Source organism: Pholcus phalangioides, unplaced genomic scaffold (assembly GCF_987345545.1).
Source record: "Pholcus phalangioides strain wild (caught in Gottingen) unplaced genomic scaffold, Ppha-v1.0 ptg000017l_1, whole genome shotgun sequence".
Lineage (NCBI taxonomy): Eukaryota > Metazoa > Arthropoda > Arachnida > Araneae > Pholcidae > Pholcus > Pholcus phalangioides.
The window spans coordinates 8,285,225-8,429,403 of record NW_028301610.1 but is presented as its reverse complement, the minus strand read 5'-3'; the positions used below and the strand labels follow the sequence as shown (position 1 = coordinate 8,429,403).

Here is a 144,179-nt window from a genome sequence, read left to right as displayed (position 1 = left end):
CCCCTTCCGTCTTCTCTGGGCTCAGAGCCTGCATGCGTTTTTCGCAATTTTGACCCTCTCAACGTGGTTTGTGACACCATGTTCCACTGCAATTTTTGTTCTTCTTGATGCCTACTAACAACCCTCTGAGTTAAGTTAACTGGTCCATTAATAGAATAACCTGTGTATATATGTATGTATGTATATATATATGGGATTATTATGTTTCTAAATTTTATAGAATTTTTATCTACTACTGCACAATCTCTAATTACAACTTCTAGTCAACAATATTCAGAAAAAAAGGCCATATTATTAAAAGTACCTTAAAATTGTTTTCTTCTATTTTCTTCTGATTTGCTTCAAATATATAAGTAAAATATCTGATATTGTCTAAAAGATTCATCGCCCGAGTGAAACCTGAAAGAGAGAGTCAGTAGATTACGTGCATCTAGAATTTCTTACATTTTGTGCATTTAAGTTTTCTTAAGAATAATATGTTGAAATTTTATAGTTATTTGAGATTGAACTAAACCTCAGAAAAGTCAAATAAAAAATATAAGTGCACGAGAAAAGATGAATCGTATCCCTTACCAATAAAATCACATGTTGCGCAAAATAGATGTACAGCATTACCCTCGTGATCAAAACCCAAGAACTTTTCACAACAGTATGGTTTCAAATCCTAGAAAATCGGAACATTTCTCATGGATTCGGAACGATATCATGTATGTTAAAATCATGAGGAGAAAAATCTTTTAATTAAATTTGTAATTTTACCGGTTTCACATTAAACGTTTCTAAGATGGTATCAGAACCAATCTTCTTTCTTGTCTTGAAGTCCTATAATCAGAAATAGATTTCAATCACGTTAACTAATATTTATAATATTAGATATAAATATTATGTTATTGTATATTATATTACTATATATTATTATATAATATAATATATTATATATATATAATATACTTAAATTTCGAAGTGAAATCTTTCGATTTGAAAGAAAAAAGAACATATTGATGAAACGGAAAGAAATACAATTCTCAAGAAAAAGTATGTTTTTCCAAAGTAAGGCATGTGATCCGAATACCGTATCAAAAATCTTGAAAAAACTAGGACATTATTCAAGAAAGACTCTCTTCAAACTAATTATTAGCCCAAACTATTAATTTGATTGCCAATTAAATATGATGGCATTAGAATAGTTCATCTGTGCCAATTTCTTCAAGTCTTTCGTCGCCGCTGCATGTTCGACTTATCGAGATTTCACTTGTAGTAGACTAATATTTTATACCTGAAGTTTTTTTGTATTCGACGTCGCTGTCCACAATCTAGGGTATATATCATTTGACGGATTCTTCAGTTTAAAATACATACGTTCAGATAGTCATCCTGCTTTTTCTCTTCAAAAGTTAATACATATTAATTCCAAAACGTATTTAGATACATAAGTCAATAGAGCAAATTTATTAATTCATAAAAGTATAGACGTGGTTTGGCAGCATGCGGTTTGAATTGCCTGCCTCAACTTTTCCAGGCATGTTTTCGGCCAATTTAGGCATACACCACATGGATTTGCTACCATTCTTTGATTAAAACTTGAGAGAGATGGTATTGGAAAGTACTTGGGAAATTGGGGGGGTGGGGGGGGGGAGGTTGATTCCGAATATGGCATTCTTGCTGATTGCATAATTGTTCAATCGGCTTGGAATCGGGACTCCGAGAATGTCCAATCTGATTCGCGTTTTGAATGTTGAAAAAGGTCACGTTGAAAAGAAAACGAGACAGTTTTAAAGTAATGCTTTACATTGCAGAAATTGCACAATCATCCAGAGTTCTTGAATCAAGGCAAAATAATCAAGTTTGGTGAGCTTATTCTAAAAGAACCCAGACCCGCGGAAAGCCTTCACAATATATGAAATTGTTGTAATATTAACCAGTTAAAGCCAAAAGGCTATAATTTTAAATTAACTGCAAAAAAACAAGAGAAATTTCCTATACATGGTGATCACCAGCTTTCAATTACAACAGATGCATTTTTTACCAAAAATTTGTGATCATTCAATACAGACAATAAGGACCTGTAATATACTGGGTGAACTGCATCTAATCTGCATACGGAAGAGGGTGATCTCTTATCAAGGTTGACTTATCAATCTTTTAGCGCTTGTAACCCCGATTGAATTTAGATATTCTGATAAAAATGGTATCACCTTAAGGGAATTTTTCAGTTCTTTCCAAATATGTGCCGAGTTTGCATGTGTATCTTTCAGAAACTTCAAAAATTTGCGTTATTTTCAGAGTTAATGCATTTCCCTTCTATAATTCATTATTCACCATAACTCGAAAACGATTAGAGATAGGACAAGGCTGCTATGGTGTTTTATGTTCTACTTGGGAGCGTCCATTACCCCCTTTCGTTTGGTAGATTAGGTGCAGTTCACCACGTACTATAGATTGTTTAAAAAATTGAAAGTAGTTCAAAATTTTTGATGTTTGACTTAAATTTTGTCTGTACAGCGTATTGAATCGACCAATGAGGTTATTATACGGTCAATTCTGATAATATTGTGTAAGGATTAAATAAATAAATTATAAATATATGGACTTACGTCTCGGACCATTTTTTCTGCAGCGTCGACATTATAATCCCTTGCTGGTAAAAGAAAACAAAAATACCATTTTCGTGACAAATTATTGATTTTATACTCGAGGATGCAATAATAATTTACAAAATATTTCATAAGTTATAGTTTTTTGAGTTAATTGTTGAGATACATATACTGTATGAATGCAAAAATATCAGACCGCAATACCAATTACTTATGAAATAAAAATTCTTACAGTAGTAAAAAATATATTAAAATTCAACTTTTCTAAATACAAATAAGAACAAACTTTTTAAGTTTATGTTGAAAAATTGAAGATAGTAACACATTTTTCTCAGGTGTTTTTTTACAAGGTATTCTTATATATTTTTGGTTTATTGATCGAAACATATTATATACAGTCCGTTTCAAAAGTTTAGGTATGCACTTTTTTCTATGGGTTTTCTTTTTTTTTACTTTTCGATCATTGTCGGCGAAAATAATTTTTGGATTCTTTTTAAACACAAAATTTTGAAAAATGGCTCTCTCAAAAGTTAAGAGAAAGTTCAGATTTACAAAAATTGCAGGTTTTTAATATCTAATAGACTTTTCATTTTTCTTCTAACAACCTCAAACACGCTATCCTCCATGGATCTAATTAAATTCTGTAGGGTTTAAACATCAATACCATGCTTCATCTATAGAGCTCTTCAAGTCATCAACAGTCGAATATTGTATTTCATTTGCAAACACATTTATATCGTAAGTATGCCTCATACATTCCTGATGGGATTCAAGTCAGGACTCATCGATGGCCAGTCTAAAACCGATACATTTTCAATATTAAGAGTTTTTTGTGGCAGCAGATCTTTGAACTGACATGTTATAATGTGAAATGTCAAGTTTGATCCTCCTAAATCTTCTCCAAATAGTAGCAAATAGTTCTCGAGAATCTCCTTTAAGCATCAGAGTTCTGACGACTAATTTCAAAAGTTAAAGAAGCCTGACCATTAGAAGCAAATACTGCCCGTACCATTATCGAAGCTCCACCTTATTGTCTGCTGAAAACATCCGTCTGGAACATGTAAGTTCTATTTTTTGCACCACTAAATATGATACTGAACTAATTGTCTCCATAAAACATGATATCGTGCCCATTTCAGTCTCTCTTCTACACCTCTCTTTGGCACATCCTTGTGACAGGTGCTTTCCTAACCACTCATTTATGAATCAAATAAAAGCTCTTCTGATCTGTCTATATTGAAATCTCTAGGACCTTTCATAATTTCATGCAAGGTCATTTTTTATGTTGAAGCCAATCTTAAAACGGGTTTTTTTTCGCTTAAACTTATATCGCATTGCCTACCATAACCAGGTTTTGGCTTTTGGGACACACGTTGGGTCAGTACACGTCAAACTCTTCATTTAGACCTGCTCAAAGCAATAACAATGCTTTTTACAGCCTTTCTTTTTGCTTTCAAATGAAGTCGTACAAAATATGCGACGACTTCGGAAATTTTTTAAAATGAAAACCAATCCGATAGCTTTCCACTTTTATACTATCACGTCACTGATACGCCACATAGACACAATCTTTGAAATCATCTGCATATCATCGAAAATTTTTCTAAACTTTTGAGACAGCTATTTTTCAAAATTTTGTGTTTAAAAAATCCAAAAATTATTTTCCCCCGACAATGAACGAAGTTTAAAGTAGGTTTTTGCATTCTGATCACAAGCGAAAAAAATGAAATCGTAATTTGTGAAACGGTATCCATGGTGCATTTAAAAACTCAGTGTCTGAACTTTTGAGACGGGCTGTACTTACCTCTTAGCCATCTTAACAAGAAATGGTCATCGTGCCTCGGTTGCAACAATTCAGAAAGCCTCGAGCGTAACTAAAATAATGAACAAATAGTAAAATATACATGTGTGATGAAAGTAACGAAAGATGATTGACTTAATTAGTAATTTGCAGGACCGCGGTTCAGGACATTTTTCAAGTGTAAGCGAATAATATTTTGGTGATAAAAAAATCTCCCCTCCCCCATCAGTTGGAGCCCTAAAAAATCACCCCTCTTTAGTTGGTGCCCTAAAAAAATTGGCCCCCTTCAGTTGTCACTTTCCGCAGCCGCGTAGTTCGCAGGATTCAAGATCTGGCCTTGGTAATTTGTTATTTCTTCTAATCGTTGAGCCTTGATTTCTAAACAATAATAATAATAATAAAAATGTTTAAAATACTGTATTTTAACAAGCTGCCCATGGTGCATTTTAACGAATAACTGTAATTTTACTCTCTTAACTGGATTAATGGTATTGGTAGCATGAGTGATATATATAATATTTAAAGCATTTTTACTAAAATAATCACACTTACCTCTTCCAATGCGTGACGTTTGCCATCATCCAATTGTAAAGTGCTCATCGTTCACTGTTTAATAAATTCAAATTGAGACGTTAAAGGGAAAATTACATCAAAATTGCTATCAACAAATATATATATATACAGGGTGATTCCATAATTCCCCTTCTCCGCATTTTGATGGTGAACCGTTGATCCTAGAGGCATACTTGCAATTATAAAAGGTATCCAAGTAATGTTTAGAACTCAGATATATCATTCATGTTGCAAAGGGTCGTATAGTAATTAATATATAAAAATTAACTTTTCAATACGGGCAACCTTGTCTTCAAAAACCCAATTCGAAAATTGCCCTGTCTCTCCTGAGGCCAAAAAAAAAAAAAAAAAACTTCCACGTTTATACGTTATTCACAGAGATATTAGAATTCAAAAACTTAGGAAAATTGGGAAACAGCATCATAAATAAGGGAAAAAAGCATTGTCCGTTAGTTTTTGCTGTTCTTTCTCAACTTTCCTCCGATTTTTGAAATCAAATATGTCAGTGTACTTAGAAACGTGGAAGTTTTTTTTGTCGCCCTCGGGACAACAACTTTCTAATTGAGGACACGGTATTCACGTAAAAAGTTAATTTTTTTATTAGAATAACTATACAACCCCTTGCATCACAAATGACGTGTATGTCTGAGTTATACACACGCTATTTGAATGCTTTCTCTAATTAGAAGAATGCCTCTAGGATCAATGGTTCATCAGTAAAATGCGACAAGGGGAATTAAGTAATCACCCTGTATATGTAGAGTGGTTCTACATCTACTTTTTCTCTATGCTGTATCAAACATTCTTCACATGTGAATCTTTTGTCACTTTTATCCCTTCATGGTAGTAGCATTATTGCAATAAATACAAATTCAATTACATTAAAACCTGTCCTGTCTTCAACGGAATCGCAAGGGACCGAGATTTTTTCCGTTGAATACAGGTTTCCGGTTAATTGAGGTTCAATTGACATAATGTGTACGATCGTATGTAAATGAATTAGAGTATAATGAAAACAAATCAATATTAGTTCAAATATACATAAAATAATGTACATTATTTACTCTGTAATTAATAAATATTTAGGTTTTCACAGCACTTCTGTATGAAACTTCACCATACACTGTTCTTCATCTGAAATGACTACATTTACGTTCTTTTTGACTTTCTCTGAAATTTTCAATGAGGGTGTCAATATCTGTCGTGTCTGGTTCAGTATGTATATTGTCGTCTATGTTTATGTAATTATCAGCACCAGGGGCCGTAACTAGGATTTTTGTGGGGGGAGGAGCAACATGATTTCACTGCCCCGACCACTGTAAAATTCAATTTTTCCTTGTAAAATTTGCCACCTCGTAAATTTTTCCACCCTAGAAATCCCCTCCGTCTCCCTCTTATTCCGGCCCTGTTCAGCCCTTGCGATCACGGAAAGCAGCTATCATACAGTTTTGTAAGTCTTGTATATTTGGAAATCTAACCATTGCACTGATTTCTCTCGTAGAAACCTTTCGCCTGCCTTAGCGAAAAATTTTGTTACAATTTCAGAAAGCAACTGTTTCACTACATATGGCTTTTCAAATACCATAGCATCAAGGTAACGGTTGTTACAAATCTAACGGTGGGTGAAGTAAAACTCGCATTGGCAAGCAGTCATTGCATTAAAAATTTCGACAGAAGCACTAATATTTTGTTTGATCCTTTGGTCAGTTGGTCGCGAAACAGTCGAAGTGTTTGAGGGAAATTTTCCATTAAAGGGTAAATTTTTCTTTTCCGTTTCCGCGTTAGGCAGGTTCTGTTTGAACCAGCTTTTTTAAATGTGTATTTTGGCATTGAAATCACGAGAACAAGATTTTTTTCCTTTGAAGACAGGTTTCCGCTTAATACAGTTCCGTTCAAGACAGGTTTTAATGTATTAATATAGATAAATGAAAAGGTTGGATATTGAGTTTTTAAAAACCGGAATCACACACACAAGCAAATAGCAGAAGCATACGAAGTAGAAATTATTTTAACCCTTTGCACTCGAGAGGTGACTCTCGATCACCACTCGGTTTGACGCAATAATTCGAGCTGTAACGATGTTTATTTAGGTTTGGTTTGGGCAATATCGCTTCATGAGTGTATTCAACAATACATGCGTATAAAACAACTGCCAATCTTTAATCTAAATACGTTTTTTAAATTTATTGTTATATAAGTGTTTTCACGTTAGTTCGAACTCGACAGTCGTGGCAATAGGAATATTATTTTCAAAGTTACGGAGCCCAATAAGCATGGAAAATACGATGAAGGAATCAGTTCAAGTGAAGATGAGTTCGATTTTTCGTTGATGAAGAACGAAATTACGTCTATGCATAGACTACTTGACGATAGAAAGGAGGAAAGCACTGATGAAGATAGCGATGAAGTAAGAGGTGTATGAAGGCAAAAAATGGTTAGTTAATAGATAGTGAATATGACAGTGATTCCGCAGAAGAGACAGAAAATTCAGAATGTATAACGTACACAGAATCAGAAGAAATACCGCAAAGAATACCGTTTGTTTCCGGCGAAAGAGCCGCATTACCGCAAGTACCTTCAGACATAAAAGAACCATTAGATTTGTGTTTCACTTATTATTTATTTATTTATTTGAAGTATAAAGATATATAGAATGTTAAAATATAAAAGTTTTAAACGTTAAATTCTGTGTGAAATCATTTTAAGTTAGCTGTAAGAAATCCACCAAATATGCGGGAAATCGTATCGAGCTGCTGATTCCCCCGAGCGAAAAAGGCCTCGAGTGCAAAAGGTTAATAATTAAACATGTTTATGAAGTAATTTGGGTAACACTAACTAAAAAAGAATAAAAAATTTCAAAAATTCTTTTTAAGGTTGAAATGAAATATATATATAATTTCTCATGTTTATACAAAAAAAATCACTCACCTTGTAAATACGTTACATTGAACTTATTTTGCAAGAAATCTTGAATAGATGTTTACTCAGTGAAATACTGTCGTTAAATAATACACTACTGCAGATGAAATAGCACGACTTCATCGACATCACGTTTTTTGGAGTCCACGAGTATATTCATATCAATATATGACGTCGAAAGCGATAAAGCTTCTGGTTTATTTTTTTTATTTAAAACTACATAGGTCACAGCCCGAATGAATAAACAAAAAAATTTCGTAACGTAATATTGATACATTATGTATCAGCTTTTTATTTTGTGGAAGTTTTCCTTTCATTCCAGAGAGAGTCCCTTATAAGTATTCCTTTCTCTACTGGACATCGTTATCTTTCATAAACAACGCCGTCGATTGTTGACCTATGGAAGTTTGTGAATTGTTTTTTAGGCTATTTGTTGTTCGGACAGAATGGATGATCTGTTACGAGATGAAAATAATCTTAAGATATTACTAGCTATTTTTTCTTGACCGATACACAACGTGGTAGATCTTATTGACAGCTTTAGATAGTGTTGCCGTAAGATTTATTACAGATTCCTTGAGTGAATCAATAATTGCTTTTGAATTAATTGTTAAGAGTTCTTTTTTAGGTCATATCAAATTGGAGAAAGTTGTAAGCTGAATACACCATCGAAAAATTTATATGATCTAGTTCATCTTAAATCGAAAACCGTAACTTTATCTGTGAAGTAAGATTATTATTTTTGGTAAAAATGTATGATTTTGGAAGTAATGGATGTACTGATTGAATGAAATATAGTTATAGTCCGAAACTTTATGAATTGATTGTGAATCCAGGGATCAGAACAAACTTTTAACTCCTTCGCGGTTTAAAATCGAATATCCCAACCCTTGTAAATTCCAAGACATATGACATCTTTTGTACGAGCATCTATGATATCTATATAGTATGACATCTACAGGGTGATTCTAAATTTATGGGGTAAACTTTAAGATGTGATAGAAGACTCCTAAACAAGCATTTTTGGTCATAGAATGTGTGGTCGAACCGCAATAGCAAAGGTCGTAGGGTGTTTTTAGAGAGTGTGCACTAGCACTTCACCAAAATCAATTATCATATTTTACTGATGAATTGCAATAACTGCAATCAACTATTCGAGGGCGCAGGTATTGTAATGTGGTAGGTCTTCTCATGGTGCAACATGGTTAACGTAAATTCTACCATAAGTTATTGTGATAGATACCTCTTGATCATTGTTTGGCGCAGCATAATCTTGATCATCCTTCCACCAATAAAAAGAAATCGAAGAATTCGAAAATGAAAAATTCAAAAAGAATTCAAAAATGAAAAATTCAAAAAGAATTCAAAAATGAAAAATTCAAAAAGAATTCAAAAATGAAAAATTCAAAAAGAATTCAAAAATTAAAAAAGTCATAGCCAATGTCTAGGGGGCAACACCCTGACATTGGCTTAACACAGAACTTTTCTGAGAGTATTATCTGGCCTTCATAGCTTAAATAGATGCCCGATCCCCCAATGCTCTACTGTAGTACCGTTGAATTCAAAATCAGAGAAAAAACCAAACATATGTTTTTTGTCAAGTTGGAGTCAATTTAAAAATATATTAAATATAGCTGCAGAAGGTGCAAGTACATACCATGTGCTAGTCCTAGTTGTGGGGGTAAAATTCACAAAGTGAACAATCAAAGTTATTGGTGTAAGAAGGAAACCTGTTGCATATTAAGATTTTTTTGAGATTATTTAATGCGTTTTGAAAATCGTTGGCATTATTACAGATATGTTTGATGCGAGAAATTTGAGAAACTACAATATTTTTGAAAACTTTTTTTGCTGATATTTGAATTGTGATTGGTTAGAAAATTGACTTTGAAATTAAAGTCTTTTCTTTTGTCGTAGATACAAGTTAAGACCATATTGTTAGCAATGTTTATTTTTGAATTCTTTGATTTCTTTTTGAAATTTTCATTGTTCATATTTTTTGCTTTCCAGTTCAAATAATTAATTTGTTTTCTGTTTCATATAAAAATTTGATATTTTAACAATGTTTTTTCACTACTGCATATTACAGCTGCCTATGGCGCTGGTATTGGTTAGTTTCGACAAAAATTGAATTTTCATAATGTTCATTTTGTACAATTTTGTTACAAAATAAACATTGCTAACAATATGGTCTTGACTGGCATCCACGACAAAAGAAAAAACTAATTTCAAAGTCAATTTTCTAACGTCGGTTTTTCCTGTTTCTGGGCTGTGCCGACTTCCCGACTTCTTCTGAGAAAATGTCTCGGAATTCACGTATTTCCAATTTCCCGTGTTTTTCTCGAACAAATATGGTTAGCCTAGTTACCACAGTTAGAAATGAGAATATGGCAACTATTTATACCTTAAAGGTGCCACAAAATTTATTAATTTAGTGACTTATCACCTTAGCTGTACTGATTCAACAACTTATTGCTCCTTAGCGTAACTTGCACTAGTGATGCGCCCATCTTCGCACTCTCTGATTCAGTTAAATTAAGAAGAAATTAAAATTATTTTGGATTAAAATAATTTCCAAATCCATATCTATGAGAATATTTTTCATTCATGAAATGATTAAATAATTACATATGAGATCAGGTGGAATTTTCCAAGCTTTATCTAGAAAGTCGAGATGACTTTCCTTCTTATTTTATTTTCGAAAAATGATGCGCAAATTGAGTTTTTTTAATATTGAAGTGAAAATTAGAATTCATAACTTTCAATTTTCTTGATTAATCAATTTAGTTGTGCTGAGTTGGCTACTATATATATATATATATATATATACAACCTCTGACAATAAAGTTCGGTGAATGAAGTCAGAACGGCCGATCTGGCAACACTGGCGAAGCAAAACGCTGCACATGCGTAGCGGCAGGTGTTGACCATCTTCCGCCACCGTTGTTCAGTTGAGCGTCGTTTGTGTTCCGTGAAAGACTTGTTTTACAAGCTTGTTTAGTGCGTTGGTCCTTAACTGAGAACAGGAAAATCCACAAGGTATTTCTACCTGTGGGAACGACGATGAATGCTGCAAGGTACATTGAAATTTTGACCCGTTTCATGAAACGTCGACGCAGGGTACGACCTCAGTACGCACAACAAGGTTCATGGTTTCTTGTTCACGACAATGCTTGCCCTCACACAGCCAATATCGTCAAACAGTTCCTGGCAAAAAAGGGGGTGGTGCAAATTGAACATCCACCATACTCGCCAGATTTCAATCCTCCTGACTTCTTCCTATTCCCACGACTCAAACTCGCTTTGAAAGGAAAGAGATTTGATGATATTCCTGACATCCAACGAAACGTAACGAGGCTTTTGAACTCCATCCCAAAAGAAGACTTCTTGCAAAGTTTCCAGGACATGTATAGGAGATCTCAGCGGTGCATAGTAATGGGAGGTGACTATTTCGAAGGACAGTAAGGTAACTTTCGTTAACATTTCATCTACGTTAATGTAACAGGACTATTCACCGAACTTTGTTGTCAGAGGTTGTATAATATTTTGAGTAACTTGCTTCAATAACATAATTAGATAATATTTTTTGTTATATTTCACTCTGGAATCATCTATATTCTAACTGAGCCGTCGGAATTGATTTACAACAAAAGAAGTAAAATGTTTGCATGAAAATACCTTAGACAAATTGAGATACATTGCAATAGAGATGAAATACACTGTTAAATTCGTAAATAATCGACTTTATTCTGCGTACTTCATAAGTAATACATATCAAAAAACATTAATACGTTAATTAAAGAAAATGGGATATTGTAGAAGAAAAATAAAATGAAATGGAAATAAATTGTGACGTTCTTCGTTGGGCGTTTTCTCAGAAATAAAAAGCAATTTTTATGTTTTTTGTGCTTCTTCTCTCCATCACAGATGTAAGAAATCATGTATCGATAGATATCAGGGATAACGCATCGCGTACTTCAATCTTGTATAACAAGTGTTTCGATCTAAACCACGAGTAAGTGTTATCAAAATGCAATATATCTGGAAGAAAAAAATGCAGAATTACGCTTCAAAAATTAACCTGAATCTGAAAGAAAATATTAATCAACTTGAAAAATATTTTTAAATAATCTATAGGGGTGATCCAAAAGTAACCGGTTCTCTAGTGGGTGGTTGTAGTACATTATTGATCATTTCTGTCGCATCGCGGTCATTTTCTGCCTACGAGGGCTAATTAGACCGGGACCTAGAATTTATTGCCGATTCCGACCACAAGCCTTTTTTTATACTCACTGAGAGGTTGGTGCGCTAACCCCTCGATGTGGGACTGCCTGCGGTAGCAATTTTTTTCTGTGGTCATGTCTCCATCTATGTTGTACCCTGTGTCAGGAACGTTTTCTGACAAGGACGAACCGGGTATCAAACTCGCGACACCTCTAAACATCCTTTGGTACTTTAGGCGAGTATCTTATCGGCGCCCCGGTTGTAGTACATGTTTCTCTCACTAGATAGCTCATGACTTCACGTAATACTTCGGTCGGCAGACATGTAGGTTCTCCACGAGAGGCATCTAGCGGCATAAGCAGGTACTACAACAGCAATGATTTCGATTACTTTTTGATTACCCCTACGTATTTAGTGTCTTTTATTCAAACGTTCATCATTCCTATTATCTTACATGTTCCAGGTTCTTTGCATCTGTATTCACCTTTCTCTAACAAAACACTGCAATCCACACTCTCTAAAGGAATCAACTGTTTACGTTCACACACACCAGAATCAATCGAATGGTTTACACGTCGGTTCGATTCTTTGTAGTATAAACCAAACCTGATATTATGGCCTTTCGTTTGAAATTCCCAACATATGATGGTATCTGTGTTTTGAATATTCTCTTCAATCTCAAAAACGGATCTTTCTCGTATTATTTTCTGCTTCACAAATGGGTCTGTAGTTTTCAGCGTGTTCATGTCTTTTAAATACAACGATGAAGGGATTTTTTTGTTCCAAGCAATCTGAAAAATTATCAACAATTAGATTCTATAGTTCTGGATACCAAAAGTTTATTACCGATTGAATAAAAGGTGTATTAAAATACAATTCATCTTACGAATGCACTGCATTGGGCGTCAGGTTCATATCTTTCACCACCGAGGTAAGCAGGTATGATTTCTCTTGGAATAAATGATAGAAGCTCTTCTTTCCAACTCTCGTCATCTATTAAAGAGGAAACTGATATAAATATGATTTTACATTTAATACCATTTGCTATTATTTGAACAATCAGACTCGATTAAATCGGGACTTCCTTAAAACACTTCAAAAAGAAAATACGTGGTTTTTTTTTTGGAAACTTTTTCTCACAATGACAAATACATGATATGTAAGATTGGTTTCAAGTGTCTACTCGTATTTGAAGTATAAATGAATTTGTTTAATAATTAATTTGACTTATCGAACATCAAACATACTTATAAAACACGTTCACACAGAATAAAGGAACGAATGCATTGAGTGTGGTACATAAATCGACGAATTCCTCCTGGAAATCATGTACCATGTTTTTTTTTAAATAGTGGAGGAACTGCTGTAAAAATGCCATGCAAAACAACCCTACCTTGCCTTAAAGTAAATTTTTTTTCTACTACATGCACACGCGCAATGACAGAACAAAGGCTATTATTAGAGAGCTGGCCCAGGTAATGTTTCTTAGGCCGGGATTACACTCTAAAAGTTTTGCAAACGTGCTTTTATAAAACTGAAAAATACAACCAATAAACAGATCGGTTGCATTTGCTCGAATGCAATTGATCAGCTTATTGATTGTATTTTTCAAGTTTTATAAAAAACACTTTTACAAAATTTTTACAGTGTAATCCCGGCCTTATACTGTATATCGGAAGACTCAGTATCTAGGCGACCCAGAACGTGGATTTCTATGATGTCACTAAGACGAAGATATCAGAGTATTAGTGACTGGAATACTTACATGACCGGTTGACTGGCGACTTCTCACGCTTCTTTACTGCATGTAATTGCTCGTGTTCACTATTCTCATGTCAAGATGTCTCCTCGTGTCTTTTTTAAGCTAATGGATGTCTCATCTGTTTTCTCACTACGTATTAATGGCAAATATTCGTGTGAAGGTAAGGAACTAAAAAATGCTTCATTTTTCCTTCAGTCCCATTGATTTTGAAGTATTTTTGGTAGTTTCAAGTGAATGTGAATGTGCGTCGGGGCATTCCCTTTAGCATAGTTGCAGACATTATTCAGGAAGTAGTTGTCCTTCATTCAACGCTTTTACCCATCTTGCCACAATTCCATGATTAGGCTATCCCATTAGCCTTTTGAAGTTCTTACTGACTCTATAGTGCTGCACAACCTCTCGCATATTCAATTATTATGCAGTCCACTTCTTGAGCCTCGAAATACTCCGTGACCATTACCGTTAGACGACTCGCTCACAATAGTCTGTTATGGTCATTGCGCATGCAAATGTAATAGAAAGGGGGAAGGTCTCTATTTTCTCTGAGTCAGGGTAGGTATGTAGCGGATCTGTAGTTTATGCAACATTGCCTGGCATTTCTAAAGCAGTGTTGCCAAAATAACAACCCCCGGGCATAACAGAGACGTCACAGCCAGAGTATGAAAACATATAACTTACTGACTTCAAATATTTTGATCTTATTGAGGATAACATCGTTGAAAAACGGTTTAAAAATGTTGAAAAAATACCAGAACATCGGAGTAACTATAGGAAAACAATACAAATAGCATTTTAATATTTAAGTAGCAAAATCTAAGCTCTAAAACTATAAAAAGAGTGTAGATTTTTAAATGTCTGAACTCACCATTAACCACATATGTTACTTTCATTATTTCAGGGTAGTGACATTGGTAGTAATTCAATAAGTACAATGCATATCGCATGACTGTAAAACATTTGAGAAAAATAAAACATTTGTGAAAAATCAATGAATCATTTGGTTTACATTGTACGTCACGATGAATATTCGGATGAATATCGAGAGATGAATCCGGTAAGATATATCCAACAATAACTCGTGATTTAAGTTAATCGAATAAACAGTAACCATGTCATGTTGATCATGTATTGCTTGAATTTGTTTTTCATTAAACTGATGATATTTAAAAGTTTCACTCACGTAATGGAATTTCATCTAACCACACACAAATTTGAGGTAAGTTTTAATAATTATTTTTGATTATTCATGATCCTTTCTTGCCGATGATTTTAACGTTGGTTTCAATAATCGGTACGCAAATTATTTTTTAGTGATACGTCCGTACGATTATCAATACCGGAAAAATTTAGTGTATGTCAAAATTCGTTACAGATGTCGTAAAAATTTTCTCGAGAGGTTCAAATTCAGTCTATTTACACAAAAAATGTTACTGAATTAGAAAACTAATACTGATTCTAAGAAGAATCAAAATACTTCTTAAAAGATTTTTGCCAACTCCTTTGCATGTTAAATTTCTTGTGCGCTTTAACAGTACACACATATATATTTTTTGAACGTATTTAACTAATAGTATAAATAAATATAAAGTAATATTGGCTCAAAAAATACTAAATTTAACAACTTATCGGGTGTCCTTACCACTTTTATCAAACCACATCATGGCTCTGAATTCGGACAAATCAACTAAATGAACAACTTTACAGCCATCTTTCCCAGTCTGAAAAACGAATATCATTACTAAATTAAATTAATCGTTATTAAGTATTAAATATATATAATAGAAAGTATTTTAAAAGTTACTCTTTTAATCAAGTTACGTCTTATTAGGCCAGGATTATACTATAAAATATTGATAAAAGATCTTTCACAAAACTTGAAAAAAAAAACAACCAATAAGCTTATTGGTTACACTTGCTCGAATGTAACCGATACGCTTATTGGTTGCATTTTCTAAGTTTTATAAAAATACATTTATGAAACTTCTATAGTGTGATGCGGCCTTAATACAGCATTAGATAGATTTTAACACTTTATAAAATTCATACTGCTTTTCAACTCGTTTCTTCGGTCTCCTGACATGAACGTATTCATCTTTTTCCGATATTCGAGTAATACCATGATATGAATGCACAATGCAGGGCATATTAGGTATGGGTCATCTGTCACTATAAATGTAACGAAGACATGAAATAATACCTTTAAGTTATTTTCTTCCATCAGCATTAGATCCTCCTCAAATTTATATACGACAAATTTGACGGCATCTGAAAGGCTCAATGCGCGTGTGAATCCTGGAAATAAATGAGGTTGAGAAAAAAGTTTTTCTTCAGAATTTGAAGGAGAATTTTAATAACATCAGAATTTGAATAACATCACTATTTTGCATTTTGATCATATTAATCGACCCCCACCGTCACAAAAAAAAGAGAAGCCTATATCCACTTTTCCTATTAGATTTGGACAAGTTCTCATCCTAATCAGGAAAGAGACATAATGAATGAAAGTATGACATTACCTTTGAAATCTAAAGTCGAAGCAAATAGATGCACAGCATTGCCTTCATTGTCGAATCCTAAAACTTTTTCACAGTTATATGGTTCCAAATTCTGGAAGTGTAAAATACTTTCAAATTTGCAATAAACACCAATCAAAATAGTGTAACTTTTTCATAATTAGTGAATTTTGAACAAACTCCATTACTTGGGCTATTATATGATTTCTAGGATAAATTACTAATTCAAAATTATTACCGGAATATTCATACTCAAGCAAATTGTAAGTTCAAACAAGATACACGGAAAAAACTGATTGTGCAAAGAGGTATTTATCTTTCAGAAAAGGAAAATTCATCTCTGCCCTCACGGGAATACGAACTCCGGTACCTCGTACGCCGGACTAGTGCTATACCTCTAAGCTACGGAAGCAGACGGAATATTCCTTCCTTGGAATGAGGGAATTCATCCGTCTTCTTTCTCCCTGTGAGGGCAGAGGGATTTTCCCTTACTTGAAACATCAATATCTTGATTTATGTATTCTTGTATATCATGTATTTATGAAGAAGAAGACGTTAGTCTCTACATATAAGTCACCATCTGGTGGCCTTGATGAAGTTTGCGAGCTATTAGTGGAATGTTGCCGCCGTCCGTCGTACGAAGCCAAGCAGCATATATATACGCTCCAAGGAGGGAATATTCTATCTGCTTTCATAGCTTAGAGGTAGCGCACTCGTCCAGCGTACGAAAAACCAGGATTCTAGTCCCCGTGAGGACAGAGATGAATTTCCTTTCCTAAAGCATCAATATCTCTTTACACAGCCAGTTTTTCCATATATCTTACATTTACAAAGAAGAGAACGTCATTCTCTACGTGTAAGTTTAAATTTCGAAGTTGATGAGCGTGGTCAACATTGTAATCAAAACCTGCTACACTGCAGAAACGATAAGTTTTCCAATTTTTAAATATACGTAATTATAAAATTTTCTTGAGAAGGGTTTTGTATATTAATTTTCTACCTCATTTGAATAGTTTTGAAATTTTCTACGTCATTTGTTTTCGTTTTGAAAAATTTTCTTCACATTATAAAGAAAGGTATTGGTGTCCAAACGATGTTATTACCGGACTCATTGGGAGAGATTCTAATATCGTATCAGATCCAACTTTTCTTCTCATCCTGAAGTCCTACAAGAAGAATAAAATTTACATTATGTAAATATTTGAATTTTATAAGAATTACTTAAATTTCACACCTGCATGTTAACATTATATTATAATTTATACATACCTCTCGAAGCATTTTCTCTGCCGCATTCACGCTGTAATCTCTAGCTGATAGGAATAAAACCGTATTTTATTCTTAACCACAGATGTTGTTCTGATAATATTTGAATTTTTGAAAATTAAATACCAACTTATCTCACAAAATATAGTTAAAGAAATATTTACCCTTCAGCCACCTGAGTAAGAATCGTTCATCGTGCTTGGGTTGCAATAACCCAGAAAGCTTCGATCGAAGCTGAAACATAAATTTAGTAAATTTTTGATCTTGTGTGAGTAAGGCCGGGATTACACTATAAAAGTTTGATGAAAAATCTTTTACAAAAGGTAAAAAAAAACCAACCAATAAGCCTATTGGTTACATTCGCTCAACCGATACGCTTATTGGGGTTTTTTTCAAGTTTTTAAATGGTCTTTTATCAAACTTTTATAGTGCAATCCTAGCTTAAGGCTGGCATCACACTGTAAAAGTTTTATAAATGTCCTTTTACAAAACTTGAAAAATGCAACCAATAAGCGTATTGATTACATTCGATATAACCAATGGGCTTATTGGTTGTATTTTTTCAAGTTTTGTGAAAGATCTTCTATCAAACTTTTATAGCGTAATCACGGCCTAACAAATGGTTCTATCTAAAGTTACGAAAACATAGCAAATGATGCTATTACCAATATATTCAGTTTCTGTCAATTTGAAGGATTACACAATTTGATTCAAGGACTATTTTTCATGAACTAAACAAATGATGGAGGCAAACTCCATGGATAAAAATTCAATCAATTTTGATAAATTAAAAACACAGTAAGACGAAATGTTCTTTTGCTGTATTATGCTGTGTAAGGCCAGGATTACACTATAAAATTTTAGATAAAATCCCTCTTATAAAACTTGAAAAATTCAGCCAATAAGCTTATCGGTTGTATTTTCTCGAATGTCATCTATGAGCTTTATTGGATGGATTTTTTAAGTTTTATAAAAGGGATTTTATCAAACTTTTGTAGTGTAATACGGCCTAATACATATATCTTATTCATATTTTGACGTTTTTATCGTTCAAGTTACTAAAAATAAGGATTAATTAACACAAGAAATAATCACTTTAGGAAATAACATCAAATTATAAGTTCATAAAAAATGAAAAACACAGATTTTTCATGTATGTTATATAGTTAGTAAGATAATATGAGAGAATTTAGGCTTAGATAACAATGCCAGCTATTTATGAATTTTTATTCGCTTACAATACTTTTAGTTGAAAATTTTCCATCATCATTACTTCGAAATATTTTTGAATGAATGAATTTGTTATTTATTTATTAGTATTATTTATAGCCTTTTCAATTTCCTGTAAAATTTAAGTAAACAGCCGTGCCTTTTAACTTCCTGATGAACTAGTTTCTTTTTGAGAATCTATGCCAGTCGGATCTTTCCGCACGTAATATTATCACTAATTTCTAGCTCAATATTCTCGATGTTCGAGACGAAGTGATAAAAACTAGATGCCCCATGATTGATGTCAAAAGATATTGTTTTCGTATCTGCAGTCTCAACATAAATGTTTATTTTCCTTCGATGCTCAAATGATAGTGAAGTTTTTCGGTGGTATTGACACTATTAAGATCTTATTAAACTATAAACTCTAATTGAGAACACATGTGCGCCAAAATGATAGTTTTTGGACAAAAAACAAACAGCAATTACATACTGTATGCAATGAATACTGAAAATAAATCTGGATTCTTCTCAGAGAAATCAAATTCTCACCTCTTCAAGCGCTTTGAGTTTTGCTTCATCAATCTCCAAATTGTTCATTATTTTCGTGTTTTTGTATCTAAACTGAAAAGAAAATCAAAATTACAAAATGCAGTAAAACCTGTCTATAACGATACTGTAGGGACCTAGAAAAAATATTGTTATAGAAAGGTTACCGTTGTAGACAGTGAGAATTTGCTCATCGAATGTTTATGTAAGTGTAATGTGTGCATGTGATGTAATGTATAACATTGTATAACGTAAAATATAACGTAACGTTGATAAATTAATTAAGAATCCGCTAAAGTTTAAGATGAAATGAGACGACACAAAAAGCACTAACAGCAACACCCACGTGACTGAGAAGAGTAAAAAAGGAATGGCGGAAGCCACAAAAAAAAAAAAAAATAATAATAATAATAATATTGATTGTTGTAATTCTGACCCCTACAGTAGAGATCTTCAACCTTTTTCTAGTGGCGAGCGCTGCCTGTTCCCATCACGAAAAGAAGAGCACCCTTATGGCATGTTTAACATGTGAATGCATGAAATCAGGATGATTTCAACCCTTGAATGCAATTTGCACAAGGTGTTTAATTGTAACGTTGATTAAGTACCTGCACGAAATCGGACACGAGCATCGAACACTCTTAAAGCTTTGAAGAGTATCATGGGGCTCGAGAGAGCAACAGGTTGAAGATGCCTTCCCTACAGCTTTGACCATTTTGGTAGTGGTCACAAGTTTTTCTCGCAAGTTTACGACTTGGTTTCCTCCATAGAAGCGACAGCGCTCTACCTTTCAATCATTTTGCTTTTGACAGTGTCCTCCTAGATACTACTATCGAACTGTCAAAGAACTGCCCTCCTAGATACTACTATCTAGGAGGGCAGTTCTTTGACAGTTCCCAGCTGTTGACATAGGCAATCTCGCCCCCTCAAATCCCCTGCTACAACCGGCTTGACAACAAACACCCGAGTGCACATTCAAAGCCTCATGGATAGACCTAGTAGTATCTTGGAGACTTTGGCACATTCCAATCGCTAGCCCCGTTCTAGCCTCCTCCCCCTATATAATCATTTTTTATCCCTGTTATACTTCACGTGCTGCAATCTTTTGTTATCTCACGTTCTGGACCATGGGGCATTGTTTTTCAAGATAAAAAAATCGGGATACAATATCCTACAAACTTTCTAAAGAGGTAAAATTATCATTGCATGCAGGTTTATTATCATAGACAGTATCGTTATACACAAGTTTCACTGTAAATTGTACTGGGTGCAAGAAAACATTTTACCATCACATAGATTAAGCAGTAAGTTGTTTTTTTTTGAAGCATTCGTTAGGAGTTTTTAGCGTTTAAATTTTGCGTCATATTGGCAATAACGATATAAATATTGACCTTCCCTCTTAATGTCCAAAAGAAAAACTTTTTTTTTTCGAATTGGTTTTCAATATAAAAATTGTGTGATTTTTTACATGTACATTATATTTTCTGTAAATTACACATCATTCAATGTTCTCAATTGAAACTTTTTGTTCAAAATTATGATTTAAGTACTTACGATAGTTAGAATTTTTGAAAAACGCTTACTTTCCAGATCAGTGAAAGTCTGATTAATCAGTATTTCGAACACTTCTACATTCGATGTCTTCTTTCTATAACCCAAGGTAACAATAATGACATTTCCATCAACACTTCAACTGGTGTCGTTGCCAACATCGATTGTTAAGGTGGATATAATGAATTGAAATGCAGTACAGCGAAACGGAAAAGACTTTATTTGACCAAGGTCAAAATCTAGTTGTTTCGTTATTTGCCGGTTTTACTGATTATCGTCTTGTTATCTTCTTCAATTGCCTTGGACGTTAACAACAATGTACGTTAAAGACAGCATTTGGATCTTCAGAAGGAAAATTTGGCTCTTCAGAAATTTAAATTATTGTATCTACACAAGCCTACGAAGCTATTTCAAACCTAAAATAACCCACTTAGGAAAAAAAAACAAAAAACAAGGGAAAATGTTTGTTGTCAACAAAACGAAGAATCGCGTAATGCTGGCAGAATATTTACGAAAGAAATGAAATGCTTTGCTCGTAATTTCATCATTCTTATTGTAGCAACAGTAATTTCCTATAATATAAGATTAACTATTTTACCGTGACGAAGAGCGAAACTTGTCAAATAAATGAAGGTATTCAATTTTTACATCTCTCGTATTTCCTCTGTTTTTCATGTAAAATAGAAGAATTTACAGTCATTTTCTCGATCACCTTTCGATTGTTCCCGGATATTTATGATCGAGAGAATCGTTCGAAAAATTGAGATCCTATATATTGCACATCCGACGATTGATGTGGATTATGCGTCACCCAATACTGTTCGACGAGTCTTTCCTACAATATTCAGTAATACTCTCTTATCGCTTAGATAATACTTATCGATGCTCTTATCCCGGGTTCACACTGGATCGATACTGCCACGATACAATCCGTGTCGATGTCGCGGTTGCATTGCTTATCGTATCGGTCCATTGTGTACCCGGCCTTAACTACTACACAATGTAACAAACTGATGTAAATAAAGATAATGTACTATTATCAGTAGTTTCCTACAGGGTGATTTGGACTTAATTCCCCTTGCCGCATTTTGCTGGCGAACCGTTAATTCTAGAGAGGCATACTTCCGATTAGAAAAATTAACCAAATCATGTGCAAACTCAGATACGTCATTCATGTTTCAAGGGGCTGTATAGCTACAGAAATAAAAAAAAATAACTTTTTATACGGACTCCCCCCCCCCCCCCATCCTCAAAAACCCACTTAGAAAGTTGTTGCCCTGTCTCTGCTGAGGCTAACAAAGAAATTGGAAAGAACAACAAAAAATAACGGACAACGCTTTTTTCCCTTTTTTAAGCTTTTTTCAACTTTCTTTCGATATTTTAATTCAAAAATATCTCAGTGAATATTGCACTTAGAAACGTAGTATTTCCTTTGTCTGGCCTGAGGAGAGACAGGGCAACAACATTCTAATTGGGTTTCTGAGTACAGGGTGTCTATATAATTGGGAGTATGCCTCTAGGATCAACGGTTCGCCAGTAAAATGCGGCAAGGGTAATTAAATAATCACCCTGTATAACAGTGTTTCCCAAAGTGGGCAACCTCGCCCCCTGGGGGGTGATGGAACGGTCCAGGGGGTGTTGGAAGCTACAAGTATAACATGGGATCCTATGGGTTCTCTTGAGATGGGGGTGATGAGAGAAAAAAGTTTCTGAAGAAGGGGCGAGATGTGGAACAAAAAGTTTGGGAAGGTATGCGGTATAATCTTGAATAGACAAATCTATCACGTGTCGCTATAAATTCGTCATAACTTTCCGAATTGCATTTGAACACTAATTTAAATGATGAAAAATTATTTGACTGTAATTCAGCAGTTTTTTACTGCTGTAAATTGTGTACTTACCAACTTTTTTCACCGTCCACCACGTTCAAGCAAAACCTCTGAAAAACCGTAAGCCCGTGTACATCCGACGCAGTCTAACCATTTTTTATTTTTTTCTTCTCAAACTCTTTTGTCTTAGCCGTTTATAACGAATTTTTCTTTCCTTCTATACGTTCATGATGCTATTCTCAACGCAGGAAGCTTTTTACTGCAAAATGTCGCAAGCAACTGTTTTTGCAGTTGAGGATGTTGTTCTATTTGCCACTAGAACTTTACTGGCAAAATATGGTAATTATCGTTAGAATTGATGATCTGGGAGCCGTATAATCAGTTGTTTTGAATTTGAAGTTTTGACAAAATTGGATTTTAAAAGCTGCAATTGTACCAAAATAACAATATTAGTGATAACTATGGTTGCTCAGTTTTCTTACATCTAACAATTGATAAAGAAATATTGATCTGCAGAAATAATATTGTTTTTGCACAAAAACTTAGACCTGACTGATAATTTTATGGGTTCATTTGAATTAATATTATGCAAATGGGAATATTTTCAAGAGTTTACGTACCTACAAAAACTTTAAGCGGAAGATTTGCGGATATTTTGTAAATTTGAATATTTTGCTAAAAAAATTGGTCATTAATCGTAGTCAATAATATTGTATGCGTAGATTTATAAACGTTTGTGTGTACAATAATACTGCATATTGTTATTAATGTTATATATCTTTACCTTTTTAATAAAATGTCGCCCCAAAGAAAAGCACAGTATCGCCTTCATTATCGAATCCCAAGAATTTTTCGCAACCATATAGCCTCAAATTCTGAAAGTAAAAATCACGTATTTTACTCCATTTAAGTCAAAATCAGGCTACAATACAAGGCGATTGACTTCGTAGCCGCAAGACGATCATGTCATATATGATCTTGACCGAAACAAAAACATCAGGATCAAAAGTCAGAAATATATCTAAAAAAATTACAGGAGGTTTCATTTATAAACTAAATTTGAAGTACTTGATGGAAGAGAAGATTTCGGGACTTAGCCGAAGATATTTGACAAAAAATATTTTCAACTTCAATTTAATTTTATTGTCATTATTATTGTTACAAAACATATAAATCAAGCAAAAAAAAATCCATCAAGGGATCCTATAGGACCCATACTAGTGGACACACCAATTCCATAAGGGTACAGTGATTTTCATTAGTTGAATCAAGTATATAATTTATGTGTATAATAATACATCCATTAAAATGAAAAAATAACGTGAAAAAAAATAATTATTAACGCGAAAACAAAAAGGGGGGGGGGAGACGGGGAAGAAAACAGAGTAATATCTATACACATAGACCCTAATAGTTGTTATATATGTAAGTCATGATTTGCACAAATATTGATATTTATTGGTGAATCTGGCGTATGCAATGAAATTAGTGTGTAATTATGATTAGCATAAAAAAAGGAAAAACAATATAAAATAATAACAATAATAACATTATATTATGGGCAACGACCGGAGTAATGTAAACGTATCGATTAACGTAATTATATTTTATCTATAGCTCGAAAATTGCGTGTATATACGTCTATATATATGCGCACACACACACACATATCTATACACCGAGATTTCCAAAACGGTCTTCGATGTTGTTTATGGTAAATAGGTAATTCTTGAGAGGAAGAGATATATATATAGAACTGAGGTCGTCATTTTTTTGGGAGATTGTTATAAAATGTTGGGATGAGATAAGTCAAATGGTTTTTCTTTACTGTTTTGCGTATCAGAGGAATTTGCAGGGTATTGTTGAACCTGGCTGATGATCTCGATGTATTTAATGGTAGGCAAATCTGATTTTTTGTAAAAAAAGAATTATAGATTTATAAAAGAACAAATATATATTCTCAGTGGAAGTATATTTAAATGATGAAAAAGTTCATGTATAGGGGTGGTGTAATCGCTAGTAACAGATCTAATTATTTTCTTTTGTATTTGCACAATATTGCGAATCGTACTAATGTAATCACTGCCCAGATAGCGAGGCCATACAATAAATGTGAGTGAAAAAACGAGTTGTAAAATGAAAGTAGGAAAGAAAGGTGTACTTTGTCTCTTTTTGATGTGATAAAATTTGTAGAGACTGAAATGGAGTTTTGACTGAATCTACTTCACATGTGATTTCCATTTAAAATTTTTGTCAATGTAGACAATGTTTGCACCAATTGTGAGCTGGTACAGTGTGAGTTGGGAAGGCAGTTATAGTAATGGAAAACGAGGTGGAAGTTGATATGTTTAAATATTTTATGTTTGCAGCTTCCAATTATTTGATGTTTCTCAGTCCAGTAAATGAAGAAAGACAATTTTTTCCTGGATATTTTGCCGATGTGAACTCGGAAAGAATAGTCACTTCTCTCCGCCGGGAATCGAATCCAGTTTTCTTGCAAACCGGGCAAGTGCGTTATCCATATACACCACTGGAGAAGCGACCAATCTTTCCTCATTTATGCACTACGGCGTAAGGCACTGAAGTAGAGATATAATAGCCCTCCCCCTTAACTTCATCAAATGGCCACTAGGTGTGCAGCGGTAGTGTCTGGATTAGTCGCGTCTCCAGCGGTGTATATGGATAGTACGTTTACCCGGTTTGCAAGAGAACCTGGTTCAATTCCTGGCCTAGACAAGTTGATATGATTATCCCAGTTCTGATATCACAATTCACCTCGGCAAAATATCCAGAAAAAATTGTTTTTCCTTTTAATTTTTTGTTAGAAAGTCTTGTCTTTAATTCTTATTTAAAAAAAGCTGTCTTCAAATGATAATCAACTGTTTCAAGTAATAAAAACGAATTTAATACTCCTATTCAAATGGATGCTTTAGTTTTATTTCTATTTAGATTGTTTCCCCCAAAATATCAAAATAATAGATAATTTTACTTTTTAATTAACGTCTCATTAAAGTCTTAAAGACACGATATTTAGTACCATTGATGCTACTAGTAATTAGATTCTAATAATAGAAATTCACACATTCGTTCAACATATTCAGTTTTATTCAAGTTTTATTCATCTTTATGTTTATTGCCAAAAAAGATATAGATATAAACATTGTTATAAAAATAAAACAATCGGGAACCTGTCCCGCTACTTGATTTGCTGTTGATTATCATCTCTTATAAGCGGTATGAACTAAGTGGGAGGTTATATAATATCACGTTGTGGTTTATATTTTTGTGTTTTTGGAGAAAATTATGTCTAGATTATTGTGATATAGCAAGGTTTTTTGTGATAATTGTATCAGTAACTGATCAGTAACAATGTAGTGGTATCGCAAATGTTCTTGAAGGGCTGATAAGACAACAAACGTTTTCTTTGCGTGTCAAAATCCTGTTAGTATAGAAATTTGGAATTCTTATTCGGTCATTCGCTAATTTTATTCGTACAGTATGGTCATTTCATGCACATAAGAGATAATTAGACCAAAACTTATAGTTTAACGCCGGGAAAAGAGGCTATATGGGAATATTATTCAGAAGATATTAGTGCTATAGCACCTGAGCACACCCTAATTCCGACTGGTTAATAAGATCGTGCTTCCTTTAGTCATTTCTTATAAGTTTTGAACTGCTGGCTTATACGTTGTTGGTGCAAATTTGCATATGACGAAGACCAATTTCTGCTGTCGGGAACCCTTTTTAGCAGTGAAGAGAATATTAACCTCATTTTGTACTCTGTATAATTTTAACATACCCTATAATCGACCTGATATTCCTTGATGTCGAAGGAGTGCTTGATAGACTGATAATTTTCATACTTCAGCGTATGGGAGTTGGCCCCAAAGCTGGGTGAAACAATCTTCATCCATCTTCGGTGAAGTTGGTAACTATGAATTTAGTCACCAATAAGCAGGGTACCTACTCATTGCACCAAATCATGCGAAGGTTCTCACGGGGCATTTAGATAAGGGTTGAGTTCACCAAAAACGAGTGTCTAGTTGGCAATGTAATTAAGCAGCACAGGGGTCAGTTTGGCTAATCTATTTTTTTTCGATGAGAAATTGCTGAAATTGATAAAAAGTCAGTTAGAAGCTTGTCACTGACCACATGACATCAATGTCCCATCGAAAATTCGAAATTTCACGTTTTAATTAATTTGAACATCTTTTGAAACACTCATTGTCCGATTCAAAACTGCGAGACTGCGTAGAAAATATTTTGTCCTAATATAATATAATAATTTTCTCTGAAATTCATGTTCTTTTTCGTGTAATTTTTGCTGAATTCATTGGACATGCACTGAAAATATGGTATATGTTGCTTGGTAAGAAAAAATAATACCGTACACGTTTTAAAAAAATATATTTATTTTTAAATGCAGAATACAACTCCAATAAATTATTTACAGTTCTCTTCATTGTTCTTTATTACACTGCTCTTTTATTATTATTATTCCAGAGCTTCTTTGTATTTTACATAAAACAACCGATAATCTGCGACTATGTGTATGTTCATTGTTTTACGTATATCCAAATCTGCATCATTAGCTATCAGAGAATGGTGAGGTAAGCACTTCAACTTTGTACAGCAAGTTTTTCGATCGAAACCAGGAGTAAGTATTATCAAAATGCAAAATATCTGAAACGATAAGAAAAAGCAACTTGTGAATGACAAGTCACAAAACAGTAAATAATTGTTGAATTTTGAATTATTGTGTTTTTTGTTTTTTTATTATCAATTCCTCATGATTTGACAAAGTTCTATAATTTGTAAACTGCCATTTTCGTTCAATCTCAATTCATTGTCAAGTTATATTTTGTCGGGATTTCAATAAAGACCAGTGCAGATTTTTTAACAGATTAGACATGTTCAGTTTATTGTATTTAGATGGACCCAACTGTTACCGTCAGAACCTCTCTTTTAGCAATTAAGGGAATAGTTTGACTTTATTTTGTACCCTGTATAAATTTACAACATTATATAACTGATCTAGTATTCCTCGGTGTCGATAGAACGTTTGTCAGAGTGACATCTCTCATACTTCAGGGTATGAGAGTCACCGCCAAAGGTGGGTGAAATAACTTTCATTAAAGGAAAGTTGGTTACTATTAATTTGGTCATTTGGTCACCACAAAGCAGGATTCTCACTGCCGGTCACCATTGTACCAAATCACGACGGAGTTCTTCATTTGGCGTCTAAATAAAGGTAAGATTCACTATTTGGTGAATGTAATTTAAAACGTCACTCATCAGATTAGCCAACATATTCGCCGATTTAGCTGGTTTCTTTTTTCGGATCAGTCAAATTGCTACAATTAGTAAAGTCATCAACTAGCTATTAAGCAAGCTGAATTATATCCTTCAATCGATTTACTTTGGTAATAAAAACACAAATCTGGATCAAATGTAACTTACAAGTTCCAGGTTTCTTGCATTCATATTCCGCTTTCTCGACAAAATCATTACAATCCACGTTCTCTACGGGAATCAACTCTTCGCGTTCAGCGGCATCAGAATCAAAATTTCCACGTTGCTTCATTTTATAAAACAAACCAAACTTGATGTTGTAGTTTTCCGTCTGAAACTCCCAACTTAAAACGGAATCGGTTTTTTCGATGTTTTTCTCAATTTCAAAAATAGATCTTTCTCGTATTTGTTTCCTTTCAACACTTGCGTCCGAAGTTTTCAGCGTGTTCATGTCTGTTAAATACAGTTCAGTAGGAATTTTTTTATCCCAGGCAATCTATATATATATAAAGAAATTTTTCAATGAAATAACAACAAAATTTTATTCAATTTATGAAAGCAACTAGAGCGATGGCATTTTGGATATTTCACAACTTACTAGGTCACTGCACTTGGCATCGGGACAGTATTTCTCACCACCGAGGTAAGCGGGTACAATTTCTTTAGGTACTGTGGCAAACAATTCTTTTTTCCAGCTGTCATCACCTGACAATGGAAATTCGAATAAATTGAAACTAACTGCGCACAAAATGTTATGAAAAATACATATTCCACGAATTCAAGGATAACACTAAAATGATAGTGGATGCTCACGATTTTTGATCTATAGTAAGTTCTGTGTCAATAGCATGTATGTTTGAATGTTTATGCTGTCAGATACGTTTTGTAATGCTTTTAATATTGAATACAAATATCTTGATATTTATTTCTCGTAAATATAGATGAAATTATTTAAAGAGTTATTTTTGGCTTAATTTGAATTTATCGTTCATTTTTCAATATTTTTAGCTAGATATATAAGCCTTGAAAACTTACCAGCTTCATAAATCTTAATTTTTCTGAGAATGACATCATTAAAACAGCGTTTGAAAATGTTGAAGAAATACCAGAAAGCACTTGGAACTAGTTAAGAAAGACGAAAATGAATTGGTATTTAGTAAATATTAATTCGGTCACAGTGTAATTCTAATAATGATTCTCTTTATACAAAATTTAAATCTTGAAGTGTATACTACTGCATCATGCTGTCAGGAAATGTGTATATTTCTTGATCCGAAGAAAAATCTGATACAATATAGATCTCTCTGACCAAAAAATACTTGCATTTTACCGACATTACTACATAACTCTAAGATTATATGATAATTGTTAGGAAAAACAAAAAAAATTAATAAATATAATCCAAACATCTTTCAATTCAACAACGAATGAAGTTCTAAAGCTTACCGTTCACTATGTACGCCAAATTCAATGTTTCAGGATAGTGATTGATGTAATAACTCAATGAGCCCATTGCTAGCCGCAGAACTGTAAGAAATTGAATAATGAAGATCCGTATGTTTGCAATAAATATGTCTCAGGTGATTCAAAGTGAAGAAGTTTGTAGCAAGGAATTTTTTTACACAAAATTCTATTAAAATAATTTTGCGAGTGATAGCTGGGACAATTGTAACATGTTCGAAAGCTTGAAAATAATCTGAAAGAGTTCGGCTGTGTGCGCGAATGAAGTCATAAGTTTGCCCTGGTAAAATTGTTATTTTTTTGGAAGTTATTGTTTTGCTGTACAGAAATAAATTTATGTTAGAAGGACGGATGATTATGACTCGAATATGACACCAATGCTTCTACCGTGTGTTAGTTATCTTCTTTCTATTGTTGTTTCAGTTAAGGGGTCACATACCTGTTAACATGGGGCGAAAGGTTAAAATATCATTAAAAATACTATTTAACCATTGATTTATGAGAAATGTTGTTCACATATTTCTGATTAAATATATCCTATGCTAGTATAAAATTTTACATATCTTTAATACTTAATTTTTTTTAAATTTTTCAAAAAATACATTAAAAATAGCTTGCACGCATGATAAAATGACATGACATCAATGTAACCATACAATATTGAAATTAAAATGAGGAAAATGATACATTTCATGAAATGAACTAAAAAAGATTTCAGATCTATTCATAAATATTGGATTTATAAAAAATTTATTTTTTGAATTTTTGAAAATTTAAATTTTAAATTAAATTTTAAATAAGAATGAGTAATGCAATTTCAATATTTTAGTTCATTTTATGAAATGAATTTTAAATTTAAAAATTTCGAGATTTTTTAAATGAGATTGAGCCAATGAAATATAAAACTTTTGTTTCATTCATGAACTGAATATATATTTTGAATTGATTTTCATTCAATTATATTGATGTCATGGTATTTTATCATGCACGCAAGCTGATTTAGTGCATTTTTTTTTGGAAAATTTACAAAAAATTATGTAACCAAGATATGTGAAACTTTATACTGCCATAGGATAGCGCATACAATCAAAAACATGAGTAAAAAAATTGAACCAATGGTTAAATAGTATTTTTATCGATATTTCTATTAGAGCAAAGTCTTCACCTGTTAAAAGGTAACAGATCCCCGTTAATGAATCCCTCTTAAGATTTAAATACCTAGTATTTGTTACAACTAGTATTTATCGTCAATTTGGCGAAAAAAAGACTTATTTAAAGCATGACAGGCAAATCGAGTAATTTATTTTTCAAACTCATGGCATTTACTCCAAATAAAAATTAGTTAATCATAAATTTATTCGTTTCTTCCGATGTCTATCAGCTGAGTATTTAGATCATACGACTTGACAGATCTGAGTAAAAATATCGGTAAAGATGTAAAAAAGCTTATAGTATGTCTATTGAAATCCCAGATTTATTTCAATAGTCATTGTTAAAGGAGCAACAGAAGAATTTGCTAGTATGCTAACTACTTTGTTCACAAATTGTCTCACAAAATCGGGTATGCCAGAAGATAGGAGCAACGCAATGATGTTCTTCTTTACAAAAAGGGCAAAAAAGAAGTAATTGGGGCAGAAAAGACATTAGGGTAACACAGAGAGTTACATCAATACCATTAAAAAAATATGTGACAAAGCAACTGCAACCATTCATTTGGATAAAGGAAAAGCAAAGATTAAACTTAGAAAAGGAGTCCGACAAGGTGATCTATAATATCTCACCAAAGTTCTTTACTGCTGTTTTAGAAGTATTCAGAAAACTCCATTAAAATAGATGGACAATTTCTGAACCATTTTTTTTGCGTTTTGCCGATGATATTGTTATTATCAGCAGTAATCGAGACGAATTAGAAGAAATGATACAAGAACTGGCGAAGGAAAGTATTCTGGTGGGTTTGAAAATGAATCTGCCAAAGACAAAAGTTATATTCAACTCCTTTGCTTAGAAGAAGAAGATCCTGCTCAACAACACAGAGATGGAAGAAGTAGAAAGCTATGTATACCTGGGATAAGAAAATATAGACAAAAGAATCATTAATGAAATAAACAGAAGAATCAGGATCAGATGGAGCACTTTCGGTAAAAAATGTGTAATGTCACATGCCATTATGCCTGAAAAAAAAAATGTATTTCACATGTATTATGCATTCACACATACTAGTGTGTGCTACAAGTACTGACTTATGGAGCTGAAACATGGACACTCACAAACAAGACGATACAAAGAGTACAGAAAACACAAAGGAGCGTGGAAACATGTATGTTAGGCATACATACAAGGAAGCACAGAAAACGAATCACTTGGATAAGAAGCCACACAAAGGTATATGATACCATGGAAATAATTAAACGTTTCAAATAGAAATGGGCTGGATATAACAGATGGATTACAAGTATTCTGGATTGGTACCCCCGTGGTGTTAAACGTTCGAGAAGGCGTCCCCAAACAAGATGGATTGACATGATCCAAAAAGTGGCTGGAGTCAACTGGATGGGAAAAGCATCAGACAGAGTCAAATGGAAAAATGTAGAGGAGACCTTCATCCTGTAGTGAATTGAAGATGGTTGTGTGATGATGAGATAGAAGCATAGTTCTTTAGATAGTGTTTCTTGAAAAATTGGTCATAAATTTGTGCATCATTAAAACACAGTGAATATCGTAATAGTGAATCTTACAACGTCTATCAAACCACACATAGGCTCGAAATACAGATACATCCATTATATACGTCATCTTTTCGGCATCTTTTCCAGTCTGAAAAATAGATTTATGACATTAAGTTTTGCAGAATGAAGACAAAATAGACCAAAGAATAGAAGGTAAAATATATTGAAAAAATGAATAATAAAATATATATTGAAGAAATAAATAAGGAAATATATATATTGAATGGAAGGTAAGATATATTATATTTTAATACACAGAAATTACTTAGAGAATCTTGAAGTGAAGAGCATCATATATGTAGATACAATCTGAGGATGTAGCAACAGCTATTAATGATAATGCAAGGCGAATGATACCGAAATTTTCACATCTATCCACAAATATATGACACTATATGTTTTCACAAATAGCATCCAATTCAGATTTTTGATTTTACCATCAAGCAATCCAACATCGTGACTTCAAAAACCGTTGTGTCAAGTCTTAAGGTAAATGAGTCTCGATTGCGTAAAAATAGGAAATAAATATATATGGAGATAGCATACCTTTTTTAAATGCTACATATAATACCTTAATATATATAATATAATAATGCTATATATAATATAATACCTTCAAATTATTTTCCTGCACTAACTTTAGATCTTTTTCAAACATATGAATGAAATATTTCAATAAATCTGAATAGCTCATGGCTCGAACGAATCCTGCAAAGAGGAAAAAAAACAAAAATTCTTCGAAAAATCAACAGAATTTTCAATATAATTTCAGTTACTATTACATAAAACATTTTAATAGCAATTGGTTGAGACAAAATTGATTGATCAATCAAAGTTGCAAGGATGTGATGCAACTCTCCGTTATTCATATGAAGGTTTCACCAACTGGCTGATGCGAAGATGAATTCAGGAAAAAAAAAAAAAAATCTGCTACTGTGGGAAATCGAACTCATGTCCTCTCACTTGCAGGGTGCGCGCGCGCGTGATAGGACCACTTTGATACAAAGGCTACGAACCGCTTTCCTTAGAGCTCGTGTGCGCTGAACGAAAGTACATGGACAGTCGAACCAAAGTCAGGCCAAAGTTCACGACTGCTGGCACTACCACCAGATGGCGACTTGACTTGGTAAAAGGACACGGTTTCGATTCCCCGCAGAAGCAGTTGAATTTTCTTTCTTAAATTCATATTCACATCAGACAATTGTTGAAATCTTTTTATGAACAGCGTAGAGTGCCATCACATCTTCGTATAAGTTGCCATCTGATGGGAGCGTTAGAAATTGTGAGCTTTGGCCTGAGATAGGTCTGACTGTAAATGTACAGTCCCGTTCAGCGCATACGAACACTGAAAGAGGGACGTTACCTTTATAGCGTGCTCATCTAATAAGTGAGAGGACATGGGTTTGATTCGCCGCAGAGGCAGTTGAATTTTCTTTCCTGAATTCATCTTCGCATCAGCCTTCGTATAGTATTAATTATTAGTATAGTAATTGATATTAGTCTATTTTTCAATGCCAAAATGGTGCCAAGTTGTTGGTCTTCGTGTAACTCTACAGTTTTTGGATTTTTTTTTACGGTAACCATCTCCTTTAGGCGCGTTGCACACTGAAACGATACGACCACGATATCCACACAGATTGGTCAAAAATATGGAAAGGGTATTGATCTCAGGTTTTTAACCAATCCGTGTCGATGTTACGGTCGTATTGCTTCAGTGTGCATTACAGTTAACATCCACCTGTTTTTATTTCCCGTTTTCTGATTGGGCGATATATATACCGAATATATGTACCCCATATACCGAATTTGGTGCCGAAGCCAGTGAAACTGACATGGCGACTTTCTGCGGCAGTGAGTTAACCCCATTCCACCCATAAACCTGAATTTTAAGTAACGGGTAAAGTTACTAAAACCATAATAAAAGATTGTACAAGGTGGATACTCTATCGACCGTCCAATAATCTCTCACACACGTTATTCCTTGTGAAAAACTAATACAGAAAAGTGTTTTATATTTTAGGATCGGACGAATATTAAGGAAGTTATAACTCTTGGAATTTTGTGACTTGTGAGTTTTTAACAATCAGTTACGCACCACACATCCAAGGAAAAATAATTTTTCCCTTCTACCCCGCAGTGGGTTTCCGCTAATTGCAAATGAACTGAAATATTCAACCGATTTGAGGTCAAGTTCAGTTATTTTCATTAACGATTGGCACTTTTTCCTCTTCGTGTAGAGTGATATTAACCTTGTTATCACGTGTTACATTCGCCCCTCTATGTTGGCAAATTTATTACCAGATTTGCAAAGTGTTAGCCAAACGAGATCTATTGGAAAAATTGTTTTCCTAAAATCAACACTGTTTTTGCCAAAACTGTGTTATTTTTTTTTCTTCACTGTAAAGTGAAATTTTTTGAGGGAGGAAAGGAAATGAAACTGGTTTGCACAATTTTAGATTTCTTGATTACGCTCAGGGTTGTAGTATTGCTATCAGCTTAAAAACTCCAAGTTATACGTTTGGTGCACGTTCGGTGAATTTGGCAGGATTTGAAAGCCGCGTCATCAATTTTTAATGCTTTATAACTGCATAATTATTGGTCAAATCAAAAAACTGAAAACACTTTTCCGTATTAGTTTTTCACAAGGAATCACGTGTTATTATTGGGCGGTCAATAGTATAAACCCTGTATACACAGGAAGGCCCGTATGAGTACGAGGTATATATAGTCTATTTTTACCTTTGTAATCGGCCGATGTAGCGATAAAATGAACCGCATTTCCTTCATTATCGAAACCTAAAAACGTGTCAGAACAATAAGGCAGCAATTCCTGAAACAAAAATTAAAATCATATTTTTTACCATTGAAAAATTTTAAGCATAAATTGGTTATACTGTACAGGACAAAAAGAGCAGCAGAATGGAGATGTACACATTGCACATCAATCTAATCTATGAAATATAATATTTTTACCGGTTTCATACTGCAAGTTTCCAAAATTCTATCAGCTCCTACTTTCTTTCTCATTTTGAAATCCTAGAATTGAAAAATTCGAGCAAACGTATACTATGGAAAATATCTACATAAAATTGTGTAATATATACAGTGGAACTTCTCTTAACGAGCGATGATTCACATTACGAGCACAAATTTTGAATTCCGTTTATTTACTTCACGTTGTCGCAACTGAACTGATGGTTTTTCGTTTTCGTCCACACACGTGCTGTGAAATTGCGGGTAATATTCTTCCCTACAGTATCCGGTCAGCGTGCCTAACTCGAAAAAATTAACTCCGTACGAATGTCACACTGCTTACGATATGAAACTAAATGTAGCATCGTAACCACGCGTATGTGCACTTGAAGCATTTTTTTAATTGTGCTTGGAGAAAACCGTGGACTGATTGCATTATTGAACGGGAATTTTAGAGGGCTAAGGCATGAACAAGGCGAGATTGTGTCCTTGGAGAAGACCGTGGGAGTGGAGGTTCATGAGCCCCTCATTTAAGAGCTAGTGAAAAAACACGGTCTTATCCACAGGCGAACTGATGAATCTCGAGTCCCTCACTTCAAATGAGATTAAGAGATGTGTTGAACGTGGAATTCTGTGAAAACTTTGTAGAAGAGAACCACCCCAAAAATAAAGCTGTAGCAGCGCGAGCAATAAATCTGTCCAGCGGTAGTGTGATTCCTTATTTCCGAAATAACCACAAAAAAAGGAGGCAAAATCAAGTGTCATAGATAGGGTTCTTTCTTAAAGTCACACACTTAAAGTCAGTCCCTAACTTCTTCCTAAGTCCCCTAGGAAGTCGTCCTAAACGATAGGCTTCCTCTCTCTGGTGGTTTAGAGTAAGTAAACTTGCAAACATTATCGTATTGTATGTTTATTTATGGCATTATTATATTTTTTTATTTTATTGTATTACTTATATTATATTATTATTGTGTTGCATTATTGAATGAATGACATTTTTATTAGCCTATTAGCCATTTTCATGTGAATGAATGATTGTGGAACGAATTATCCAAGTTTCCATTATTTTCTATGAAGAAGTTGGATTCGAATAACGCGCAGTTCGGATAACGAGCACGTTGGCGGAACGGTTTAAGCTCGTTAACCGAAGTTCCACTGTATATCGTTTCCCTCATGCTAGAAGCATGAATGTGCAATGTCCTTGGGGAAGAAAAGAACGTGAAAAATGACGTTTGTGTGAATGTTTACTCTATATAAATGTTAATCTATGGAAGTTATTTCCTTAAAATGTTCTGTAACATGTGTTTCAATAGAGATATGCAGTATATTCGATATTCACGTTTCAGTCAAAACTTATATAGCAAAACAAAATATCCAACCAGCTGATAAAACAAAGCGAAAATATTTGCGCATTCGTGCTTCTAGCATAATCGGGACGATATAGTAAAAGGTGTAACGCAGAGGTCTTCAACATTTTTCTAGTCGCAAGCACTGCTTGTATCCATCATCAAAAGAAGAGCATCCCCTTACGGCATGTTTGACATACAAACGCACGAAATCAGGATAATTTCAGCCCTTGAATGCAGTTTGTTCCAGGTGTTTAATTGGAACGTTGATCGAATGCTCCCGAGCACCAAATTGGACACGAGCATCGAGCATTCTGGATGCTTCGGGGAGCACTGTTGTGCTCGCGAGCAATGGGTTGAAGATGTCTGGGGTGTAACGAAACTAAGGGGTGTAGAGAACTCGCCAAAACAAAACTTTCACCATAGAATGTGGGGTCGGAAAGCTAGCGGCTAACCGCGAGATGGCGCCTGCGTTGTGAAAATCGACAGTACAGTAAAGACGAATAACAAAGGATAAAGAATCTTTGTTACCGAAAACTTTACAACAAATGCTCAAATGAGCAACCACCAGCTGCAATACAGGCGTCACATCGGCGACGGAGTGAATTGTGTATACGTTGGAAGCAGTGCCGTCTTAACGCATGGGCCCGCCCGGGCACGGTCCGGGAGCCTCACAAAAATCAAAACCAGTTGAAATTTTCGAGAATTTGTCAGGTAGGGCCCATGATGCTCTTGAGACGGCCGTGGTTGGAAGCAGTGATGGTAACTGGTGGGAAATTTCCCATATGCATGGGAAAAAGTGGCCAAAATTTGTCCAAGTGGGAAATTTCTTAGCATTTGTGGGAAATTTTGAGTTCATCAAACAAAAGAATTTTTCGAAAAAATAAAAAATCTATTTTTTGTACAACTTTTGTTTCTACTACTTGACTACATATTTCTCCCGGTAGATGGCATCACATTTTTGAAACGTGTGGGGAAAAATTAAGTCGAGGCAAATTTTTTGCTCGACGAGGTTACCATCGAAGTTTGGAAGATTCCTGGCAATTCCGAAATGTCTGAAGCTGCGACACTGCTAGATAGGCGTTTCGTAAACGACGCCTTTTAGTTGTACCTCGGGAAAAGAACTAGGCAAGTCAGATGGGGATATCCGGGAAGCCAAGCGACGGGCACACAGTGACCAATCTATCGATTTGGAAAGCCAATGTCCAGGTAGTTCTGCACAATCCTGAGGAAATGTGCTGGCGCTGTGTCATGTCTTTGGGCGAGGAACGAGCACGTTTCCACGAGTTGCTTATTGGAAGCATTGAAATGTTCTCCGATCAGGCACCGCCCAGTGAGGAAATCGCTCCTAGTAAAGTCTTACCGCTTCTATGTCATCGCCGTTCACAGGTACTTATCGGCGTTCTCCAAATTCGAATATTTCAAATATCGCTACATTATTTAAGACTGATAGCAGCTGGATGACGAATTCTGCACAAGGAGACGTTTCATCCACTCTAAAGAAAGCTTCCTCTCGCGGAGCACCGCTTGCTTTCTGATCCGATATTGAGAGAAAGTTATTAAGAGTTCTATCACCCCTTACAGTTCTGATCATCAGTTTAGTTACACCCTGTATAATTAAAATATAATACATCACAATGTGTGTTGTATCTCTTACTTTATTGCATTTATCTCAGCTATAAGCTGCGGGTCACGGTGTGATTAGTCCGTATGGGCATAAAATGAGTAGTGTGACAAAAATGATCAAATTAAAGCAGAAAATTTAAGTATTGTTCAAGTTGTACTTCATGGGCTTCACACATCTATTATAGCATGGTGATTTGAAAATATTAATGGAATAGTTTACACCCGGAGGTAGTAAATTGTAACACAATTGACACGTATTAAAAGGAATTACGATAAACATATTGGGGCAGATCGAGAAGCTATCCATACTTTGCATTGTATAATATTTTATCTTGTGTATATATTGTTTATAATTTTTGTTATTTGCATTTTGAATTGGGTTGCTGTATTTTTGAAATATATGACATCCATATTTTTATGGGCATCTTTTTTTCAGCCACCTCGTTGGGCATTTTGCCTGTTGTGGCGTTGTATTTGTATTATCTAAAAATCACTTAATAACATGTAAGGGGTCATTCAAATATTACGTCAGAGCATCGAGGGGGGGATGGGGTTTCGGAGTTGCTGACTTTTGATGACAAGGGGGGAGGGGGGTTTGATGGTTGCTTACGTCATCTACCACCCCTTTTTGAAGATATGAAATATTCTAAGCTGCTGACGAAATTTTGCTGACAGCAGGAAGGGGAGGTCAGTGTTTTGCTGACTTTTGCTGACAAGGGGGGGGGGAAGGGGGTCAAAAATGGCTGAAAATCTGCATACGTAATATTTGAATGGCCCCTAACAGTACTTTAATAATTTGAACTTCTCGCTATTTACCTCTGATTATTCCAACTTACCTCTCGGAGCATTTTCTCAGCCGCATCAACATTGAAATCCCTTGCTAATATATAAATAAAAATAGAATACTTATTATGTGCATACATAAATTTTTCACGAATGAAAGTTCAAAGAAAAATCATGCTAAAAACAGATCATATTTTATGTAAAATGATAAAATATCAAATAAATGTATTATTGAAGAGACATATTTTGCAATTACCTCTCAGCCACCTTAGCAAGAAACGGTCGTCATGTCGGGGTTCTAATAAACCAGAAAACCTTGAACGCAGCTGGAAAGACGAAGAATTCAAATCAAACTGTATAATTTTGACATATAATCGAACTATGGAGAGAAGAGTATATATACCTTGCTCTTTCGCCCTCACATACAAACTTGTTTTGTACTTTTTTTTTACTTTTTTGTGTTCTCTTTCTCACTTCTATGCCCAGTATATAATAGAAGGACTAGTTGATGCTGTAGAGAACGGGGGGATAAAGCTGAGGAAAGCTCCCACCATCGTTATCAATGGATCGTTATCTCGTTGAGATATCACGTATTGGCGGGAGAGCAGAGGGGTAAAACATGCGCACAGCATTTTTCACAGGGTTACAATAAACCTTTGCGACCAGGAACAAAGAGGTTGAAGAAAGAGTCAGCTCGATTGAATTTATTCCACAGACGTTTAGACGGAATATTACGTCCCTGATCGTAAAGGGATTAAACCTGGAGAACACAAACAATCACAATAAGTGTTTCAAACGTTGTCACCTATTAACCCAAAAGGCATTTAAGTAAAAAATAGTTTTTCAAAAAATTTCACGGTTCTTTCCTATAAGTCATATTTAGTAGAGTCTTCATGCACTGACATTTGAAACAACAAAAATTTCTTTCTCCTATGGCCAAAGCTGACCGTGTTATAAATAACTGAAGGGGAAATGTTATTGAAAAATGGTATTCATATACAAAATAATACAAAATAATTTGTGTAATACCGCACTATTTCTGAAAGAATCGATTTTGAACAATCTAAATTTTTTCAATAAATGAAAGCTCGATTAAATTATATTGGTTATCATATATAAATGTGAAAATATGCATGTATGTTTGTTCTTTATACAAATCTACAATTTTAGATCGATCGTCCCCAAATTTTGCACATATACCAAACAGGACCGGTATTGAACCGTAGGCTACTTTAAAAGTTTGTCAGAGCAGGGCAACTGCCCGAAATGGGGAAAAACCATCGGGCAACAATGTTTCCTAGGCCCCAACAGTCACTTTTTCGGAATGTTTACTTCGGTTGTCGTGGTTCCCTAACAATGCGTTTCAGACATGCGCATGCCTTTACAATGGTTTGTCACTTCTTTGATGCTGCCAGTATTATAATTCATTCCTTTATAATAGTTTGCCACTTTTTCAATCCTCCCAGCAATTCGGGGTGGGTAAAAAGTCCGTAAAAACTTTAAAAATGAATAAAAACCGGAAAAAAACGAAGTAAAAAACGGTTTGCATGGTCAGCGTCACTAGGTCACGGGTATTTTTTTAAGACAGGAAAAAAATAACTCAAAAACAACCGATAGGTGGCTCGTGCCCGGAATATGCAAATGAGACGGTTATAGGAAGTTGCGCTCATAATCCGCAACTACTTCACCGTTGTAAACTGTGTATCTGAACCTGCTGCACTCTGCCATTGCTGGATTTATGACTCGCCTGCAATATGTTATATCCTATGGTCATGTACGTCAGCGTCACTTATCGGCTCTTTTTTGTTTTTCCCTGTCTTAAAAAAATTCCCGTGGCCTAGCGATGCTAACCCTGCAAACCGTTGTTTATTTCGGTTATTTTTCCGGTTTTATGAATTTTTAAAGCTTCTACGGACTTTTTTGCCCATCCTGTTTAAGTTTCATACGGCTTTTTAAATCTTGGTAGGAATGATGCGTTTGCAAATGAGGAACATGCCTAAAAATCACAAAATTCACCTTTCCATAGCCAATTCGATTTTGGTAGTGAGAGAATGATTTTTCCCCCGTTTCGCATGTTAGTAAATGTTTGCGCTACATCAGAAAACAGTACTTGTAGGCTGATCATATTTCATCAAGAAAAATACTGGACAACGTTAATTCTCGCCAAAAATTTCGCCAAACATAAAAAAAAAATTGTCAACGGCTGGGAAATGAGGAGCTATTGCAAACCACAGTAAATTAAATTGTATTTCGCGAAAAACTTCGAAGTTGAAAAATATGTGAGACAAGCATACATACATAGTCAAAATTATTGTAATTTGTAAGTTATAAAAATTATCTTCACCCGCGTTTTCAATTAAGATTACGAAATAAGCTTGAGACGGCCCTGTCTTTAACATCATCTACCGCCATTGCTATGGTGATTCGACCGCACATTTATATTATTTATTTAGACAGGACAAAATCAAAAAACATGCGAGACAGAAAGAGAAAAAGAAAACTACAAAACAAACACTATTTGACCCAAAGGGATATTCCATGGGTCATAAACAGTAACACGAATTACCACACAGTCGACCGCACATTCTACGATCAAAAAATGCTTGTTTGGGTGTCTTATATCATATATCACCTCTTAAAGTTCTCCCATGAGTTTAGAATCACTCTGTATACAAAGAGACATGCAAGCTTCCTATACATTTCTAGAAGTACGCGCACCTACTGCGCATTTCTAGTAGAGCGAGTTTGCTAGGCATTTTTCTAGGGTTACGCACGCCTACGACAAATCTCAAGGTCCGCAAACGTCTTACGCATGTCTGGGCATACTCAAGTCACCTTCGCATTTCTCAGGAATACGCAAGCTTCTCGCGAATTTCTATGAATACGCACACCCACGCATTTCAAGAGGCAAGCGTACACCCTAAACCTGTCTAGGGTTGTTTATTCAATAGCATAATGAGCATTATACACAAAATTCCTGCGTATGTTTACGGATGGACAAAACATTCTAAAATTTTCTAGGGATACCAAAGTCACTGTGGTATTATCAAGCATACAGGAGCTTCCTACTCATTTTTGGCATTTCAGTTATTTCTAGGGATACGCAAGCTTCCCGGGCATTTATAGGGGGTGAGTAGGTACTTACGCGTTGTGCGTATTTCTAGGTGCGCAAGCTAATATCCGGGGGCACTTTAAGTACGAACAGGGCCGTCATTTCTACTTTTTCCGGGGAGGGGGGGGGGACAAAGAGCATGTACTAAAGGTACGCATATATATATATATTTGTATATATACCATTTGTAGTGTATTTTCAAAAGCCAGCCCCTGTCCCCTGAGTACGAAAGATTAGAGAACACTGGTCTGATAGGTATAATGTTTATTTCACATAAAATATAAAAACTTCATATAAAGTCATACGCATGCAAATTTTTCCTACCTGTTCGAGAGCACGGATCTTCTCGTCATGTGGGGGTAACGAACCCATTATTCATTCACAAAACTGTCAAAATAAAAAATAAAATATTTCAATTTTTTCAATCAAATTTCAAAAACCAAAAAGTACCGACTATGCATATATGTATATTAATATAAATGAAAGCGTCATAAAAAATTTCAGAAATATTGATAGAAGTAATACTAAACTTATTTTCCTAGTGGCTAGTAAGCATCTCCTGCACGTACTTTTTCTCAGATAATCATTTTTTATTTCACTTAAACGTGAATAGTTCCATTGTTCATAGTTACCCGTAGTAGAAATAACAGCAAAACAACATTTACAATCGATCAATGACCGATCACTAGGACAGTAATTTATCCCGTAAAGGTATAATACCATCCTCTTTAGTTATCAGATATAGTTCAATACGGTGAGCAAATAATATTTCTGATAATGCTTGTAAGACCAAAAGAAGTGTTTGTAAAAGAAAAAAGATAACAGTATATCTCACAATAATGATATTGTGCAGCTATGTGCATTGATATACAAAACATACGTTTCTACGGCTCTGAATGGTCCTTTCATTGAAAATAATGAATTCCAAAACGCTGAACACCAGACAAAAAAATTAGAAGAGTTACCTAATAACTAACCCTATATCCATGAATTCTCCCAGCGTTATTTGCAAAGAGAACTGCATACAAAACACTGTTGACATCTGCGTACAAAGCAAACATTTTAATAATAAGCTAAAATCTATAACCACTCTACTTTTAAGGAGAGATTCGCCTTGTTGATATTTGACAAGTCTTGTTATTTCCTCTACAAACCATAAACTTAATGAATCTTCAGGTAATGGCTACGTAGGTCGTTTGATAAGCAAGGTTCTATGAGATTGCATCACGATCACTTTCCAATTATTACAACACACTGTATATCACTCTTCAAAACCTGTCACAAGTCACAACACAAAGAGTTTTGTGGTTCGTTTTTTGGCGTCGTTCCAATAAGTTTGGGTTGTAGCAGTTATTCTGGGAAAAATAATGTGGTAATCGTCGTGTAGTGAAAAAATAATTTTTATCTAAAATAGTTGCAAGCTGCCTAAATCAAAGCTGAATTGGAATGACTTCATGGGGACTCTGCACCATCATTAAAGACCATTTATTTTTGAATAAATGAATTTAAACGAGCCGCACACCCACCGAAGGAAATCATTGAAAAGGTCTACGGTATCGTCATGGAAGATGGCAGATTTAAGTTGCTTGAAATAAGAATTGTTGTGGGCATCTCAATAGAACGGGTTCACAGTGTTCTCTATGAGAAATAAAAAATGAAAAAGCTTTGTCCACAGAAGATGAGATTTGTCATGATTGATTAAAAGCGAACGTAAAAGACATTTCAAAAGAAAATGTGCCAATTTTGCTTTATAAGCCTTGAGACTTTCAACGTCGGTTTTTGTCAACGGGTAAAACATATATTCATCATTACACATTAGAGTCGAAACAACATTCAAAGCAGTGGATGGAGACCACCAAAAAGCCAAGACTGTTTTGTCTACTAAAAAAGGGATAGCCAGATTTTTTTGGGATTCTCAAGGCATTGTCTACATAGACTATCTCCAGAACAGCCTTAAATTTGGCCAAGGGAATCGGGGAACATTATGTCATATTTCTGGAAAATTTGAAAGAACAGCTGCATAGGATTGAGGCCAAGATTGAGGCACAAAAAAGCCCTTCCTCACCAAGCCAATGCTCCATCTTACAGATGCACCATTGCAAAGGCCAAATTTCAGGAACTAAACTTTCACTCATCCCTAAAATCTCTCATCCAACACAAATCTCTCATCCCTAAATTCTACGGATTTGACCCCACTATTGGAAGTTTCGATTGGTGGAAAAGATCGTTCATCAAATGAAGGGACCATTGCAGCTGTAAATGACTTACTGTATTACAAGAGTTGGAGAAAATGTAATTTATTGACGGGATAATGAAATATGAACACCATTAAAAAAGTTTGTGGAGCTTGAAGGAGACTATATGTTGAAAAATAAAATAGAATTTTGTCAAAAAAATGTCAACACCATTTTTTACCTTACTTATCGAACGGCCCTCGTACACGCAGTGGTCTATAGGCAAAGGTGAGGGGCTGTGCAATATATATATAGAAATGTTCAAAATGAACATTATGAAAATTTAAAATTTGTAAGCGCCATAGGCAGCCTATGGCGCGGGTATTGATGAGTTTCGACATTATATATATATATATCTCAAATTCTGGCTGATAACGCTGTAAACTAAGATTATTTTTGAAGTCGTTAAAAATGTTGAATTTCCATTCTTGAAAATCTTCAACCGGCCAAGAATATTTTCGAGAAATTTTAGCAATTAATAAATTTATATTAAATAAAATACCATTAACAGGAAGCATATATATATACATATCATATGTAAATATAAAGGGCACTTCAAAAGGGCATATATATATTTATTAAAACGTTAAAAATGTTTAATTTCCATTCTTGGAAATCTTCAACCGGCCAAGAATATTGATTATTGATATTTTCAAAAAGTGACTTATGACATTTTGCCATCTGAGCACAGAATAGCAGAATGAATCAGTCCTCAGCTATCTGCGAAAGACGTGATGGGCATCCAGGAAAACTTTGACATCCAGTGTAGCAAATTAACCGGATTTAAAGCATATACAGAATTTAAACAAGTGAAGCATAATAAATTATTGCCATAAAGGTAACAGCTAAAATCCAAGATCAGATGAGTTCATGTCAACTAAATTCTCATTGTGGAATCGATACCACGCCAAAATACAGCTGTGATTCTCTCAAAGGGTAAAATAACCGTATTTTAAATTACATTTTATGTATACCTAATTTCAATCTCACTATTAGACGAATTCAATGATAATTATTAACTCGGAGAAATGCAAATTCATCATTTTAGCTCTCGAAAGATATCAATTAATAATCATTTCGTGAGATATTATTATTAATTAATAAAAAGTGAGGAAAAAAAACAACAGTACTTACTCGCACATTTTGGGTTTATTTACGTTGTTACTTTTATGTTTATTATCTCGCTCAAAACGCAATTTATTTCTAGTACTTACTCTTTCAGTGCAAATAGTATCCAATATATGAACTGCTTCATACAGTTTTGTACAGTCTATAGTCTGTCTATTTCACAAAATTACCGTATTTCATTGTTTATCACTACCAGAACCAGCACTAATCAAAAATAGTAATTTATGACGTTTTTTACTCGAATCCCGTATAATTCGTAGCAAATGGACGGTTTCTTTCATATGGCGTGTTTTTTAATATGTTCACTGCAGTAATAACACCGTTAACTGAAGGAAATGTTACGGATGAAATGTTGTCCGCGTAATTCTTTGATTGTTTCGTGCAGAATATGACGTTAGAAAAAAGTTCCTCTATTGCCTATAAACAGACACTTGAAGGACAAGTTATGGAGAGGAAAAATCTCTTGGGCCTTCAGATATTCATATAACGATGTCATTTTTTATAGCTGTAATGTTAGACTACCAAATATTTATAGACTGATGCTGTCACATTGACGTGAAATAAAACGATAATCAAACGATATCTGAACGCGTTCAGAAGAATGATTAAGATACTTTTGAATCTGGATATTATGAAGAGGTCTTTTATATGATTTTAGTCGAATAATGCAATATCTATAACCCTTTCAGACCCGAACATTCATTTTTTGGAATTTTCAAGATATTTTTGCATTTTATTCAAAAGATACATTAAGATGGATTCCAGGAGAAAGTGACTTCGCGAAAAGTGTCATTTATTACCTAAAATTTAGCAATAAAATTCTTTAAAAAATTGTATGCGAATATCAATATACCCTACATCATCATAGTTGAAAAAAATTGAACGAAGTGATTTATTTCTTCACAATAAAAATTGAAAATTTGAAAAATAAAGTTTTACTAACATTTATGTTTTTCATAACCCCCTTCAAGCCTTCAAGTTCAATTTTAAGTGCATTAAAATTGTTCTAATTGTTCACATTCGCCATATTTCTAATTCAAAACTTAAACAATCCTTTAATCCTTCCTTAAATCTTTTATATATATAAAAGTCAGGGTTTAACCCCTAAGGCTGAAAAAAAAATTTCTACAGTGAGATAAAGCAGCCTGAACATTTGTGCATGCAGAAACTGAGAAGGGTATTGATCTTAATTATTTGCAGCTGGATGATGATGATCAGATGCCATTATTGAAAGTGCCATTCATTTATGAAGGAAGAATTCCATCAAAGAGGTTTATGTATAACAAAAACGTGGTTAATGTATCTTTTTTACTCGGACGTGCCTCTGAATCCGAAATATCTACATCAGACTAGCACCAATTTTAGCCTTGATAATGGCTGCCCCACGACGAGGCACAAATTCAACTGGCAGTGCTCGGAAATATGCCGGTTGTATTGCTTGTCAATCATATAAGCTGCAACTATCCATAATTCAATGTATATGTCTCTAACCATTCTCAGATAAAAAATTCTCGTACTCGTTTCTCTGCCCTAAACATGCTAAATAAGGTTCAAGTTTGAGCTTCTGCTCTCTTATTTTCGTATATTTCAAAAAATATATTTATATTCAACATATATTTTACCGGTCGTAGTTGATAATTTTCCAAAATAGTGTCAGATCCAAGCTTTTTCCTCATTTTGAAATCCTGTGATAAATGGAATTTAAAAAAATAGCAAATAGTAAGTAATATAAAGGGTTTAAACGGGGATAAAACGTTTCATCAAAGAGGTATATTTAAAAATAGAAAATGAATCCAAATAACGTGTAGAACTCAGATGCATCATTCATGTTGTAAGGGGTTGTGTAGTTATTAAAATAAAATAGATGACTTTTGATATGGACACCCTGTACTCTAAAACCCAATCAGAAAGTTGCTGCCCTGTTTCTCCTGAGGCCAACAAAAAACTTCCACGTTTCTAAGTGCAAAAAATATTTGAATTCAAAAATTGGAGAAAAAACAGGATAAGACGGGGGGGGGGGGTAAAACGTTATTTTAAAACCCCTCGCAACTTGAATGATGCATCTGAGTTTTTACACGTTATTTGGGTACTTTTCTAATTGAAAAGGATCAACGGTTCGCCAGAAAAATTCGGTTTAGCATAGTTTTGCATAGCTACCTCCCTGGTAGCTATGCATCCTGTATAATTTTACAATTTTACAAGCTGTTGGAAATTCAGAAAACAAACTACAAGAAAATTGTTTAGCTGTCTCTCATCATCGCATAATGATTGCTTGAGAGTGAAGGTTTTTATTCTAAAAGATTCAACACATGCAATGTTGTTTTTAATTTTAAATTAAAAAAGTCAATGTTGTTTTTAATTTTAAATTAATTCAATGTCGTATTTAAAATAGGGCTGGGAATCGATTAAAATTCTTAATCGATTAATTGACCGATTAATGGAATTTCAATCGAATATTTTTTTGTGATCATATAATGTTAATAGATGCTATAAATAATATATGTAGTTCATTCATTTCACCCACCTATTCGGTAGATATAAACAAATATAGGAATAAGTTACGGAATTAAGGCTGCCCGCTTCAAGCAATTTAATATGCTGCACATAATTTCCATAACCTTTAATTTCTTCATTTAGATCTTGTTTTTTTTTTAAATCGGTTATTTTTAGTTATTATTCACTGATTTCGAAATTACTTTCGATTACACGGTAGCTTGCTTTTTTAGAAAGTCCTTCCGAATGGTACTTGTGAAGAGATGAACTAATGCTTCCAAGAATACCGAAAACTAATGTTCACAATGAAGACAATGAATTTTGGTCGTCTTCTAAAACTTTCAGCAAACTCAATTTGAAACTGAAATCATCAATTTTCGTTGAATCAAAATATTGATTCAAATATTTTTAAATATGGTCACTTATCCACTTATCCAAAATGTTCTGCATAAAGTGTGATAAGACATCTAATTGTTTTTTTCAAAAAAAATAAAGTCAGTTCACAAATTTTTAATAACAATTTTATTCGAATTGATCGACTCGATTAACTCAACCAAAATTTTTAAGTACGACTAACAATTGATTGATTAATCGATTAATCGGACCAGCCCTAATTTGAAATTGAAACGATTCATACTTGATAATATAATTTCTATGTTATTTAGTCGAAAATTACACCCGTCTTTTCTTAAGCTATCATTGGATTCCGTTTGTTTAACTCATCAAAAACGCGTCAACATATAGAAGAGGAAGCAGATTAAAATTACCTCCCGGAGCATTTTCTCTCTGCAACATCGATATCAAAATCTCTAGCTACAACGAAGAAAAATTGATCTGTAAATGCAGCATTGTATGCTTATAAGTTTAACTTTTTGTTTGTAGAATATGTGTAACCATGTACATTTTGGAATGTTTAATGTAGATTTATCGAAGTATATACTGGAACTTTTACCCCTCAAAACCACCTAAGTAAGAATTTATCATCGGTCTGGGCTGTAATAATCCAGTAAACCTTGATCGTAACTTAAAGGGAAAAAATGTAAGTAGTAATAAGTGAAAATGTGATAAAACTAATCACTTTTTCTGATTAATTTACATACACAAGTCCTACTCATTATATATTTCATTAAAATGTACATACATGCATCACAATGATACAGTCCATACATTTGAGCAGTGTTTCCTTCTTTTGAAAGATATTATAATGTATTAAGATTTTAAACGTTGTATTTGTCGTGTTTGCAGATTATTATATCCTTATACATGCCTATTTGCATTTCCTATATTGCCTTTCACTATTCCTTAGTTTGAGAAGGCTATATATCATTGTTTACAGGAAGTTTGGCATATTTTATGGCTATTTTAATAGTTATTGTCTTCCTATACTAGGAAGAGATTTTTGAAATCTTGTTGAAAATTAATTTGTGTATTACGAAGGTTTTTAACAGCTGGCTGATCAGCACCTTCTAGAGATAGAAGGCCGCCGCACGGGTTGCCAGGTTTATCTGTAACGTCATCAAGCCTACCAAGCAAGTTTGCCACATTTTGAACCACAGCATCCTATTTCGTTTCTTCTTATTTTGGTGTAGAATCTTCCTGATTGCCTCACAAATACCAGATGGTGATTGAATTTGGGGCATAGAAATCACCAATTCTGAGCCGGATAGTTTATTTTCCGCACAACGATGATACTGGTACGTGAAGCGGAATTTTTTTCTTTGAATATTCTGAGTGGGGATGCACTTGCTGACGCCACGAGCAGCGTGCGAAAGCCTACTATTTCTAGGAGGTGCTGGGCTGATATGAAGACATATTTAGGAAAGAGAGAAAATTCAACTGCCCTTGTGCAGGGAATCGAACCCACGTCCTCTCATTTACCGGGTGAGCACTCATTTAGGGTGCTACCTCCCGCAGGGGGGCAGTTGAATTTTTTCTCGCTTTCATAAATATATCTTCACATCAGCCAGCTGTTAAAAACCTTCGTATGGATAGCGGTGAGTGACATCATCCTCGGATTTGTGTATTACTAGCAAATTTGCACTAACCCTTTATTTATGGGCGTAAATTGATTACGGTACGTTTTATTTCTACACAAGGTTAGGTGGCCAATATTTGTATCGTGTCCGATTATCTACATAAATTACTCTTACCCTGTTGAGTGTATGGAGCTTTCTATCATCTAATTGTAGCGTGTCCATTTCTCAGATGGCAATCTATACGGTATATACATCAAATGGTTGTATTAAAAAACAAAGAAATATATCATCAAGTAAAGCACTCTTATCAATAGATGCAATAATTAGTCAAAATTGAGCCAGAGTTGGAAATTTGTTTCACGTATAGTGGTAGGAATTTATATATATTATACTCTCTCTCTCTCTCTCTCTCTCTTCCATTACTTTCGATATCTATATTGTATACAATAAAAAAAATCTGTATTTGTTTTTCTATTGTAATTTATCGTTTTCTCTTTGAACTTCAACGTTTCATCATAGTACTTTTCCAAAGAAGTTTGGAAAAGAGTAAATTTCTCCTTCGGATAAGAACCGCAATTTCTCACCGATAACTACTAGATATAAACAAATTTACTTATTGCATGTATGAGGAAAGATAGCGGCCAAATGTATTATGTAGATTGAGATGATTTACTTTCCTTCCAAATCAAAACATTCCTAGTCATTAAATTTGTTGTGTTTTTCTAAGCCTAATCTCTATGCTTACAAAAACACAACAAGTTTAATGACTAGGAATGTTGATTCGGAAGAAAAGTATCTCTATTGATGCACTTCCTGCCTGATAAATAAGGTGATTTTCCGAACAAAAACAGTATTTCAATGCTAAAATTCAAACTTAATCTTCATCACGAAAATTCGATTGCTATCACCACAGAACAACGTTGAACATCACTTAAACCTAATGCTACACTATTTTAATGGAGGAAACAGCTCTATAACTAGCGATTAGAGACGTCTACCATCCCACATACGCTCTGGTAAAGTCGTCTGGAATACCGAGCGGAAACACCGTCCTGCATCTTAGAGCGGCAAGACCAGTTTTCTGCTCAAAATGACGTCTAGTCATTAAAAAAAGCGACATAGGGAATAGTATTGACTAGCAATAATATTTACGTCACACTTCACACAAATATGGCGGATGAGCCAGCCTGGGATTTCCAGGAGGTTTAGCTTTGGTGGATACAATCAATGACGTGCATCCCTACGTTGTAACGACATTCGAATGAGATTGTACTGGTTCTCTTTTGGTTCTTCATATACAGGATGGTGTTACTTGTGCCCGTTTATTTGAATTGGCAACCTTGATAGAATGCGAGTGAGCATGCTCGAGAAACCTCAACTGATAGTTGGAAGTTGAGCAATTACTATTCTATTGACCATTAGATGGTGCGTGAAAATTCCAGCTTTAAAGTAAAAAAGACTCAAAGGAAGCAAATTGCGGTGCCATAGTGCAGAATGTGCATTAACGGAGTGTTACTCATTTGTACAGTAACTGTAAATGCTGACAACTGCTGAAACAGGGTCTCAACACATCTTTCTTAGACGACTGATGAAAGCCACATTCTTCGGAACATGTAAACAAGCTTATTTGAGGGCACAAGAAATCGTATTCCTCCGAAACAAACCTTACGTTAGGTAGAGAACACATACACGCACATTCCAACATGCGCCAATTCGTTGGAAGTTCCTCAGAAGAATGTCAACAGCTGACTTTGTGTACAACGACAAAGGGCGTCCAACGTCGTCCACTGAAAGCGACCTTTACTCGCTACCAAGTTTGCGACTGCACTCTGTGCAGACGAGTGTGTTCGTTAAATATAATCTTGAGGAAATATTAAAAAACTAAAAAAACTTTTGAGAAAATTTATCAAGTCCATACTTAATGAGGCACCTTATACAAACTCTAAGAAGCCGTTCATGTTGTAAATAAATATATAATAATATTTAATAGATTAATACTTACCATCACAACCTTAGCAATATATATATATGATTGATTACCATCACAACCTATGAACGGCAATTATCAATTTTTCAGCATCCATGTGCACGCGGGAAAGGAGGGAAGGAGAGAGAGATAGTAGACCATCTAAGAGAGATGAGAAAAAAGACACAGCGAGTGACGCGAAAAAGTAAACAACCGTACGGTGCCTGCGCAGATACGGCAAGAGGCGTGAGATCCCATTCAAATCGGAACTTTGGTCGTTTGTTGTTGTAGCCGGAAATCACTAGCTGAAGATCGCTACTAATGGATGAAGTTCTCGTACTTACTATGCAATACGATCAGTCTTGCGAATACAGATATCTGCGCGAGATTTCTTCATCGCTTGAAGTCGCTTCCAGTGAACGACTGGTCTTATAAAATGCATGCATAGTTTGGTAGTAGTAGCTTTGATATACGCGCTATGGAAGCCTTGTCGGATCACCTCAAATCACAGTAGAAAGATGGCATTAAGAATAAACAGGACGTTATTTCCAGATGCAACGATATCTCTGTATTGCTCATATTATACATTATATACGTATTCATTGCCAATTTGTGTACTTTTATTCCATAACTACATGAAGAACTCTACTGCAAATCGCCCCACTCTTTCAACCGAATTGAAATTGCATAGTAAAGTACTCATAAAATTTGTAGATACAAGAAACGTGCAACACTAAACAGTGATTTACGAAGCACTAACCCGTCCAGTGTTTCTGCCGTAATGAGAGATGGGTGAAAAAGCGGCATGGTTTTTTTTTTCTGACAATAAAACAATTTGGCGCTGGTCTTGATCTAAGAAAATGATTATCCAAATTAATAGAAGCCTACGTTATACAATATGAGAGATCTCTCGCTAAAATACCACCTCCCAACTTGGTAATGAAAACTTTTGTTCTATTACAGAGCGAAATACTATGCATGAAAGCTCTATTCCAAAATGTCCGAAAACGGGGACATGATCGTTATGGGAAGCTTCACTAAGGAATTAGAGAAAACTATTCGCGTATCATGAAAGGGGTCTCACGTCTGGGAAGGGCGGCCCTGTTGCATCTGATCTATGCTGCCATGCATTGCGCAAGAATTTGAGAGCTCTTATCAAAACTAATTGATCAAAATAAGTCTACACACTTTTCAATAAGAATTATCGCTTACATGGGTACATAAATATTCAGCCTTTGAAGGCAAATGCCAACATTATATGTTGATTACAAGTTCCTTCTGAAAGCATATTATTCTTGTCAGTGCCGCAACTAGATGCTCGGTCATCCGGGGCAAGTGCGCATTTTGACGGCCCCTTCTTTGTTGAATAGGTTTCAGAATGAAATTTGCGCTCCCTCGGGTCCAACGCCCGGGGCACGAGACCCGCCTGCTCCCCCCTAGTTGCGGCCCTGATTCTTGTCTTTTATTTATGCTCACTTACAAAAAACTGATGTTTCATGCAACTCAAGCTCGGCAGAAAACTATAAATTCACCAAATATTCACTTATAGACGTCCCCAGTCTCCGTATACTGTATCGTACTGCATCGTCTATTGTTGTGTGTTATCTTGAACCTTCTGTTGTTATACATTTAGTTGTTATACACACTTGTTATTTATTATAATTATTATATTATATTATGTTATTTATTATAATTATTAATTATACATATTGTTATACACACAAATAGCATCATGAAAACCAATTTGGAATCAGGGGAAAAAATCTAAGCGTTAATGTAATCGTATCTTCCTTTTTTTGGCTGATTTCTGCTCAGAGAAACCTGAAATGCATTTTTTCAAAAAAATTGTGAGGATTTGTATCATTTTAGGGGTTAATAATATTAATATACAAACTAATAATTCTAGAAGCTTCTTATTACAACTTACATTCAAAAAAAGGTTGAAAATCATTTTATCCGTATTCCTATAAATATCTAATAAAAATCATAACGTCGAACATTTCTACCTTTCCAACGTCGATATCAGTTCCTGTGCATTTTACATAATACGCTATTGTCTTTTTCCCCTCAATTTCATGTGATACAGTATTTTTTTCCCGTGAATTCTTTTTGCCTCACGGTTAACATAATATAAAATTATCAACAGTAACGTTTTTGTGTTCAAAGTGTGAATGCTTATTCTCAATGATAAAACAACAAACAAACAAAAATCGATAGTTTTGCAATATCATATAACCGACCTTCTCTTTCCCAACGTTTATCACAGACGTTATTTATTATTTCACTACGTGTGTACCATCCACGGCGAGACGACTCCTGGAAAATTTGAATGTTCGACGCATCATATCAATATTTGCTTAGTTTTATCGTAAACAACAAATTTTCTTTGAAGTAAAATGTGACCGATGCTGATTTCTAGAGTTATATCGATTAATTGATCTCTGAAATGCTTCATTCTATCTACCATTGAGTTGATATTTGTTACGGAATACCCAATAAATGCATAATTAAGAAGAATTTTCTTGATGATAACCACTTATTCCTTAAGATTAAGCGTATAAAAAAGATTATCAGAAAAATTAGTGATAACTCGTTCAGGAATGAATGACTGCTACGAAATTTAATTATTTTGTTAAGAATGTAGAACAATATACGCCTTTGATAATGCAATATTTTTCTATAAATTTTCTTTAGTTTATAGAGACTAGTGAATTTTACGAATGCTTAAACCCCGATGTAATTGTTTGTAATTTATTGTAATCTTATGAGAACGTTGTTTTTGAAGTTGTTTTATTTTTCCTCCTCGTTCGTTCTATACCTCTGTTTAGTGACTTCCCCCCACATATAATGTATTTTACACTATATACAGGGTGTCCCGCAAATTCGTAAATAGTTTAAAAATTCATAAAAATTGAAGGAGTTCATAAATTTTAATGCGGTTTGCGAAAAAGTTATTCTCACGAAAGATTTATTTTTGGCACAGAAAAAAAAGTTGAAATTTTTGTTGGTCAAGGGTGCTCCGCCATAGCCCGGCAGAAACGATTTGACTGAATCTTTTTTTTTATATTTTCTGTGTCTCAAACCTTCGTAAAACTTCAGCCGGTGATTCGTGGATGAGATAAAATAACTTGCAAATACAAATATATAGGGCACAAAGGGGCAAAATGCCCAACGAGGTGGCTGAAAAAAGATGCCTATAAAAAATATGGATGTCAAATATAAAACCAATAGTATTCACTAATAGTGCACCTACCAATGTCAGCATCGCAATGAAAACCTCATTCAAACTCCAGCAACAAGAAAATTAAAAACTGAGCTTTTAATCGTGCACCCTACGTTATATAGAACTCGGATTTGCATATTTTCCTATATTTGTTCCATGCAGCGCCGTCTATCGAAAAAAATTGATATAGAATTTTTCTCTGTACCAAAGAAAAATATCCCATTTCTTGGGAATATTTTTTCGCAAATCACATTCAAATATACCAGTTCCTTTAATTTTCATGAATTTTTTAAAGTATTTATGATTTTATGGGACACACTGTATACACAAGAAAGAAAGAGAATACATAGGGGAGGATGAAAAAGTGAGTTTTACGGCGCGCGAAAGAGAGAAAGAAATCCCTATACTCTTTCTTTCCTCCCTTCTTTTTATGGCATGCAAGGAATTTTTTTTTTTTTTTTTGAGAATTTCGCCAATACTACAAATAGAGATCGTCCAAATCTGTCAAAAGCCTGTACGCGAAGGGCTTAAAGTTTGAATTTAACAGATTAATAATTTTTCCCAGATAACTATAGCTCTTTTTTCCAATATGTTAGTCGTAACATTGTTTTGTAGAAAAATGAATTATGATGAATTCTTAAATGTGCAATTTATACAAACGTACATGTAATACATTCAAGACCTTGAAAATAATGTGGCATTTTTTAGCATTAAATTACAAAAGGAAGACGGTTTGAAAATGTAGAACGCCTTTTGGAAACAAAAAAAATTGCAGCTTATCACTCGAGTTATTTACAATATCGCCAGAGGCGTATTTATGGTTTTGTGGGCCATACGAATTTTGTTGCCCTTCTCAAATTTTAGTCTTATTTTCTCGAGTACTCTTTCCTCAAATTTTCCATCCTTTACTATAATTCACTTGGCCTCCCCCCCACTCAAGTACTCTTTAGTCTCTAAAGTCACTCTTTTAGTCATTCCCATGCTTGCGCGCGCTCTAGGCCACTCACTGACCTTGTCCCTCGCTCTGTCGATCGCTCGCCTGGTCATTCACGTGCTTACTCTCACTCCAAGTCATTCACGTGCTTACTCTCACTCCAAGTCACTCGTTTGCTCACTCACGTGCTTGCAAACTCTCTTGGTCACTCACTGACCTGGTCCCTTGCCATCTGGGCAAAGGCTGATTTATTGAGGGTTATACAAATTCCGCCGCCCTTTTCCCATTCTACTAATTTTTGTGGCTACCCATTCCACAAATTTGCCGCCCTGGGTCTGTAGCCCGCTTATATATATATATTTATATATAGCCCCCTGTAAATACAATACATGTCACAATTACTTGATTTTTTTCACTCTTTATGCTAATTTTAAAAAACACGTACATGATCGTTATATTTTTTTCCGATTTACTCATTTCTATGAACAAAAGATTTATTGGTTGATCTCGTGTGTTTCAATCGACGTCACATTTTATATTTACGCTATTTTTTTACCCTTTGAGGACCAAGGCACATGTGTGTCCCAATGTAAAATATCGATTAAACACATGAAAAGAAGGTGAGATTTTTTATTATTATTTTCTATCAAATATGTAATCTGGTGTATATTTTCGATCGTTTTGGAAATCATATAATAGCGACACCTATCAAAAAAGTTGGAAAAAACTGGGTTTTTTTTCGCAAATTTGTGATGTTTTATGTTAAATAGACACCTAATGAACTCATTTCATCACCTAGAAACTTTTGTTACTTCATAAATTCTTGTAGTTCTGAAAGGGTTAACATATTTGATCATTGATCATTGATCATTTTTGTCGCACCACGGTCATTTTCTGCACATATTTGATGATAATTTTGTAGAAATCTCGGGTATTGCCATATGGAAAGCAACAAGCTCCAGAGTTCTAGGCTTAAGAGATTTTTAACTATCGTGCTTAATATTTCAGATTTTTTATCATTTCATCGAATTCGATTGAATGAATTCTTGCACCAGAGATGGATCCACCGTGTACGGTGAAATACCTCCAGATCTCTCAAACTCGACCAAAATAGAGTATTAACATGTAATCAAACCATTTTTATGCACAAATTTCTTACTAAATGCCCCCAAAATCGAGTTATCACGAGTTATTTGATTGAATGATTTTGATCGATCCATCTTAACTGTGGAATTTTGGATAGTAATTTGTATACTTTTTATCACCTCGTAAATAAATTTCCACGGATAACAAAACCACAAACAACTGTGTTAAGATGAATAAAAATGTTTGATTTTTATCGGTGGAAACTATAACATTAACGTGTATTTATTTAAACGTCACCATGTAATGTAACAAGGCATACGTGATACAAGCTCTGATTAATTAATGCACATGAAGGCAGATTATGAAACTTATGAAGCTCATTGCCACCAGTTGATGAACTGTTGCTTTTCAACAAAGTCACTAGAGCACGAATTTATAAATCATCAGTCGCGAGAGTAGCTGGGTTAAAAACGTCCACTTTATACAGCAAGTGTTTAGATCTGATCCATGAATAGGTGTTATCGAAACGAAGTATATCTGAAAATAGAATAAAGATCGATGATAAGAATAATTCTGGAGTATTTCTAGACGAGCAATTTTAAAACGTATTTTTTTAAACAAAAATACAGTACAGATACGTTATTTGCAGCTTAAAACTTACAGGTTCCAGGTTTCTTGCATTCGTGTTCTCCTTTTTCAACGAAGTCGTTGCAGTCAACACTCTCCACAGGAATCAAAACTTCACGGTCGTTGTTGCGAGAATAATTTACATACTGTTTTTTCTCGTAAAACAAACCGAATTTGATGTTTTTGTCTACAGTTTGGAATTCCCAACATAAAATAACATTGGGTTTTTCAATGTTTTTCTCGATTTCAAAAAAGGACCTTTCCCGTACTAATTGTTGTTTCACTCCCGGGTCTGAAGTTTTCATCGTATTCATGTCTTGTAAATAGATCCAAGAAGGAACTACTTTGTCCCATGCAATCTGAAATACATTAATGTGTTTTGGTTAAATAATAAAAGCGCACAGACATTCATAAATATTTAGAACAAAATTATTTTAAAAACGAGGTGGTTATAATTGAATTGGCACTTCTCAGACCTATGTAGTGCCCATTCTGGAGGATATATTTCGTTGAAACTTGATGTATACGTTATATGAGCCATGGGAAAAAGAAACTGAAATAAAAAAAAGTGTCACTTTTTCACCTGGTGGTCGAAAATTGAACTAATTTTCCATTGCAGTTTACTTTTTCGCATGGCCCATATAACGTTACAACCAAGTTTCAACGAAATATGTCCAGCAGAACAGGCGCTACATAAGTCTGAGTAGTGTTAGTTTAATTATAACCACCCTTGTATTTATGAAGTTTACTCTCTCTATTAAGGTAAATTGAGGTAAGTGGAACCGCTTGTCTCATTAGCTCAAGTTCAACCTAGCACCTACGTTGGAAAAGTCAACGAAACTTTTTGAAAATATGGAAGCAGGTTCATTGAATCATTTTCCTTTTAGGGCTAGTGCTTTAACCACATTTTTTTCAGCGTCCCTTTTTTCAAGATAAATTTTATTTTTTAGTGGAACTTGTGACACTGGTTGTGCTTTAAATCATTCATAATGAAATAAGTTTAAACAGAAGAAAAAAATAATTAAAACCATAATAAAAGCCCAAACATTTTATTATTGTGATATAAAAAGCTAATTTACACCCGTTTAGAATGTAGAAAACTCACAATGTGTGTGTAAAAATACCCCCCCCCCCCCATATTATCCGACATAATACGAGACAAATGGGAAGGAAAATGTGTGAAATTTGCGAAAATGCTGGGATATGGGGTTAATGTAAAAGTAAATGCATCGGGTTCCACTTGCCTCAGCACAGTGAAAACGGAAGAAAAGTGTAAGCCTCCTAATTCCTACTTTACCTACAGAGATATCATAATCATATTATAATGACAGATGAAGGAATTGAAAAAGAAGAAATTGGCACCGAAATATCTATATTAGGATAGCTCGTACTTTCAGAAATAGTCGAAATGTAAAGGGCACAACAGGTAGTGCCTTGACCACAAACCTAACTTCTCCATGTGAAAGCTCCTTGTAACCTTGTATGAGCAGCTATCTTACCAATTATATTTTTACTGAAAAATAGAGTGAGTATGGAAGAAACATTTTGCAAGAGACCGTTCCCATGAGCTAATTGAATTTTACATTACTTACACTCCACTTACCTCCAATTTCCGCATGCGTCGGTTTACCTAACTTTACATTCTGTTAACTATTCCATTATTACTTTTACCAAATTGCACTTAGGGTAATATTACCTGAAAGGTAGAAAAGATTCAAGAAGCTTTAGTTTAGAATGTCACAAAAACTTACCAGTGAACTACACTTGGCATCGGGTTCGTATCTGTCACCACCAAGATAAGCGGGAATATATTCTTTCGGAATAATGTTACTCAATTCATTCTTCCAGCTCTCATCACCTAAGCAATAAAAGTTTCATAAGTTTTTTTTTGTCATCCACTATCATACAAAATTACACTACCTCATCTTCACTCAGTTTGAGAATTTACGCTTCAGAAAATGTAATCTATATGACTTTAGAGATGACTTTTCTTTAACGGAGGAAATACTATCTTCCGAGAAATCAGAAAATATAAATACATTATTACAACTTGAGTCCTTGAATTTTTTTCATACATTTATGAAGCCGATACATATGAAAAATGCTATGTATATCCTCTGACTTCTCAAGGCACGTACTATATGGATGAAGTGTACTTTAGCTCACTGCACTATCCGGCTAACTGCAAAAAATGTAAGATTGGAATATTCTGTTTCAATTCTTCACTTGCAGAAGACGAGATGAAAGAAAAAAAGTGAGATGAATATATGAAAAGATCTTTTCTCTGTTAGATTTGCTATAGTGATGTGCCAATGTCGCCAATATTGCTCCAAGAAGTGAGCTGAAATACATCTTTACCTTTTCTTAACTTATTGATCCTATCAAAGAATCTTTAAAAAATTTTTTTCCTTCACCCCTCCCCCGATTGTTCCAACCCATAGAACCCTATGTTGTATCCCTGGTTCATTAAACCCCCTCGCCAAGGGAGTATATCTCCCACCTTGGTAACACTACACAAGTTTATTGAAACGATTGAAAAATACCACTTCCTTACAATTTTGAATGGTTTTTCCTTCGTAGAAATAATACTAAAAATAACTCACCGTATTCAAATATCTTCATTTTTCGTAAGATAACATCATTGAATAAAGGCTTGAAAATGTTATAAAAATACCAAAACACACTGGGAACTAGATGGGAAGGAAAAGACAAAATGAGTCCAGATTCAGCGATCTTCATGTAAAGTATATGGCGTACAGTGAAGCCCTAATTCAACGATTGTTAATTGGCCACCAAAAATTATCGTTAAATCAAGGATGCTTAAATAAATAAATGCTTATAAAAATGTATATTATCACTATTTTTTAAAGAAATAGATGGGGGATGTGAATCTAAAAAAATTGCATTTCTGGCTAAATTGCATTTCTGCAACCGAGAGGCTAAGATATTATAGTACGATCCATTCAAAATTGGATTCGGAAAGAAATTACAAGGAAAAAAAAATAGGGAAGGAAATAAATATCAATTAAATAGATAGAAACTTACCATTTACCACGTAAATTGCATTTAATGTTTCCGGGTAATGATTTTGGTAATAGTTTAATGTAAACATTGCGTACCGAAGAACTGAAAAAAAAATGAAAAAAATATATACAGGGTAATTATAATTAAAGTACTCCTCAAAAAACTGCTTATCCAAATACAGGCAAATTTTTAGGATATCCTAATGAGACCATGGGAGAGAGATTTGTGAAATTAAAAATAAGTTCAATTTTCTACTACCAGGTGAAAGAGTGAGGCTTTTTTCATTGCATTTTACATTTTCCAATGGTCCATATAGCGGATATACCAAGTTTCAATGGAATTCGTCTTCTAGAACGGGCGTTAATATATAAGTCTAAGTATCTGCTCAAACCAATCAATGTAGCACTCGTCAGTATACTGACAATACTTCGACGTATGTAGTGCCCGTTCTGGAGGATGTATTCCATTGAAACTTGGTATACACACAAAGGTTTTTAACAGCTAGATGATGCAAAGATATATTTATATATAGGAGAAAATGAGAAATAAAATATATTTTTCTCTATTCCTCTCTTATCTAAATATGTCTTCGCATCAGCCCGCTGTTGAAAACCTTCGTATGGATAGCGGAGAGTGACATCATCCTCGAAAGTTTGTATATACGCTATATGGTCCATGGGGGAAAAAGGAAAATTCAATAGAAAAGCACCACTTTTTCACCTGGCGGTCGAAAATGGAACTATTTTTATTCCACAAATCTCTCTCCCATGGTCTCATTAAGATATCCTAAAAAATTTGACTGCATTCAGATAAACAGTTTTTGAGAAAAATACTTAAAGTACGGGAAATAAATTATTATCACCCTGTATATATAGTAACTGCAAGAATAATATAAGGGTGCGAACATGGTGCACGCTGGCTTGAGATTCTGCAAGTCCGCGTCGTCATAGATTGGTTAGAAAACCTAAAATTCAACTTTTTAACCAATCCGTAACGGCGCGGATTTGTAGAATCGTAAACCAGAATGCATTATGTTTGCACCCTAATAGATCAGAGCTGTCGATATATAAATCAACAGCTATGTTGATAAATCAAACATGGCTGAGAAAGCAGTATATTTCTCATTGTTGTTGAAAAAAGTATTTGGTTTTGGCAAAAAAAAATTACTATTTTGATTATGAGAATAATAATGCGTGCATCAACATGCAGACAGTCCAATGTTTTTCCAAAGAAATAGGTCTAAACTGGTCACGATAAACCAGAGTGCTCTTGCTGAATGACCATAGGTACGAGCGCTTCACTAATGGATATATAAAATTTAATAATCAATTTTATTGTCTCTTACCACTTCTGTCAAGCCATGCAGATGCTCGAAATCCCGTCATATCTGCAATGTACGTCGATCTCTCAGAATTTTTACCTGTCTAGGAAATGGATATCATTAGTTTAGAATAATTTCTGCAAATGTTAAGTAAAATGTTATTAGTTGAAGTATATTCACATATATAGTGAGTAGATAATTTTAACATGAAGAAAATGCGTGAATGCAAAATAAAAATGTATTGTTATTAAGAGTTCTAGTAGAAAATATCATCACTTTTATGCCAGAAACATTGAATGTGCAAATTTTACTTTTTGGATTTATCAGATGGTTGGGTCCCTTATTTTGCTACCAAAGTTTCGCCAGAAACGCGAATGTGTATCCCTTATTGAAACACGTGTTGCAAAACATTTTATGAAAAAAGCATCCATAGAGTAACATGGGTAGAGTTCAAACGTCATTTCCCACAAGTTCCCCCCCCCCAATAATTTGCAAATTTATGGTTCTGGCAATAAAGGGGGACGCTAATAAAATGTAAGCAGTATCTTGATCAATGTGTAAGCATACTAAATATGATTGGCGTACGCAAAGGGAGGGGGTTGGGGTTCTAACCCCCCCCCCTGAGCCAAGTTTATAGTGTTATTTCGCAGGAAAAAACGTAACCCCCCCCCCCGAGAAAATTCTGCGAACTCCTACGCTAAATATATATACGGTACATGGCCCCCCCCCAAGGGGTGGGCTGACAAGGCTCCGGCCCTGGGGCCCGGGAGGATTTTAGTCATTTTTTTGTTTTCCTCACGCTACAAATTCATCATAAAGGGGGCCCTGTGAAAGTCTGGTCGGGGGGCCCGTAAAATATCCCAGTCTAGGGGCCTTGCTTCAGGATGTGGGGGACATGATACTGTATATACTGTATAATAAAAACCACATTCCGAAAATTCTTCAGATTCTGTGTGATCAAAGTATACCGGCAGACTTACCAAACCTATGTAATTCTACAACATTCCCTCAATATAGGCTCTTAATAAATATAACTAAAATATAACGATTTCAAATACTAGAGAGTTTTTATTCAAATACGACTCGAAAAAGAAAGTATTTATGTGAATGGAAAGGGTGATGATCTTCATCAACCCACTCGAACGCCGTACACTTTGTAATAAACATTTTCTTGAGAGACCTGGTCGCATGTTTTCTTTCACTGAAATGCTTACAGTTACAGATAGTATAGAACAAAATATTTGAACAAAAACTTGACATATCAATCAATTTTGGAATTTTTTGAAACATTATGAATTTAACATTTCTAAAATCTATTGATTTTTGTATGACATTAAAAAATTAATTTGAATTATATGACAGATCACGAATAAATTTTTTTTTCATCACCTTCAAGTTTTTCAGTCTTTTTATTTGTACCGACATTGTATAATATCTTTTTATTATCAGTAACTGTTGTATTTTCAACCTGGAACTTATATATGTGCACGCTCACATTTATGTATTCTTTTCTTCCCAATTTTTTCTGCTTTTTTTCTAACATTTAGTTTTTATACTTTTGTATTTTGCATTAAGTGTTTTGTATCATTAACCGATGTCTGTTTTGTATTGCCACTTTTGCCGACGTCTCTGTGAAAAACAAATGCAAATAAATATTATTATCATAATATTTGATAATAATCAAATAAACCCACGTGCACGGATTACAACGGTGAACTGGTTGCGTATTACGAGTGTTCTTATAACAGTCTCATTTGGATATTGCCACCGAAGTCGCTGGTACCAGCGCCACCCATCGGCTTTTTTTTAGTTATTCTTTTTCCTGTCTTAAAAACATTCCCGTGATCTTGGCGATGCTAACCGTGCAAACCGTTTTTTATTTCGGTTATTTTCCCGGTTTTTATTCATTTTTAAAGTTTCTACAGACTTTTTGCCCACCCTGTATATTATATTATTTATATTCTATTAGGTTAAATATCATATCGACCTGGAACATCACGCTCATCTTGTTAGTTCTATGGTGCATTTTTTCAATACGGTACATTTACGTCATGAATATTCCAGTAAATAAACAAAGATATAATTTAGAAAGAGGGAAAACAGAAAAATACCTTCAAGTTGTTTTCTTGAATGCGCTTTTGATTTGATTCGAATAAATGGACGAAGTACCTGAGGGCGTCGTACATGGTCATTGATCTAACAAATCCTGGGAGAAAACGAAATTAATAATTAAAAATAATTAAATTAAAATAAGTAAAATAATTAATACTGAAAATTTAAATATCTAGTATGTTCAGTAAACTTTTCAAGTATTTTATTTCAAGTTGTAATTTTCTCTTGCACCTAATATTTCGTCAATAACATTGTGGATTGTAAAATATTTTGTAATATTTTCTTACTAGGGTAATTATATTTCGACAGTATTTTTATATGTGTTTTATTCATCTATTCAATCTTCACTCCTGAGCACCTTAACCCCTTCGCTTACAAGCTATTGGTGAGAAATTCGGATGATCTCTATTTTACGACTTCGCAATAAATATGACAACCTTGTCCTAACCTAATCGCACATTAGAAAAAAAGGAGTGGGAAAAAAGTAGAAGAAAAAAAGCAAATGAAAGGAAAACAAAATAATAGATAAGTTGATAAGAGAGTACGTACGAAGTAGATTTCTCTCTTCACTCTCACTACGTGTTCTCTTTCTCTCTTATATGTATATAGCAGAAGGATGCATCATATGTGGGGGGAAAATCAGCAATAGGAGTATAGAAATAAACGGAGGTAAAAAGAACAACTTCGTAGTGTTACAACAAAGCTTCGCGATGACGAGGAGAGAGGAAAGGAAACAGAAGGAACTTCTTTGAATTTATTCCGCTGGCGTTTGGGCGCAATATTACGTCCTTGACCGTAAACTGGTTAGTTGATACGCACAGGTAAATGCCTTAAACATAGGGTATCTGTAATTAAAGTTATGGTGTTCTGAGCTGTCTACGGCCTCAACGGCAGAAATCACTAAACCCATTCTAAATGTAATATCTTTTTCATGATGAAATTTTCTTCTGCTTCTCAGCAGCTGGAAAGTAAGGAAGATATTAAAATGCGTGTATTCAATTGAGAAATATCTTTTTACAAAATATCGGGTTGGCATTGCTGGAGTAAAAGGCTTTTAAGAAAGTGAGGTATCTCGTCAATGCTGATGAGAGAGTAAATGGAGAGATGGGGCTGTTTTTTCGAAGCCCCTTTGAAGACCGAAAGTTTCTGAAAGCTTTTAGTGTAGAAAACACAGCATCATACTCTTAAGCTAGAGCCATAACCATGTCCAGCTTGGCCCAATAGTCATTGGCCAAATCGCAAATATTTGCTTCCAATGTTTGCCGCACACCCGTTGCTGCACTGAAGCACTAGTGGCATAAGCTGGGCCAGCCTGGTCCAATGTTCTTTGAAAAATATTTGCTTCCAGAACGATTTAATACGCCAACCCGTGTTGTCACTGTTGTTCTTCGACCAATGTGTCCTGCTCGTTCTCTTCGACCAGCTTTCCAATACATTCCAGCCTCCAAAATTTGACGATCATTGCCAATAGTAGAGCCCCCATGACCAACCTTTGAACACGAGTCTGGCCCCAACATGAAAGTAAGAAAAAGAATGGAAATGATTCTGCTGGAGATGGTTAGATACCTGCCATGAAACTTGAGTATTTTAATCCCATGTTCGCATAGACTTAGCACAATCTGCATAGAAAATGCCTCTAGTGATTGAGGTATGTGACTACGTTCGAGAGCACTTTTCTATAAAATGGTACTGGAGTGAGATTTAATAGCATTTTTTGATAAAAGTGTCTCGAAATGGTGAAAAGAGCAACAAATTTCATCCAACCTGTGTCATTTTCTATGAAAAAGTCATTTTTATGTCACATTTTAGGCGAAATTCATGTAATATTCGAAACACGATTGCAAGCAATTAATGTTATTTATTATTTTGTTAATGAAATGTTTTGTGATTTTCACGGCACATTGAGCTAGTGATGTTGCAAGTTATGAACCAAAATTTAAAGGATTGCATGATATGCTCATAAATTGCACCCAAATACGTTAATGTACGTGCATGAATTTTTGAAATTTCATCCTACATTTCGTCTATAAAACACTGTAATTCAAAAAACATATGTGATAGACCTTCGATTTTGGTCCATAACTTCAAAAATATATAGCAAAATATCGTATTAAAATTTCGTAATCATACAATGAACACATTTACAGAAATCATGTCACAAACTCAAGTGAAATGTCAAAAAAGTAGCATTCTTCAAAAAACACGTTTAAAGTTTTCATTCACGTATTACTTGTATGTAGAAACGCAACAATAAAATGGACGTAAATTCGGTTCTGAGCGTCATATAAAGAAAACAAGGCACCTGTTTTGGAATTACAAAGAATATTGTAAATATTCATAAAAAATAAAAATCGAGATTTTCTTCCAAAATGACGTTTTCAACGTAGTCGGATACCTTAATGTCTTTTTCTTCACAATTCTTTACCATCCCTTCTCATGAAGGCATTTCCAAAGTTACTTTAATTTCTAATAAATGAATACTGCTGTAGAGAGATAGAGCTCTGAATAAGTGCACTTTAATCGTGCACAAGCTGTATTTCTTTTGACAATCGATGTAATAACCGATTCTTATGATTGTGATTTCACTATAAAAGCAGATGAAGATTCTAATTTATTATATGGAACATTCGAATCCCTGAAGTTATAACTGGATTCTTTCTTCTTGAGAAAACACATCGATTCTCAAATGTATTTTTGTTTGTCAAAATAAATTACCTTTAAAATCACATGTTGCGCAGAATAAATGTACACAATTGCCATCATTATCGAAACCCAAGAAATGATCTGTACAATATGGTTTTAAATCCTAAAAAATAACGAAACATGCTTGAATCAGACAAAAATATGACCCATTAAATACAAAAATAGTATCTTATTAAAAATGATCATATTAAAAAATTATCGTATTTATAAATTTGTTGTGCTTGTTTTGATATTCCTTGAGTTAGTTATACTTTCCAATATATAGTGGAGATTCGTATTCTATCAACTTCTTTCCTGATGCAAATGAGATCACTCGTAAACTAAAATTACTACCAACTTAGCCAACCTCTTCAAAATATATAACTTCTCTAACTAACAAGAGGAAAGGGTCCCAAGGTGTCACCCTCAAAAAAATTTGAAAAAATTATTAAAGTCACAAAAAACGAATGAAAATGATAACAATAGGCTACTCATCGCCTCTTGGCGATATCTATGGAAATTTTTTTCTTTTTCACTTGCTTTTCCTTTTCTCCCCTCCAGCTTCTTAAAGTGTTTCTAGAGAAACTAGTTATTTCTCTTTTTTTCCTCTTTCTTTGTCTGTGCAGTACTTGATCACGTATTGTTTGAATGACGTCACTCTAACTATCTACGGTTGCGGGAATTTTTAATTCATTCCTGGCCTCTATTGGCATTAAAAATATTAAGTATTTGAAAATTTTTTGAGTGACCTATAATGATTCCGCCGGATTTGTTTATATATTTATGCATATTTAAATGAGTACAAGCAGTGGTAATTTTTTTCAAAATTTTTCAAGACGTCACCTTGGCATCTTTTGCTTGTAAGGCCGGTATTACACTATAAAAGTTTGATAAAAGTCCTATTATAAAACTTGAAAAATGCAGCCAATAAGGTCAACGATTGCATTTTCTAGAATGTAACCAATAACCTTATTGGTTAGATTTTTCAAGTTTTATAAAAGGGATTTTATCAAACTTTTATAGTGTAATACCGGCCTTAGTGAGAAATATTTGCCCATTCCCCATCTAATTTGTAACGAACAAGCTATACTTATGAACGAGATGAAAAACCTTGTTTTTGTTCACCTCAGTTTTTCTTCTATTTTGGAAATGAAAACCATAATGAGGAAATAGTATCACAAAGCAGATGAAAGAATGGGGATGGCTGATGGTTATAATAACAAAATAACAATAAAATCTACTTTTATTCCTGAAATGCGAACTTAAGTACAATAACAGCCAATTATAACGAATAGGCTTACAACGAGAATCTCGCTATTAGGAATAATTCGCAACTGATTGTTAAATAGCTGATGTTAAAGATGCAAAGAAAGAAAAAATCCGCTTCTAGCGAGTTATTTATGAATGAAAATCAGAACACATTTGCTATAATGACAACGGATATCCTCGAAAAGCATGTTTTCCTTTCCCTTTCTTTTAGAATTATGCATAGGAATGGACTGGAAAAAGGGATGTTTCTTTTGGTATACAGTCCCGGTCATAATTGGGATTTTTCCCGTCCGGGGCAAATATTTGTTTGCCGTTCCCACAACTTTAAAATTCTATAATTTTACCGCGGTGTTCTTTATTTCCACCTAAATTTTACCGCCCGAGGCAGTTGCCCCTGCCCCCCCCTCTAGTTCCGGCCCTGTATACAATCAACATTGTGTATGCATAAGCAGTTAAGATGCATATTTTTCAGCAAAAGTAGTTCAAAAGAATAAAAAAAAAAGGTCAATTTATACCTAGTTTTTTCCCCCATTTATGTTTTTCTACAGTGCAAAAAAAAAAAAAAAATTCGTTTATAACGAGAAGTCCGTTATAACGACAATTTTCCTTCTGATTGTGAACTGCCGTTATAACGGACTCTTTTACTGTATTTCACTGGCGGTTTTTTTGCAGGAACCAATATGTTAAAATTTTTTTAGGAAAAATCCTGCCGGGAATAGGTAATTCATCTTACTTAGTATAGAATATATTACAGTGTAATATGAAGTATATATTTTGATACTGATATTATTCATTACTTTTATTTGGTTTTTGTAATCTTGCATATGCAGAGGTTTCTATAATTTTGACAAAGCTTTGACGTATATTTTACCGGTCTAAGGCGAAACGTTTCCAAGATATCGTCAGAGCCCATCTTTTTCCTCATCTTGAAATCCTGTGAAAATTAAAATAAAAATATATTGAGAGAGGAAGTATTCACACACACACACACACACACACACACACACACACACAGTAATAGGTTAATTATGGCAAGTCTGCAGGATGTTAGGAATTGGAAAAACAAATGACAAGAAAAGTATCAGTAATTATCTTTGCTTGGGGGGGGGGGGTCGGTTATTATTCTTTCGTTCTTTAGAACCAAATTAGTGTTTTTATTCTAGGAATTCACATAATGCTGCTTTTTTTGTTAAAGCCTGAATTCAAATGAGCACTTATATATATTTAGACTTGCCACTAATTTCGATATAAATCGGAACAATTCATTCTTTTGGCCTTAAATCTTTTTTTTCTCGTCTCAGGAAATTTACCACCGTACATATTTTAGTAAAGCCCTTGAAAAATGTATAAATATTGAAATCAACATTCCAGGGCTAATTTCTTTCGATCATAATTCTACTGACTGGTAAAAATTTGGGCCTCTTGGAGTTACGAAATATTGCATGCGCAACAATATTTTTGAATGTCAAATGGAAATTTTTTTCAATATATTTCACCTCGGCGAGTCCTCATCGAGGAAAACAACTAGCATTTTCTATAATAAGCTTTTAAAAACCACAGAAAATCATTTAATCCTTGGAAAAAAAAAAGCTCACTGTACCCATAGAGATTGATTTTATAATCTCAAGTGCTAAAATATGACATGAGGAAGCGTTATAATATAATCATTATTTATACTTAAATAAAATGATGGACGCTGACTCAACTTACCTCCCGGAGCATTTTCTCTGCAGCATCAACATCGAAATCTCTAGCTATAGTAATAATGGAAAAAAATAGATTAGGGGAAAGGAACATTGTATTTTCTCAAATCGATGAAAATAAGCTTCATTTCGTAAAGTATGAAAATAGTAACAACATTTTCAGAACAATTTTGAAGTTTGTGTTATGAATTTTTTAGCATGCTGAAGCTAAAAATATTGTTCTTACCTCTCAGCCACCTCAGTAAGAAACGATCATCGTGCCTGGGCTGTAATAATCCAGAAAACCTTGAACGTAACTGGAAGAAGAAAACAAAATTATCCATACCTAAAAGATGCGAATATGTAATAATTAATCGCATGCACTGAATATAATTTTATTGTGCACATTTTCAGCTTCATTCTAACAACAATGTTTGATTGTAAGGGTAGGATTTTTCCACTGAGCAACCAGGAGTTGAGGTTTTGTAACCAACCCAAGTGGTTTCACTCAAATTGAAAGGTGAATTGTGTTAAATTCAAGAAAATTTCGTACGCGAGATTACACTATAAAAGTTTGATAAAAGATTTTTCACAAAGAAAACAACCAATAAACCTGTTGGTTATATTCGCTCGAATGTAACCGATATGCTTATTGGTTGTATTTTTCAAGTTTTATAAAAGAACTTTTCTGGAACTTTTATAGTGTAATCCCAGCTGTAAGTAAAGAAAAGTTGTATTTGTAGGGAAAAAAATCTCTTTATATATATAAATACCCCATATTCATATCATAGCAATAGAAAAGCATTCGAATGAAAATATACATACCAATGGTCATTTATGTGATCCCCATGATGAAGGAAATACAGGTCCTAGAGGTTTGGTGTTCTGTATCCATCAAATCACGGTACGGTCAGGATGATCAGGTGCTTAGCATATCTGACACAGCTATCGCACCAATAATCAATCCGACACGGCATTAGGAACAGTTGCTTTTGCTAATTACAATAGGACCACAAAAGGAGAAACATCGTAACTTAAATAGGTTAGCAAGCACGAAGAAAATAACTCCCAGGTTAGGATACTGGAAAACCCCACCATTTTGCGGTCGAATTGAGGGCTTCGCTGAGCGAAGCCATCACGACAAACGCACGGCGTAAAGACAAAGCATAAATAATGCAATTTCGCTATGACTATACCGACTGCTGCATCATAGCCAGGGTACCTTTGGCTTTTCATTAGTTTCAGAAAATTGAGTAATCAGATAAAAAATTTGTAGCCAAATCACGGAAAACGTTAGCCAAACGGACAAAATGTTAAGCGACATTTGGGAACAGACAACCACGGTTAGGGACATCCGTGATTAAACACCCTAAGTTTGATGACATCGGTGAATAAAAACCAAAAGTGTGATGGCATTGGCGAATAAAAACCCAAAATTTGATGACAATGTTGAATAAGCACTCAAAATTCGGTGACATTAGTGAAGCGACGCTTGTTATTTGATGAATTCGATTATCTATTATCGAAATAAATGTATCGTAAGAGAAGATTTGGTGCGATGGCAGAGGGGACGCTGATTGCGTCTGGCAATATCTTATCATGACATTGATGTACGTACATGCTATGCCGAAAAAAAATCCGATACACCTCAAACTTACCTGATTCTTCCTGAAATTCTTCTCGATTTCTATGAGATTTATAAGAAAATTGTTTAAAATTTTTATAAAGAGGGTATCAGTCCAATACACAGGCATATACTCTATGTATCAGTTTTATAAATGGCTCTTACCTCCTCAAGTGCATCAAGCTTTCCATCATCCAACTGTAATCTGTCCATGGTAAACTTCTTGAATGTAAATCTGTTGTAGAATTTAAATCAAAATGTTGAGATTTGTCTGTGAACTAAAATTGCAGTCAATAAACGTCATATGGACTTCGGTTTTTACATTGAAAAATATTAAAATATACACATGATAAATATGTGTAAAATAGTGATACCAATAGAAAGTAGTTAATTAAAATGAAATTAGTGATGAATCTCAAATGAGTAATGGAAAGATTAAGCCGTGCATTATACAAGTTATACTTTGAGGATTGAAAACGAATGATGAAACTTCTAACATGACAAATGAAGCATGAAAATAAAGGAAATAAGAAGAGATACACACACAAATATAACACACGGAAGCGCCAACTAGTGTACTCGTCAAATGCTCGGTTGCTACCCGGAACTCTGTAATAAATACAGTAAAAAATGAACTCCGTGAGTTTTCGGAAGTATTCTGTAATCAATCTGCACCATGTATTTTGTAACACGGTTCGTAATTCTGTTGTATATTCCTACATTATAAGTTTCTCCGATTTCCTGTCCCCTCTTGGAAGAGAGAACCCGTCAGAATGAATGCTGGATATGGATAGTTGTAACCCTCAAGGAATGATTTCCACGTACCTGTCACGAATGCGCCAGGGGTCCCATTGAATACCAGATGAATCTATCCCATCCATCACTGAGCCAGTAGCAGCCTGTATTGTTGGCATGTGGGATTCATGATTTTTTGAGACATTTGTTGAAACATTGGTCATCAGCAAAATGCAGTTAAAAAAACTCGTCAGACTTACTCTTTTCCAATTACCGTTTTATTTTTGAGTTCAGACGAAATGCGCAATGCTGATCCACAAGATTACTAGACATTTAAATAGACTGTTAAAACCATTGTTATTATGGGAACGTTGCTTGGATGTCATTATTCGACATAATGATCTTGTAGGTATCGTGATAATTACTGCTGAGACATGTAACCCACTTATGCGGCAACCAAACTCAACTGCGGCGATCGATCTTCACTATTTAAAATTTTTCTGGAATAACATCAGGTTTGACGTAAATAAATCAGTTTGGACCGCGGTGAAACAAACAACCCATGATGCAACCCTCAAAAGAATAGGTCATAAGGAAGCAAAAACTTATGGTTTGTAAAAGATTAATTGCACACATTTGAGGCACGATGGTCATGGGGACGGAAAAAGTGTGTGCATAATATTATTTCACAAAAATTTGAAGGATTCAAAAGTCACTGAAGAACTTCATAGATTGCAATATAGCATTTGATATGACTGGATATACAGCAAAACCTCGATAGGTCGTCACTTCATGTTATAGAAAAATTATGACGGCTTAAGCGGAGTGACGACTTAACCGAAGTGCCATTAGTTTCAATGTGCAATATTGTGAAAATCGTATAAATTTGAAATAATATAACATTTATTAAAATATGAATTAAAATTACAATATTAAGCAAATTTATAGATTTCGAAAGAAAAAAAATTGAAATTTTTACCTTTTTTAGAGCTTTTATTACTTAACTTATTGTGTTACAGTGTACTGGTACACTTTGATTTATACTAGAAAATTTTAATTTAAACTAATCAGAGCAACTGTTAGAATAGTTAGCTTTTTCTTCACAACAGAACTCATGCACATTAATTTTACATATATGTGAAATTTAATTTTACTGTTTTAATTCTTTATCAGTAGTTCATGAAACAACTAAAGGTAATCTTGGTAAAATTTATCAAGGTAATCTCGAACACAGGGTCCACTTTGAAGGACTTGTGGAGGGCCCGGGGTAGGGAAAAGCACACATTAGAAGAAAAAATTATTGGAAAAAATTATTGGAAAAAATGTCTGGTTTTCGACAAAGATAATTTGTTTAACTTAGAAGCCCTAAATTAGTGGGGCCTATGCAGAAATCAGATCTAGCTTGAACAGTCCCTAATGTTTCAAAAACTTTAGTCGGAAAATGAACTTCCCCAGCGTAACTTTTGTTACTTGAACTGTTCCGTTTTGGTACATAAGGCTTTTATGGTGACTTTTAAGCATATGACAATCATTTTAACAAGCTATTTTTTTAAAAGAAGCGATAGAAATTATCTGTTCCTCTCTCTCTTAAACTTTTTCATGGTGACGAGTTAACCGAAATTAGCGACGAGTGAACGAGAGTTTAATAACATTGCTGTCTATGAAAGCTGGACAGGTCTGAAGAAAAACGACGACTTATCCGGAGTGATGACTTATCCGGAGTGACGACTTAACGAGGTTTTACTGTAGTTAGGTCGACAGCACTTCCTTTTTTCTAGTACGAAACTTTGACAGTGGTGTATGAGAATTCAGCAATGACGTCGATGATAATGCACTAAATGATGACCTGATGACTAAGCCTTATTCAACGTTCCGGGAACTGGCAAAAAATTTAAGGCTTCTCGTAATTGCCTTCGTGTAACATGGAATATTCCTGCAAATTATAAGGATCATCACATAATAATTATACCATGAACCTTTTCCTCACATTACCATACAGTAACCGCAGATGTATACAATCTATCAGTTGAGCTATTAATTGCATTCTACTCAGAAAAACAATCATCCAGCATTGCTCGATGAATATGGAACAGTTTTCCACTGGCATAACACTCGATAATAATATATGCACATCGCTCAAGCACTCAGAAAAATTGCGTACCGTAAATTTGGATTTTTTTTGTCACCCATATTGTTTCTCGGGGCTGTGTTTAATCTTCTTACAGACAAAAACTTTACTATTGACATGAAATAAAAACGATTACTTTCTTTGTAACATATTATTAAACCGAGTTGAAATTCGATTAAATCATAATATACTGCTCGAAACCTTTAGAGAAAATGTTGTTTTTATTTAATTGGGATTTTTAAACATTTTAACTGATAAAATATTGACGAAGAGCATTGTTAGGGATTCACAAAGTTTTATCACAAGAGTTAATCATCAACTAAATTTTAATAAACTTAAAAATAAACCAATTTTTAATAAATTCAAATAAATAATACGTATCCCGGATTTGTGTTTTGAGCAGTGTAACTTGACATTTTCAAAGCAGAAACAGCTATATAAGCTTCTTCAGATATGTATTAGGCCCGTCATCCAAGTGGGAGCTACCACGAGCGAAAACAAGTCGCGTGTATGCGCAGGACTACTATAGCGGTCTTGCACATACACGCGACTTGTTCTGTGACTTGATTTTGCTCGTGGTAGCTTCCAGTGGACGATCTGCCCGTTAATCTCTTATCTACACAACCAGCGACATATGAAACCAAAGACATTTTTAAGTTACGTTGAAAAGAAGCTTACAGTTGCATTATTAGCATTTGAGATTATCTGTACAAGTTCATAATGATTAAATGTAACATTAACGATATATATATATTTACAAATTTAAAATGCATTTTAAGAAGTAACTTAATTTTCAAATAGGTTGAAGAGGAGATTGAAATTCATCCAATATTTAATGAACAAATAAATTACCTATCTAAATTTCTGTCAAGGTTTGTTGTTCTCGCCTCAATTCATATGCTGTAACAACTACCAAATGAGCCGTCAATGAACTGTGTTTATGTTCAAAGTGTCATGATTATTGACGATGAAACAATCGGGATCAAGTTCTTTTATCGAAAATGTTCCGCTATCTATATTAATACAATTTGACCTTTTCTTTCCTCACGTTTATCAGCCATTGTCTCTTTTCTAGCACGTGTATCGTCGTCATGGAGGAAATTCGATTTATATTCCAATGATAAATTTGTAAATGCTGAAAAAACAAATCATGAAAATTAAAGTAATTGGAAAATTCAAATGCGGTTTGCGAAAAGGTTATTCTCACGAAAGGGGATTTTTTTTTTGGGGTATAGAGAAAAAAATTAGTTCAAATTTTTGTCAATAGAGGGCGCTGCACGAAAATAAATCACTTGAATTATGCAAATCAGAATCCTATAAAATGCAGGGTGTCCGACTAATATCTCTTTTCTGAATTTTCTTGTTACTGACGCTTACATAAGGTTTTCGTTGTGATGTTGACATTGGTGAATAAAGTACTATTGGTGAAATTGTTTTAACTTAGCCATGAATCGCCTGCTTAAGCTTTACGAACGTTTCGGACACAGAAGAGATTGAAGATTGAATGAGGTTCAAATCCAATCATTTCTCTCGGACTGGTTTCCTTGACACTGTATCGACAAAAATCTGAACTAAATTTTTCTTATGTACGAAAAACAATCCCCTTTCATATATGAGAACAACTTTTTCACAAACGCATTCAAAAATATACCGATTCTTTCAATTTTTATAAATTTTTAACATGTTTACAAATTTATGAGACACTCTGTATACTAATTTCTCTTACTTATCAAAAATGATTAATTTTCTTTGAAGTTAGGTAGAACTGATGGTGATTTCAAAATTGATAACTTAATTGATCTGAAGTGCTATTTATAAAAACTTATATGTATATAAAATTATATGGTACATTTTTTTTTGTTCAATTATATTAAAATTTAAAAAATAGAAAGTCGATGGCAGCATCAGTACCCGTAGGTGATTTTTACCAAAGCTCTCTCTATTGCCGGCGCGGTATGGAATGCGCCGCGAAAGCTTGGTAGTTAGAAAGATATGAGAGTGACCATATGACCCGTAATTTACACAATTTTCTTTTAAATCGGCGTTTTCGAAAAATTTTTTTTTCTAATTTCATCAAACCCATTTGAAAAAAAGTGATTTAATGGTATTAAGTTGTCATCGAATCCTTTTGAGAACTAAATTTATACTATAAATTTTCTAGCGAGCGTCACGCTTTTGCGTCTTCTTCAGAAAAGCTCCCCTCACCCTGCTTTTAAGATCACTTTAAAGAAACGCCCATTGATTAAATTGATTTTTTTTTTTCAATGCGCAATGCTCGCTACAAACAAAGTGCTCGGTTGATTTTTCTCTGTATTTGTTCTATAGGTCTAATTTTACTTCATGTAAGATATACACATGCTCAATCCATACCCGTAGGCCAGATGTGGCCCTCAGAGTCATCTGATGTGGCCCGTGACGTAAAACTTAATTTCGTAAAAATCAACTAAGCAGCACATAACCAAATTTCTTGAGTGACCCTCGGCGCATTTTCAGACTACTTGACTGACCCGCGGCAAATTTACAGATCACTTAAATGAACCGTAGCGCAGTTACAGATCAATTAAATAATCCGAGACACTGCTTTAAATCACGCAAGAGTGGATCGCGGCACATACTTACTTCACTTAAGTGGATCGTGGCACATACTTACCTCATTTAAGTGACCTACGGCACATTTCCAGATCATTCAAGTGACCCGTGGCACATTTCCAGGTCACTTAATTCACTCAAGGGACATCCCCAGGCTATTTAAGTAACACGTGGCACATTTTCAGACCAATTAATTGATCCGCGGCACATTCCCATGCCATTAAAGTGACCCGCAACACATTCCCAGACAACTTACGCGACCCGCGGCACATTTACAAATCACTTTAGTGACGCACGGCACATTTGCAGATCACTTAGGGCCTCCTCAAACGGGACACTAAAGTCTGGGGGCTGATAAGAGACTCCGTATCCAGAGGATCGAACGCGTATATTTACGTGGAGCTCCGCACACGAGGATATTGGTGCATTGGCGCCGACGAAATATCCGACGTGACATTGCGTTCTGGTCGAACGCAACAAAAGTATAACGCGATTCTTGAAATATTTCTTCATATTTTTGTCGGTCAAGGCTGTACGAGGGATGCCCGGCGGTGAATTTTGTATAACCAGATAAACACAGCTATACGGTATTTTATACATAACTTATATTTTTTTCTGAAGAAATATTCTCTGATATGCAATCCTAACCCCAAAATCCTTCTCGAATGGAATGCATGTCATTCCATTCGAGGGTCACGAACACACGTGCTTGTGAGGACATACGGGAAAAAAAACCCGTACCCTCCAAGATAAACACAGTTGCATTTTTTTCTCTCGGTATGATAGAAACTTAATCAGCTCTTAACCTCTTTACGATCACAGGCGTAATATTACGTCCAAACATCCGTGGAATAAATCGGAACAAGTTCTCTCTGTGTGTTTCCTTTCTTTTCACCATCGCAAAGCTTTATAGCAACCCTATTATTACAAATACAAATACAACGCCACAACAGGCAAATTGCCCAACGAGGTGGCTGACTTAAGAACATCATGGATCCCCGAGCTCCTACCTACTACTGCTACACCACACATGCACCCCCCCCCCGCGGAACCCCCCAACGAATCGGTACATGCGGGAATGTGCGTGTACGTGTAGTGCAATCTGACGTAAAGTTTGTTTCTGTGTAATGCTTGTTATGTGTAGTGCTGTCATCTGCCCCCAGTTTTACTAACTATGAGTGAAGTGTTATGGTTGAATGATTTACCGTTGTAGGACTGTTGCTCTCTGTGGCGAGACTTTTTAACGGGGAGATCGGCTCGCATTTGCGCCTTGAAGTTGGGAACCACAGAAAACCAACTTCAGCCGACTACCACTGTGGGGTTCGAACCCGGATCCTCGCATCACGAGTCCGGCACTATAACCACTCGACCACCACAGCGGCAAAAATTTCACTTAGGGCTCGTCCGGGATTTACGCAAAAAAAGTTGCCTTTTATTTTTCCTCCTTTCTTTATATGGTGTACCTTTTTACTATATACATGTAAGAGCAGAAGAGAACTCAAAAAACCGAAAAAATTCGCTTATTTATATCATCTATTATATACTTTTCCTTTTACATTTTTCCAACTTTTTTCTTTTTCTATCCAGAGGTTAGGTTAACCATATTTGTCGTCGATTCGTTAAATAGAGACAATCCAAATTTCTTGCCAAAACCTTGTAAGTGAAGGGGTTAAAAGGCAATAAAGCTTCTTCATCTTAAACAACTACAGCTCCCTCCGAATATTGAATATTTGAAACATGAATTTCACTTATCTTAATTATGGATTATTAGCAGTTATTATTTATTAATTCCAGGTAAGTCTCTTTGCTGACTCCTTAGAATGCAATCGGGAATGCATCCGATTCCCGATTACTAGGGGCCATACCCAGATCAGTTGAGTGGCCTGCGGCACATTTACAGATCACTTATGTATCCCGTGACATGTTTTCAAACCAATGAAGTGGCCCCGCACTCTCCAAAGGGTTGAGCACCCTTGATGTAAGAGGTACGCTGGTATTTTTCGAGGACAGCAGTATATTGATAAATGATTTTCTGGGCCACAATCTGTGCTATGCTAATTCTTCTTAATTTACGAATGCCTAAATCAGCGGTTCTCAACATTTTTGACTCGCGGAACCCTTTCTGGTCTATAATTTCTATGGCGGAGCCCCGTAGGCCTATTTTTTATTTATTCGTCAAAGTTACTGGTTTATTTGTGTTATTTAAAATACTTATAACCAGTTTTTTTCAAATTTACTGTTTTTCTTTACGTTCCTCGAGCAGCCGCGGAGCCCCCGTGGAGTGCACACGGAGCACCGGTTGAGAACCGCTGGTCTAAATCATCATGGATGAACCAAAACTAATGGTAAAAAAAATGTACTTACGATTTCAAAGTAATTTTAAAAACAGTAGCTTCTCATACTCTCTTATATGGTTTCACGCTGACTGATAAATGTCTTTATGAATATAATAATAATCAGTTTGCGTCATTAATTTGGCGAATTTATCGTGCTTTTTTTTTTCCCGGAAAGAAGCAAAAATCGAAGGTTAGTCAATCGAGATAATCGGTAAAAGAACCTCACATCCATAGCTGTGTACTTACAGGAATTTGTTGATGAATGAAAGGCGAACGAGACAATAAACGACTTTCGAAAGTGATAATGGAAATTTCGGACTCGTCTAACGGAGAAAGTGAACATTTATATTCATCAGGAAAATGTTTTGTCAGAAGTTACTGATCACGTTGTTATGTAAATGCGTAAAGGCATTAGGCTGCTATTAAATGTGCAATATGTGTGTGGACGTGCTTATCATAAAGACAAGGTTTTCAAGAAGTTAGTGGCAATCGCTCAGAATCGAGTTTCAACGAGGAAAAACTGTGGAGAGAAAAAACAGAAGAATGTCAGTTGAGAGGAAAAATATATAGTTTATAGATTATTTTCATACGCAAAATTCCGGCTGAAGTTAGAAACAAAACACGTGTTCATTACGATTTTTATTAGATTACTTTACCATCTGGAATCGAAAACATGGACCCAATTTACCACTGCTTGGAATATTATATTATATATCATATCTTATATCATAGAAATAATGATCAAGCTCCACTACACAGCCCCAAGAAGGGTTACTGGGTTTTTAAAACTAAAATACTGGTCACGTTTGTCTCGGTAAGATTTTAACGTAAAAGGTAGATGACAGCACCGACTGACGTCAATTGGAACACACATCACAGACCAAAAAACCCAATCGATATTTTTTACGGTATGGGATGAATCGGTTGACAAAAGTCACTCCGAATCCGGGCTCAATCGATATGGGGTGCCATTGAAGCTTCATCACATGTTTACATGCTTTGTTTGTGAAGCTGTTTCAAGTCATTTATTTGAATTTGATTCACCCTATAAAACTTTCTGTTTTAAGGACATTTTTTAACGAAAGTTAAAAATTTTCATGTCTTAATTTTTGAAGTTTATCTGCTGCTATGTTTCAAAACGAATTACACACACAAATCGTAAATGAAAAATTTCATATGCTAACGTTCTCTCTCATTATTTATCCCATATTTTTTCACATACGGGGAAAATGAGAACGCGTTTTTGAAGTAAATGTGAACGCCATTTTTAAGTTATTGTAGGCATAAGAACTTGAAATCTTTTTGCAAATGGTTATTTTTATCACATATTTTCTTGTTAGCATCGCAGTTACCATGCCCCTAAATTTTTAAAAAAGCTTGAAAACCCCTTTTGAAAATGGAGTACTGGGAGAAGATTGGTATTATATGTTTATGAGAAGAAATTCTTGTTTTTCCCATGAAAAAGCCGGAACACTTGCAAAAATTTAGTAAAGATGTCTGTAAGGCAACCACGAATTATTAAGTTTTTGTTTAAAAACTTAGCCCCCGGTAGGCCATGGTAAATGTAAACACGACAAAAGAGAAGATATTTTCTTTTCCTTCTTAAGATTGATTATTATTTTATGGTGCAAGACAATGCCGAAGAGAAAGGTATGACGTACTTATATATGTCACTGCCAAAGCCCGAAGTGTGGCCAATTCGCGACGGAGCCTGACACTTCGCGAAATGGCCACCAAGAGAAAAATTTCAGAAATGATTCCGACTTTGGCCGAACATTTCGTGAAGTGGCCGGAGATCCCTGGCCGAAGCTCGACGTGCTAATGTAAGATGGTCTGGTAGGAGCCAAATCCATTTCTTTTTTAATTGCCAACATGTGATGCATGTATAAATTCAGCAGCTGTATTTGATTTGCTGCATGTGACGAGAGAAAAAAAAGTTAAATTTGAGAGAAAAACTATAAAAATAATTATATAAACACACAGCTTTTTCCTGCCAAATTTTGAAGAGAAAAAATTATTACCGCATTGTGACTGCGGTTTGGTGGGTTACCATAACTAACGTGGATATAATTATCATGAAAAAAATACGCCAACTTGACGATGATCCCGAATCATGTCTTTTGTCATCGGACTTTGATCAGGGATCACTGGCCACTTCTCGCGAGCTGGCCAGGTGAATATTCAACGAAATCAGCCAATTCGCGAAGTGGCCAGCCCCGTCACAAATTGGCCAATTTCCGACTTTGGCGGTAATATATATGGTTGAATTTATAAAAGTGTGGGGGAGACCGGGCTATATGACATAAGGGGCAAGTTGACATACAGCTTCTCTTTTCTACCGCAGTGAGCACAGAGTGCTAGGATTGCCACTGTCAAAGCACCTGAGGGTGTTGGATCATCCATTGTGTAGTTTCAGTGTGATGGGAGCTTCCACAGAAGGACGCAGCAAGTTTCCTGATTTCCTGCTAGAAAAGTTTTTTTTATTCTGTGAAGCCCATGAAAATATGATGAGACGTTTTCAACAGTTTTGATGGGTAGAGTGAGTGCAGTGGCGTATTAACAGGGAGGATTAGCGTACCGTAGCCCGGAGCGGCAAATTTGAGGAATGAGTGGCCGAGAAGATTAGTAGAATGGAAGAAGGATGGAAAAATCTGTATATAACCCTAAGAAATCCGCCTCTGCCGAGCACTGCCTTCTTAATACGTGGGCCTACCAACGCACGGCCCAGAAGCCTCAAGAGCATAGGGAGAGGGGCTCATAAAAATGAGATCCGGTTAAAATTTTCGGGAGTAAGCGTGTATATAGGCACGGACAAGCATTTTTAGGCAGGTAGGACTTCAAAAATATTACTTTGCCCAGGGATCCTTGATTTTCTTAAGACGGCCCTGCTGCCGAGACAGTAAGAGACTAGGTCAGTGAGGGATCAAAAGAGTGACCTAGAAAAATTGCAAGCACGTGAGTGGGCAAAAGAGTGATTTGGTGCGTGAGCAAGCACGTGAATGACCAAAAGAGTGGCGCGTGCTAGCATATGAATGGCCAAAAAAATTAAATAACGCATTTGTAAACGTGTAAATTATCAGAAAAACCTGTAAAACAAGGAACAATGTCACTGAGCGACCAAGAGTGACCTAGAGCGTGTGTATGTATGTGAGTGACTGAAAGTGTGATCAAAACAATGTGCAAGCATGTGAATAACTAAAAGAGCGACGAAAACAATGTTCAAGAATGTGAATGATTAAAAGAGTGACTTAAAGCGTGTGTGAGCATGAGAGTGACCGAAATAGTGATTCAGAGACACAGGAGTGAGGGGAGGCCAAGCCAGTTATAGTACAGGGTCGCAAATTAGAAGAAAGAGTAGTCAAGAAAATTACACAATAATGGGAGAAGGGCGAAAAAATTCGTGTAGCGCCCACAGACAGCAAAACCATAAATGAGCTTCTGGTAGAGTGGTAAATGACGTTTTGTATTCAAGTGCTGAAATGCTCCATGGAACTTTTGCGGAACATTGAGGCAGCTCTTTCGTGTAAAGAGTCATGTTGGAGCAAGTTGCCATTCCAGCTGAGGGTATGTTGACATAGAACACGTGTCATATACCAACTTGGTATAAGCGCAGTACACTTAGTGATCGATTGGCCTACTTTCTTGGTGGGCATGAAGCTGGGAATGATGCCTTTTTTCTTGTTATTTTTGGTTTTTTGCAACTTTTCTGTTTTTACATCCGTTTCCTTCTTCAAAATACTGAGTGTCCAATATGTACGTCATTTTTTTCTGAAATTTTGCATTGAAATAAAAGTTTAGTAGTTACTAACTCTTACGTTTATTCCTCACAAATCCTACACTTAAGCCAGAGGTTTCGCCATTTTACCCCAGATGTGGGGTAAGTTGGCATAGTTTTTAACAAATTTTTAAACAGATTTGAAGAAATGCGCCTACAATTTAAAATAATATTTTCATCATTACTTTGTTGCCAAGGAGTACCGCTGTTCACAGAATCGGTCACACTTGTTGCAAGCATTACAGAAAAAATTAGAAAAATTATTGAATTGATTTTTTCCGAATATAAATTTATAGTGAACAAAAAAATTTTGTATAAGTAAGATCGGCAAAAAATTTGCTGACGTAATACTTTATTACTTTATTTAATCAAAAGACAGCACACACACAAACACAAAAAGTACAATGTACACAGGGCGTATTTAGTTTTTTAACAAGGATTTTTGTATCTCTATGAATAGTTGTTATAAAATTCCATTCCGATATTTCTCTTCTAACAAGTTAAAATGCGGAACACGAAAAACTCGGAAATTTTGAAATACAGGATGTGTTTAAATCCTATCCAGGAAGAAACTTGGAAACTTTAGAACTGCTGAAATTATGCTACTTAATGTGTAAACATGAAAATCCATGCCACGCCATATACGTAGTCATGTATATTCATCTCACATTATTTGTTAAACGTGTTTTTTTTTTTTTTGGACGAATTATATTTTTACCCATTGTGACCCAATGGGCCTTTACTTCCCGCTATGGCGATTTTTCGGAAATTTTAGCGAGAGATGGCAAATTTACTTGCTTTGACATTTTTTGGCTGTAATTGCCAACTTTACTTGCAAATTACTTTGGCAATTTTTTTTTTGTTTTAATTGGCAACATCACTTGCCGTTGACAACTTTTTGTTTCGTAATTGACAATTTTATTTGCCTTTCACAATTTTTTTAGCTGAAACTTTACTTGCCTATGAAAATTGTTCTGGTAGCAATCGGTAACACTACACTTGCCTTTGACAAATTTTCTTGGCTGTAATTGTCACCTTTATTTGTATTTGAACTTTTTTTTTTTTTGATAATTGGCGATATAGTCCGTATGGATCACGATTTCCCGTATTTTTATGAAGGAAATATGGTCAGTCCAGGCATCTATCGTGTTTTGTGTATTGATACTTTAATACCGCCACACCTTTCACGGGCCGGAATTTAAAATTTTTTTTTATTATCATAAGAGATCTTGTATAAAACATCTTCAACTACATATAATTTTACAGAAGTACACTTTTACACATAATGGTTTTTGAATTTATTTTACAAAAAATTGAGACAAGTTTTTATACTTCATACAATGTATTCATAGAACGCCATTAGTCAGATGAGACGATGTACGCACTTCGATTGTGTACAGTAAATGCTTCGATCTAATCCATGAATGCGTATTATCAAAGTGAAGTATATCTGAGAAAAAGAAATAATTTAGTAAATTAATTTTTTCAGATAATTGAAATTATGAACTGCGAAATTATGTTTTAAAAAAGTGCACTCAAAACTCGTAAGAGAACCGTGGGTTGTTCGAACCAAAGTGAGTGACCATACACTTGTCAACGTTAAACGTCATGCTCCATTCATTTGCCCATGCTACAATCCTGTTTAAGTTGCTCTGGAACAACTCCCTATCGCTTTGATGCCCGATTACGCCCATTAGCTTCACGTCATCTGCGAATTTGATAGCAATCCCATCGATACCCTGATCGAGTTTATCTATAAAAAGTGAAAAAAATAAGGGGCCAAGGACACTTCCTTGAGGAACTCCACTTGTGATGTTTGTCCAACCAGAGAATTCTCCGTTTACCATAACTCGTTGCGACCTATCTCTTAACCACGATTCTATCCAATTCAGCAAGTGTTGAGCCCTATCCCAATCTCGTGTAAACGCTTCAGGACTTTACCATGTCTGATCCGATCGAATGTCTTCTGGAAATCAAGGTAAACAACATCTACATTTTTGCCCTCACCCAAAGCCTTAGTCACGTGATCATAGAAGCAAAGGAGGTCAGTTACACATGACTTCCCGTTCCTGAACCCATGCTGATTATACGCCAATATATTATTCTCGTCCATCCACTTCACAAACTGCCTTTTGATGATAATTTCCAACATTTTCGAGAGGGAGCTCGTCAAACTCACTGGACGATAATTTGACACCACTTCTCTACTACCCTTCTTAAATATCGGAACAACGTTAGCAAGTTTCCAATCTCTTGGAACGATACCCTCAGCAACACTACTCCTGTATATCTGTGTGACTGGCCCCAACAATTCATTAGCACATTCCCTGAGGATCCTGGGATAGATATCATCTGGTCCTGGTGCTTTGCTTGCACATACATTTCTTAGAAGATTTAGGACCTCCACGTCTTCTACTTGAATATCGTTGAGGGTTTTATTACCCCATGCAACACCCGTATATCGAATATCATTATCTCCATTAAAAACCGACGCGAAAAAGTCATTGAAAGCACTACACATGCCTACATTGCTCTCTAACCTAGACGTTCCTATCGAGAGGAGGGCCAGACTTTGTCAGATAAGGAACAGTTTTTCTAATACCACTTGTTCAAATGTCTTGAAACTTTCTGTGTCTCTTAACACCAAGGTGTTACATATGTTAACAAGAGAATTTGTTTCTAAAATGATTTAAAGGAATTTTATCACATAAAATAGGGTAAATTTCAGTGATTTTTGAAAAAGCTGTTTTGAAGTTATAAATTTGAGTAAAAAGTACTAACAATTAAAATCCCATGCTCTCGTTAAATCATATAAAAATGTCCATGAAATTTTAGAAAAAAAATTGAGTGCCTAAAGAGGGAATATAAAATTTTTTGAAATGTTCCTTAAAGGAAGGAGATTTTTCTCATAGGAAAGCATGGGAATACAAGATCGTGCACCAACCCACTTAATATGTGACGGAATCAAACTTACAAATTCCAGGTTTCCTGCATTTGTATTCTCCGACCTCTAAGAAGTCTTTACAATCCACACTTTCTACAGAAATCAACTCTTCACGATCACTGTCGTCAGAATTACATGTGTTTGGCATAATTCTGTAGAATAAACCGAATCTGATATTATAGTCTTTGGTATGGAATTCCCAGCACAGAAGAGAATCAATCGTCTCGATGTGTTTTTCGATTTCGAAAACGGATCTTTCTTGTATTAATTTCTCATTCACATTCGGATCTGATGTTTCCAATATGTTCATGTTGGATAAATACAACGAAGTCGGGATCGTTTTGTGCCACGCAATCTGGAAAAATACAAAAGTTTCGTAAGAAAACTCTAAACTTTTAAAATTAGTTGAATTACTGGAGTAAGAGGCATTTTGGAGAGGAGTAATGCATTTTACTCCAGTGCTGAAGAGTCCCCAAATATCGCCATGTATGTTTCCTTTTCTGCAATTCCACCCTAGTAAGAGGATTTCAATTGGGGTAATATTAAGTGCACTTGAATTCGAATGCTTTGCACTTGTTACATGGAACTATAATTCGAATACTTTACACTTTAAAACTTTTTCACTTATATTTGAAGTGCAAAGTATCCGTTTCGGATAACGAACATCATCCAAACTAAAGTGCAGTTAATTCCATCCTTTTAAAATTCATATATTTAACTACAACCTAATCAAGAGTCAGCTAGTTATAATTATTTGATAATTATAATTTAATAATTAATTAAACACTATGATGAATTAATTTGCTTCGAATAGTAAAAGCCCGTTTTTAATGAATCAATCAACCAACTTGAACTTATTAGTTCTTGACACTAATTAATTAATAATCATAATTCATTAATAATTAACTGATCGTATTTACACGGGCGGCCACAGCTCTCACTGCAGTGATTACCTTTATACTGATTCACACCAGATCCCGCCGTTTCCACGTCATATCGTTAATTAATCGTTAATCATTAATTAACAACTAATTAACGATTTCGCTTCTATTATGTCATAATTAATTAACGATTAGAGAAAACGATATAATTAATCCTTACAAAAACGCTATTGGATTTAGTATAACCATTGTATATATAATTATCATTAATTAATTAACAATTTCGCTTTTATTTTGTCATAATTGATTAACGATTAGTAATGACGATAATTAATCGTTACAAAAACTCCGTTGGATTTACTATTCCACTATAAAACGTATAGTTAGTAGAAAGTGTCAGTTCCTGAAATACCGAAGGACAGCACAGTTTTTCCTCAATGGATTTCCGGAACGTATATGGGCCCCTTATTCATCCAAAAAAATGCAGTTAATTTCATCCCATATTGCAGGTTAAAATATATCTTCGTAAAAATATCGCCAAATTGCGTCAAGAGCTTTACTGAAATCCATTTTCACCCGACGTATAAAAAATTCATTCGTTTACACTTATTCATGGAATATTTCAATTATAATAGATGAATCTAACTTTTTTGTAACGAATGGTATTTGGGGGGTCTACTATAAGGAATATCGACACTTACAATTGCACTGCACCTGCTATCGGGTTCGTATCTTTCGCCACCAAGGTACGCAGGTATTATTTCTTTGGGAACAAAGGTTAGGAGTTCTTTTATCCAGCTGTTATCACCTTGGTAGGATTAAAAAAATAATAATTTTTCAAAATATTTTTACAGCAACTTTGGAATTAGAGCATCATAAACAATAGAGTATAATCAGTTGCACTCACCGATTTCATATATTTTAAACTTGCTTAAAACAACGTTATTGAACAATGGCTTGAAAATATTAAACATATACCAAAAGATGCTTGGAGCTTGAACAGAAAGAAACAAAATTATTTGTAAATACAGGGTCTTTATAATTAAAGTTCCACTTTGAAATGGCCATAAAAGAAAAACTACTGGACAAAATTTTATCGAACTACGTAGTAGTTTACAGTAGGTCATGGGATTCAATTTTCCGCAAAAAAATAAATAGCTCAAAAACTCACCACCAGCGGGAAATGATTCTGCATGCCATATTGTTAAACGAAATAAGACATGAAGACATCGGTTTAAAATGTTTTTAATCATTTCTAAAACGTGTTACAAGGCATGTTCAATGTGGCATCCACCATTTTCTGAAAGCAAGTTAAATCGCATTACTGCGACTCATTACATTCTCAACAGTAGCTCTTCGCATATCAGGAGGAATGTTACGGACATGTCATGTCGGTGTATCGCATTTTTCAATTCCGAGCAGCAGTCAAAGTGCACGTCACGGGTCAAATGACGATTGCTCTTCAAAGAAAAATGGTCCAATTATGACACTAGCTGATATACCACACACACCAAACGGTGACTTTAGGAGAATGCAATAGAACTGGGAGGATAACATGAGGGATTTGTTTGGCCCAAATCCTTTAGTTATGGGTGTTGACATCGCCATTAAAAATGGGCCTCATCCGTCCACAAAATGTTCCATGGCTAATGTTCGTCCACGTCCATCCGTGCAAGGAATTCCAAAGCGAAAGATACTCTTACAGCAGGATCGTTAGGTTCAAGTTGTTGAACCAGTTTGATTTTGTATGGTGTAGCACAGCAGCACTGTACGAACGATTTTGTACACCGTACTCAATGGTAAGTCCATTCGACGTGCAACAGCACTTACGCTGCACGTCCCGTGTGTGTGTGCTATTATTGTTGCTTCCTCTACTGCTAATGCAACAGCCTTCTCGGTTTAAACAGAGACAGGCTTCCTTCCCCGCCCAGGTGCAACAGATAACAAACCGGTGGCTCCAAACTTTGCCATCATTTTCCTCAAAACCTGCGGTGTCATTGGCCTTCGGTGTATTCGTCTTACCGTACGATACTTCTACAAAGCACGCCGCTCATTGCTATCGCATTCATAACAATACTTAACGAGAAAAGCACGGTCTTGCATGGATACAGACATCGTCGACTCGTAACAATGAGAGCTCTGACGAGGAGGCTAAATTTTATAGCTGAAAAATCAAATGACGTGCAAAGCGCATTCCATAATTCTAATTTTCATTCCTCCTGCCGAAAGCCATGTAGCCATTGCGATTTCGCATAACCCCACAAACAGTTTCGTTTTATAAACGATTAAAAACATTTTAAACCAATGTCTTCATGTTTTATTTCGTTTAATAATATTGCATACAGCGCCATTCCCCGCTGGTGGTGAGTTTTTGAAGAATTGTTTTGCGGAAAATTGAATCCCATGACCTCCTGTAAACTTTTACCAACTTCGATAACATTTTGTGCAGTAGTTTTTCTTTCATGGCCATTGCAAAGTGGAACTTTAATTATAAAGACCCTGTATTGTAACATTAGTTTACATTTGATAAACGGAGGAAAAGAAGTGAGTAAAGCTGACTGCAATTTTATTGTCAACCCGAAACCATTTTTGAGCATCCACCACTTTCTTCTCTACAGCTAGGGACACACTCATGTGCAACCTGGTCCAATAGTCATTCTCAAATATTTGCTTCCAATGTTCTTTCCTCTATTAGCGGCATAGGATAGCTACACATTGTCCTAGATTGGCCCACCGTTCCTTTTCGAATACTTGCTTTCAGAACAATTTCATACGCTAAAGAGTGTTATGACTGTTGGCGTTCTTTGACCAATATGTGGCCAGACGGATCGAGAAGGAAGGGGGCTCTCCTTCGACTAGGGGCCGAAAGGTCCTAATTGTTCTGTTCAATCAGCTTTTCAATACCATCCACAACCTCCAATATTTAACAATATTTCTTTCTTTCAAACCGAGCACAACTATCGCCATGAGCAATTTACTACCCAGTGAGTTGTGTCGGAAGTGTGAGTACCTAACAGTCTGAGTGCGTATCTAGTGTTGTGTCCGACAATCACTGTGGCGACGGTGGGGTTGAGTCCCGCATCCTCGGGATGTGAGTCCGTCACTATGACCACTCGACCACCACAGTGGAAATTTGACAATGATTGCCAATGGTTGAGCGGCCACACTACTCACCTATGATCATCCTTTCAGGTATTAGGCCAGGCTACTTCACGAAACCTGGCCTTATCGCTATATTGCAATTTGCTGCCATTAATGAGATGGGTTGGAAATGAAGTCGCGTGTATCGGTGGTCGTCTCAAGCTCGTTAAGAAAAATATCTTACCTATATCCTCCCTCGGATTCAAACCCGTAACAGCAACCTTAACGGTGGTAGACGAGCATCTTACCACCACGCCACTCGGGCGCAAAATAAAGTGGCATCTGCCGGGAGGCAATCTTACTTTGCACCCGAGGGGACCAGGCTAAACACGTGTGTAGCCTTGGCTTTAGCGCTTGTTATTATTTGCCAATTATCTCCTCTGATATTTCTTTCACTTGAAAAAAAAAATAAAAACTTACCGTTTACCACATATACCACGTCCAAGAACTCCGGATAATGATCTTGGAAGTACTTCAGTAGGTAGTTTAGATGCCAAACGACTAAAAAAACCAGAGGAAATGCTTACTTAAATTATAACAGGTTGCATAACTAACACCTCGCACCGCAAATTACTGGAGATGGCATACTTGCAATTAGACGAAGTATCCAAATAACGTGTAGAACTCAGATATACGTCATTCATATTGCAAGAGGTTGTATTGTTATTAAAATTAAAAAAAAAAAAACTTTTTATACGAACACCGTGGGCTCAAAAACTCAATTAGAAAGTCGTTGCTCAGCTGAGGCCAACAAAAAATTTCACGTTACTAAGTGCAGTATACACTGAAATTTTTGAATTCAGAAATCTGAGAAAATTTAGGGGGAAAACAACATGAATGAGGGGAAGAAGTGTTTTCCTGTAGTTTCTGCTGTTTTTTCCCCGTTTTCTCCGATATTTGAATTTGAATATTTCAGCAATATTCGACTTAGAAACGTGGAATATTTTTGTTTTTCGAACAGCTTTCGACTTGTGTTTTTGAGCACAGGATGTTCGTGTAAAAAGTTAATTTTTCTATTTAAACTATGCACCCCTATGCAACATGAATGGTGTATCTGAGGTCTACACGTCATTTGGATACTTTTTCTAATTGGAAATACGCCTCTAGGATCAACGGTTCGCCAGAAATTTCCGGTGCGGAGTGTTAGCTATGCACCCTGCATATTGTACTATTATGTTTTGATGAACATGAAATATAGCCTATATGTAGCGAGAAGCAACACATCACTTTACAATAATTACATACATTCATGTGTTACATAGTTGAGATGGTGAATAGTTGCATGCAATCAGGACACGATTGATGGATTAGATTTGCTTGCAATATATAAATCTGTGAAAATTTTTAAATACAGGGGCACCTCGGTGTAACAATATTCTGCGGACAAAGGAAAAATATCGTTATCGAGGGATTATCGTTATGTCGAGAGACTACATTATCATCACGTGCCACAAACTTTATGCTGTTGTTTCCATCTTTTTCAAAATTGGCGTTGTTACTACCACCAGAAAGTCCGCTTTTAATTATTTATTAACGCGAAAAATTAAAATTGACTAGTAGATGAATAAAAATTCAGTTACATGCATTGCCCTCGTAATGGAGGTGCATCACACAGAAAAAAACAATAAGAACAACTTCATTAACACTTTCGGACGATTGCAGTCGTCTTCGGAAAAACAAGTGACTAAGTTAAAATTAAATTCAAGACGATTTTGGGCGAAATATAAGAAAAATATCGTTGCAGCGGTTTCGAAATCTCTGTAAAAATATCGTTATAGAGGGATTTATCGTAGTAAAGGATAACGTTGTATCGAGAGGAATTCAACATTAGACTATAGGGAATTCCAAACAGCATTTGAAAAAATATCGTTGTAGCAAGGTTTCACTATCATTTTGTAATTTAGACAAATCATTGGAAAGGCTTACCACGTTTGTCAAGCCACATACGGACTCTACATTCTGTTAAATCCATTATATATACCATTTTATCGGCATCTTTCCCATTCTGCAGAAAAGAATGTCGTTATAAAACATCGATCAAGTTTATCAAAGGAAAAATAAGCTTACTTTTCATCAAAATTCAGCATTTTCAGTGAATATGATCCGAGAACAAAAACAAATTTGTTAGAATAAGCCAATATATCATAAGTGTTAGCCTAGAACTGTATTTGTATAGACATGCGTGTAGGGTTACCAGATTCGAAAACTGAGAAAAGAGGACAATCACGCGCGTACCCTTGGTGACGTCACTTTCTCCAATTTCAACAACAGATGGCGTCACAATACCAACAAAAAAACCACACCTCTCACCTGATAATGTATTTCCCAACAGCTAAAGAAGCAAAAAGAGAAGAAAAAAAAAAGATTCATCACCCCTAGCTTATAATGAATTGTTCCTTCTGGTCAGTTTTATTGCTTTGCCTGAATCAAGGCGAAAGGTTTTCTTTCTGACTCTCACAAGGTTTTTTTCCTTTACGCAGTGTTACTTTTTTGCCAAGGGCGATTTCACCAGAGGAATCGGTATTGAGTGTCGCTTGCATCCAATTTTCTCATTTCTGAATAGAAGAGCTACAACCCTCTTCCCTCCCTACTTCAGTACACGGTATTAGCTGTTGGTGAGCAAACAATGGTATTTCTTAAATGTACGTTATAGTTTTGTTCTTCCAGAGGTGTTTTTTTCGGACTGTCTTTTTCATATCATCCTGGAACACATTGGGTACCGTGCTTAAAATATCATCTCTCCTGCTTGGAAGCTACTTGGACTCTTGTATTCAGAGAATTTTGACGACGATTGGTCAAAGCGTATTCGAAAAAAAAACAAGAGTTGGAGAAAAACATGGGAGTGGGAAACGAGTGAAATAAGTTCGTAAGGTAAATTTACCCAATTTACAAAACAGGTGGCGCCACTCACTATACTAGCAAACTTTAAGAGGTGATGTAAGACACCTAACGATCAATTTTATTCATAGAATGTGCGGTCGAATCAAAGTAGCAAAGGCAGTAGAGGGTTTTTTAGAGAGAGATCAATAACACTTCACCAAAAACATATATCATATTTTCCTACGGATTTGCTGCGATATGTGCTATCAACCATTCGAGGGTGCATATGCACCTTCGGGTCGGATTGGAATTTTATTGGTGCAAAGACCATCAAGATTATGCTGCGCCAAACAATGATCAAACGGTATCTACCACAATGACTTATGGTAGAATTTACGTTAACCAGGTTGCACCATGAGAACGCCTATTACATTACAATGCCCTACATCCTCGAATGATTGAGTGCATCTATTGCAGGAAATCCGTCAGAAAAATATATTTACTTTTGGTGAAGTGTTGTTGTGCACTCCTAAAAACACCCTCTACCGCCTTTGCTATTGCAATCTGACAGCACATTCTACGATTGAAAATGCTTGTTTAGGAGTTTTATATCGCCTCTTAAAGTTTGTCCGATGAATTTAGAATCACCCTGTATACAAAACAGAGTAACTCTACTTTTTTTTATTCTGTAGAAATGGACTATTCAAAGTCCCCTTTGTTAAAATATGTTTCCGTTCATAATACCTTCAAGTTGTTATCTTTCATCAATTTCAAATTTTTCTCCGTCACATGAATAAAATATCTCACAATATCATAAGGCGTCATTGCTCGAGTAAATCCTGAAAGCATCACAAAAATATTCCAAAATTTATAGTAAATTTGTTTCGAAAATAAATTTTCTCAGTTCCATAAAAATAACTATACAGCGGAATTCAATTCTTGAATCATAAAAGCACTCGTATCCGTAAAACTAATTACACCATTACCTTTTAAATCGGCGGTTGAACCAATGAGATGCACAGCATTACCATTATTATCAAAGCCCAAGAACCATTCAGCGCAATATTCTTTCAAGTCCTAGAAAATATTTCGAAACATTTATTATTTTTATATCACTTAATATTATGCTCGACGTATACCGTGTAAAAATATTTACCGGGTTAAAAGCGAATTTTTCTAGAATTGTGTCAGATCCAAACTTCTTCCTCATCTTGAAATCCTAAAATCAATGAATATATAGAATTTTAAATCCAAATGATTCAATGATGAATCAATTGATATATACATCGATGAACATAATATTAAATAATTTTGTACCTGAATAAAGCATAACTCGAGTTATAATAAATTATATGCTTACCTCACGAAGCATTTTTTCCGCTGCATCAACATTGTAATCTCTAGCTAATAAAAATAAAAGGATTAATATTTAGTGCTCTAAATAATTTTAGTATGCAAGATTTGTGGTGAATTAAACGGTGATTATTATATTGTACTTTTTTGTATAATAAATGTTCATGCATTCAAATTTTTTGGGATTTGGAAAGCTAAGAAAGAGTGTGAGGACACTAAAGAAAAGGTGTTATAAAATGAAAAAGTGTTAAACTTTATTTACCTTTCAACCATTTCAATAGAAAACGATCATCATGCTTAGGCTGTAATAGCTCAGAAAGCCTCGAACGTAACTGAAATGCAAAAAACAATTTTAAACAATTATTAATTAGTAATGTAATAATAGTGAGTATGCAATTAGCAGTGATTGCCTTATATATTACTTTGCAAATTTTAAAGTTATATTATCATTATATGGACAAAAGACCATCAAGAAATACTAAAATGATATCGATGGATACCAATATTTTCAATCTCATTAGATTCTAGTTCAGTGGTTCTTAACCTTTTTTCCATCCCGCACCCCGAGCAATAAGACTTAATGTATAATGCGTTTTCTATCTAGTAGAATATTCACTTTTTGTGTAATTAATTAAACTAATTAGCCTGAGTATAATTAAACATTGAAAATATTTATTATAAATAAATAAAATATAATTAAATATTAATGTAATAAATATTAATTTCTATAAACTATTTTACTTATTGTTTAACGCCATTTTCGGCCATGGTTAATATTTAATTTTGGCTTTTTTTAAATTAATCTGAAACTAAACTTAAAAGTTACTATTTTTTAAATATTTTTATCAAATTTCGTAAAAAGAATCAATGAATGGTTCCTACTTACTACTACTTCACCAAGCACCAACTCTGGCCATATCGCTATATTGCAATTTACTGCCATTAGTGAGATGGGTTGGAAGTGAAGGTGCTGTCTACCGGTGGTCGCCTCGAGTTCGTTAGGGAAAATATCTTATCTATATCCTCCCTTGGGTTCGAATCCGGGACCCTGACAACAACCTTCACGATGGTAGACGAGCATCTTACCACCATGCCACTCGGGCCAGGTTCCCACTTACTGACTTCAGTCGGAACAGAAATATATAAATGCTTGTTTTGCACTTTATTAAATTTTTTTTGGACGTTTTTCCTGATTCATGCTCATGTCATCATTCTAAGGGCGGCATGCTAATAACATGAAGTACAAATGTAAACAAGGAGTTTTTTCTCAATCCAAATGGAAAACAAGTACGATTGCTCATCGAAAAAGAAAGTTTTGCAACGCGAGTTTCGATGCATTTCTGCAAGTGAAAGTCAAAAGAAATGAAGTGTCAAAATATCGGTATGATTCATACTTTTTTAGGAATTGAAAAACTCAGTTTTCATCATTATTTCAATTTTAATGAACAATCAATTAACTTTATTACTTTTTTTTTTATCTCGAACCCCCAAAAATGCTCTCTCGGACCCGTGGGGGTGCGGGCAACCCCGATTAAGAATCACTCCCTAGTTGATACCAAAAAGTTGACACGAGTTATTTCGAGGATAAAATCATGTTAAATATAGTGACAATGTTGAAATTTTCAATCAGTGTTTGTCCCAGTATTTTAGGGTGATGCCAAGTGCTTTGAGATTGGTCAAGAGTCCGTGAGATATTTAATAATAATAATAGTTTCGCAAAAGACAAAACATGAATGGGAAAAAATCACAATTGGGAGGAGGAGAGTAAAAATAAATGCAAATATCCACGATAATCACCCCTAGAGATCTAAATGAACTTATTTGATATTTTATATTCATTTTTTTAAGGATGCCACAGACGTAGGAAATACAAAAAAATTCTTGTTTTATATAGCCATAGAAAAACTTGAGTGAAACTCAAGATTTCTGTAATAAAACCCATTCAAGCAAAACAAAAGTAGGTAGTGCCGAAATTTAGAAATTATATCATACATTTCCCCATAAATGAACCAAAATAAAGCGATAACATAAATTGTGATAAAATCATTTAAATTATAACTTAATTATTGAGTTTTCATTACGAAATTCACACACTAGTCATATCTGAATGTGTCATATTTATTTAAATACATATACAAAGGTCACATCAGGCGAAAAATGCCCAACGCAAAAATACCCAACGAGGTGACTGAGAAAAGGTGTCCATAAAAAATATGGATGTTAAATATATCTAAACTAAATCAAAAAATACAGCAACGTAATAAGAGCAGCGAAAAACCTACAGCAACCTATTGGATGTTGCATTTCCAGAAATCCCGTCTTGGCGAGTCTTTATATTATAAAATATAATACTGACCGAATTTCATATGTATAGCTTCCAGCGGTTTGGGCTCAGCGATGATTGCCCCATATAACCTTTGAAACCCCCTCATGGCCACTTTGGGGCCGAAATTCCAAAAAACCCCTCTTAGTGAGTCTTTACGTCATGAAATAAAACTACTGACCAAATTTCATAAATATTGTTCCAGCGGTTTCGGTTCGGCAATGATTTCTCTGTATAACCTTTGCACCCTTATGACCCCTTTAGGGGTTGAATTTCGGAAAACCCCTTCTAAGAAGGGGAATTCCTATGAATCTATATATGTATTTATCAAATCTATTGCTTCGAGGCATTTATATAAGATAAGTATCTGCATAAGAATTATTAAAAAATACGTAAAAAATAAAAAAGTTTTGGAAATGGTTTTACCACCTTGTGACGTGAAAACAGCTTTACGATCTTTCTTGGCCATCAGAGGGAAGAAAAAATTGCTACCGCAGGGAATCCCCCATCGAGGGGTTAGCGCACCAACCTCTCGATGAGTATAAAAAAAACAAGCCCGCCGTTTGGAATCGTCAATAAATTGTAGGTCCCGGTTTAATTAGCCCTCGTGTGCAGAAAATGACCGTGGTGCGACAAAAATGATCGAATGTGTGGTAATTCGTGTTACTGTTTATGACCCATGGAAGGATTATATCCCTTTGGGTCAAATAGTGTTTGCTTTGTAGTTTTCTTTTTGTCTTTCTGTCTAGTATGTTTTTTTATTTTTATCTTGTCTAAATAAATAAGTGAAATAAATGTCAGTCGAATCAACCGTTCGAGGGCGCATATGCATTTTCGGATTGGATTGTAGTTTGTTTTCTATTGGTGGAAGGTTATGCTGCGCCAAATAATGACCATGCAGTTCAATGACTTCTGGTAGAATTTGCGTTTCGAGGTTGCATCATGAGAAGGCCTACGGAATTACAATACCTGCACCTTCGAATTGTTGATTGCACTTATTGTAATCCGTCAGAAAAATATCATATTTGCTTTTGATAAAAAGTGACTCTCTAAAAACACTCTCTAGCTACTTTCTATTACGATTCGACCACACTTTTTGTGACCAAAAATGCTTGTTTAGCTGTCTTACATCATCTCTTAAAGTTTGACCCATGAATTTAGAATCACCCTGTATTGCGAGCTAACTAACATTTCAAACTATTCTGTTACGTTAGTACTTTTTTTCCGCCATGACTGCTCATTTTTCATGTAACACTGAATGGATTTTCAAGTATCTCCATAGGGCCGGAGTCAATCTTTTGTATTTCACGGACCTTTTGTGATAATACAAAGACCACAGACTCTTTTTCGGAAAATATTCATCACATAATAGTGTAAAAACAATAAGCTAATTGCTTTTTCTTTCCACTCCAAGTTCACGGACCTCCTTTAACCTCTCCAACGCGTTGATCTCGATTAAAAACCAACCATTGCCCTAGGAGTACGCTTATTATAGATTAGGCATTAGGATCCACTGCTTCGATATCATGGTGTCATCATAGGTTCAAAAGTCACAATATTTAAAACTTTTCTGAATTATTTGTAAAAATTCTTCCGTGACAGAGAAATGCATTTTTCACTTTTCTTCTGCTGTCTTTTTAATGTAAGATTATTCAGGAAAGACGAATAAATAATTGAAAAAACTTCTCGTGCTTAAACTTTTTTCACAATGAAGGGAGTAGAATTAGTATTCATTTCACGCACCTTTAATTTTCACTCTCTTTCAGTATTTTATCTAACCTTCGAAGATGTTTAGACATAAACACGGCCGTGAGCTATTTACGGAAGCAAAAGGTTTTTCTATACAAGGAAATTTTCAACTTGTCACCACAGAATGGCATTTTTACTTTAATGACTAAAATACGAATTCTCGAAAAAAAAATTTTGCTGTTCATGTTTCGTTGAAAGACATTGTCCATTGTTTCATTTATAGTTCATTGTTTACAAAAAAATTGCCCGTAAAGGCTGTTTGAAGCAAAAAGCAGAAAATTATACTGAAATTTGGTATGGTAAATCGCCGGCGGAAGAGTGAAAATTTATTTTTAATTGAAATGTGTGTGTGTGTGTGTGTGTGTGGAATTAAATGAAAATTATTTGATTGTATGTCTTAAATATTATTAATATTCACATAAATTGAAATGAAAGATTAGACTCATATACGTACTTAGATTAACCATATGACTACATTATAATTTTGGCCTTTCCAAGTTTTTTGGTAGATTTGTTCCATATTTTCAATAAATCTTACTTTATTTCGTAATCTTAATTGAAATCGCGGGTGAAGATCATTTTTATAACTTACAAATTACAATAATTTTGACTTTGTATGTATGCTTGTCTCACATATTTTTCAACTTCGAAGTTTTTCGCGAAATACAATTTAATTGACTGCGGTTGGCAACAGCTCCTCATTTCCCAGCCGTTGACAATTTTTTTTTTATGTTTGGCGGAATTTTTGGTGAGAATTGACGATGTCCAGTATTTTTCTTGATGAAATATGATCAGCATACAAGTACTGTTTTCTGATCTAGCATAAACATTTACCAACATGTGAAACGAAGAAATATCATTCTCTCACTACCAAAATCGAATGGGCTATGAAACGGTGAATTTTGTGATTTTTAGGCATGTTCCTCATTTGAAAACGCATCATTCCTGCCAAGATTTAAAAAGCCGTATATGAAACTTATACAGGGTGGGCAAAAAGTCCGTAGAAGCTTCAAAAATTCATAAACACCGGAAAAATAACCGAAATAAACAACGGTTTGCAGGGTTAGCATCGCTAGGTCACGGGAATTTTTTTAAGACAGGAAAAAACAAAAAAGAGTCGGTAGATGACGCTGACGTACACACACGTGACCATAGGGGATAACATATTGCAGGCGAGTCATAAATCCAGCAACGGCAGAGTTCAGTAGGTCCAGATACACAGTTTACAACGGTGAACTGGTTGCGGATTAGGAACGCAAGTTCTTATAAGAGTCTCATTTGCATATTGCCACCGAAGTCGCTTGTGCCAGCGTCACCTACCGGCTGTTTTCTGAGTTATTTTAACCGTTGATTCTAGGTAAGCTTCCACAGTTAAAAAAAGTTTTTAAATAACATGTAGTACTCGGATACGTCATTCATGTTGCAAGGGTTTGTATAGTTGTTAAAATAAAAAACTTAACTTTTCATAACGTGTGCCTCAAAACTCAATAAGAAAGTTGTTGCCTTGCCGTTCTTGATGTCAACAAAAAAAATCTGTTTCTAATTGCAATATTGACTGAGATATTTGAGTTCGAAAAACGAAGAAAATTTGGGGGGAAAAAAAACCAGTGTTAAATACGGGTAAAACGGTTTTTCCGTTTTAAACGGGGGGAAAGGGGGGGGATTTGAAGGTTGCTTACGTCATCAACCCCCCCTTTTTGAAGATATGAAACATTCTAAGCTGCTGACGAAATTTTGCTGACGGGGGGAGGGGGGTCAGTGTTTTTCTGACTTTTGCTGACAAGGGAGGGATGGGGTCAAAAATGGCTGAAAATCTGCTTACGTAATACTTGAATGGCCCCTCACCAGTAAAACGGCGCCATACCCTCCCCCCCCCCTTGATTGCTATGCACCCTGTATGGTACAAAGATATTTCTAAAATGTTGATAAGACATAATATAGAAATTTCTTACTTCATGAAGGATGGTCTTCTTTTCTTCATCTAAATTCGAATTGTCCATTTTTGAAAATTTCTCAGCTGTCTATTTCGAAGTCTATTTTTTCACCAAGTTTCCTGTAAAAATGAAATAAAAGTTATTTTCATTGATATTTTTGCACAAGATTTGCAGGAAAAACTTGAGGAAGTTTCGGTATGTTTTGATAGATTATATTTTAGCATATCATGAATGTGTTATACAAAGTAACTTGCACTAGAAATGTAACAGATCACATACTTATCGATGAAGAGTTTAAATCTCTAGTCGACGAGAAAAGCGTGGATATTATCCTGGATATCGATCCGTTTGGAACAAAGCTGCAGGTGCTACGGAATTTTTCAAGTTTTGTGATAACTGAATTGCGAATATATTTACCAAAATCTATACTCTAATACTGTGTTCTGTCGTCTCCGACCTTATTAGAACGACATCTAAATACATCTACATCTACAACGACATTCTTTCATCTACATGAAGAAGTCACTTCCTTAATGTAAGTAAAAAGAACCTATTAATACATTAAGAATTCATTAATATGCCATCATCATCAATAATCATATTGCACGCGTCTAAATATTCATATTTTCCTGTGTCTAATGTTTTGCCATCCGATTAACTTCTGATATCGCTCTGAGATTTCATCACTCTTTTTTCAGGGGCGTCTTCTACGGCGTTTAATATTCCGTGGATACAATTGAGAATATTTCCAAGCCATCTGATGTCCTGTCTTCTAGCAGCGTGTTTAGGTTACAGTGATACCTCGGCTTAAGAATTTTTTTTGTGTGATTTTTCTGCCTTGGCTACATGGGCGGAGAGGGTTCACGGAACCTTTGCCCCCGATATTTCGCCTCCGACATTTCGTCCCCGACATCTCGCCCCTGGCACGTTTCGTCCCCAGTACATTTGGCCCCCAAGAATTTCGCCCCTGACATCTCACCCCTGTACATTTAGCCCCCGGACATTTCACACCGGGAATTTCGCCCTGACCTTTCGCCTGCCCTGACCATATCAGTGACCCAGTGAGTGACCATATGAGTGACTCAGTAAGTAATCAAGTAAATCGGAAGTTTATCTCTGATATTTCGCCAGCCCTCTTATCGTACGCGTGACTGTATGAGTGAACATATGAATGATGGTATAAGTGACCAAGTGAGTGACCACATGAGTTGGACATTTACTCGTGACATTTTGCTTCCCCTGATCGCATGAGTGACCAAGTGAATGAATACATGAGTGATCGAGTGAATTGAAAATTTATCCCCGGACATTTCACCTGCCCTGACCATATGAGTGACCCAGTGAGTGATCATATGAGTTACTCAGTGAGTAATCAAGTGAATCGGAAATTGACCCCCCCTGTCATTTTGCTTACCTTAACCGTACGCGTGACCGTATGAGTGAATATATGAATGATAGTGTGAGTGACCACACCGGTGTGAGTCGTAAATTTGGGAAAAATATTTTATTCTTAAACTGAAAATTCCAAGTCACTCACAGTGTGAGTCACTTGGTCACTCAGTGCTATGTAACCACCTATAAAAAGGGAGGGGATGAGGAGGATCATCTTTGCAGACACTCCACCCTCGCACTTTGCCAATCACTCAATCGCTCACTCTGTCAATCACTCAATCGCTCACTTTGTCAATCACTCAGTCGCTCACTGGGTCAATCATACGGTCATTCACTTTATCAATCTTTCGGTCATTCATGCAGTCATTCACTTTATCAATCTTTCGGTCACTCATGCAGTCACTCACTTGGTCACACATTCACTTATGCGTTCCATCACTCAGTAACTCCCTTGATCACTCACTTGAACACTCGTACCGTCACTCACCTGGTCACATATACAGTCACTCGCTTGGTCACTCATGCAGTTGACCACTCGGTAACTCATGCGGTCAGTCACTCGGTCACTCATGCGGTCAGTCACTCGGTCACTCATACGGTTAATCACTCAGTCTCTCCCTTGATCACTCATATGCTCAATCACTCAGTTACTCGCAAATTTATTCAAGCATTCACTCTGTCTTTCATTCCGTCAGCCTCTCGGTCACTCATACGCTCAATCATTCACTAGGAAACTTACACCAGTATTTAATTACCACTCACTTGGTCACTCATTCGGTCAGTCACTTATTCACTCAAACGTTCCATCGCTCAATTCCTCCCTTTGTCACTGACACGGTCAATCCCACTATCACTCACTTGATCACTCATACAGTTAATCACTTGGTCGCTCATGCGGTCATTTATTTGCTCACTCATACGGCCATTCGGTCAGTCACGTGGCCACTCATACGGCCATTCGGTCAGTCACGTGGTCACTCATGCGGCCATTCACTCATAAAGTCAATTGCACACGTGGTCATTCACGTGGTGAGTCATTCTGCCACTCGCTCAGTCATTTGTACGGTCACTAACGCACTCCTACAGTTCATTTCACAATCACTTGGTCACTCATACGGTCACTCGATCATTCACACGGTCACTCATACGGTCACTCGATCATTCACACGGTCACTCATACGGTCACTCGATCACTCATACGGTCAATCACTCATACGGTCACTCGATCACTCACACGGTCACTCATACGGTCACTCATACGGTCACTCATACAGTCAATCACTAATACGGTCACTCATACGTTCAGGGCAGGTGAAATGTCAGGTGTGAATTTTTCGGGGGATAAACGCACCAGGGGCAAAATGTCAGGGGCGAAATTTCCGGGGGCCAAATGTAACGGGGACGAAACGTTCCAGGGGCGAAATGTCGGGGGCGAAAGTTCCGGATCCCGGCGGAGATACGGGGGGGACATGGGGGGGGCGTCAAAGGTGGAGGGCGTCAAAGGGAAGAGTTTAGATTCTCATTCACCAAATTTTGAAGCTGTTCGTTTTAGCCTTCAGTCCGTTTTTGTCTTTTTTTATATCATTCTTCAGTGTTTTAAAAACTTGTCTTTAAATTTTATTTCGAACCTGGAACGGATCAAACAGGAAATCACGTTTCAGTTTAAGAAGATGTTTGGCTAACGAACATGATTCCTAGAACGAATCGTCTTCGTTAGCCGAAGTATCACTGCATTTTCATTTCACCGTTTCATTCCCTCCATGACATCAAAAAACCTTTGTGTGGTTTCATATCTAAATGCTTCGCTTTCTATCTCTCCTTGTATATCTTACGGTAAATGTGATAAATGCGGTTATTATGCATAGTACCCAAGTGTCATTGCCAAATTTAATAAATTTATCTAAATCAATCACTTTTACCGGTGTATTATGCATAATACCTAAGCGTCGCACCATTAGTAAACATGATAAATCGTTCTATATGATATTCTACACATGGCAATTCATACATGTATTCTACCGTTATATCGGGGTACGTATAATCGACTATATTCTTCACACATACTAGACTTTTTTTGTAATTTATTTTTTTCATATTTATCAAATTCACCAATTACACTTAGGTATTATGCATAATCACATATAAATGGGATGAATTTCATGTATTTAACTCCGGCCATGTCGCTATATTGCGAATCACTGCCATTAACGAGTTGAACTGGCAAACGGAGGCACCATCTATCGGTGGTCACCGCAAGCTAGTTGGGAGGGGGGGATATTTAATCTATATTCTTACCTCGCTTCGAACCTGGGATCTGATGGCAACCAGCACGGTGATAAACGAGCATCTTATCACCACGCCACTTAAACAAGACTCTTAACTGGCACCGTGATCTAATTTTCAGTAGATGTATACAGAAGGAAAAGAAATTAATGCTTGGCTTTGGCCTCGCCCCCCCTCCCCCCACGTCCCTTATGGGGGGTGTGACGACATGCATATACATATTGTAGTACGAATTTCTCTAAGGTAAGAAACGATTAAAAGTCGTTTTTTTATTCAATGAAATCAAGAACTAGCTCATATTGTATAATAACAAAATCACATAGAAATAATATTATACAGTGTGTCGTAAAGGAAATAATTCAGTATGAAAATCAATCAAGATCTTTATAACGAATTGGTTGCAGAAAGAATGTTGCATTCTTCGAGATACAAGTCCTAAGTTCAAAACAAATAACTCAATGTTATATTTCAATTTCAGCTTCAGGTTGTCGGATTTCCACTTTATACAAGAGATGTTTCGATCGCCACCATGAATGTGTGTTGTCAAAGCGTAATATGTCTGGAAATAAAATAAACAAAATTAACACTGATGAATTTTTAAGAAAAAACCATATCTAAATTTTGCACAAAAATGAAGTAAAATTGGTAAATGCTCACAAGTGCCAGCTTTTTCACAGATGTATTCTCCCTGTTCAACTGCAACATTAGAGTCGACGTTTTCCACTGGCAAAAGCTCTTCTTTTTCCACATCTTTTAGGCTGTCAAAAGCTGATTTTCGTTTGTAGAAAAGTCCAAATTTGATATTGTGATCTTTCGTCTGAAATTGCCAAACCAGAACCGAACAAGGAACGTCAATCTCTTGATCGACTTCAAAAACTGACCTTTCATGAATGGTTTTCTGTTTAACTTGTACGTCTTCTGGTTTTAGACCTGTCTTGTTTGACATATTATAACACGGCAAAAATTTCGGTGTTCGATGTATCTGGAAGCAAGAAAACTCAAGATTAATAAATAACCTAAAACGTATACAATATACAGGGTGTTTCAAAAAAAATCATCCGATTTAAAAATATCATAACTATTCAGCTTTTAATCCGTTTTGATCGAATAATGTATAGGCAGAAAGAGGGAAATCTTGAACTTCTCGCAGTTGCCGACAGGTAGCGCTAACGCTCTTCCTTCGGTCGCCCTTCAGTGTTTGTCAAGATGGTGACTGCACAACAGAAATCGTTTTGTATTCAAAGCTTCGCGATGTGCGAGTCCGTAACAACTGTTCATCGTGCTTTTCGTCGACAATACCCTGGTGTTGAACTTCCTACCGCTCAGAGTATTACGCGACGGTATAAACAATTCTGAGGCACGAGTTGTGTGTGTAAAGGGAAATCACCTCGCCGTCCCCGCATGTCAGACGAAAATGTGGAGCGCATCCGATCAGCACCTCCTAGAAATAGAAGGCCTCCTCACGCTGCTTGTGACGTCAGTAAGTAGTCCATTTTTCCTAAGAATATTCAGATGAAAAAATTCCCTGCTCATGGCCAGTATCATCGTTGTGCGGAAAAGAAATGATCGGGCTCGGAATTGGCGATTTTTATGTCCCACATCCAATCACTATGCGATATTTGCGAGCCAATAAGGAAGATTCTACGCCAAAATAAGAGGAAATGAAATAGGATGCTGTGTTTCAGAATGTGGCAAACTTTCTACGTAGTCTGAATGGCGTATATGGCATCCCGTGCGGAGGCCTTCTATCTCTAGGAGGTGCTGATCCGATAGAGTTTCGCACGTAGTCCACAGAAATTCACTTGCAGTGAATGCAAACATGCTCGCAAAAGTTTGAGACGAGTTTGACTAACGTATAGGCATATGCCGTGCATCCCAAGGTGGACATATTGAGCCGCTTTAATGTGGTTTTTAAAATAACTCTATGATTAGCCATGTAATATAAAATTAATCTTCAGTGTCTATGTTCAATATTTTTCGTAATATACGCATTTCAAATCGGGTGATTCTTTTTGAATCGCCCTGTATATACAGGCTGTCTCAAATTGTTTGCACAGCGGGTATCTTTGTAACCGTTGACTTTCGAAACATACTTTCACAAAATCTAAAAATTTGTTTGAGGGGTTGTGTATACATGAAAAAATAAGGAAATTAATTTTTGATACCCCGTGTGCTCAAAAACCGAACTAGAAAGTTGTTATCCTGTCTCTGCTGAGGCCAAGAAAAAAATCCCACGTTTCTAAGTGCAATATTCACTGACATATTCGAATTTGAAAAACGGAAGAAATTTGGAAATAAACAGTGAGTATACAGGAGACTGTTGAACACAGGAAAATTATGTGAAAAATAACATTTGTTCAAAATTCTATTGAAAATCATAAATGTCAGTATTTTTTGCACATATCTTAAAGGGTTTCTATTTTTTACTGCACTTGCTTCAAATTTTTAAAACATGTATTTGTATTTGTATTTGTATTTGTATTGTGGTTTTTTTGTAATTCGAAATGAAATTGAGAAAAATATTGTCAAAACTTTCAACACATACCCTCGCTGCACACGATTTTATCTTCATATATGCATATTTTTTAAACAAAAAATATACTTTTGTGTTTAGAATCAACTGTGTAATAGAATGAAGTAGCCATTTGAAGATATGTTAATGGGAGGCATTTTTAAAAGCTCTCTAATTTTATAATTTTTTTAAATTTTCAAATTTTATAAATTTTTCAAATTTGAATGTATCAACACCATTGAGGTTCATTCTACGCAACTAGCAAAGGAGCACTTTCCTACCAAATGCCATTTGAAAATTAGTTCATGAGATATGCGCACAATGGTCAAAAAACACATGTAAAGATTACAGAAAAACGCGTTTAAAGATTGAGAAAAAAGATTTTCCCAACCAAAAAGCTGGTCATAAAATTGTAAAATCACTCAAAGTTTAAGAATTTAAGCATTTTTGTTTATGTTATCATCATGTTTTAATACATTTCATTGCCATTCCGTATGTTTCAGACCCAAGGATGTCATCGACAAAAAAAAAGAAAAAACTCTGTTGTATGAACACATTACTTGACACAGAAAAATGATACACGATAAATTGAAACACTGTTGTTATTTGCAACCTTTATATTCCTGATTAATAGCCCCCCTTCCTTCTGGTTCGAATATCACAACTTAAAATAATCACACATGCATAGGCCTACTGAGTTTACATGAAATAACCCGTGACGACATACACCAACGACTTGTTAAATTTCTTTGCTTTCATAATCTTCAAATTTATATTTTTCTGCCACGAAAACAGTGGCGTAATATCTACTACTGCAATAGTTGTGGCACTGTAATTTCCCGATGCTCGAGATGAACAAACACAAAATTTTTCTTGTTTAAAAAACGCATTGATTAAATGTTGTTCCCAACATGCAGGAGAATTTGGGAAGCACTGTTCACGTTTTATGGGATATTCCCGTGCTTAAAAATAGATTGACAACTTCATATTTATATATATATCACAAATTATGTATTAATTAAGAAAATAATAACTGTGAAAAAATTAAAAAAATAACACTTTACACGAGAAAGCACGAGCGCAAAGTGAAGCACGTGCACCAATACCGATGCTAACAAAGTGCGAAAAAGTTTCAGCACAGTCTTTTACTTCAAACACAAAACATAAAAAAGAAAAAGATGCTATTACGAACATCATAAAACAAAATAGCCGAACGAAAAAACTTTTGCAAAAGTATCTGGACACCCTTTATTAGGTAACCATTTTGTTCCTCGTGTTCTCAAAGTTCCTTCAAACTGAAGAATTTTAATATTCATAAGGAACATTTTTCTTCATATCTCGACTTCTACCCCTCAAATACAAATACAAATACAACGCCACAACAGACAAAATGCCCAACGAGGTGGCTGATAAAAAGATACCCATAATACCAATGATACCCTCGTAGACACAAAATTTACCAAAATGTTCATGATGATTTTTACTATTCTTTAAATTAAAAAAATTGGGCTTTTTTTGTCCTTCGACAATCCTGTGCTTCCTTATGCGCATAAAGCGGTTTTCCCGCATTTAGATTTCCCCCCCCCCCAAACTTTTCTCCGGATACGAATATCTCAATGAATATTGCACTTAGAAACGTGGAATTTTTTGTTGGCCTCAGAAAAGACAGGGTAACAACTTTCTAATTCGGTTTTTGAGCACACGGGGACTGTATCAAAAGTTTATTTGACCCCTCAAACAAGTTTTGAAATTTTAAGTCACTGCACGTCATTTGAAATATTTTTGTAATTGAAGTTGTGTTTCTAAAGTCAACGGTTACAGAGATATCCACTGTGCAAACAATTTGGGACGGCCTGTGTGTACAGTAAAACCCCTCTTTTGGGAACACCGGTGGGCCAAAAAAAAGTTCTTCCGTAAAAATGTGGCAACCATAAAAAGGATTATTACTGAGATGTTTAAAAAAACGCAATTATTATTTCGCCATATCTGCGGGGTTAATGTAAGGGAAACTTCAGTATAGCATGCATACATGTATAGGATCGTCCAGAACTCTACCATCAGAATGGGAGGAGTTTCAGCAGGGCCAAAAATTTACACTTGTTTTACATAATAATAACCCTTTCTAGAGGAACTCGAAAGAAAAGTCTGCCCTGGGTCACTGAGAAGGCACACTATGGCCCTGAATTTCAGGCAAGCAATTTTTGTAAAGTAACCTAGGATCGCAAATGATTTTTATTTTCAGCGCGTATCAACATGGAATGTACGCCACTGGCGCCAAAAAAGAGAGGAGAAAAGTTTTTAACTGACCCTAGAAATGAATGAAACACATATAGAGTTAGAGAGAGAAAAGACTATATTTCACACCCCCCCCCCCCCGTTATTGCCTAAAACTTCAGGGAAGAAATTTTCCTATCACTACTATTTAAGCAAGGTTGCCTATTTTTGGCGACTTCTGAACTGGGATACTTGTAATGCACGTATCCTTCGAACATGTGAGTTGGGATACTCTGTTCTTTTGTAAAAGTTATTTATCTTAGCGTGTACTATCACCAATGTAATTTTTACGGTAAATTTCTGGGGCACAATGCAGTGTGTCTAAATAATATAGTTGATTGCACGAATCGTTCTCATCTTATCTGAAGATCCGTTATATGAATGAATTACCGGTTCAACATGAATTTTGCATAAAAAAATTCAATAATTGAATTGAAATGCTGATGTTCATATTTTGTGTTTGTTACTTACCAAACCATCACATGTTGGATCATCTTCAGGATCATACCTCTCTCCTCCGAGATAAGCAGGAACGATTTCTTTAGGTACGAGTGAAAAAAGTTCTTCCATGTAACTGTGATCACCTATAAATATATGAGTGCGAAATAAATATTCACTTTTGAACTACATCACAGTTTTAACGACTTGACGAAGATCACAATTTTATCATTCTTAACGTGTTTCACACTGGAAGAAGTGTTTTTAACACACTGAATAATTCAAGGAACTGTAGTTGATTACCCAACAGTGGAATATTCTTTCATTATGCCTATGCTTCCAATATTGCACCCTAATCCATTGACCAAAAACACATTCACCGACCTTTAGAGAAGTCAATCGTGTTTAAAATTGTCCGGTACTCAATAATAAATAATTATTATTTCGAAAACATCGACATAAACAACATTTGTGACTGTTGATTACACTGTTCTACAAGGTACATTTTTCTTAATCGGAAGTATTCAATAAACAAAAAAGAAATAAATAAAAATATATTATGTTTCTAAAAGTTGATGGTGTGGGAAATTCAAATCTAGAAACATAAATTTGATATCAGGCACAGTTTTTTAGTTATTCAACAATGTACGTTTAATTTAACTGACATGCAGTAGTTATAAGCTTTTATTTATTTTTTTACCGAGCACAACTCAGGTCTATCGCCATAGGCAATTTACTACCTAACGCGAGTTGTGCCGGAATTGTAAGTGTGTGTACCTAACAATCTGAGTGAGTATCTAGTGTTGTGTATGATTTTTCAGTGCTGCCATCTGTATCTCAGAAGTGAAGTGAGTGATGTGTAGTGACTATATTTGTACTGTTTGTAGGCCTGTTGCTCTCTGTGGCGAGACTTTTTAACGGGGAGATCGACTCGCATTTGCGCCTCGAAGTTGGGTCCCCGAAAGAAAAAAGCTGCTAAAACTATATACAGAGTGATTATAATTAAAATTCCCGTACTCTGAATAGTTTTTCTCAAAAACTGCTTATCCGAATACAGCCAAATTGTTAGGATATCTTAATGGGGGGAAGAGATTAATGGTATTAAAAAACCGTTCAGTTTTTGACCACTAGAAGTGGAGCTTTGTTTTATTGAATTTTCCTCTGTTTCCACGGACCATATACTATATAGTAAAGCCCCTTTTAAAGCACACCCCTGAGATGCGATCACCCTTCTTTTACAGCGAAAAAATAATTTCCCCTTGTATAATTAAAACATGCGTTTCAAACCCCTGATTCACGGTCACCCCTCTTTTACGGACAATTTTTTTTTGTCCCACAAGTGTCCGCAAAAGAGTGGGTTTTTACTGTATATGCCAAATTTTAATGAAATTTGTCTTCCGGAACACGGGCGTTACCTAGGTCGGAGTAGTGTCAGTAGTCAGACCTATGTAGCTCCCGTTCTGGTAGACGTATTCCATTGAAACCTGGTATATACTCTATATGGACTATGGGAAAATGCAATAAGGAAGTTCCAAGTTTTTAAAATTCTTGGGGGAAAACATGAATTTGTTGATATTTTCTATCAGTATAAATAAGCTTTTTCATTAAAAAAATTATATAATTTATAGGTCTGTATTTACTTTGTTTTATTCTATTTGGAATGTTCCCCGATACAATTTTAAAAATGACTAAAATACCTTAAGAATTACAGTAAAACCTATATTTTGCGGACACTGGTGGGAAAAAAAATGGCATCCGTTAAAAAGGGATGACCGTTAATCAGGGGGTCGAAATGCATACTTTTATTATAAAAGGGGGACATTATATATATATTATATACAGCTATACTCTGGCTTTTTTTTTTAAATGTCATAATTTTGAATTTTTCAATACATTTGGTTTTAAATTCCGTGTTTCTTTTAGAATATCGCAATCTGATGGGAATGTTCCGATACAATGTTAAAAATTACTAGAATAGCTTAAGAACTATTACGGGCTATAAGATTGTGTGTGTGTTGCATATTTTGCCTATATGAATACACGGCGTAGAAAAAAAAGGTTCAAAAATCTGCATTTTTTTTACCTATAACTGGAAAACTATGCCTAGCACAAAGAAACAAATTGCAGATTTGAATTCAAGAAGCAGATTCTTCCATAAGTATCACGACTGTTATCCCCAGAATAAATATTTTCATTTTTATTTGTAGTTATTGTGTTATTGAAGCCTGGATGGTAACTACGTACACAGAAATTAGATATGCTTAATTAGAGCATAAAATATATTTTCCATCATACGATATATCCTTTACTGCGCAATCGTTAAAATATAGAAGTATCTGACAGTACCTGTTGCATAAAACTGGATTTTCTTTCTCACATTATCTGGTATGAACGGCTTCATTATTGTGTTAATGAGATACACCATGAAGTTTGGAGCTGCAAGATACATAGAACATTGAAATAGATAATATTATGGAGTATAAATAAAAGAGAAAATAGAGATTCGTTGAATTGTACTTTTGCCGCATAATTTAAAATTAGTCGATGTTCTAAAGATCTTGTTTTTGTGTTGGAGCTTTGTGAGAGATTTTCACCTTAATATAGGGTGACGTGTATTATAAATCTACTAACTTCAAATCAAAATAAATACTTTTCGCATGTTTATGGAATAAATGTCCATACTAGACATTTAATACAAAGAGGTAATAGAGACGTCGGGTCCTCTTGAAAATAACGTTCTCTGAATGTATTTATTCTGCTTACATATGAGGCGATGCCTGAAGGCTTCTGTAAAGTGTCCCGTGCGTATTTCATAGCCAATGGCAGTTTTTAACCTGTCAAGCTTCTGGATGTGCAATGTTCTCTCCTGCAAGTAATCCTATAGGAAGTACTGGTAGTACGGAGTTGTTCAAGTTGGCTTTGAAAGTCAAATCACCAAACCTTCAAGTTACACGCATGGAACAGTCGGTCTTAGCTTGTTGGAACCGAATGGTATCCACTAGTGGTCTTGCTCGCATTTCTGGGATGTGGAAATTTCTGCAGTCAGTGCTTTTTTTATTTAGTGTACATTTCTCAAAAAAGTAGGGAAAAATAATCCATAATATTCACCCGAATCGGGCATCATATCAGAACCGCTCTCCTGGATTTTGGAATGGAAGTCGATGGTTTTCACGTGATATCCGCATCTTTACTGCCCAGTAGTCAATAGTATATACAGGGTGGTAACTATCGACCGCCCAGTAATTTGACACACGTGATTATTTGTGAAAACTAATATAGAAAAATGTTTTTTTATCTGACCCATAACTAATGAGTTATAATAATGCTTTAAAAACTAATGACGTCACTTCAAAATCCTACCAAATTCACCAAAAGTATAACTTGATGTTTGTGAAAATGCTAAAAATGTATTAACCCTCTCACAGAAAACGAAAGAGATATAAAAACCAGTTTTTTCCCTCACTTTTTCCAGGAAAAAGAAAAAACTTTTTTTAACAAAGTCAATCAGAATATGTTCTGTGTAACGCTAGCATTACAGAGGTTATAGATAAGCGTTAGTCATTTTGTTTTATTTTCCAAAAAGTACTGCGTCTATTTTTTTTTTGTTATAATTTCTAATTTGATGGCATTCAGCATACAAGAATATTGTGGCATGCACCTTATATTAGGTGAGTGTCAGGGGTGTCATAAGGCTTGCAAGCAGCCAGGTCATACAGTCAACGGTATCCAACGCGGAAACACCCAGACCATAAAGTTATTCTGCGACTGAACCGCCGATTGCCCGAGTCAGGGTGTGTATTACCACAACCAAACGTAGACGCTGGACTAGTATCTACCGTAAGAACACCAGCTTTCGAATATAACGTGTTGTCGTTGGTTGAATCGGATCCAGCGACCTGCAGTCGAGCGATCGCACGAGAATTGAATTCAAGTCACAACTGTCTTGAACGTTTTGCACGATGAGTTCTTTCATCCATATCGTTACACACGGGTGCAAGCACTTTCATCAGAAGATTATCCGCAAAGAAAAGAATTCTGCCAATGGATGCTTCAACAACATTCCAATGACAGCACTTTTCTAAATAGAATTCTATGGACTGATGAAGCAACGTTTACTCGTGAAGGTGTCTTTAACAGCCATAACAGCCATATCTGCGATTTTTCAAATCCCTATGCAACACTTCCAAATGGTTATCAGGTTTGTTGGGGGAATTAATGTTTGGTGTGGCAACAAATATAGATGTTATAAACAACATCGCCTGGAACCATATCTGCTTCCACAACGTCTGATTGCTAAAAACTACCTCGTTTCCTTGATAGATTGCTTCCCAGACTTTCTTGAAGGCTCACCTTTGACTACCTTGCGAAATCTTTGGCTGCAGCACGATGGGGGCACTGTCCCATCACGCATCGAATGTCCACCAGTGGTTGAATCAAAAATACCGAAATCGGTGGATCGGCCGTGATGGTCCAATACAGTGGCCTGCTGGATCCCCTGACCTAAACCCTTTAGACTTTTTTTTACGAAGCTATCTCAAAACGTATGTCTAGAGGCATACACTTGTTAGATAAGTGTATGCCTTACTACACAAGAAGACCTTGTAGCCGCCTTGCATGCGGTAGTGACAACAGTGACCCCTTCCACGCTAGAGTGGGTTCAAATTTCCATCCCCCGGCGTGCCTCTTCATGTATCTCAATGGACGGAGCACATTTTTAGCGCTTACTAATGTAGGATGCAATCTTCTTTTTAAGCTTAGTGGTGGTCGGCTGAAGTTAGTTTTCTGTGGTTCCCAACTTTGAGGCGCAAATGCCAGCCGATCTCCCGTTAAAAAGTCTCTCCAAAGATAGAACAGCCAAATGTCAAAACAACAGCCGAAACCAATGTCAGATTCGGAATCAGTGCCTCAAAAGCACCTTAAAATTACTGAAATATCTTTGAGGACAAAATCAGTGTTGAGTAGCGTAATCAATAGGAAAGATCCGAAACCAAACAATATTTTGAATATGTCAATTCATAACATAATAAGTTTGGTTAAAAGTTTCTGACTAAAAACGTTGTTATTATTTTACTGTTCCCCACCAGTCACACCTTGGTCAAGCTATCATTTTTATATCCTTCATTGAAGCTTTTTACGCTTAACAGTTTCGATGAAGGTTCACAAAACCTAAAAAATATATATTGCCGTTTTCTTGATCAACATTGATTAAAACGACAACGTAAAATAACGATTGCGCAGTAAACACGTACGCGCTGTATGCACCTTCCCTCAAAAAAAAATTTGACTTGATAGGGAAGGTAAAAAATTGCCGCATTTTGGCAAAAAAGTGTTGATTTCGCTAAAAAAATTTTTAACAGATCTCCGTTGGCTAACACTTCACAAATCTAGTGATAAATTTGTCAACATAGAGCAGTGGTCGGCAAACCGCGGCTCGCGGAGCCACGTGCGGCTCTTTGGCCCCTTAAGTGTGACTCTATATTTTTGCAAAATCATGTTAGCGCATTTTGGCCATTTTGTACTTGCTCCCTCCCTTCCCAAGTGAGTCATCTTTTTCACGGGTTTTTGCCGAAAAAACACAGTGAAAGCCTGACGCTGCTGTCATGTGACACTTCCGCGACCAATCAAAACTAGATTTTGGGTCGAAACTGGGAAAATTCGGGAAAAAGTTGCCGAAAACGAGGTTTTTTTCAAGGTCAAGCAAAAGACGAGTCTCCTCTCAGAACATGGGAGGAGGGGGGACATGCAATGTTTTCCATACTAATTAACGTCAACCTCTACCCTGCCAGATCATAGAAGACGATACTCCTGGGCCACCACGTCTCATGACGACTCTCCCGTGGCGACCTCTCTTCATCTGCATCCGGTCATCGCTGCTGAAGCAATCTTTCAAGGGGCGACCATCCGAAGACGATGCTCCTGGGGCCTCTGCCCCACAAGGTGGCCCGTCTTGGGCTTTCATCGACGACGTCCTCCGACTAACATCTCGTCGGACGAGCTTACAGTGAACCCGTCTTCCGCACATTTCCCAGAGAAGAGAGCGAGATATCCGTAAGACAACAAGTAAAATAATAACTTAATAAACTTATTAAGTTTATTAAGTTAATTTTAGGGAGCGTTGTGGAGTGAAAGAAGATGTAGTGTCGAGGATTGAAAACGGTATGTTGAGATGGTTTGGATATATAGCGAAGATGGCCGAAAGGAGATAGACGAAACAAGTATACAAGACGAGTGTGTATGGGATAGTTGAAAGAGGTCGACCTCAGCGAACGTACCTCAATCAGATCGAGGACGTTTTTAGCAAAGGCCAGCTGAGGAGTACCTTAATTAAGTTAATAACAATGTACCTAACTATATAGTTTAAGTTCGAAAAATTTGGCTCTCAAAAGAAATTCCAATCGTTGTACTGTTGATATTTGGCTCTGTTGACTAATGAGTTTGCCGACCATTGACATAGAGGATGAAGCTAACACGTAAGCTATACGTAATCACAAGTTTATAATATAACACTGCATGGAGAGATAAAGCGCCAGTCGTAAGAGAAGAAGGCCGAACTTGGCTTCTAATAAGGGACTGAATATTTCAGTTCATTTTCAAGAAGTGACAACCCGCTGCTGGCGGAGAAATGTACTTTCGTTCGTAGTTTGACACATAACTGACCGTTAGAAAAATGACACGTCACAAAATTTCAAAACCTTATAACTCACTTAATATTTGTCCGATCATGAAACGGAAAAACTTTTTCTACATTAGTTTTTCACAAGGAATGACGTTGTAACTATTGGGCGGTCGATAGTTACCACCTTGTATATTAGCCACCCTAATTGTCAACGATTGTGGATATACCGTTCATGCGCATGTGCATTCTACCAAGACTGCCGTGCCAAATCGGTAGATGCAATACGCGCCAACCTGTGATGTCTATCCGTAACTACTCAAATACATTTGAAAAACAAGCCACTGATATTGAGGCTGAATGAATGAATGATACATCTGAGGAAACATTTTCGGATGATTTCTCAAAATTTTACTTACCATTTATTCCAATTACTCTAAACAGGGATTCTGGATAATGATCTTGATAGAACTGCGCTGTTTGAATGCAGCGTCGTATCACTGAAAACATACAAGAACCGTAAAAATTTTCTCATACATATCTCTGAAACATGATAATATATTTGTTTTGTGCATGGATGGTACGGGATCGGCAAAAAGTCCGTAGAAACTTTAAAAATGAATAAAAACCGGGGAAAAAAATCCGAAATAAAAAAACGGTTTGCAAGGTTAGCATCGCTAGATCACGGGGATTTTTTACAGAAGACGGAAAAAAAATTACAAAAAAAGCCGATAGGTGGTGCTGATATATCCAAGTCGAAGAAAAGATACGCAAATAACGGACAGAATGTCCCCAAATCGTTTATTACAGCAGTATGTGTTCCACATGACCACAGGGGATAACACATAGCAGGCGAGTCACATATCCAGCAGCGGCAAAGTGCAGCAGGTCCACATACACGGTTTACAACGGTGAACTGGTTGTGGATTAGGAGCACCAGTTCTTATAACCGTCTGTCTTATTTGCATATTTCCACCGAAGTCGCGCATACTAGCGCCACCTATCGGCTGTTTTTGAGTTATTTTTCGCTGTCTTAAAAAAATTCTCGAGACCTAGCGATGCTAACCCTGCAAACCGTTTTTTATTTCGGTAATTTTTAGTTTTTATTCATTTTTAAATTTTCTACGGACTTTCTGCCCACCCTGTATATGCACATTCGTATACGTATTTATATGGGTATGTAATGTCATAACTACAGTAATAACATCTCTAATATTGCAGTGCTTGGGTGTGTGTGTATATATACATATATGTATTCATACCGGATTTATCACACCACTGATTCAACCGCAGTTTGGAATAATCCGCAATGTATATAACAGTTTCAACGTTATTTCCAGTCTGCAAAAAAAAAAAAAAAATATATATATATATATATATTTGTGAATTTAATTGTGAATTATATATTGTGAATAAACTGTGAATTTCAGTACGTGGAAAAACGTACTTTACCTTTTTGTTGTGCTGTTCCAATCTCTTTTGGTCCAACTCAAAAAGATAAATAAAGTTTATTATCGTCTCATGTGGAGAGAGTGACTTTGTGAAACCTAGACGATTTATAATGAGAGAAAAGGAAATATATTTAAATTGTTTTTCAAAAATCGAGAATGAAAACGATGTCCGATAAGAGGAGAGTATGTGGCAGAGTATGAAATATAAAGGGAGGAAATATAATGTCATCCTACTGAGCACGAAAAATTACTCATAAGTAAATAGTATAATATAAAATGAAAATACAGCCTTCTCGTGGGTCTTTCAAAAGTTATTAATTAACAAAGTATTTCGTCCATTATAAAACTATAAATTAATTTCACAATTAAATTCATAACCTTTAGCATCAAAGCATCCCATGTCCCAAAATCGCACCAGATGCCCCTTCTTGCCGAACCCCAAAAAAGCGGTTGACAGATGTTTAAGTATAACCTGAAAAAAATTACATCATTTTCATCAATATATAACACCAATGATAAATTCTTCTCTTTCTCAGTATACTGTAGTACACTTCTCAGAACAATTAAAGAATATTGCGAATTTGATGGTAATTGTTAGATCGAGAGAATCATATATTCATGTCGTTTTTTTCAAATGATGTTATATTATATTCATGATCATTATTTGAATTATCAAGTTAGATAATATTTGTATAATTTGAGTTGGTTTGAAGAGATAATTAGTACATATAAATTTTTAGAAAGTGTCACAAGTTTATGTAAATTAGCAATTATGTGGCATCACTCATTATGCTCCAATCATTGTAAGCACAGGGAATTCTGAGAGATTTTTCCTTTTTCATAGTAGATCCATAGATCATTAGTTGGTTATGTATTGGAAAGGTATGAGAGGTTCAGAAGAATATGGTCTGGTTTTCATATTTTAGTATTTATTATTTGCTTTATCTTGTGCACTTTAACCAAGAAATAAACATATTATCCAATGATGTTACTCTGCTGTAAGTCATTCGATTGGAAATGGAAAAAAAATTCAAGAATCATTAGCATCATAACCACCTCGTTTTTAATCAACGGCATTGAAATACAAATTGATCACATGCGCAAACGTCAGAGTATGCAAACTTTTGTGAAGTCAAAAATTACGTGTCACCGGCAACCAATGACACATGGCTTGCAATGAACTCGAAGGTGGCCGAAAGGAACGATCAAATGCTTCTTGATTGCTTCAACGAATGAATGCGGTGTCTCAACAGGGTGATTTAGACGAATCGGAAGCCTGGAGAGCTATCGGTCGTCTTAGAAACACGTCAAAGACAATCCGTTGTATCCATTGGCCTTTCTCATTGTGATTTCCATCCTGTGAAATTGATTTTTAGAAACTAAGAGACGTAAGCCGAAGATTAGGGCATGGTCGTAGGCCTTCAACGTCACAAAATGATCATTGATATTTGAGACTGACAGCCAAGAGAAACCGCTGGATGATTGCCACTCTTCTACAGCAACAACTCTGGACAGTTATTAGAACCAGTATTTCAACTCAAACTGTGAGAAACCGACTCTACTTTGTTGGTCTTTATGTTCTCAGACCTATGGTGTACCTTGATGTAGGCACAAAAACATGTCAGTCAGGATCGAAATGAATGGTCCAATGTTCTGTTCTTGGATGAGTCCAGTTTCACTTTTCAACCTGAAAAATAGGCATCGATCTGGAGAGAACGCCGAAGTAATCCTTCAAATAAACTGGCCATCATGTTCTCCTGACATAAATTCTATTGAACACGTTTGCGATATTCTAGGGAGAAGGGTTGCAGGCGTCCATCACCCTCACGAACTGTTCAACAACTGGAAACCGCACTTCAGCAGGAGGTGGGTAGAACACGCCTCAGTTCCTCATCAATAATATCTACGAGTCCATGCCTCCCGGATGTCAAACATTGCTTTCCGCCCGGGGAAGCCATACTTGGTATTAGAAATCATTTTCATCATAAAAAAAAATCACATTTTTCGCCTTTTTTTATGCATAAAATTTACATTTTCTGTTCTTCAGCATAAAACTCGAATAAAATTTGATTATTCCAAGTTGCATGCGTGGTTATCTTTTCTCATACTCACACTACTGGATCACATTTCAGCCCCCAAAACTTTCCCTGATCCGCTGTTCATAGCCGTAACCGCTATATTCTCTAAATGTTTTGAGCAGTGTATAATTTACTTGAATACTCAAGATTTACTCGATCCACCCTAATAGGGCATGCCAGAAAGAGTGAATCTCGAATAAGTGAAAAAATAGTGAATACAATTATGTCCTATAGAGCTCTATTGCCAAAATCATAGTACACGTCAAGACGAACAATTTTCACAAAGAAACCTAGTGTTGCAAATAACTTCTATGTTTAGCGCATTTTTATTGGTATTCAAGTCACTGGCACCGAAAACAGAGGGAAGAAAAGGTCTTAAAGACTTGGAAGTGAGAGGGAAAAAATATTTTTCCCACGTTATTTTAGGGGAAAAGAGGGCGATTGTGGAAAGAATAATTTCCCTAGTTGTCATATTTTAGCTCATCCTTCTGAAAGGGGGTTAACATTTTCCGAATTAATTAACTGCCACCCTGGGTTCTATTGCAAGAATTACTTGTCCCGTACTATCAGCACTATCATTTCGGCGATAGAGTTTTGGGTCACCCTGTACACATTATATGAAGAAATAAAGTTCCTCTTCAAGAAAATGACACCATCATTATTTTTGAGAGAAAAATTCAGGAAAACAAATGCGAAAGTTTACAATAGTAAAAATTAGAGCCGGAAATTGAAATAAAATTACCTCAGGACGTTTATATGCTGTGACCACCGTATCCGACTTCATTATTTTTCTAAACCTGAAATCCTGTATTATAATAGAAATACACACACATGTAAGTGAATAATTTCATACATTAAATTCTTCTCACTCATTTTTTATTTATTTCTCAACAAAAATTTCAGATTTTAGTAACTAATGGATCAATTTAAAATTCAGTGAATTAAAAAAAAACTTTTAGTTGGTAAAACTGATGAGTCAATGCAATTTGTTTTGATTTAGCTTTAACGTTTGTTAATATATGCTGAATATAAATATCAAAGCGATAAAACTCTATTAACAAAATTAATGTTAGACCAAAATCAATAATTCGATAAAAATTGGAGCTGATCTTTATTGAAGTATGAAATTAACCATCTCTTTATATGCATTTAAATTTATCTACTGTTCAGTTTAAGAGATATGACAAAGGTGACAGCTAAAATTTGATGATAGTGATTTTTAAATTAACATATTGTCAAATAATTATTTATTATTATTTCTTTCTAGCTGTTTTCATTTTCCGCTCCGATGAAATCTCGCATTATGACAGTAATTTCCTTTCTTAATATGAAATAAAATAAACTCGCTAATACAAGAATCACCTTTTTTTTCATATTTTACCTAAAAAAACCAAAAGATAATAACTCACCTCTCGCAACATCTTTTCCGCTTGCTGTAAATTAAACTCTCTAGCTGTAAAAACAAGTAAATGTTTTTAAAGTTAAAAATTTGTTACTTGTAAAATATTACAATTGTAACAACTGATAGCATTACTAGCTGAAGAGAAAGTTGAAGAGTTTGTGGTAGAAAATCGAAACAATAAATCCTATTATTGTGTTCTTAAGCAAAAAATTTACTTTACTAGTGAGTTTATTACGGGAAAATTATAAGAAGAATGTTTCGTGAAACTTAAATTACCTCTCAAAAATCGCAATAAGAATCTGTCATCATGACGTGGTTCTAACAAATCCGACATTTTATGCCTAAACTGCAAAACATGGGAAGATAAATGAGATAATATATGTATATTTGTCTTAAATATTTGTTTTAATTGAGTATGAATATTTAAAAATATATGGCAATTCTATTTGAAAATGCAAATAATTTTTTTGTATAAACTAATGTTATATAAATGAAGCTCAAATGGTATATAGTACAAAGATTTTGATATATAAAACATGATATAGAAATTTTACTTTCTGCAGGATGATTTTCTTTTCTTCATCTGAATTCGAATTGTTCATTTTTGAAAATGTCTCAGCTGTCTATTTCGAAGTCTCTATTATTTCATCAAGTTTCCTGTGAAAGTGATAAAAAAACTGTTATTTTAAATGATATTTTTATACAAGGGATTGGCAAAAGAACTTGAGAAAGTTGTATTTTATTTCAGAATGTTTTGATATAGATTATATTTTAGCATATCATCAATGTGTTATACAAAGTAACTTGCACTAGAAGTATAACAGATTACTATCTTATCAATGAGGAGTTTAAATCTATAGTCAACGAGAAAAGCCTGGAGATTCTCCGTCGATGGAACCAATCTGCAGATTCTACTGAATTTTTCAAGTTTTGTGATGGTTAAACTGCGAATATATTTACCAAAATCTATTCTCTATATATTTTGTTTCTGTCTTCTCCGACCTTACTAGAACAACATCTGCAACAATATTCTTTACCTACATAATGAAGTCACTTCCTTATTTTTCCCTGTCTAATATTTTGTCATCCAGTTAACTGCTGATATCTTTCCGATTTCATCACTCTATTTAAAAGGGCCCCTTCTTGTACGTTTAACATTCCGAATATTTGTGGGCAGTCTGTTGACCTGTCTTCTAGCAGCGTGCTCAGACTATTTTCATTTCAGTGTTTTATTCCCTCCATGACATCAAAAACCTTTGTGTGGTTTCTTATCAAGTAATTCGCTTTCTATCTCTCCTTGTATATATACAGGGTGGTAACAATCAACCCGCCCAATAATAATACGCGTGATTCCTTGTGAAAAACTAAAAAGAAGAAAATTGTTTGTCATTTTTGGATCGGACGAATATTAAGTCACTTTCTAACTGTTAGTTACATGGTAAACACCGAACAAAAGCACATTTCTCCGCCAGCAGCGGGTTGTCACTTCTTGAAAATTAACTGAAATATTCCATCGCGTTAGAAGCCAAGTTCGGCCTTCTTTTTTCACGATTGGCGCTTTTTCTTTCCATGCAGTGAATTTACTCTATAACCTTGTTATTACGTGTAATTACACGTTAGCTTCGTCCACTATGTTGGTAAATTTATCACCAGATTTTTAAAGTGTTAGCCAAATGTTTGGCTGTTGTATTTGAAAGTTTTTTAACAAAATCAACACTTTTTCTCCAAAATGTGGTAATTTGCTCTTCTTCACTGACAAGTGAAATCTTTTGAGGGAAGATGCATACAGTGCAACTGCGCGATTGTTTTTTTACTCTGTTTTTCGAATGAACCTCTTGGCGTACAAGCTGCTGGCGATAAATTTGAATGATCTGTATTAGACGTATAGCCGATGAATGTGATAGCTTCCACGTTAAAAAAAGGAAGAAAGAGTAAGGAAGATAAAAAGAAATAAGGGTGGGAAAAGGAACAGTACAGAGATAATTGTATAAGAATGTATTAGTACAGTGCCTTGCTTTTCCGCCCTCAGCTACAAACTTGTTTTGTAGTTTTTTTTTACTTGTTCTCTTCCTCACTTCTATGTGCAGTATATAGGATTGCATTATTTGAGAGTGTGGGGGGGATGCTGTGAGGAGGAGGAGGGGAAAAAGCTGAGGAGAGAACCACCGCTAGCGTTATCAGTTGACCGTTATCTCGTTGAGATATCACGTTGGTGGTGAGAGAACGGGGCGGGGACACACACAACTCTGTTTCATATGGTTATAGTAACCCTTCAATCAAGAAAAAAGAGGTTGAAGAAATAGATGAATTTACTACTCGCTGGAATTTGGACGAAATATTATGTATCATAAAGAGGTTAAATCACACGGTGGTCAGTAAAACAGGGCAATATATTTTGGGAAATTTTAAACTTTCATCGACACTATTACGCATTAAAAGCTTCAATGAAAGATGCAAAAATTATAGCTTCTTGACGAAGGTGTGACTGGTGGAAACAGTAAAATAATAACAACAATTCAGTCTGAAACTTTTAATCAAACTAATTATTTTATGAATTAACATATTCAGTAAATACTTCAAGATGCACTTTTATGTATTTCGTTTCTTAATTTTTTTCCGTGAAAAATCATGCCCTTCCGCCTTTACCGCTCAATTATCAAAATGAAAGCCACCTTTTTACCGCTTGTTTTCCTAAATATGGTTTTTTGAGTATTGCGTCATACACACTCTCATAACGTAAATGAGATGTAAAAATTTTAAATTGTATTTGTTAGGCTTCATTTAGGCTTGTGCAACTGTGATTGATTTCATTCAACCAGCTCATTGTGTTTATCAATTTAATTGTGTTGCAGAATTACAATCAAAAGCTGCGATGTAAAATGCGAATCTTCCAAAACTTTTAAATTACAACTGGAAAAAAAATCTCATCTCAAAATTGTTAGCGATACCTTATTCATTTAAGCTGCTTTATGGGCTGTCAATTTGGGGGAATCGGAACGCATTACTAATCTACACCCTTTGATTTTTATTCAAAAAGAGACTAATCACCAACAATTATAGTTTGTCATCACATGAGCTTTACCTTCCATTAAGTATTCTCCCTTTACGGCATTTATACTTTCTAAAATCTATTCTTTTTTTTTGTTGTTGTTGTTTTTTGGTTTGTTAGTTTTGTATTTGTGTATTGTAGCTTCAGATTTTGTATTTGTGTATTGTAGCTTCAGATTTTGTATTTGTGTATTGTAGCTTCAGATTTTGTATTTGTGTATTGTAGCTTCAGATTTTGTATTTGTGTATTGTAGCTTCAGATTTTGTGTTTGTGTATTGTAGCTTCAGATTTTGTATTTGTGTATTGTAGCTTCAGATTTTGTATTTGTGTATTGTAGCTTCAAATTTTGTGTTTGCAAATGGTTGGGAAGGTTTTTGCGTTTACTTCAATTCATTTTCTCATCCTAATAATATCCAGTTGTTTAAATATCTTTTCTAATGAAGCAGTAAAAAGCTTTGGTGATATAGTATCAGTGTGTATGATTCTTTTGTCAATCATCCCACCGAATGAATTGCAGTTGTTTATCATGGATTTTCGTCATGGTATCTATGTAGATTTTCTCTACCTCATTTGCCTCTGGAGCTTCAACTGCAGCATATGAGTGAAAATGGAGTCAAAAGCTTTCTCAAGGTCAATCTCTTTAATGATCCTACCACAGGTTCACCTACGGTAACTTTGTTACGACTTTTACTTCCTCTAAACGAACAAGTTCGGTCATCTTTCCTGAGTACGGATGCCCAGAGAGAACGCCAGTCCGAAGACCTCACTAATTCGTTCAATCGGTAGTAGCGACAGGCAGTGTGTACAAAGGGCAGGGACCTAGTCGCGCGTTACACGTTCCTAAATAAACCTCCTGCAGAAATCAGCAGATGTAGTTGCTATGCACCTTTACCCAGCTTCAATGCATGCGAGAAATAAAGGTGTGATGTCTGAAATGTTAATTCAAAATCTTTGTCTTTCTATGAGTTTCCATTGTGTTTGTATCAAGTTTGTAAGTGATTCATTGTGCTAAATTCATTTTGAAAACCTGCTATTACTTTTCATTGAGATGCTTCAATAAAAGTTGTTTCAAGTCTGCACGTCAAAACTTTGCTGAGCATCTTAGAAATTATCGAATAGATCTTACAGATGCCGAGTGATATATATGTTCTAAGATATGAAAATTTACATTAATTAAAACTTTCGGCTGAATAACGGTCCATGTTACATTTTTCGAAATCGGTTTTTTTACTGAATAATGTTCCATATAGCTTCCGTTACACGTTCCTAAATAAACCTCCTGCAGAAACCAGCAGATGTAGTTGCTATGCACCTTTACCCAGCTTCAATACATGCGAGAAATGTATTTCCCTAATTCAGTCTTGACTTTTAGCGTGTCTCCTCTAAAGTTTGAAAAAAAGACACAGATCGTTGTTCGGCCGAACGCTTCAATTGACGAAATCTGCACAGCTCATAATCAAATTCAGATACATAGATAACTACTGAATATATTGGATACACAGAAATATTCTGAACAATGATGTGAAAAAAATAAATTACTGAATAAAAACTTAATATATTTCAAATAAATACTTACGTGCAAACAAAAGTCATAAAATTCGTTTTCTCAAAGGAAAACTATTTGAAAAAATTTCATGCTAAAAACTTTTTAGTTATCATAAAAAATAACTGCATTTAAATATCTCAGGGGTAGAATATATCTGAGAATCCTCTCCAGCTATGACTATGAAATCATCGTAATACATTATTTAACGTTATGTTTTCCATAAAACAACTGTCCAATATCCATCATGGCTGGTTTGAGAAAAAGGAAGAAATATCATGTGTAATAAGATCTTTCATTATTTGCCCTACTTAATGTTGAGATGTTTTTTTTGACAGGCACTTCCTAATAGAAAATGACCCGCAGAAACCGATTTAAAAACGTTAAAATTACCTTTTGTCAATGGCTGATTGATGAAGAAAAAATAACTGTATCCAATACGCAAGGATAAAGGAAATATTAATATGTTTTCCTATAATCCATCGTCTGTACAAAAATTTGCGAGGCTTGAGCTATAAAAAAAATATATTCAAAGAAAACAAGCTACTCACTGTCAATGTTTGATCTATGGCCATCACCTGCTGACACGAATTCCATTGGCGTACATTTTCGGTATCATACTCACCTGTCTAATCACACAACTGCACAAAGCAAACTTACCGAAACCGTGACATTCAATCAATTTTGTCCAATTATAGAGCTATACAACAAACAGACTAAATTTCTGTCAAATTCATTGTGAGTTGAAGAGAAAACATGTACTATATCCAGCGTTCGAAATCATTGATGGTCCGCTGGTCCAAGACCACCGATTAAACAAACGGACCACAGAAAAAAAAAATTATGGTGGTCCGCGGGACCAGTAGCGAAAAACTTCGAGCTCCCCAACCGGTGACGATACATTGATCGCGAAAGAATCTTCTATGGGAGGCTCGCCAATCCGCAGTGGATTTTTTATGAATTTTTGCACCCCCTGGTGGAATATCAATTTTCTAAATGCTAATATATTTGGGAAAATTAATTATTATTTAGAACAGATTTCATTTAGCGGACCAGCCATGATGTTCGTGGACAAGTAGGTTCTTGCATTCACTGGTCCTACGGGTCAGTAACTTTTATTTTTCAATTCTAACGCTGATATCCATTTTCGGACACCATAACTGAGAGCGGCTAATAGTCAAATGCAATTTCATGCTATATATCCTATGATAATTTTTTGAAGATAAAACTAAGAAATTTTCTTACCGTTAACGTGAAAGTGATACAATTCCAGAAAATTCATACATTTTTCGTGAACCTTAAAAAAGTCCTATTTGTTTCTTAATATCTCTTATGAGTGTAGTGTACTTACACAGGATTATGTTTTCATCGGTGAAATTGAAATTGTTATTTGAAATTAAGAGATTCTTGCTTGAATTGTTTTAATAATACCCTGAAATTACATTAATCATATTAATATAATGCTCTTGAATAGTCTGTATAGTGTATAACATTTATTTATAACTTGGAATCGACTGAAAATGTTGATTTGAGGTTCTGGTCACCCTCTCTCGTGGTGCAGCATAAGTAATAATTTCTGAACTCGTATGGGCCTTTCTTCACTGGTCATCTCGTGGTTAATTTTTACCAGAAAAAACCCTCTACGGCTGCGGTTATAGTACAGCAAAAAGATAGGCTGTACGAGAGTTGAGACTAGAAAGAAAACAATGCATGGGGTGGAGGAAGAGCCGTCCGCGAATAGTAAAAGAGCAAAGAGATAGAGAAAATGGCCGGAGGGGTTCTGAATTATAAGGGGTGATGGTGATGATGCCTCCGCAGAAGAGGGAGAGTAAAAAAGGGGAGAAACGATCGAATCTGCAGATGGCGAAATCACCACCACAAGGTGAAAACAAACACGGTTGTTCCAATCCCGCACCTCGTTGAGTGCCTCTTTTGCTTCCTCTCGAGTATGTGTGGTTTAGCACAAAACAATACAATTGTTTTCGTCGCTAGTCTCCATTATGCACTCCCGTACTTCGTGGTCGCCTCACTATGTGTTCGGCCTAAAGCAACGTTTGTCAACCTTTCTGAATCCAGAGCATCTGAAACAATTTGATGGACCTCCAGCTCACCATATATTTGCTTTTATTTGGACCTATGTAAATATAATATCTTGGTATATACAGTTTTCAGAACTTTTATTAATTTTATTAATTCGACTACAATTTTTTCAAGTTTGCTTGCGGACCACCCATCCCACCTTCCCTTGAGAAACACTGCTTTAAAGCAACATATATATGTAAATTATTCGATTTGATTTGATTTGATTAATATCAGGTAAATGCTATCATACAAAAATGTAAATTATCCCATTATTTGGCAATGTTCCTCCCAAAAAAGCAACATGACTTTCTTATATTTTTCAAGTAAAGGCATTTTATATTTTGAGTTTGCTTCGGCATTGATGCTTCTAAGCAACTCCTAAACTTCCGATTTTTTACTTGTGCGTGAGTTTTTCATAAAGTTTCTATAATTAGCAGCAGAATGAATAAAAAGTACACGTCTCCTATTTCTTGACAAGCTAAGTAAGAACGATTTTTGGCATTTGCATTCTGGAATGAAATACCATGTGTGAAGAAGAGATATTACTCTCTCTCTCTCACTCTGAATTATTCAACGATGATAGAAAAGTAAGTTGGCAAGCAATAAATGTCATTTTTTAATTGTTCTAATCTATGTAAATCATATAAATACGGCGTATTGCTTAAAATGCAATGCCCGATGTTTTTTTAAATATTGACACTAAATGTTTTTTGTCATGAAATGACATTCAGGGTGCCTTATTTTCTTAATATAACCCCTCAAAATTTCTCTCTCCTATACATGTCCATGCTCTTGCCAATTAAAGGTTTAATCTCATGCAACCGGGTTTTTGCTCTCTCTGTACTTTTGAACACAATTACTGATTAAACCTTTGTCAAAAAAATTGGCATATATGCATAGAAGATTTCCAAAATGATTTTGAGTGTGAATTGTACAGGGTGATTACTTGTTTCCCCTTGCTGCATTTAACTAGCAAACCGTTAATCCTAAAAAGGCATGCTTTCAATTAGAAAAATTATCCAAATAATGTGTAGAACTTAGATGCATCATTCATGTTGCAAGGGGTTGTATAGTTATTAAAATAATAAAAAATTATAGTGACACACCTAGTCCTAAAAACCCAATTAGAAAGTTGTTGCCCTGTATCTTCTGAGGAAAATATAAAAAAAATGCCACGTTTCTAAGAGCAATATTTGCAGATATTTGAATCAAAAAGTCGGAGGAAAGTTGACAAAGAACAGATTATATAAACTAACGAACAACGCTTCTTTCCCTGATATATGTCCTTCTTCCACAACTTTTCCCCGATTTTTGAATTCAAATATGTCTGCGAGTATTGCACTTACAAGTCCCAAGGTGTCGTTCCCGAAAATTATGAAAAAAATTGAAGCACATTGATTTCACCCAGAGCTACATAAAAACAAAAAAAATAGCGGTGGAGTGCAATTATTAAAACCACAAAAAATGAATAAAAATAACAACAGTTGGCTGCTCATCGCCTCTTGCGCTTCTTGGTAATATCTACAAAAAAACTTCTTTTCGCTTTCTTTTCCGTTTCTCCCTTCTAGCTTTTCTTTTCTATAGAAACTAGCTATTTCTCTTTTTCTTTTCTCTTTCTTTGTCTGTGCTGCACTTTGATCACGTGTTGTTTGAATAACGTCACCAACACTCTAGGGTTGCGAGACTCTACAATTAATTCTTGGCCTCTTTTGGCGTTCAAAATAATGAAAACATAAATATTTACCTTTTCTTGAGTGACCCATAATAATTCCACCGGATTTTTTTTATATTTTTATCCATATTTAAATAAGTAGAATCAGTGGTAATTTTTTCAAAACTTTTTGAATATATCTAATTAGAATCAGAATCAGAATTTTTATTTAATTAGGTGGAGCCAATTTTAAGAAGACGTCAAATTATGACCATTTTCTTGTTAGCACGTGGAACTTTTTCGTTGGCTTCAGGAGAGACAGGGCATCAACTTTCTAATGGGATTTTTCAGCACAGGGAGTCGGTATAAAAATTAATAACCATACAACCCCTTGCAACTTGAATGACGTATCTGAGTTCAGCACGCTATTTGGATAATTTTTCTAATTGAAAGTATGCCTCTAGGATCAACGGTTCGCCAGTAAAGGCGACAACGGGAATTAAGTAATCACCCTGTATAGTCGTAGGTAATTAATGGTTTATTCACTCACCCAAAATTCACCGATGGGTCAAAAGCAACTTCGATTGACTACTACTCGAATACAACAAAATCAAAACTCCAAGTTCGAAATAATTTTATCCCGAGGGGGATCAAACAATATATGCAAAATGATGTACAATTTATCGACTATTTCATCGTTGAATGCAATGTCACATGTCAATGATGTTGGCCAATGAGAATCGTCGGTTTCAAAATTGTTTTTTTAACTTTATTCCTTCCTCAAACGTAATTATCAAGTGGTTGAAACAAAGGAATGAGGAGATTCCCTTTTATTATTTCCAGAAAAACGCATGCGGATCAAAGTGATTTTTTCTTATCAGTGCATCTCGTCTCAAAATATATCGCTCGAATGAACTTGAAATTCCCACGCAACAATGAAATCCATTCATTGTTCTTTTTTTTTGGTTTTTCTGCATGTAATTACACCCGTCACCGGAATTACCTGTCTGTACAACAACTAGAAATCTGCATGCTCCCCAAAAACGTGACAAGCTTGTTTTGATGCAAAAACAATTTCGAAGAAAATGTTTATTTCCAGAAACAGAAGAAAACAAAGGAAAGAATTTAATTTTTTTTTTAATTTTTTATATTTCTCTAGCTGTCTCTCTCGGTGTGTATTATTTCCCGAATGGTTTTTCTAGCGTTATATTTGCATAATTTTTGTAATTTTTTTTTTCATTCATGGACGATGATGCTCTCAAGTATACAGGAAATGAAAAACATGCGACAAAAAGGAACGAGTAATTTGAATAAGTAAGAAGCAGGACTACCGCGAAGTTTTGGCAGGGAATATACGAATGTTCATATTCGAACCAAACTACGCTCCAGTACATTATTGTATCATTCCCAGAAACAATAAAATACCTCATTAGATAAAGCCGGAATTCTTAACCCATGGGTCACGACCCAAAATTACGTTGCAGGGGCCTCCGAAATGGGTCGTTCAAATCCACTAAGAGCTAGGTGCTCTTGAGCTATGGGTCACGACCCAAACTTGATTCACAAGGGCTTCCAAGATGAGTCGTAGAAATACACTTAACAGCCAGGCATTCTCTAGCGATGAGTCATGATCCAAACTTGATTCGCAGGGTTTCCGAGATGCGCGTCGTACATATATCCACTTCAAGTCCTAATATAAATGTACTTATTACGCCACTAATTTTGATTAACAAACGGTCCCCATGGGTCGCGAAACTAATTTTTTTGTCGATTTTGGGTCGTGGCTGAGAAAGGTTAAGAACCCCCGAGATAAAAAGTCTGCGGTCCGTCATAATGCCTCTCTATAAAACATGTTCCAGGTTCCTCGGGATATCCATGAGAAAGGATATATTTAGGAACCTGACCTCTCTCGATGCGGAGTAATAAATATTTGTTTGTCCACTAACGATTGCACAGAGATGTACAGGGTGTCCCACAAATTCGTAAACAATTTAAACATTCATAAAAATTGAAGGAATTGGTATACTTGAATGTGGTTTAAAAAAAAGTTATTCTCACGAAGGGGATATTTTGCTACAAAAATGAGTTAAGATTTTTGTCGATACAGGGTGCTGCACAAAAGCTAATCGCAGAACTCACAACCTGAATCTTTCTTCAATCCTTTCTGTGCCCGTAACGTTAGCAAAAGCTTCAGCTGGTGATTCGTGTGGCTGAGGTAAAACAACTTCACCAATTATGCATTATCCATCAATGTCAACATCACAACGAAAATCTTATTCAGAAATGAGCTATTAATCGTACACCTTGCATTTTATAGGACTCTAATTTTCATATTCTCAGTAATTTTCTTTCGTGCAGTGCTCTCTATCGACAAAACATTTAACTAAATTTGCTTTTCTGTACCAATATTCAAATGTACCAATTTCTTCGATTTATATGCCATTTTTAAGATATTTAAAAATTAATGGGACACCATATACTTTACCACTAAACCGGTGTCCCACCAAAAAGAGTTTGCCAATGACATCATAAGTCACTCATAAATCATATCATAAGTCACTCCATCGCTGGAAAATATTTTCTGGTGGTGTTTCCTCAAAGTGTGTGCGTCAGCAACCTTTGCCAGGTGTGTCGCGGCGTGCTGAAGATATTGATTTCTCTGTCTGTGTTTTGAAGTGATTCTTTTACAAGTGAAAATATCTACTAAACTAGTCTGTGGAGTCCCAGAAAAATCATGAACTGGGCAAGGGACCCACAGGTAACAAACGTTTAAGAGCCAATGTTTATCGTGGTTCGAAACGGACGCCGGTTGAAAGAGATGGAGTGAGTGTAGAGAAGGAATGACTACAACGGAGAACATTCTGCCATGTAGAAATGGAAAATGAAGACGGCGTGATTGTGCCAACTACACTCATGTCCATAAATTAAGGATAATGCCAGCTCCGGCAAATAAAGGTTCAGAAACAAAACAAACGTTACTTATTCTTAAAGCCCATGTATTAAACAAAAGATAAAGAACAAAAACGATGGTGTATGTATGATACCATTCATAAAAACTACGATTTTTGCTCCCTGGAGCAATTGTAAAAAATATCTCCTTTACAAAAATTTACTATTACATGGTTGGTATAATGGTTAATACATTGTATGTCTCCCATGCGATGAAATACAGTCCGTACAACGCCTAGGTATGCTGAGTATCAAATTATCGATCTGATCTTGGGGAAGATCACTCCACTCAGCAAGCAATGCTCTCCGAAGTTCCGGTACACATGTAGGAGGTGGTTGACGGGTCCATAAACACAAATTCTGCGCCCATGGCACCCCTAAACAAACGTACTTGTTGTTCCAGAATGATGTCCCGATAAATTTGGGCTTTCATGATTCCGGTTTGAACATGCAGATCTGTTCTGGAACCCAGTGTAATTCCACCCCAAACGAGCAATGCTGCACTACCGTAACGGTGTCGTTCAATGATGTTGTCTTGGTGGTAACGGGTACCTGGCGTTCTCCATATGAAAGTCCGACGTGAATCAGACTGCGAGCTAAACCTGGACTCGTCGGAAAACATCACACAGGCCCACTGTGACGATGTCCACATTGCATGTTCTCTACTCCAGGCTAATCGCTGCCGACAGTGAGTTGCCGTGAGCGGAACATATCTGACAGGCCTGCGAGCATATAGACCAATATCTCCCAAACGTCTGTACACGGTTTGCCTTGAAACTGTGGTACCCGTGGCTGCAGATAGCTGACGGGACAGGTCGGATGCTGTGCTCCGTCTGCTTCATTTGGTAGTTACTGCCAAATACCGGTCTTCATTCGGCGTTGTAACTCGGGGGCGACCTGTACTGTAACGTCTACTGACATTTCCGTTATCCTGGAATCGTTGCCAAATCCTAGAGATGATACTTTGGGCAATTCCAAGTTCCTCGGATACTTCCATCTAAGTACGCCCACATTCCAGGCGGCCGATAATTCTACCACGTAAAAAAATCATCCACATGCGTTCTCTGTGTCATAACTATTCGCTTATGGCACTGAGCGCCTTACAGAACTCTTGTGAACAATTTCACTTCTTTGCCACCATTCCTTATATACCCCCCTCTTACACTCTCGTCATTGTGACGTACTATCGGCATCATCTGGTGGCTTCCTGAAATTTGCATATCATTCTTGCAGATGTGTGTGATAGTTCTACAGGTGAAATTTTTACTTTAGATTTCAATTTCCGTGTGATTCTGAATTATCCTTTATTTAGGGAACTTAATTTAGGAACACATAGGGAACAACTATATTCTGCAGCGATAATTTTAACGTCATACTTCGCAAAAATATGGTGAGTGAGACAGCCTGAAGTTTTCAGGAGCTCTCCGAGGGACGCTCTCCTCCTCCTTCTTGGGAAGCTTCTCCGAGACAGTATTCATTCTTTCATTCAAACGAGCACAATTCTGGTCTATCTCCATTGGGCAATTTACCATAATTTGAGTTGTACCGAAATCGTGCATGTGTGCCCTACAGTCTGAGTAAGTAATTGTTCTACGTAATTTTTTAGTGCTGCTATCTATATTTAAAATTGCGAATGAAGTGTGAGGATTCATTTATCGTACCGCTAATGGTCTGCTGCTATCCGTGTCGAAACATTTTAACGGGAACGAGGAGATTTTCTCACATTCGCTCCTTTAAGATGGGAACACAGAAAATTAACTTCAGCTGACCACTACTGCGCCACATGCGGGAATCGAACCCGGATCGATATGCTTCGACTGGACTCACATCGCAAGTCCATCTGAGATAGTACTGTTTTTTGCTTCGATCCAACAAACCATTTTTGTTGATTCCGAAAACTCATGGGATTTGATCCTCAAGTATTCCCTGAATAAGAGCCACAAGATTACGCGAACTAACCATGCTTAGCGTGCGCGCGTGTTTCGGATTCTGATAGAGGGCGTGTCGGAAGGTTGCACATGCTGTAAGCCGATTTTCGGCTGCAGTACTAGAAACTGTATATTTTTTTTACTCGTCAAACCGGTGGCAGGGAAAAAAACGATAAAAGATGCTGACGTAAAGAAGAAAAAGCAGTTCGGATTCTCAGGGTTGCCAGTAAAATATCTCGAAAAGGGGTTACCATAAAGCAGTGGAAGCCAACTTCATTTTATTCAAGGGTGAACATAACGGTCAACAGTATCATGTATTAGCCGTACCAGTAAAATGAGAGAGACCCCTGGAAATTTGCACATTTGTACACGCCATATGTAATATGGCAAACACGGACATTTTAGTCGCTAAACTTTTCCACTACCCCTTTCATTCTTCATATCTTCATATATATTCATATATTCATATAGAAACATATTCATTGTTTATCTGGTTGCGTACCCAGCCAGATACAATACATCAGAAATTAGTTTCCTTCTCCAAATTATTACATCAAATTTATTCATAGTTTGAAATTCACGAATGAAACATTTGTTCCAATATTCAATTATTATTTTGGCAAAATAGGCAATTTGCTAAACGAATTGACGGGAAAAAGAGGAAAAATATTGCCCATGTGCCAAGCTTTATCAGCAATTTCTGTGTTTGAAAAGGCAGTTTGGTGCTGATAACATACTAAATTATTTTCGTCACTAATAATAAAAAATGTTAGTACTTTTTCGTTTTTTAGAACGAGAAAATGATGAGAAACTTGATTTAACACCTTGTAAATTATTCATTTTAATTTGATAATTTATTTTTATTTTTTCGGGAGACTCATGCGTGGGACCTTCTCGCGGACCAGTTGTTTGCACCCCTGCCATAAAGCATGAAGGAGAGAGAGAGAGAGAGCTGGAATTCATTACACAGTGAAACCTCACTACAACGATATTCAATATAACGATTACTTCGTCTACTGCGGTTTTTTCCTTGGTCCGCAGAGTATCGTTATATCGAAGTTTTACGAGATTACTCCCATCTACACTTGGACCAGTAAACTCTCCTCGGGAAGAGGTTCCGTTAAATATAAATAATAATAATTAAGTTAATATAATCAATTTTTTTTATTCGTTAATTAGTCATGTTTATAGTTTAATAATCAATCTGTTGGATGGATCTGGAGGATTAAAAATCCCTTCAGACCACAAAATGCACGTATGTCAACTGTAGGGTTAATATGGTATTTACCTTTGATGCGTTTTTACCGCCAATGGGAAAACAAAATTTAGTACGTATAATTATTATTTTATAACTATTTCTAATTATGTAGATTATTTAGATTAATTATATGAATTATAACTATTATAAAAATCTATAACTAATTATGTAGATATTTAGATTAACTTCGCCTTAACCAATAAAAAGAATTTATGTGTGCTGAATATCGTCCTCTTTTCTCCAAACTAATAATTGATGATGAACGATTCTTTCAATATTTTCAAATTTACAAAATTACCAAAAACTTGAGTATAAAATTTCAAAAGAAAATTTACAAATATCAATTCATGTTAATCAATAAATCAATATCATTTATATCACTCACAATCTAGTTTAAATACTAGTTCTCGATACGCGTGGGATCTGCCGGTGAATGTGCTTCCTCACTCAGCCGGCTCTCGTAAAAAGAGGTAACAGGCTATGCAAATAGACGAAGCGTTTCCCATTTCTGATTGGTCCGATCGCCACCAATTACCGGAATCGAAAACCCCAAGAATTCTTTTCCATTAATCGTCCGAAACCTGAAATCTAAAAAAAGTGGAAATTCGGGTTTTTAACCAATTAGTAACGAAACGGATTTCCCGAATTTTCAGAATCGGAAACACGCGAGCACTATGTTCGCACCTTTAGGCTACTACTACTACTACTAAACCATATATGCACCTCGTCCATATTCCTCTGCGTAACTTCTAACGAATTGGTACATGTTTGAATGTGCGTGTGCGTGTAGTGAAACCTGACGTGAAGTTTGTTTCTGTGTAATGCTTATTATGTGTAGTGCTGCCATTTGCCGCCAGTTCGCGCCTTTAGGCTGGGCGCAGACCCCCAACCTCGGTGTATTTCTTCACGTGTGTTTGTGTATATATATATATATTCTACGTATAAAGATAATTGATGATTCCCTGATGCACCACCGTGTTTTCCCATTCTTCGAATGTGCTTGAGAATGGTAGTACAATATAGGTCATGCTGTATGTGGGTCACTCTGTGTGTGTGTGTGTGTGTATGGGCGCGTGCGCGGGCGTGCGTGCGTGAGAATGTATAGAAGAAACCCATATACTCATATCAGTTGAAGTTTGTCTTTTGCAAATTGCGGCAGTAGCTCCTATCTACTACGCAACAATTTGAATGAATTCTCAATTTCCTTCCGTGTTATAGAATCGCTGCTGAGTCCACGTGTCATTATCTTAATTAAATTACCACATATGCATATATATATAGATTTATTTATTTATCGAGAAAAATGAGGTGAGGACACTGGTTAAAGTCCATAACCCCGTTTATCACCAATCACTCTTAGACTGATACAGAGGGTGAAAGGCGATGGAGTGATAGCCCCTCCCCCGCCATTCAGTAACAAATTTGTGAAAGGAGGCTGGAATGGTACCATTCACCCCCCCCCCGTTTAATATACATACAGTTGGTGACCCCCTCCCCCACGTTCGTGAACCCTGTACCCACTTTGCAATCACTCCATGTCAAACTTACCAGTTCCTTCGTGTGCAATCTCTAGAATTTTCTTTAACAGATCACATATATATATATATATATATATATTTTTAGAAGCATAACAAATGTTTAATTCCTAGCTATTTAACACTTATTATACGGGCAATTTAGTGAAAATGTTTTAACGTTTCTTTTAGGCGCAACACTGGCGCAATCATGGGCGGAGATACGGGGGAGGCATGGGGGGCCCAGCATCAAAGGTGAAGTCGACAGATCTAATGCATATATGTGCAGATGAATCGACATGATCATCATCATCTTGCCCCCCCCCCCAGACTTCCAAGTCTATCACCGCCTATGGTCGCAATATTGCAACCCTGTCACGCTGCTTGCATTTTTTCTCCTCCCTTATCAGCAGAAGGGAAGAAAAGAAAAGAAGATCTATTTGGAACACCATTTCTTTCACCCCGTTTTAAAAATGTGTGTGTGACGAGCAGGATTTCATACTCGACAACTTTCTGCAGCTGAAGAACGGGTTTTAAATTCCAGTCAGACGAGCTTGGACTTAGATCTCAGCCCACGCTTGAGATGTGTTAAGCTAGTTCAAAAAAAATGTCTAAACAACACGATCCACTTCCATCACATTCTGAGTGACCATTCATTCAAACTGAGCATAACTCTGATCTATCGCCATAGGCAATTTACTACCGACTGAATTGTGCCGGAAATGTGAGTGTCTCGCAGAATACAAGGGATCCCCTGGAACCCAAAACTCTTGAGCGAGGCAGCGACAGAGTAAACGATTATATAGTAATAAACATGTAGCACACAGAGCTGCATCACGGAATTTGATCAGTCTTGGCCCAGCCTTCAAAATTCAGCCACATCGCGAGCACTTGCCTAATCGGAGAGGTTTTCAGGGCCCTACCTGAGGACAGTTGCCTATACGGCGCAGCTCTTGCCTTCCCACGAGTAAGGTTCTCAAAGTTTAGCCAATGAGCCACATCACTTGGTTGAGGCCGTGCTGCCTTTTCGTAGTTGCCGGCCGTCTGATATGCCAGCCAATCGGTCTTTGGTCTCTGCAGCCCCCTCCCCATGGTCCTCCTCCTCTCTGAAGACTAAACAAGGCCCGGGTTCTGTCCCGTTAGGGATATAAGCTCTTTCTCCTGTTGGATTGGGCCATTCTGTGGCGTATCGGAGGTGTTGAACCAGGGCATTCGCAAGTGATAGTCGCTCATAGGCTCTTCGCTCAATCATCCCCACCCCTCAGGCACAAAGTAATAACAGCTTTCCAGGGTCGAATTTGAGCCCGGTTCCCAGATAATCCAACTTTACTAACCTGACGCTTTACCCGATCGCGCCACCACAACATTATGATCCTCCTCTCTATCTACGTTGTGGTCCGCGGGCCCTGCACTCACATACTTTCGCTCTGCTGCGCTCTGAGTTCGTTTGGCCTTGCTGGCTGACCCAACCAAATTATTTTTACCACAAAAATGTAATGGACGATTCGCTTTATTCGGTACGAACCATAGGCTGAGATAGACTTGAATGGCTGGGGGGAGGATATGTTAATATGATGATGTCAATTCACATATATGACTTATATCAGTCGTCTCCGCCATTGACACTGGGGAGGAGGTATCTCGCAACGCAAGTCAAAAGCGCATTGCCAGATGTACATTGCAAAGGTGCATTCAATGACATCATTCCGATTTCAATATCTCTTCCCGTCTGGGCACCAGACTCGATGCCTTGATTCGTAAGTAATTGTTTTCCGCTATATCTCGAACAGGTCATAGCGAAAATATAAGTACAAAGGCACGCAGCAGACAAAATGCCCAACAAGGTGGATGAAAAATGATGCAGATGAAAAATATGGAAGTCGAATACATATCTTAAACTATATCAAAAATACAGCAACCGAATAAGAGTAATAAAAAAACCAATAATTATGATAAAATATAAATATACTGCCCAACTGCCCGTAAAAATTTGGGTTATCTCATCTAAGTATGGATAGCTCCTCGATTTACCCCAATATATTTGTCGAATTTCTTTTTAAATCAGCCAATTGTGTTCGAATTCACGATCACCGGAGGTAAGCTATTCCATCTATTCACAACCCTAAAAATAGGTGACATTGGCATCGTTTGCTACCTATTCCAAACACAATGCCAGTGATAAAACAGTATCATCGACACGCGATACTGACATAATAAAATTATGTATCATCATTTATACATACCTACCACGCGATTCAAGGTAGAAAAAACATATTCACGTCAAAACTCGATGCCGTGCCTATGACATAGCCTACCCCAATTTTTATATCGATTAATTTGGTCAGGGTATCGACGGGATTGTTAGCAAATTCGCAGATGATGTGAAGCTATAATGAGGACAATAGGGAATTCAAGCAATAGGAAGATGCTACAACAGGAAGAACTTGAATATGATTGCAGCAGGACTAATGAATGGAGCATGACCTTTAGTGTTGATAAGTGCATGGTCGCTCATTTTGGTTCGAACAATCCACATTTCACTTACGAGTGGAATGGTGTTACATATCCTGGATGCACTAGGGTCACCGATTTGGGAATTCTCATTGCATGCAACATCAGTGCATTGAAAATGCATGAATGGAAAAATCTAAACTAAATGTTATGCATATTAAGTTAATTACTTATGCATTAATAATATCATAATTGATTTATGCATCAATAAAACCTCATTTTTTTGACATCAGTAGACCATCTAAAACAAACTACCTTATTTACGTATGAATCTGTTCTTTGTGTTGTAATATACAAATCATCTCTGAAATTAATGTCTTTCGGTTTGGAACTAAGAATGGAAACAACAATAATAACTGGTGATATCATTGGTGATACTGCTAATGCCAATCAGTATTCGAACATAATAGCTGAGAATGATTCTGACGCACTCACTAATAGCTGATTGATAGCCTGAATATGTCTCAAACATGTAAAAACGAGTCTACAATCACATATTTACATCCAAAAATAGCTAAAATTACAGCAAGATCGCCAATTAGATACCAAAAATTGAGAGTATAGTCAGCCTACTGTCAAGTGACCAGAAAGTCAAGAAATCTTTCTAATAAAGCTACAACAGCTGTAAAAATACTGTTCATTGGATTTTTTAAAATATGTGAGTGCTAGAAATTCGTTGTTTATAATTGAGCAACAGCAATAAATACAAAAGATTCCATGATATTACAACGTTGAGAAAGAAGATTCCATGATATTACAACGTTGAGAAAGAAGATTCCATGATATTACAACGTTGAGAAAGATCTTACGTGGATACACTCGTCAACCGATAATGAATCGCTTAAACCTTGAAAAGTGTCTGCTACCGTTTAACATGAAGAACTTCCTAATGTACAAAATTATTAGAAATATTATTTATCCATTGATTTATATCAAATTTTTACCACATATATTTGATTGTGTATGCTATCATATGGCAGTACAAATTTTTACATATCTTCAATATTTTATTTTCTACAAATTTAAAAATAAAACGCATTAAAAACAGCTTGCGCGCATGATAAAATAACATGGCATCAGTGAAACTGAATAAAAAATTTATTCAAAATAGAACAAACTGTTCACACAGTTCATAGAATGTCGAAAAAAAGATTTGAAATCCATTCACAAATATTTTGGTTACATAAAATTTTTAAGACTTAATTTTGAATAAAACCAAGACGATGAAATCTCAATTTTTTTCATCATTTTTATGAATTGAAGTTTTCTGTATTTTGAATCATTTTTTAATCAATTGCATTGATTTCATGCAATTTTTCATGCGTTCAAGCTCTTTTTAATGTGTTTTTTTTTTGAAAATTTATAAAACATCAAGTACCGCAGATATGTAAATTTTTTTACCAGCATAAAAGATAGGATGCACAATCAAATGTATGTCGTAAAAATTTGAAATAAATCAATAAACAAATACTATTTTTAATGATATTTCTACATAAGAAAGTGATAGATCGGGATGGTTAACGGCTTATACAGTATATGGAAACACTGGGGGCCAAAAATGCAACAAAGGATATAAATATATTCATAAAGATTGAATAGACTGAAATAACCATTGAAAAAGTACTTGAAACAGATGGGTAAGATTTCCACCTGTCAAATATTATGAGAAATTGGGAAAGACCATGAAAAGTTTCACAAAAGAATTCAAGAAACAGAAAAAATTTCAACAAAATATACTCAGGTTGAACTGACGATATCCACAAACAATAGAAATCAAATAAGTCAAACAATAGCAAGGAAAAGTGCCCACAAAATCAATTTCCGTCACGTCAAAAAATACCAGAAATCAACAAAATAGATTCTATGAATAGATATTTAGATAATGAGAGAATAACAACAACGTCATTTGAGTGATCGAGATGAAAACTCAAAAATATGGATGTAAAATTATTCCCCTGAAGAACAACACTTATTATTTCAATTGTAAATACACGTGCTGCGTATTACTTGTTATAACTCGTAATATAAATAGTAAATATAACTCACATGAGTTATAACTCGTTTCCTTCCATGAAACCACTGCGCAATCCAATGAAAGAATAAACTTTGCGAAGAAAACTAAAAATTGGCTTCAGAGAAAAACAAATTGAACAGCAGCGAGATTCAAACATGATTTTAAAGTGCCGAAAACAAAAAAGTTTCTCATTTACTGCTCCTAAATTTATGAATTCATTTCAGTCAAAAAACCAACCACTAATAATGCTAACCACAAATATGAAATTTACATATGTGCAAAAAAGCATTCAAAATTATGATCACATGTTCTGAAACTGTTCATAAATTAGATAAATATAAAATTAACATTTTTTTTTTTTACATATTACTGCTTAAAATTATATATTTTTATGTGTATTAATGTTGTACCCAGAACATACTCGCATCATCTTGTTTAAATTTCACTAAATATGGATTGTCATTTTACATTGAACATACATCATCTTAAATTTCTTATATGTTTTTCTATAATTATACTGCGTACTTGGCGGCTCACAATGGCGGCGAAAAAGTGTAATACAGTATCTTTTTAGCTTCCTCGAAGGACTTGGTGCCCCTTGGGGCATATATTTTTACAAAACAGTCTTTCTGTTTGTGATTCTCTGCAAGCGAAGCATCTGATAAAATAATGTACCGAGAGACATTTCGGAAAATAAAAAGTAGAAATTGGGCTACGTTCCCAAATATTATTTCATTGCAACTAATGGTGCATCTGAAGCAGTTTAAGATTGGGCAAGGATAACGTGAGAAGTAAATGAAACTTCGATCTGATTCTGAAGGGTACCGAGAATAAAAAATAAGGAATCTCACCTGCATCAATGAAATAAATTTGATAAAAGATTAGACGTGGTGATCGGTAGAAAAGTGGTGGTCAGTTAATATTGGATTTCTGTAGATTTTCAATTTTGGGAGCGAATGTAAGCCTTTCTCTTGTTCAAAACAACCCAGCCAAAGTGAGTTATCGGCTCAACAACAGGAAACTTCCATCATTAAAAACATCAATTCTACGATTTGGGAATTGGAAGTTCCTGAACTCATACCCATACACGTATACTACCGCCAGGGTTCCCCAACACAACACTTTCCAGCATGTACCATTATCCGTTGAATCTAAATGGGAAGAATGTGTATTTGTAGCGGTACAAAAGCCTTCGAAGCAGTAAAAAACTACTTACGGTCCAAATTACGAAGTAGACTATGACTGATTTTTCTGATGCTTTGAATTTGGCGAATTCATTTTTCTCTAGTCAATAATGAACATGAATTTCTTACCAACTTAATACAACAAATGTTCTGCTGATAACAAAAACTTACTACCGAACTTTCTGGACACAATTATTGTGATGTAACAACTGTATTATTTTTGTGGTTGGTGTTCTTAAAACAATCCCGTTGGAATAGAAGACAAACATTAAAAGTAAGTATTAATGATTTAAAATGGCGTCTCAACAAAACAACTTTCAGTTTAGTTTATTATTAATATTGGAGGTAGGAGCCCTTCTATTACATCCGAACAACAAAATAAGTAATGAATACGGTGTAAATTGGTGGCGTTCAGAAATTTGATTAAATTACTAGAAGTTACACATACAGGGTTTACATACGGGTGTAACTCCCCTTGCCGAGAATTACTGGTGAACCGTTTTGATCATATAGGCATACTTTCAATGAGAAAAACTATCCAAATAACGTGTAGATCTTAGATACACCATTCATATTGCAAGGGGTTGTATATAGTTGTTGAAATAAAAAGAATAACTTTTATACGGGCACCCTGTCCTAAAAAAAGATCAATTAGGAAGTTGCTTCGCTCTCTCTCCTGAGTCCAAAAAAATTTCACGTTTCAAAGTGTAATATTTGTAAAGATACTTGAATTCAAAAATCGGGGAAATGTTGGGGAAAGACCAGCATAAACGAACGAAAGAAGCGTTGTCCGTTAGTTTGTACTGTTCTTTAACAACTTTTTCCAATTTTTGAATCGAAATAAATCAGCGAATAATGCAGTAACTGAGTTAGTTTATGTTCTGAATTAACTCATCAGTGAAAACAGAGCTAAGTATATACATACTTGTTTTACGCCAGCATTAATATGAAATAGCTCTGGTGAGTCTACATCCGCGATAACTTTACCATTAACTATTTATAGATTGCACAAACAAATCTGTAACTTAAATTGAAAACAATTTTTTCCGAAGAAATTCTCTGTTCACGATATCTAAGAGTGATCTGAAATCAGAGAAAAACGTAAACACTTTTCGATGTTTTTTGTTTGAAACTGTTTTGGTTCACTATCCAGGATGAAGATCATATTCAAAGTCGAATAACCTCATCTAACCTCACCCAGCGGGCACGCGCAGGTTGGAGATACACGATATCCCAATTTATCCACGTTTCTAATTTATCCATACGCCGCCCGCTGAAACATTATTGCCAATCTGAGATTCCGAAATGATATCTCGTTTTGAAGCCACTCAGTTAAACGTCCGTGTAATACAAGGGTGGCCAACCTTTTTCCAAGCCATGGCACAATCAAAATTATTTTCGATGCGCATGCTGTTCCACGAATTTTAACACGCGGACCACCCGTCCCGTTTTTACGGGACAATAACATTCTCTCCGTTCCTGCAAAATATTTTTCGACTGTCCTCTTATTTTCTTAAAACATTCAGGTTCTCACTTTTTCGAGTTCTAAATTGTTTCTATTTTTGAGTCATAAATTCGATTGTCGCAATGCAGATTGCGTATGAACGTATATCGGTGGAAGTTCATCTTACACCATGTTGGTCAAAGACACCGGGTGCTCAGGGTGCTTGGGCCCCTCTCCTCCCCAATAAATTTTGTGAGAAGCTTAGGTTCCTCCTCAAGAAAATTCATGGGTATACAATTCATTTGTATTATACAAATGCATGTCCCCCACGTGGACGATTTTGAATCTCGTACACATGGGACGTGCAACTAAGATGCCCAAAAATGAAAAACCGAACAGAAACGCATT

General features: G+C 35.5%; 6 protein-coding genes across 19 annotated transcripts in view; all 6 read right to left on the bottom strand.

The window, feature by feature from the left end:
* Positions 1 to 8,036, bottom strand: part of LOC149072203 (retinal-binding protein-like) — a 14,401-nt gene extending 6,365 nt beyond the window's left edge. Inside the window, exons 1-7 of the mRNA XM_089246821.1 lie at positions 7,897 to 8,036; positions 4,948 to 5,001; positions 4,399 to 4,468; positions 2,595 to 2,638; positions 760 to 822; positions 574 to 664; positions 305 to 399 (exon numbers count right to left, since the gene is read on the bottom strand). Coding sequence (XP_089102947.1) covers positions 305 to 399; positions 574 to 664; positions 760 to 822; positions 2,595 to 2,638; positions 4,399 to 4,468; positions 4,948 to 4,995 — 411 coding nt within the window. The 5' untranslated portion in view covers positions 4,996 to 5,001; positions 7,897 to 8,036. The remainder of the gene's footprint in view (positions 1 to 304; positions 400 to 573; positions 665 to 759; positions 823 to 2,594; positions 2,639 to 4,398; positions 4,469 to 4,947; positions 5,002 to 7,896) is intronic.
* Positions 8,037 to 11,616: 3,580 nt separating this feature from the next.
* On the bottom strand, positions 11,617 to 21,819 carry LOC149072202 (retinal-binding protein-like). Of its 5 annotated transcripts, none has more exons than XM_089246509.1 (13): positions 20,994 to 21,819; positions 19,414 to 19,485; positions 17,817 to 17,886; positions 17,656 to 17,699; positions 17,490 to 17,552; positions 16,390 to 16,480; positions 16,071 to 16,165; positions 15,513 to 15,591; positions 14,739 to 14,819; positions 14,552 to 14,638; positions 12,998 to 13,104; positions 12,566 to 12,902; positions 11,617 to 11,928 (listed from the first exon to the last, which is right to left on the bottom strand). In XM_089246509.1, exons 2-13 carry the CDS (start codon positions 19,459 to 19,461, stop codon positions 11,825 to 11,827), a joined length of 1,206 nt encoding a protein of 401 aa, XP_089102635.1. In that variant the 5' UTR covers positions 19,462 to 19,485; positions 20,994 to 21,819; the 3' UTR covers positions 11,617 to 11,824. The 5 variants fall into 5 exon arrangements, with proteins under 5 accessions (XP_089102635.1, XP_089102637.1, XP_089102636.1 ...); XM_089246511.1 differs by having other exon boundaries at positions 21,560 to 21,819; XM_089246510.1 differs by having other exon boundaries at positions 20,965 to 21,551.
* Positions 21,820 to 27,183: 5,364 nt separating this feature from the next.
* LOC149072201 (retinal-binding protein-like) lies at positions 27,184 to 45,800 on the bottom strand. 6 transcript variants are annotated; one of them, XM_089246670.1, is made up of 13 exons: positions 42,643 to 42,799; positions 42,437 to 42,499; positions 39,257 to 39,326; positions 39,054 to 39,097; positions 35,246 to 35,308; positions 35,012 to 35,102; positions 32,886 to 32,980; positions 32,282 to 32,360; positions 29,532 to 29,612; positions 29,121 to 29,207; positions 28,684 to 28,790; positions 28,254 to 28,581; positions 27,184 to 27,476 (listed from the first exon to the last, which is right to left on the bottom strand). In XM_089246670.1, the coding sequence occupies exons 2-13, from the start codon at positions 42,482 to 42,484 to the stop codon at positions 27,382 to 27,384; spliced, it is 1,188 nt and encodes a 395-aa protein (XP_089102796.1). In that variant the 5' UTR covers positions 42,485 to 42,499; positions 42,643 to 42,799; the 3' UTR covers positions 27,184 to 27,381. The 6 variants fall into 6 exon arrangements, with proteins under 6 accessions (XP_089102796.1, XP_089102797.1, XP_089102798.1 ...); XM_089246671.1 differs by lacking the exon at positions 42,643 to 42,799 and adding an exon at positions 45,561 to 45,800 and having other exon boundaries at positions 27,191 to 27,476; XM_089246672.1 differs by lacking the exon at positions 42,643 to 42,799 and adding an exon at positions 45,481 to 45,551 and having other exon boundaries at positions 27,191 to 27,476.
* Positions 45,801 to 57,378: 11,578 nt separating this feature from the next.
* LOC149072200 (retinal-binding protein-like) lies at positions 57,379 to 75,491 on the bottom strand. The gene is made up of 13 exons (XM_089246898.1): positions 75,209 to 75,491; positions 71,659 to 71,728; positions 70,117 to 70,186; positions 69,898 to 69,941; positions 69,059 to 69,121; positions 66,952 to 67,042; positions 64,236 to 64,330; positions 62,149 to 62,227; positions 60,825 to 60,905; positions 60,383 to 60,469; positions 59,531 to 59,637; positions 57,814 to 58,138; positions 57,379 to 57,689 (listed from the first exon to the last, which is right to left on the bottom strand). The coding sequence occupies exons 2-13, from the start codon at positions 71,704 to 71,706 to the stop codon at positions 57,586 to 57,588; spliced, it is 1,194 nt and encodes a 397-aa protein (XP_089103024.1). The 5' UTR covers positions 71,707 to 71,728; positions 75,209 to 75,491; the 3' UTR covers positions 57,379 to 57,585.
* An 8,753-nt stretch (positions 75,492 to 84,244) lies between these two features.
* Positions 84,245 to 100,688, bottom strand: LOC149072199 (retinal-binding protein-like). 2 transcript variants are annotated; one of them, XM_089246630.1, is made up of 13 exons: positions 100,481 to 100,687; positions 100,220 to 100,320; positions 94,458 to 94,527; positions 94,203 to 94,246; positions 93,999 to 94,061; positions 93,829 to 93,919; positions 93,587 to 93,681; positions 91,949 to 92,027; positions 90,443 to 90,523; positions 87,789 to 87,875; positions 87,583 to 87,689; positions 86,031 to 86,355; positions 84,245 to 84,506 (listed from the first exon to the last, which is right to left on the bottom strand). In XM_089246630.1, the coding sequence occupies exons 2-13, from the start codon at positions 100,265 to 100,267 to the stop codon at positions 84,403 to 84,405; spliced, it is 1,194 nt and encodes a 397-aa protein (XP_089102756.1). In that variant the 5' UTR covers positions 100,268 to 100,320; positions 100,481 to 100,687; the 3' UTR covers positions 84,245 to 84,402. The 2 variants fall into 2 exon arrangements, with proteins under 2 accessions (XP_089102756.1, XP_089102757.1); XM_089246631.1 differs by lacking the exon at positions 87,789 to 87,875 and having other exon boundaries at positions 84,287 to 84,506; positions 100,481 to 100,688.
* A 3,432-nt stretch (positions 100,689 to 104,120) lies between these two features.
* On the bottom strand, positions 104,121 to 143,673 carry LOC149072198 (SEC14-like protein 4). Of its 4 annotated transcripts, none has more exons than XM_089246517.1 (13): positions 143,253 to 143,673; positions 121,199 to 121,301; positions 120,921 to 120,990; positions 120,652 to 120,695; positions 119,985 to 120,047; positions 117,543 to 117,636; positions 117,166 to 117,260; positions 116,976 to 117,054; positions 116,133 to 116,213; positions 111,447 to 111,536; positions 109,134 to 109,246; positions 104,534 to 104,858; positions 104,121 to 104,435 (listed from the first exon to the last, which is right to left on the bottom strand). In XM_089246517.1, the coding sequence occupies exons 2-13, from the start codon at positions 121,244 to 121,246 to the stop codon at positions 104,338 to 104,340; spliced, it is 1,200 nt and encodes a 399-aa protein (XP_089102643.1). In that variant the 5' UTR covers positions 121,247 to 121,301; positions 143,253 to 143,673; the 3' UTR covers positions 104,121 to 104,337. The 4 variants fall into 4 exon arrangements, with proteins under 4 accessions (XP_089102643.1, XP_089102644.1, XP_089102646.1 ...); XM_089246518.1 differs by lacking the exon at positions 143,253 to 143,673 and adding an exon at positions 129,520 to 129,611; XM_089246520.1 differs by lacking the exon at positions 143,253 to 143,673 and adding an exon at positions 121,474 to 121,551.
* Between the last annotated feature and the right edge of the window lie 506 nt (positions 143,674 to 144,179).

What these genes read in the sequence shown, in the direction of transcription:
- LOC149072202 (XM_089246508.1), bottom strand. Translation starts at nt 20,042, where the DNA reads ATGCTCGTGTCCGATTTCGTGCAG. An exon ending in CAGAGAAAATGCTTCGAGAG is followed by an intron (nt 17,553 to 17,655) that starts GTATGTATAAAT and finishes TTCTTCTTGTAG; the next exon opens with GACTTCAGGATGAGAAGAAA. An exon ending in TGGAAGAAAATAACTTAAAG is followed by an intron (nt 15,592 to 16,070) that starts GTATTATTTCAT and finishes TTCGTTTTTCAG; the next exon opens with ACTGGGAAAGATGGCTGTAA.
- LOC149072201 (XM_089246671.1), bottom strand. Translation starts at nt 42,484, where the DNA reads ATGGGTTCGTTACCCCCACATGACGAGAAGATCCGTGCTCTCGAACAG. An exon ending in TACATCGGCCGATTACAAAG is followed by an intron (nt 32,981 to 35,011) that starts GTAAAAATAGAC and finishes TCCTCTTTGCAG; the next exon opens with GATTCGTTCGAGCCATGAGC. An exon ending in TGTGTGGTTTGATAGACGTT is followed by an intron (nt 29,613 to 32,281) that starts GTAAGATTCACT and finishes AATTTCTTACAG; the next exon opens with TTCTGCGGCTAGCAATGGGC.
- LOC149072200 (XM_089246898.1), bottom strand. Translation starts at nt 71,706, where the DNA reads ATGGACAGATTACAGTTGGATGATGGAAAGCTTGATGCACTTGAGGAG. An exon ending in TTCAAGAAAACAACTTGAAG is followed by an intron (nt 62,228 to 64,235) that starts GTATTTTTCTGT and finishes TCCATTTCCTAG; the next exon opens with ACAGGTAAAAATTCTGAGAG. An exon ending in TGCATGGCTTGACAGAAGTG is followed by an intron (nt 60,906 to 62,148) that starts GTAAGAGACAAT and finishes TTTTTTTTTCAG; the next exon opens with TTCTTCGGTACGCAATGTTT.
- LOC149072199 (XM_089246630.1), bottom strand. Translation starts at nt 100,267, where the DNA reads ATGGACAATTCGAATTTAGATGAAGAAAAGAAGACCATCCTTCATGAA. An exon ending in TTCAACCGCCGATTTAAAAG is followed by an intron (nt 93,682 to 93,828) that starts GTAATGGTGTAA and finishes TGATGCTTTCAG; the next exon opens with GATTTACTCGAGCAATGACG. An exon ending in TGAAAGATAACAACTTGAAG is followed by an intron (nt 92,028 to 93,586) that starts GTATTATGAACG and finishes TCTTTTCTGCAG; the next exon opens with AATGGGAAAGATGCCGATAA.
- LOC149072198 (XM_089246517.1), bottom strand. Translation starts at nt 121,246, where the DNA reads ATGAACAATTCGAATTCAGATGAAGAAAAGAAAATCATCCTGCAGAAA. An exon ending in CTTATTGCGATTTTTGAGAG is followed by an intron (nt 120,696 to 120,920) that starts GTAATTTAAGTT and finishes TTGTTTTTACAG; the next exon opens with CTAGAGAGTTTAATTTACAG. An exon ending in TGGAACAGCACAACAAAAAG is followed by an intron (nt 117,055 to 117,165) that starts GTAAAGTACGTT and finishes TTTTTTTTGCAG; the next exon opens with ACTGGAAATAACGTTGAAAC.